General features: G+C 38.5%; 1 protein-coding gene and 1 long non-coding RNA gene across 5 annotated transcripts; one reads left to right on the top strand and one right to left on the bottom strand.

The window, feature by feature from the left end:
* Positions 1–4,841: 4,841 nt before the first annotated feature.
* ROCK1 (Rho associated coiled-coil containing protein kinase 1) lies at positions 4,842–91,932 on the bottom strand. 3 transcript variants are annotated; one of them, XM_061448695.1, is made up of 33 exons: positions 90,757–91,932; positions 60,484–60,565; positions 56,613–56,713; positions 55,656–55,793; positions 54,909–55,084; positions 52,148–52,232; positions 50,296–50,440; positions 49,875–50,013; positions 48,579–48,670; positions 47,849–48,008; positions 44,615–44,681; positions 40,577–40,665; positions 38,986–39,034; positions 38,288–38,423; positions 37,824–37,915; positions 37,452–37,698; positions 32,592–32,698; positions 30,872–31,022; positions 29,851–30,011; positions 28,799–28,983; positions 28,059–28,128; positions 26,595–26,689; positions 24,660–24,825; positions 22,980–23,073; positions 22,510–22,598; positions 21,999–22,187; positions 21,288–21,453; positions 13,545–13,615; positions 12,782–12,870; positions 11,363–11,441; positions 10,982–11,243; positions 9,959–10,166; positions 4,842–6,337 (listed from the first exon to the last, which is right to left on the bottom strand). In XM_061448695.1, exons 1-33 carry the CDS (start codon positions 90,847–90,849, stop codon positions 6,334–6,336), a joined length of 4,077 nt encoding a protein of 1,358 aa, XP_061304679.1. In that variant the 5' UTR covers positions 90,850–91,932; the 3' UTR covers positions 4,842–6,333. The 3 variants fall into 3 exon arrangements, 2 of the variants coding, with proteins under 2 accessions (XP_061304679.1, XP_061304680.1); XM_061448696.1 differs by lacking the exon at positions 90,757–91,932 and having other exon boundaries at positions 60,486–60,565; XR_009742582.1 differs by lacking the exons at positions 4,842–6,337; positions 9,959–10,166; positions 10,982–11,243; positions 11,363–11,441 and adding an exon at positions 14,149–14,197.
* A 485-nt stretch (positions 91,933–92,417) lies between these two features.
* On the top strand, positions 92,418–104,884 carry LOC133266930 (uncharacterized). 2 transcript variants are annotated; one of them, XR_009742580.1, is made up of 3 exons: positions 92,418–92,726; positions 96,496–96,652; positions 103,086–104,884. It is a non-coding gene; the product is annotated as an uncharacterized LOC133266930 (long non-coding RNA). The 2 variants fall into 2 exon arrangements; XR_009742581.1 differs by having other exon boundaries at positions 92,418–92,748.
* Positions 104,885–105,238: the final 354 nt, after the last annotated feature.

The raw sequence follows: 105,238 nt of genomic DNA, 5'->3' as shown, positions 1-105,238 counted from the left end.
CCCCTAGAAAACAAACACTGTTACCTTCAGCTCGTCTGGCTGCTGCAGCTGCAAGAGCTTCTCCCGCAGCTGCTGCTGCTGGTTGGCTCTTTGTATTTGCATGTCTGTCCCTGCTTTTGCCATAGAAGTTGTACCCAAAACAAGCAGGATCTTTGCTAGATAAACATGCAGTTTACCCAGTGTGATTTCTAGTTCCAAACAGTTGATGGGTTTAGAAATTTCAATCTTTTCAGTTTGTCATGGAGAAGAACAAAAGTTGATTTTATTGTCCAGTATAGGCTCCTAGATGGGAAAAGGAAGTTTTGGGAAACAAGGATTACATTTTACAGAGAAACTCTGATGGGTGGTATGCTGAAATGAAGCTGGTCTTGAATTAAGAAGTGTTTCCAGTTGCGAAGGCAATTAAGGTGGTGGTAAAGTTTGTCAGCCAAGGATGATGACTCTTCTGTTATTGTGACTTGCATAAAGGAGTCTTTTGAAAAGTTCCAATACAGTTCCAGGGTGAGATCCTGCAGAGCATCTACTCGAGAGCAGAGCCCAGCTCTCTGCCTGAGTCTTAAGTGCAGAGTGTCTCTCTCTCCTGTCTAGCCATTTGTTCTTCATACCAGCAGTGACTACTATAGAGGTCATTTATTCGTGGCTGCTGTATGAAAATTGAATGCTCTACAGGCTGAAACTGTGCTGAAAACATTCTCTCTTATAGAGCAACCCTTAAAGGATAAGGTCTTGGGCAATCGCCGACCGGCGTTTCCAGGATTTGTGAAAGGCACTAGAGGGAGCCGCGCTGAAAGAGAAGCGTCGGGGGTTGTATCTGGAGGAAAACCCTTCAGGACCTCCACAAGGTGAAGAACCACCACCTCCCTATTCTCTCTGAGATCGCTTAGGCCTCTTCCTGCTGTGACGACTTGGTGATTTTTGCGTTGAGGAAGGGATCAGTGGATTCCTGGAATCTTACACAAACTGACATTGGGAGTATAGAGACAAAGAGTGCAACCTGATACATAAATATCATAGAGACATAGAATCATAGGTTAGGGTCAGAAAAGACCTTAAGATCATCTAGTTCCAACCCCCCTGCCGTGGGCAGGGACACCTCACACTAAACCAAGTCACCCAAAGCTCTGTCCAACCTGGCCTTGAACACCACCAGGAATGGAGCATTCACAGCTTCCCTTGGGCAACCCAGTCCAGTGCCTCACCACCCTTACAGTAAAGGACTTCTTATATCCAATCTAAAAATATGATGTACAGATTACCTTGACAGCAATAGAATTGTGAGGAAGCCTTGAACATTAATTGTGTCTTTTTTGATTAGTGAAAAGGAGCCCCAGGCTGGGTTGCAGGGCCATGGGGACAGCCAAGCTGCCTGCCCTGGCTGGGTCTCTGTGACCTTATGCAGGGCCATCTGAGCACGGCTGCTTCTCATCCCAAGCTGGCTGGAGGCAAACTAGCTTGGATCCAAAGACTGGGGCTGTGTCCATACCACAACACTGCATGCAGGATAATAGCCCTGGCAGGATTTATTAATGCTGGAAGATGGGTCACAGCAAGTCCAGAGCTGTTTATAGAGGGCTTTTACTGTAGGAAATCTCTCACGGCTCAGTTCTGGGGAGCACAAGTAGTAGGTGTACCCTCAGACAGTACAGCAGGAGCTGCCACTCCATGAAAGGTGCAGGGAAACAAGGCAGGCCTGTTGCAAAGCATGCCCTAGGCACCTCTGTGATGCCCGTGACAGAACGAAGGTGGTAGTCTTCTTTTTAAATAATCAGAGTCTCAGGAACTAAAATACTCCATTTACATGTCTAGTTCCTTTAAAAGGGAAGCTGTGTCATCCAGTATATTGACACATAAATTTATTGACACATACATGCATTTATTAAAATGTATCTTATTTTCTACAGGAAACACAATGTTCTTGAGAACCTTTCTATGTAGCTTCAGGCTCTAAACCTTTTTATGTGTGTATTCACAACAGACAGGATCAAGTCACATCATCAACTCCTGTCTTACAGATAGCTGCCATGCCTATTAAACTCTTTCAAGTGCTTTAGGTATGATTTTTCAGTATCTGATGCACTATGGTGCTTTACATGTTTAAATAAAAGTTCTTTTTTATGGTAAGCATTCCACTACCCTGCACTGCAAACCTTCACTGTCTCCAAATGAGCACCTGGCAAATGAGAAACAGAAACAAGATACTTGAACACAACTCTGATGTGCACGATCTTCCCAGCACCACACAGGGCGAAGCGAGGCCTGAATGGAGATTACCACAACTGCCCCAAGGGCCAGCTTTGGGCCCTGAGCTATGGCACAGCATGCTGCTCCAAGCCTGGAAGCCGCTGCTGTGTTTGATCCCTATCTCACAGCAAGTACAAACTGAGAAATAGTGTCAATAGGGTGTGACTTCTAATAATAGATGATACAGAAAATGGCAGGGTAAAGAAAAACAGCAATCCAGCTGTTTAAAAGTCACATATACAGTACAGTATCCCCCATTTTGGTGTTACTTGTCCAATTTCAGCAGGTTTCAAACTTTTTGCATTCTGGGTTACTGTGAATGTACAGCTGGTGGAAAGAAAAAGAATAATAGAATGATTGGGATGAAAGGGACCTTAAAGATCATCTAGTGCAAACTCCCCTACCATAAGCAGGGACACCTTCCATTAGACTGAGTTGCCCTGTCCCAGCCTGGCCTTTAACACTTCCAGGGATGGGGCAGCCACAGCTTCTCAGGGGAAACTGTTCCAAACCAAATCCCCCTTTGTGGTTCTTTGTTTGTAACTAGTATATAAAGAATTTCCAGTACAGTTCACCAGTTCAGAGGGAAGCTCAGCATCTGCTGTTCCTTCCCTCACTGCATGAGCCCTGACTTGCTTCTGGGTCCAGCATTGGTGGCTGCTGCTGAATCCCACTTGTGGGAGAGGCTACATCCTTTTTTCATTATCCAGGCTGTTTTGCTACAGCTAACTACTCTTATCTTTTCCTATTTCCTTCAGCAGGAATAGGGGGGCTTGAAGAGGGAATGAAAGAGAGCAGATTCGGGCATTCTACCACCATTAATGAACTTTTAACCTAATACAGGAATCAAAAATGGAAAAAAAGGTGGAGGCAAGTCACCAAAAAATGATCATGTAAGAATTTGGACTCCTGAATTTCTCAGCCAGCTTCACCAGCATGACGGAAGCCAGGCTGATTTATACTTAGCTTTTCATAGCTGATACACTGACGTCTCTTGATAACCTTCTGGCACTGTATTAGGTGAGAGTAGGCAGAATGTTCCTGTGAGAGGAATTGTTACTGACAAGGGTAAAAGCTAAGCAAAATATGAAGGCAAGAGCCAGAAAAAGTGGAGCTGCAATGAACATAACAGCACACTGATTATTTTTTTCTGAATGGTAAAGCTGATGCTTGCTAAAATAATCCCCCCCCCCCCCATCTGTTTACACAGTTAAATATCTAATTCAGAAAGTCAGGTATTTCCCTGATAGAATAGCTATTCCTGTAGATAGGCACCTTACTTACAGTAAACAAGTGCCAACATCAGCCTACCGGAACACATAAACTGTAATTTGCATGTCTAGACTTTATTATTACAGCATTTTAGTTGCAAGTTATCCCAGACATGCAAGTCAATGTAATTTTACACTTCATTATGTCTTTTTTCCCAAGCAAAATCAGCATTTAAAAAGAATTGCAGAATTTCAGCAGCGCTAAAAAGCTATGGAAATGACAGTGTGTGCCAATCTGCACAGTAAACCCATTTTTTCCAAAGTCCTTCTCTCTTCCCACTATCCATAATCTATTCAGAAGTTTTTATGCTATTTTTGAGACTTATAAAATATGGAACTATAAGATAGGACTTTCTTTCTTTTTTGTTTAAGAAATTATTCAAGCAAGAGTGTGTTTGCATTTAAGAGGTAGCCAGTTACCCAAAGAGGAAAGCTGAAAAACAATCCAAAACTTAGGCTGCATCTAGAGAATGACCTGACTATAGGCCTTTTCTACTGCTCTAAATTTCCTACAGTAATGTATGTATTTAAGTAATAAAGTTCTATAATCATCTTACTATGTTATTTTCCCTCTGGCTATGTGATAGGAGATTAAAGTAGGTCATAATTATCCCTTGTATTGCTTGGCAAGCTAACAGTCAGCATGACCTGCGATCTGGAAGGTAGCCTTTAGTGTGCTCCAACCACAGCTTTGAAACTGCTGCCATTTCTGATAGAGCAAGCTCAACACAGAGGAACATTCTGAAATCACATCACCTGCTTCTATTTATCTGTACTGTGACCTTCAAAGGACATAGTCACTTGCATGTAATTTGTCCTTACTGTTCCACTGTTCTACAAGCCTTGGTGGATTACCCAGGTTGATTTATGGACAGGGGGCTTCATGGGATGCACAGGCTCTTCCAAAGAAGAAAAAAAAAAAGCCAAAGCCAAACCTCCCCGCAAGTCTCCACCAACAAAACCCACCCCACAAAATTTTCTGTCTTTTGATCAGGGTTCCCTCCCCCAGATAAGCAGGATTTCTGGAGCTCCAAACCTACATCATGGAAAGTGAAGCAATCACAAGGCAAGCTCAGGGTGGGTGGTGGCTGAATAATAAATACAATCTAGGCTACTAGAGCAGGCTGTGAGAATAAGGGAATGAAAAAACTTACTTAATATGGCATTTACTTACTCATGCAGAATAGTAAAAAAATGTTTCAGAGGCCCCTAGGTGTTACGTTGCAAACACACCTTGAACTAGGAAGCTGTTGTAACATCCGTATGCTTGGAAAGATGTACAAGCTGCAGTCAGGAGAAAACACCATGCCAGTCGTTTTCAAAAGGGTGTTTCCATAAATTACTTTATTTCTCATTAAATGAGCACAGAGTCATTACCATATTAATAACAGATATGTTTATTATTACATATCCATCAGTGCGGCTTTCAATACCACTTGAAACATGCAAATCGTCCTAAGGACGAATCAGTTTTCCAGTGCTTCTTATTTAATACACAACTGCAAAGCCATTATAAATTACTGAGGAGGTATTTGGTTAAGAAATAAAATAAAATACCATATTGCCCATACCATGAATGTATTCCTGCTACAAAGCAAGAGTCTGACAGCATTCACTGAAATTCCTGAATTACCCAGAGCGTTTTGTGTTACATGCTTTCCTGTTATTTTTCCCTGCATTGCCTATACATCGCTTGGCTTAAACCCAAATCAATCTTTCTTTGTATGAGGAATTTTCATTCAAAGATTGTACTTAATTTAGAAAATGCATCTACAATACTTAAACCAATTAAAATTCAGTAAAAAACATGGATATGCAATAGTTTTTTAGACCTTTCCTTTGTTTAGTTTTAGATTTCTACATTTATTGACATGGCAATAATACAATTATCTCAAGGCACTAAAAGGACAATGTAAAACCCAGTAAAAGTGTTCTAACAATAATTTACAGTTCAAACAGTGCATATATTTCATAATGTTTGTTAACTTAATGTACGTTATCACTTAAAATTGTAAGGCAATACATTACACAGTTACAGAAATGATGTACCCCAAAATACGCTTCCAAACTTGGTGGTTCTTTTTACTGTTAGTTTCTAATGCCTCTAATAGAACAATAATTCAGTATGGCTTGGCAAAAATGCATAGATTAAAGGCAATTACTTGTTTTCCCCCCTTTACAAACCTGCTGAAATCAGTATTTTGTAAAGCATAATGCAAAATATTTAACACTTTGATCCATTCCATAGTAGGTGGTTAGCAATAAGGCTGTTAAGAACTCTGCAGTGAAGGCACTGAAGTTCAAGTGATAAGGCTTCATTTTTAAGCTAGTTCTGCAGTCTTCAAGATCACAACTTTGAGTCTTGAAAGCAATTGCAGTCCTTCTCACTGAGATACCTTTCTCTTCTACTCCATTTTGTATGCTCATCTTGACATAAATAGCCCCTTCACAGGGTGAATAGTCCTTTTCTTTCACTGATGCAAAGAAAGTTGGCTGCATTCATCATGATTGACAGGCTTTTTTTAAAAAATCCAAAAAGGCAGCACCTTTTTTATACACCTAGCTAAGCTTTATTTGCTTTAACTTGCATTACATAGTAATAATTAATCTAATCTACCTTTAGGCAAACCCGCAATTAAACACCCTCAGCGTGCTTTTGTGCCAAAGCAAGGAGGAGACAATAATAGCAATCTTAACCCTGAAGCCTGTGATAGTTACGTTGAAAGGAACAACAGCCCGTCTGCACTGCTCTGTGTGGTTAAAAAAAGCCCTGTTTCTCAGACTGCATCCCATGATTTCCCAATAAGCACTGTACATGTGGTTAGCTGGAATAAAGAAGAAAAGAGACAATTAATTACAAGTAGCAAAAAATTAGCTTCACAGAACCAGTGCATGTTTGCCAAGAGCTCCAGTGAAGGAAATATTTTACATTAACAAAATACTCTTTCAATTGACATGGTATAATGCTGAGATCATACCTACACAATCTTCCACAAACTGTTCTTTGTTTCAATCAATATGAAATAAACACAGAGGTCAGACAGATGACGATATTACTGCGGCTTTACAAGTGAACAATTCAGCTAAACAATCATGAGTGTATTCATGGCAAATGCAAGGTGACCCTCTTCCACTTGCATGACAAGAAAAGGCTCTATGGGGCTAAAAACACACACACATGCAGTTGCCAGAGCTCATCTGATACACAGGAGTTTTGCTTGTTCAGATTTGTTTTTTTTTAAGCATGTAATAACTTGATCAGGCGCCAAAGTCCAAATACATGAAAACAAAATTTGCCAACTGTGCTGGTACGATGGTATGAATTAGCACACTGTAAACTACAAAGTGTAATTTCAGGTCTAGAAGCAGTACTGCAAATGCTAGCAAGTTCATCATGAAGTTCTGATTCATATTTCTTAGCAATAAGTTATTAAAATGGGGAATAGAACTTAAGATGAACTTTTATGTGAGGGTCCTTTTAATGGTCTAATACACCTCTCCATGAAGTCAATGAAATGCTGCCTACTGACTGCAAAGAAAGGTGGATCAGACCCAAAATGTCTCAAAGCATGTGTCAAAGTCTGTATCCATTCAATAAAACAGTTAATGCCTGCTTACATGGTACACCTCCATCACCAAGATCAAGTTCTGCTACACTGTTTGACAAAAGAACAATTTTCAGGTACTTAGTAAAAGCTAAACATGTATAGCCCATACAAATCATCACTGCTACTCTTACTCCCACATATGCAGGGTGCAGTGCACTGAGTTCAGAGAAGCCTTATCCAGAAAGGAAAAGGGCCCACTGTTCTACACATCACCTTCCTAACCCAGGGGAGCATCCTCCTACTTACCTGTCCTCAGTTCTAGCAATCACTGCACTTCTTAGCAGGCTGATTCAATCTAGCTTAGAAAAATAAGTTTACTTTTTTTCAGACAGTCAGGAAACTGAATTATGGACCTTCATGGAAGGGTCCAAAAGAGATAATTTCAAGCACTGACCAAGGATCAGTGGCTGCAACTCTAAATATCTAAATGTGAAACAGAGGTATGCACTATCGTTACCAAGTGAACTCTATCTAGATAAGGTTTGGCCAGGAGGAGGGAAGAGTCTTGTGTACTCAATAACAGAGGATGAACTCTAAAATGTACCATCATGACCACATCTTCCAAGTGTTGTTTCAGATTATTCCCATTAATGCAGCTTCAAGATGCACATAAATGGTGTAGTAAAATAATTCTTTCCAACACCACTGGCTGGTTGTTTGGTTTGAGGGTGTTGGTTGTTTTGTTTGGTTTTACTGTCCAAGAATGCTGCCTCAACAAAAGATTTTCAGTTAATTTGAAGTCTTTTCTGTCATGTTGACAAGCATTATTTAAGTGTCACATTTTAATAACTTCATATTTTAATGAATTCTACATTATCAGTTCTGTTTGTTTCCCAGAATTGACAATGGAACAGTGATTCAGTATCAAAATCATTCCACCTAATCAAGTACCATCGTAACATGCTGCTTCTTTCAGACTTAGATGGTCGAAGACTCACTGAAAAATCTTACTAGTCAGGTACACAGCTCTTTAATCAGTCATAAATACTTCTGTTATCTTTATCTGCCTGTTTAAAAGGTTTGCCTTTAATAACTGGTTTCTATAATCCTGAGTATTGCTGAAATAAATGTATCATATGATACATAAAACCACAGTGTTTTTCTCAACCACAGAACAGGAGTACTTCAACAGTCCTCTTGGAAATAAAGATGATGTTAAACAACAGCTATTAATGATGCAGATTTTAAAATCAACAGGTGTCATTTATATCCAAAATACCTGGAGTCTAATATTTTTCAGCTTATCTTGGAAAATTGAGGACTGAAAGAAAAGTAAGTTTGGAAACACTGCTAAGCTTTTGGAAGTTGGGAGAAATGAGCACCTTGTAGACAAGACAATTTAACAAGACTTTGTTGTACAAGTACACATCAGGTAAATACATAACAAACATGACTGAACCCCCTGAAATTAGCAATTACCAATTTATCTTTATTTGGTACATACTAATGCTACTTTTTAGGAAGTAAACTCTGATTTTACAGTCATTCTTCTTAACCCCAGTTTATCACCGGGTGCTTTTCCAGCCCACTCACCCCTGTTTCAATTGCTTTTACAGTGAAGACTGTAAGGAAAAACTTCCCTCTTCCCAGGAAATCTCCCCACAGATCAAGTGCTTCTGTGTTTCACAACTTCGGCTTTGCCAGTGTCAAAAAATGTCAAATCACATCATGATTCAGTTATGTTCCTACTATTTGAACTATAACCGGCAAACTTAAGACTTTGTTCCCTGTTTGTGAACATGGCTTCTCCTCCAAAATACTCCAGCACAGCTACATGTTCTTAGCTGCTGGTCACAGATTTCTTTTTATGTCCTTCTCCTCATGCTGTTGCACTGGTTATTACCTCTAGCACAATACTGCCCACAACATCACTGTTTTTTATATTGTCAGCTTTGTATTTGAGACCTAAATTAATCTTCCTGGATGAGATTATCTTGAGGGCCTTCACTGAGCATGTTAGTATCTCAAAACTATGGTCACTTACGTTTCAGTGTTAATTATGGGGACAAAACATCAGCACCCTTTGTATCTTTCAGATTTTTTTCCCTACTCTCCTCTGCAGGAGGATGCTTCATGATACACCCAGTTCATCTTTACATGCCAATGCTTGCTTTCTTTGCACTTGATGCAAGGAATGTTTGCCAGACATTTATTTTGGTAGCCCTGCCAATCTAGGAAGACTCTTTCACTTCTGAAACATGAAGTGTCCACTTTGTACTGTTGACTCAGTTGTTTATTCTGGGGGAGAGGAACACGCATACTGTATGAGGAAGCTAATGCACACTAAAATTCAGCTTCCACTAACCTAGCATTAAAAGCTGTATTTTAAATTTTGCCCTGGTTAATGCAGTCACAAATAGCTTACAAATATAACTGCTGGGATGGGAGAAAGCAGGGAGTGACTAAGCAGGGAGAAAAAACGGAATTAAGCTGCTTCACACCAAAATAAATGGCGTAACAACAGAGTGAGAATTTGTAAGTTTCTCATTTCAGCCCCATCCGAAGATTTCCAGTTTATACAAGTTCTATGAGTCAATCCATGAATGACTACGTAGATCATTCATTGCTCATACATCTACCGAGCCTCGCCTTTAAACAGAAAACAATGCAACCAGCTCCTTCACATGCATTCGCAGGCCAGGCACCTTTCCAGAATCAAGGAAACTTAGGGTACCTTTCCAGAATCAAAGAACTGATACAGTTACCGCAATCTATGAAGATTTGAGCAGAGATTTAGATCAGCGGTTCAACAGTCGTAGCTATGGAATTATTTCACAACTTCACATTAAATAGGATTGACAGACATATTTTTAGCAGCTTTTGTAGTTTCTCTCTCACCTATTTTTTCCAGAAGTATTTTTAACAACTTTTCGGAATGACTGATTTGCTGAGGATCTTGTAGACATAGTTCTAGGAGAAGCACGAACAAAAGTAGATGGTGGTGTCTTAGGGATCTTCTTTACTAAATGAGTCACCCACTTCTTCTGTTCATCTTGACAGGATGCCAATAACAGCAAGTCTCTTGCTGAAGTTACATCATAACTCACTGTAAGTAAAAGGAGGAAGACAATTCCATCAAAACTAGGACTCATTATCAAAATAAGAATTATGACCTGCCAGGTGTGCCACTGGAAAGAACAACAGCACCTTTATACATACTTGTTTTGGATTTGCTTATCCATTTCCATTTTGTTTTCAGCAGACAGCAGGGGAAATTATGTATATAGTTTTCTTCAATATTTGTCACTCTGCATTAATATTCTTGAGTCTAACACTGATAGTCAAGAAATGAGAAAGCTTACACTAATTGTAGTCTTAATACACTGAAAAGTTGTGTGGGTGCCTTAGGGTGAGTTCCAGAGTAGAAACTTAAAGGCTCCACTTCAGAAAGAGAAAACCTTTACTTAAATCTATGAAGTGCCTGAAGTACTACTCTTCAAGGGGTTAACACACCTTGGTGATGTGGCCACTGCACTGTCCCTTGTGGGGCCATGTGGGCCATGTGTAAGTACAGAGAGAATGGTCTGGGGACCAAGGAGCTGCCCCATACTTGGGCACAAATGTCTGGAAACCCTTGTGCTCTCAGGGCCCTCAGCAGAGCCATGTCACTCACACCACCAATGGCCTCCCAACAGAGGCTTCCCACAGGTGCCTGCTCATATGCATTGTTAACACTTGTATTTTAATATCACCTTTCACATCTAAAATTATACAACTAAGGAGTAGAAAACATTTAAACTCAAGTGTTTCTATCTGCCTCCAACAGTTTAGTAGGTTTACTAAACTATGCAGAGAATAGAGAACTCAAAACCCCATGAGTATGTAATATATACCTTGTATTACTATATACCTTACTCATACCTTTGCATGGTGCAATTAATTCCTCCTTTTTATCCAAGTGGTCTCTGTGGCACTTTACGTGGCATCTTCGACATTCTAGGGCAGCAGGGGGTTTAAAGACATGCCAAAGGGGTTTGGCACAGGCCTCACAGTTGGCTGGGAAGTGGTATAACGTTGGAATAAATTCATGGCCTTTGTGATTCAGAAAATTTGTCTTCTCTGCTGGCTGTACTGGTTCTACCTCCAGCTCCTTCCTGCATTCCCCCTCATTAGCATAGAGAATCTGAAAGAGAAGACTGCTGTGTTACTGTTGAAGCTCCATGTATTTTTATACACTTTTCAAAGAAGCTGCCAAACTTTTTCAAGCGGTGTAAATAGAAATGAGAGTACTCTTCTTTTTACCTGGAATATTTTAGGAATTTCTTCAGTTTCAGCTCTATACACATCTCCTTGAGTTACAGGCCGGACATGGAACAGCTTACTAGATTAAAGAAATATGATTCAGAAAATGCTGAAAGGCTAACTGTGCTTTTAAAACAGTTATCAAAGTGCTTTTTAGTTCTTATAGACCTTGTTTATGTAAGCATTATGATAGAATTCAAGCTGTAATGTGACTTTAAACTAATTCATAAACGATATAGATCTTGTCTTCCCAAGTAAGACCAAAATATTTCATAGCATGGAAAGAGGGTTATCTTACAATGGGTTCAAGATCCATCATGGCAAATTTACATGTGAAAAAGACTTTCAAATTCTTCCTCAGAACACTGGGAAGCCTGATTATTGCTAGAAGAGCTTACTGATAACCCTGTGTGATAACCATATGAAGTCTAGTACTACTCAGTAATTTATTTGTTTTTACTGAATCATGTTATCAGTTAATAAATAATCAATGCCAGAGCACCACAAAAAGGCAATCTGGGGCACCAGCTGTTTAAAATGCTATAAAACTTGGAACAAACATCATTTTATACTGGGTCAAGACTAACTCCATCTATCCCAACATCCTGTTTTCAACAGTTGCCATAACAGATATTTATGAAAAGAGAGCAAGAAACAGCTCAAAGAAAAAATAACTCTTTTCCTGGTTACGAGCAATTGGCAGCTTAAGCACTTCCTGAGTTTGAGATTCCTTCCAGACCACTGTATTTGTTAGTCACCGACAGACCTATTCATGAAATTCAAAACCTTTTTTCAATTACTACTCTATAAGGTCCATAATGTCAATCAGCTGTTCAAACATCAGAGTCATGTATCATCGATGGGCTTCACTGATAACTGACACAGTTCTCCTCATGTATAACCAATGTAAAGGGATCACAATTCATTTATTTTGTCATTCTAGACTGAAACCATCTGGAAAAGCTAGAAATGCTTTGGGCTTGATCAACATTGAGTCTTTCTCAGACAGCAAGAAAAAGGTATGAGGCAAGGGGATGAGAACTGAAATCAGCTGAAGCAACTGGAAACACCTGTCCTTACACTGAATTGTAACAAGAGATAGGTCCCTCACTATCTCTGACCCTCCTCTCTCATAACGAGGTTTTCCTTTCTGTAAATTCAGACCAGTGACTACAAACAGTGCCACACTATTGTGCATTTAACTTTTTTCTAACTTTTAGCAACAGCAGGCCAAAAAAAAGTAGTATCTTCTGTTAACAGCATCTAAAATATAGTTAAACAGATGTTTTCCAAATAGTATGGGAAATTACAAATTATTTATGGAATTTTGATTCCAAGCTTCTAGATTTGTTATGAGTTACCTCACATACAATGCACTTTTACCAATTTGTATCCAAAATTAACAGTAACTTTACTTACTCTATATCTAGTACCATGGATGGATTAGACTGATCCTTGTCCTTTTCATCATTGTAGAACAGTATCTTTTTACTGCTCACCACAACATACTAGGGAAATAAAGGATAAAGCCAAGTTAAAATCGCACTGTGAGTTTTAGAGCAGGAATGGACTGCAGGCCCTACTTCCAAGAGAATTCCCAAATGCTGAGTATGCCTGCAGTGTCCACCCCCCAACCCCAAAAAGCCCAAGGATGCTGTCTTCAACCTAAAGTACACAGACACCCTTCCAGAGCTGCTCACAATCGCACAGAATTACAAACATTTGTTCATTTGATGGGAAAAAAAAAGCAAGATGCTCAGAAAGTTCGTAACCAATACGCCTTAAGATCCAACACCTCTAACCTAAGCATTTCCCAGTGAGTTCAAGACTGTAAAATTCTCTACTCTGCTGCCAAGGTGAACAAATAGCTTCATTTTCAGTAACATGATTATAAAGAAGCTTACTCAAAGGACAAATGGGATTTTTAATGGTTCCAAGATGACCACGGTAAAGCATTTCCTCACTCACCTGTTGTAAATTTGCACAGTGATTTACTACAGTAATTTACTACAGATTTCACACTGAACTTGAATTTTCTTGTTGGCTTTCTTTTTTCTTCAGTAATGTAGACACACTGAATTACTCTAATTTGTTTCTTAAATGTGAGCTGTAAAACCATTCACTGTATGTCTACAAAACTTCTCAAGGGTGTTGAGGAAGAAAAAACCCCCTCCATTTGTACCTGTTTCTTCCAGCCATGCCGCTTTATATTTCCTTTGTTTGGTATTGAAAGCCAGCCTTCAAGTCTTGATTCTGTTTTGTTTTTTTTTTAAAAAAAAAACATATTAAATAATGTTATATAATTATAATAACAAAGCAGAACAGCACAAAAGCAAGCTATTACTAGAAAAGAAGATGTACTACATGCAGTAATAGGCAATTACCTATTCAGCAAAGCAGAATAAAAAGCACAGCTAAATAAAATGAAGATATAAGCATTTACTTCATGCTTAATCGCAAGCTAACATATGCTACAGTTGCTGCAAAATAAAGTGAAGCTGTTTTCCTTGATGCCAAAAGCTAACACTGTATGTAAATAGTTTGCAAGGAGCCAAGCTGTAAAGACTTCACTTCAAAAATGTGTTACTGCTTAAAAGGAGGATGATTAAGAGATTTTTCAATATAAACACAATTTAACATTTGGAAAGGCTACATGAAAATACTCAGCAGGAAGATGCACAGCTAAAACAAATCAGATCCACAATTTCCAAGGGATACAAAAAAAAAAAGGAGAACACACAAGAGCAAGCAAAGTTGCAAAGTTACACGGGTGTCCCGTTACTCACAGAAGGTAAGCATAGGAGATAAATAAATAAGGAGTGCAGGAAGAATCAACTAGATATAAAGAATAAGAGACAAGTGTTTTACTCAAATTGTCGGTAGACAATTTTCCAAAAAGTAATGTAATAGCGTATTTTCCTGCCATAAAACTACTGAAATAATTTAACAATTATACAACAAAGCATCAAAAGAAAACTAGCATTCTGCCTATTGCAACTCAGTGTTTAAACACTCTCCAGCTAGCTGATACTGGGGTTTGAGAGTTCTTTTAAATTCAGAAGCCAGGTAATAGCAGTAAAAAGCTGTTGTGATTCCATGAACCTGAAATTACACAGTAAAGAGTCTCACAATTTTGTAAATGTGAACACAGTAATCAGATTTTCACTCCATAATTATAAAATTTCACAATTGAGAAAAAAACTTGTACATTTTTAAATGTTGTGTGTGTCGTGGTTTAAACCCAGTCAGGCACGACACTTTTTTTTTGAGAGCATGAGACTCTTAATCTCAGGGTCGTGGGTTCGTGCCCCACGTTGGGCGCCAAAAAAAAGTGTCGTGGTTTAAACCCAGTCAGGCAATTCGTTCGCTCACTTCCCCCCCTTTCTTACCCTCCCCCTGCTCCTGGAGGGACAGAGAGGAGAATCGAAAAGAATGCAACTCCCACAGGTTGAGATAAGAACAGTTTAGTAACTAAGGTATAACACAAATCACCACTGCTACCACCAATGATAATAATGATAAAGGAAATAACAAGGGAAGAGAATACAACACCTCAGCACCAGCCGACTGATAACTCGCCCCCCTCAGCCCGACCAAGCACTGACCGATACCTCCTCCAACCCTGCAGACTCCCAGCCCTTCCGGCTAACTCCCAGTTACATCCTGGGCATGACGTGCTGTGGTATGGAATACCTCTTTGGTCAGTTTGGGTCAGGTGTCCTGTCTCTGCTTCCTCCCAGCTTCCCCTCCTCCCTGGCAGAGCATGAGGCTCACAAAGTCCTTGGCCAAACCAAAACATCACTATCAGTTCTGCTCCCAGGCCGAAAGTCAAAACACTGCACTGCACCAGCTACCAAGAAGGGGAAAAAATGACTGCTACTGCTGAACCCAGGACAGTGTGATTCTGTGAATGCACCTTTTACAATAAGCTGAACTGGCAACACTGAAAATTTCAAAAACATTAAGTTAGAATCTCCCAAAACATCTTCCACAAGTATGTATGTAAGAAGGAACTACTGAGTCCTTTCATTCTTCAGAGATAACTCCAAGCAAGCTCTGAAAATAACATCCAAATATATATATTTAAGATATTGTCCATACACTTTGTTTTGTAAAATAATGAGACTAGCAGCCTAGCCTTGCATAAGGCATTAAAATTAGGCATAACCCCCCCCCTTCCAGCATTAGCCTGACAGGATACAATATTTAGAAGTGGACTGCGCTTAAAAACATAGAATCATTTCCTACAGAAAGTAACTTCACATATTTTTGGGATTGCTGAACTACTGAAATTCTCATTGGAAGAAAGGCATCTTAGCAGAACTCATTCCAGTACGAAAATTTCCTAGAAAAATGAAGGAAATTTGTTTCCCTGCCTCTCATATCTGCACAAGAACAGTGGGGAGTGAGAGTTTCATCCCCCCAGGCTCTTCCCCAGTTCTTGATATTCAGTAGCTTTGGAAAAGCAAACCTATTTCCTTCACAGCATCACAAATGATACTTACCCTTATTTTGAATAGCTTTTACATCAAGAGAAGATTCTTCAATTTTTAGAAATTTTAGAAATATCCTAAAACTCAAGTCCTTCATTGTAAAAGAACTAATTAACTGCTAATAGAGAACATCTGCTAATAAAGAACTAATTAACTGGTAATAAAAAAATTGCTATGTAGTTCAAAAGGAATACAGACAGAATGGATGATGGTGATTTGAAAGGAATAAGTACACATCTGTCAAACTGTGGTATATGAAAATCTGGAAAGATCCAATAATAGCAAACTTTAAAAGATGCACCAGGTATTATGTTGCTTATAGAGTCAGTTTTTCTTAGTTCACTTCTATTTCATCACATTCTGATAGAAATTTCAAAGGAAGTAGAAAGTTGGTGAGCCATTACAAATGAATTGGTTGACATTCTTTTCTGCCTACTACAAATCTATTTTAGTAAGCAAATTTTATTTGCATGACAGATGATTTCTGAGCTGCGAATAACATTCTGCAGTTGAAAATAACAATTTATGAATGTATCACAGCTAACATCCGTCTGGAACCAAATGTACTCTTGAAAGGGTAGATAAGTCCTTCCCTTCCAACCTCATCATAAAGGTTTGTCTCAAGTAATATTTATAGTGTATTTTAATCTCCCTTGACAGAGTTAGCTAGCAAAACTACAAATGTTCATCTGGCCATTTCACAAATATTTGAACCAGAAAAATAATATTTATGAGTATTCTGATTAAGTAATTAAGAAAATATGGGCTATCTAGACTATTAAAAAGGTTCTTCTATTCTTGTCTTTAAAAGCAGGCTCAAAACTATTGCCTGACAACATCCCTGTATTTTGGAAAGAATCCCAGAATAGATAGTTCATATTTTCCCAATCCAGCTAATCCAAGATAGGCCTCAAAAATATCTGATAGCTAGCTGGACCTGAAAAGAATATGAAGAAACGATTCCATAAAAGCTACAGATGTTAGAATTATCTCTGAATATATATAAAAATGTGGATTTGCATTCTAAATATCTTCATGACTAGTATTCGTATTGCCAGGATTCACTGTGAATTCAGTATGATAAATTTGACTTCTAACAGTAAGTCTTCAATAGAATCACAAAAGACAACCATGACTATAATGATTTATGAAACTTATGAGCTAAGTAACATAGGCGCTTTCATGAGCAGTAAAGCATCTTTTTCCAATGTTCAAGAATTCCTACGCCTCAGACTCTTCCATGGTAACCACATAACTAGAGATACTATCTTGCTAATTCTTCCAGTTTATCCTTCCCTCTGGATTCTTTCCTTCCTCAGGCTGTCTTACTATAATTTCACGTGTATCTCACCAAGGATTGCTGGCTGGAACTTGCTTTGAGGTTTATTCAGGTGATAGCTACTTGCAGGTGTTTCAGAAAGTCCTATGTTTCATATTCCAAAAAAAACTATGGGCTTAAATAGTCCATGTTTATTATTCAATACTATTTTTGTGTAAAATATGATTTATAACCTATGCTGTAAAATATTATGCACAGCAGTTAAACATGCAGGACAGCTCAACTACTTAAATTATCTTCCCAGTCAGATGAAAAGAATTAATTTATAACAAGTGCCCTATGACAACTAGGACAAAATCCTTTAAGTTCCTGATTAGGGTTTGTCTTGACAGAGAAGAATTCTGTTTACAATCATGTAGGCATTCAGATTTCCTAAGTCCAGCCAGGAGGAAGATACATTTCAAAGGCATCGATAAAAAGCAAGTATTTCAGCTGTTTCAGCAAGGACTCTATTAACATTGGAGACACAACTGAGACATGAGCTGCTATCTGAATCAATTATCAGCACCTCTCATATGAAGACAGGCTGAGAAAGTTGGGTCTGTACAGCCTGGAGAGAAGGCTGCGTGGAGACTTCATAGCAGCCTTCCAGTATCTGAAGGGGGCCTATAGGGATGCTGGGGAGGGACTCTTCATTAGGGACTGTAGTGACAGAACAAGGGGTAACGGGTTAAAACTTAAACAGGGGAAGTTTAGATTGGATATAAGGAGGAAATTCTTTCCTGTTAGGGTGATGAGGCACTGGAATGGGTTGCCCAAGGAGGTTGTGAATGCTCCATCCCTGGCAGTGTTCAAGATCAGGTTGGACGTAGCCTTGGGCGATATGGTTTAGTGTGAGGTGTCCCTGCCCATGGCAGGGGGGTTGGAACTAGATGATCTTAAGGTCCTTTCCAACCCTAATCATTCTATGATTCTATAATCAGGAGTGTGAGTTACAAAAAATGCCTGGAACTGAATACAAGGAAAACCTTCGTCCATGTCATGATCCTTCCCATCTGAAGAAGCAAATGCCTGAGAATAGTCTGTATTGTCTAAATGACCCAATCCCTACCTTGAGAGTACCTAAGTGGCCTTGGGAGCCACCCGAACTTGAGAGGGTTTAGTTCAGTGACAGAGAGAAACCACCTCCAAGTGAGGTGCAGCTGTAAGGTGTGTTACTGTGTAATTTCTCTGTATCTACCACCAAATATCTACCACAGAAAAAAATTACCTCTTAAACAAGCTGCTTTTCAAAGTGTTCTGAAAGAATGTCTATGTTCAGGCCACAAAAGTGATGTGAACTTAGCACACAGCTGAAGACAAACAACTTCATAGAACTGAATTGCAGCAAATGAGCTGCTGTGGCATGCCACTTTTCTTTTTGAAGACTAATGACTTGGTTTGCAGAAAAATAACTACGTGCCGGATAATTCTCTTTCATGGTATACTTCTACTTTGAAAATTCTTTTTTTTTTTGTCCTCACACTACTAGTGCAATCATTCTCTACCCTCTACTTGGCTCTTTAGCAAATATGTGAAAACTGACTATATATACCAATGTCACTTAATCTCTTTTAATTTAAAAAGCAGCAGCATGTAAGGACATGATCTAAATCTAGACAAGTCTTAATAACACGTATTAGAGGTCCTAACTATATGACACAGTACCACCATCAGCACAACTGCAGTAAAAAGCTGAGGCATGTGTGGAGAAAAGAGCAAGAAAGAAGACAAAAGAAATGAAAGGCTATTAAAAAAGAAATAGAGGGGTTATGAGTATAGAAGATGAAGACCACAAGAACTTCCAGTAACTGTGATGTTCTAATTAACAATGGAGATGATACTGCGCATACCAAAATTTTTGCCCCCAAAACTGAAGTGGCAAGTAACAGTCATAATCAGAAGCCATACACATCTCCAGAGGTGAAACTGAAAATAATGGACTGTAACAAGCAGACAAAAAGAGCTTGTTCCTACAGCCTTCCTAAGATCTTGGGAGACAACAAGGTCACACTGACATACTACTGCCTTTAAGAAGAAAATGGAGAATCTGACTGAATTCCTTTTTCTTGATTAAGTTCTGACTGGAGCTTTCAGTTTTCCTTCTCTGTCTTCCTCAAATCTGGCACATGGAGGCATTGTGTGTTTTCAGTGTAATACACAACAGCCATCAAGCTGAAAATGACTGATAAGAAAAGTAAGAAAGTTCAAAACTATCCTCTTATGTAGAACAAATATAGTCTGTTTTCTTGTAGAAAAAACTGAAGCTTTCAGTTTACAGGAGGTCTGAAATTTTCAATAAAAAAATATGAACTACAGTGTTCTTCATTTAGAGACACTATCAAATATTATGCTTGATTCCCAATACTAAATTGAGCACAGAAAAAACACTAAGTAAAACCCCTCTGATTTCTTTTTTTTTTTACCCCAGATAAATGGAATGCACTGATAATTGGCATCTACGAGAAACTCCTGAGAAATACTGACAGTTCAGAAATACCAGTGGGAGTTTCCTAGCAGGTGACAGCTAAGAATAAAAATGTTCCTTCACCAATCTAGTAATTCTAAGAATTCCCAATACCGAGTTCTGATGGAAGTCTCGTCCAGAAGACATCTTCAAAAGAAGTAAAACAGACATTTACTTTACAAGATGGCAACTGCCGGAGTGTTTTACAGATCAAAATTCAGAGAGCAAAACACTTCTTGGACAGAATGGAAGCTGTGAAGAAAAGACTGTATCACTACCCAAATAAAATCTATTCTAGAACAGATTTCACTCAATTATGAACTAAAAATCTAAAAATACACTAAGGGGAAGAAAGGACATGAAAATAGACACAGAAAGGAGTAACTACATAAAAACATACGCTAAGTCTGGTAACCTACCTGAAATTTCAATCACTCTAAGACCCCTGGAAAAACTCTAGAATGTGGCAATCTGAGCAGCATGAAGTGCATTAACAGGAAAACATGATTCTATTTACTTTTATCTGATTAATTGTCCACTGAAGTCTTAAAATACCCAAAATAGTATTCTATTTTTGTATGCTTGAATATATTTTTCTACAATAAAAATCAGACTGTAAATCTGTAAGTCAATTTATTAATAACTTCATGATGAATTATAAAATTACTTAACTATGCAAAATATAAACCTAGCTCCAACATCTGGAAATTGTTAAGCACAGCTTATTACCACCGAACATTTTTTCCTGTATCTAGGAGATACAGAAGTGGATCACGTGAAAGTACTAACTGATTGCACTTTTCAAACACTGGGGAGGAAGAGATCACTGATCAGTGTAACACTGGGTCTCAAAATATAATAGAATCATAGAATAGTTAGGGTTGGAAAGGACCTTAAGATCATCTAGTTCCAACCCCCCTACCATGGGCAGGGACACCTTACGCTAAATCGTATCATCCAAGGCCTCATCCAACCTGGTCTTGCACACTGCCAGGGATGGAGCATTCACAACCTCCCTGGGCAACACATTCCAGTGCCTCACCACCCTAACAGGAAAGAATTTCCTCCTTATATCCAATCTAAACTTTCCCTGTTTAAGGAACTGACACGACATGGAAATGACAAACTACATTATTATTTGTTCTTGTTTTAATTTGCTAAATCAGATCTCCATACAACCATAACAGCATTATGAACATTCCTTGATTATTTTTCACATTGGAAATTATTGCCACTTGTCACACTGGTGCTACATGACTGTAAGAACAGACAAGATCAAGGCAATTTTGCATTCAAAATACAGTCACAATGTTGGAAGAGCTGGCCCTGTATTCTGCTCACTGGACACTGCACATTGTATTCACTATATGCAAACAGCAGCAGATGCAAAGATATTCCTTCCATGAAAGTGAATAAAAATTATGCTGATGTCAAGCTATACAGTGGGAAGTGTAATGTGGAAAGAAATTCAGACTTAAATATAAGCAGCTAAGCTATGAAATAAAATATAAAAAATAAGGAAGTGGATAGGCAATACTGGAAAAGAATGACAAAAGATTTTAAAAGGTATCAACTTGTTGGAAACGGTACCTTCTGAAATTATGTGTATGCACAAAGTCAGGTCGTTCAAATATGCTTTTCTCTTACCTGAAAGATTTCCATCTGTTTCATCTGGCTGGAGGCTAGCAACACTGGTAGAATCCATTCCTTGCTGAAGGTCCAAGATTTTCCTTCGTAGTTGTTCTATGTCACTCTCTTTACTATCCAGCTGCATCTGGAGCTCATTCCTGTATGTAGATTCTTCTGCTAGTTGCTGTATGTATATACACATGCATAGTTACTGTGATTTCAAAAATATGACAGCAAAGTATTCTGAAAACTTATTACTTATTTTTTATATCTCTAGATGCTTTTGATAGCATTAACATAAATTATTATTGTATAATTTTTTGTTCAGCCTTGGAAAAAAGTTAAATATCAAACATCCAGCAACACATTCAAGTAACACAGTCTGATTAACTCTTAAATTACCATTTGTTTTGCAAAGGAGATCAACCTGCAATTAAATAAACTGCACGAGTAGTACAAAAAACAGTACTTTTTTTTTTTTAGTTTTCATAATGTATAACTTTTTCATAATGTGTAACTTTTTATAACTTCCACAGTTAAGAATTTAGGAAGAGGAAATGAATGAGAACAAGCACAGCTGCACATTTGTTAAGGTCTCTGCCTCACTAGAATTCTGCAGCCTAGAACATCTGGAACAGAAGTTGCTATTTTTTCAAGCAGACTAGGAGCTGTACATATTTCCTGTGGAGAGAATTCCACAACATGACAGAAATATTAAGATGATTTTACCGCTTGCATTTCATTGACCTCCTTTTGGTATTTCACTACCATCTGATTGAATTTCTCTTTTTCTTGATTAAGTTCTAACTGAAGCTTTCGGTTTTCCTTCTCTTTCTTCCTCAAATCTTGCATGTTCGCTTTCTTTCTGTCTATTTTAAAATCTTTCCGGTTCATTATCTCAGCCAGTTTGTTGACAGCCTGTTAAGAAACAGGAAAAGCAGTAAGAAAAATGCTAGATGCAAGCATGTTTCATACAGAACTTCTAAGTTCTTCTAGTTATAGGATTCAATCAAACAAATTTTCACCAACATAAATGACCCTTACTTATGACAGTAAGTCATGAAAATGAAAAGTACACAACATCAAATTATTCTTTCAACTGTATTGATCAAGAATGCATATTATACACCATGGTTAATATACACTTAATCTCAAAGGAACTAAGGGTTAATTATACAAAAAAAACATTGAAAATCTGATCTGCAAAATAATTGTTATTAAATTGCATTAAAAGTTATACCTGCGTCTTCAGAGTTCTTTCAGTGTTAATGCTCTTCTCATAATGCATTCTAATATTATTGATTTCCTCTTCTTTTTTTATTTTGTATTCTGTTAAAATAATATTCAACTTTGAGGTATTTTAGGACAAAGTATTTCTAAGCTTAATAATTTCTACAATTTCATCTATTTTTCCTCCTCCATATTCCTGTTGCATCACTTGATGTGTAAAATACAAATACAATAGCAATAAAGGTTACCAGTTTAATGCTACTATAATGATGGAAAATGACCAGAGGGATATATATATCAGGAAGGCACCAAGATGAAATGCTAAAGACAACATAGATATTTTTCAAGATTAAAACAATGACTATGATTTTTTATCAAGCCCCAAATAACAGGGAAGATAAACAGCAATGTCTTCCCCCATTTCCCATTTTGCCACATATGCTTCATAACAGATGAATTAAAATTTCAAATACGACATACCTTCTTCCTGTTTCTTAATTTTTTCACTGATCTCTGAATTTTCCTTTGTTATTAAATCAACATCTTTGGTTAACGTATTATTAGTTTCTTCCAGCTAAATGAAAACAGACACATTTTAAAATAAAGAATTCTTGCCATCAATTCTAAAAATATTTATAATACTATTAAATGCCCTTAAAACTCTAACAGCCATTTGATTGGAACACCTTCCTCAGATCGTATATAAAAAAAATCTGCTTACCTTTCAAACTTGAGTTTTAAAAAAAAAAGTAGTTCTAAGCTGTCTTGATTTACCATAAGGCTCAAAATACACCTGTCCCAGAAAGAATTCTTTTTCTTTTTGATTACCTTTGCAGAGCTGACAACAGTGCACTACGGAAATGAAAACCCAACTGTGATAAGATTAGATTGTTATTGAATGCGGAAATTTCCCATGAATTTCTGGTACTTTGGAAGAAGTAGTACCTAGAAGCCTGACCCCCTGAATACAGACAGAAAAGCAACTGATAGATTATACAACTCTAGCATTCAAGGCTAAAGTAGATATATGGCATCTGCTGCCATATGTCATGTATCATGAAAAATAGGTATAAATTAGCATAGTAAAAGAACTAAATTTGGAGTAAGTCAGAGCATACACAGGCAAATATGTACATAGGTTTACAAAATAAAGACCAGAAAGGAAAACCATTACACTCTCAGTATGTTAGCTGCCACAGTCAGGATCACTCTGTCAGCCACTTAAATACATATTAAAAACCAGACATAACTGCATTCCCCAAAAAAGGTTTTGCTTGAAGCCTATAAAAATTGTGTCTGACAAAATTATTACAATATCTGAAACCAAAAACCATACTGCCAAGAAGGTATTCCAGTCTTCTAAATGCTTCTCAAGAAATGGTGGCAATCCGGAGATTTCCAGTTTATCAAAGAAACATGTAACAAACACAATTTCTGCTATCTTCAAACAGAGATACAGTATCTATAGTAGCGCTAATAGAAAACTTTAAGCAACTGATGCAAGATCAGTTACATCTAGAGCTTGCTGAAGTGTTTTAAAGAATCATAGGGGTGTAAAAAATCTCCATAGCTGATGCTAAATGGGAAAAAAAACAGTAAAAATAAAATAACTATACTATTTAAATGTCTTTAACTGAAGAGTTTCATCAGTCTTGTACTAATACACAACAGCTACACTATGAAGTACCATCAAAAAACAGAGCTTGGGGCTTGGTGGGGTTTGGAGTTTTGTTGGTTTTCTTTTGGGGGGGGGGGGGTGTTGTTTGGTTTTTTTTGTCCCCCCCAATTTTTTTTTTAATAGATTACACGTAAGAAACTCAAGACTTAAGTTATTTTACAGTAAGAGTCTCTACAGCTCCACAAATTTACAAGATTGAAATAATACATTGGGCAATGACAAGAAGTGACCAAAAAAGGCTTAATAACTGAAATAATGACATTCAGTTGATTTTCATTCTGGCTTCACCTCAGATGTCATCAAGTCTACGTTTCTTTGGGAGTTCACATGATGGGATTGATATGTTGAAGGTCCCAAACAAGTCCAAAACTTTAGTACTTATCACTTATGATGACAGGACTTCATAAATTAAAATGGAAGCATAATTTTCTGTTTTCAGCTGGAAGATATATATAGATACTAACTACAGTGGAATAATTTACCCTTCTGATGATGCTGTCCTTGTCAGTCATTTCTTGCCTGTGTCTTGATGCTGCTTTTTTGCTTTCCTGACTTAGTTCAAAATACTGTTCTTCAAGGAGTGCTCGTGCTAACCGCTCCGACTCAGCTTTGGTTTCAGCTAAATCCAACTGGGTAGCGAGCGTTTCTCTGTAAAAAGAACATGAACATTTTGTTCTACACAGAACATTCAATATTTTCAGGAAGACTAACAAACCCAAATTATACCACTCCACCGACTGTCATTAACTTAGTTTCTTAAGAAAAACAAGATTTACAAAAACACACTCTGTACTGTATTTTTTGATGGTCCACACAAGCTACAGCAGCAAGTTTACTATAATTCAATTAAAATTCCAATCCTCCATGAAGCACCAACCCTTAGGAAAGCAGGTGTGACAAATTCTCCTGCCTCTGAGGAATAAAAAAAAAAATTAAATTGCATGTACCGTGCGGTCCATCAAAAGATACTTAAACCTATCAGTTTTATCTGTTACTTCAGACAAGATTACTGCTCATGAAGATGTATGCTCCACACCATTTTAACAATAATGAAAACTGCACAGTTTCTGAAAATATACAGTGGTTCTCTAGGCAACTTTTTGCAGAAAAGCTTGCAAATTCCATCTGCAGCTTGAGAGGCAGGGGCATTAACTTATGTGCAGAATTTCTTCAATACATACACATCTGATCAGCTCAGCGTACAAGCTGAACTTTCTTGCTCATGCTTCAAGTACCGGCAGAGCTCTTTATATGTGTCTCCAAAGAAACCCACACAAAGCACAGTGACCAAACTAGCACCCAGGAGTCAGATGCACCCAGCAACAGGTGACACAGCCCACAGCATGCAGAGACAGAAGTGGCAATCCATGACTGCAGTATGGGCTCATGACAGAGGCCCTTTCTGCACTGCAAAATGAAAAGATATTTACACAGTGAAATACGTATTGGAGTCCACTGATTTGATACACCTGTAGCAGATACGGGCCTCTACTACAAAAAGGTAACTGCTGAAGTATACCTTTGTCACAATTCCCAGGGAAAAAAAGGAATCCATAAAAATAAGAAAAAAAAGAAAGAATAAAAAAAAACAAGGAAAAAAACCAAACAAACAAAGGAAAAAAAAACAAACCCAAAACCACACCACCCTCCCACCTCCTGCCTTTTTTTCTTTTAAAGTTGGACCCTACTCCTGAACAACTTTGCACAGACAGGTGTTTTCCTCCTACATCATTTCTTTCTCCCTTCCTTTACGCATCGAAATGCGTCATAAACACTGTACGTAACATCCTGCTGATGCTCAAGTAGAACAATTAACACAAACTTCAGAAGAAAGAAACTCGTTTCATTCATAAGACTACAGTCTCCTTCAGAATCAATACATATTAAATTAATAAATTGGAAAACCAAGCTTAAATTTTTTGCATTATTTGCTGACTTAGAAAATGGTGCATCGCAATTAATCATTGTTGGATTAACTGGTTTTCTGTAATCGGAAGTGTACTAAACCTAGAATTCAAAGTATTTTCATTACCTTTTCCTCGAATTATTTGCTATAGAAATATAGTAATTACTAAGATAACACAATCAAATAAAAAGGTTGTTACACAAGCAAGATGATTACCACAAATTGGAACGTTTTTTCAAATTTCTGCATCTGAATTCTCAGACATCATCATTCCCTTTCCAGATATTACATATGGAGTCCAAAGCAAATATGAATAACCATATTTGGCTTTGTAAGTCAGCATAGATAAAATTCAATGTATTTGCCATTTTACAAGGTATTATGGAACCCTTTTAAAGACCTGACTTTTTCTAAAGGAATTAAACAGTTAAAATCTGATTCAAAATCTTCATAAGTAAGACCACACTACAGGGAAAAGCTTATGTGCATTTCAGAAACACAATGGGCATACTTTTCATTTTGCAATTCCTGCATTTTTCTTTGAGTTTCTTTATTCTTTTCATCAATTTCCTCTTTCAGTTCCTTAACCTGAGTTTTGTAAAGTGTCTGTAAAAAAAAAGCATAAAGAATCATTAGTCAAATTGCATATTAAATTCTTCATTGTTTTGGTACTGGATTCATTTGCATTTGCCAAACCCCAACACATGCCAGTACTGTCTTCAGTGACATTTCCTCCTTCCTGCCTGCCCAAGATGCTCCTTTTCAGTTCCCCTTGTGCAGGGAGCTGAGGTGACCAGATTAGTTTTTTAATTTTCTAGTCTGGTTTCCTACACAGTTGTACAAGAAAACCAGATGACAAAAGGGAAGGAATGCACTAGGACTCAGCTGAGCACATCTCTCGGAGACAACGGGACAAAACTGCATCCTCTTGTAGCATCGTCTGAAAATGTCAGTCAAACAAGGCTAATGCTGTCCTGTGTTTCCACCTGTTGTACTCTTTGTATCTATGTGTCTTAGACCATAAGCTGTGTACAAACTGACTTCTTCCAGATAACTCATTCAAGAGGTCTGTCTGACTTGCACGAATTACTTCTATTCTCAATTACTATATTGTTATTACTACCACCAGTAATGCTGAAAATTCAAATTTTACCTTCTACAGTAAAGTACTTTGCTAAATATTCAGACTGAAATGTCTCATCTGAACTACATGCTAAGGAATAAAAAGAGAAAACAGAGAATGAAACAATACTCTAGGTCTTATTAGCAGTATATTATGGAGAATTGCACAGAAATCTGTAACACATAATAAAATTAATCATGTGCAATTTAGTAATTTTTATTGCCCCTTCAAGGAAGAACCAAATTTTAACAGTACTTCCCAAAGTGAAATGAGAATGTCCATATTTATGAAAGTATTTGAAGGTCAGGCATTATACAGCATCTCATACCATTGCTTCTTTTCACAGAAATGAAACAGATAAAACTAAGTCTATGAAATACACATCTTGGCTACCTGAAGTACCAAATAAGGCTCTCAAAGGACTCCGGTCAGAGAACGTATCTTTTTAGAAGGATAAGGAATACGTGCAGAATACTCCTTGATCTATGGTTCTTAAATAGACTTATGGTAGATCAATAGCATGGAATATATTCCATTAAGTATGGAGGTTTTGAACTGTCTACAAAAGATTGCAACTGTATCAGAAAAATGTGTTCTCCAAGCTCAAGATAGGAACTGCTCTGATGAATTCAGATAAGAGTTACTCAATACATAAGATTTGACAAACAACTACAAAGCAACAGACTAGATACACTGTCTAATGTTCTCCATTTTTTGTTCCGTGCTTGTATTTTGCAAATTGTTGATTTATGTCAGGTAGTTACTTACATTTAAAAAATATTAATGTCAAACTACTTGCTGTTCAATGATTCCATGTCAAAATGTAGCACTCAATTTTTTTGCAAGTCTTACCGAAAAATACTGCTCAGCTTCAAGCTGATCCTGAAGCTCACGCATTTGACCTTCGTTTCCTCTGTACTGTCTTTGAAGCAATAAAGAAGGAAAGCATGTAAAAAAGTCAGCTACTAGCAAATGACAAAGATTATTTCTAACCAGAACAGCACCCTACAAAGATCTTACATTTGCATGTTATTACAAAGACCAACAGTGTATCCTAAAAGTCTGATTTAATTACATTCCTTATTCTACCCTGACAATCATTTCAGTATGTAATTGAGAAGTCAACATTTCTCCATTTAGAGTACTTAAGTCACCTGAAGGACCATATGACAGAAGCTTAATTAATGAAAAATGTTTTTAGTCAGCTTAAGAAATGTTAAGAGAAATAATCAGGTTGTTAAAGGGGAAAAAAAACCTATTGACTCCCCTGTAGTAAAACTAAAAGTCCCACATGATTTAATTAGTATCACAGTCAACCATAAAGAAGGCAGTCAAATAAAAATGGCGCATATACATATATATGCCTTGACATAGCATGATGAGCCAAGAATTTTTCTGCATTATAGCTCATAACAAAAATATTCCAACGCTAAAGGCTACATAGAGAAATCATAACATGCAGCTAAAAATACTCTTTTAGTTTAGGAAAAAATGCCTATGCACCAGAGAACTTTATTTGCTAATAGGAACAGGCAGAACAGTACATGTATAATTAAACAATTTTTTCCATTTTACTTCAGATTTTTACTTACTTAGCAAGTTGAGCCAACTCAAATTCCAGTAATCTCTTTGCTTCCAACAACGTATTGATTTCCTGTTTCAGCTGCTTCTCAGAACCCTTCAAGTTATCTGCTTCAAAGGCTTGTGCCTTTAATTCATTCTGTGCCATTATTCGCTTATTGGTCTCTTGTTCTAGCTGAAATGTTAGATTCTTTACCTAAAAGAGAAATAGTTCAATTTAGGAGCATTTGCTGAATAGCCAGTTCCATGTGGCTGAAAGTGTTTCATATATGGATTATTTTATTTCAAATACCATTGCCTAGATGCTACATGTTGCACAGTAGTAAAGATATTCCTAAATCTCCAATCACTTCAGTGCAACAATCTTATGGGAAGCTGCTGCCCTTACAGAACGTACTGATATGACACTGCACGGTAATAAAGCTTCCCCATACTTAGGTTATTTTAAAGTCCTAAATGTGTTTTATCTTATCTTAAAGGTAACAATGGAAGAAACACAAATTGTGTGCTGAAAGGTCCTGCAATCCTCTCTCTGGATTTCAGATCCTGAAAACTCCTCATCCTAGAAAGAACCGCAGCCTACCAGCTATATAAAAACTAATTTACACAACAGGTGTTGGAACCTTCATTCCCAGTGTCCTGTAGAGAAAAAGTAAGGATGAAACTATTATTCTTAATACCTAGTTTTCACACTCAATATTCTAATTGTATTTCCTTGAACAAATGCTTTTCTGGAAAATGCAAACTCAGAACTGCAAACCATCCAAACCCATCAGACTACACAGTCAAATTCACAAGCAAGTTTTTATTTTTAAAAAAGAAATTGAAACAACAACAACAAAAAAAAGACATTATAATAAATTGACAGCTCAAATATGTAAGGCATCCAAGAGCTAAGAAACAAGCAGAAACTACCTAGCACTATTTAGGCCAACAACTGTCTTTAGTACTATGAGAAGTGTATTACACCGTTCAATGTAAGTGAATTTAATTTTCCATTTCCCAGTGCAACTATAATTTCTTATTTATATAGAAAATTGCTAGCGATGAACATTTTACTTACCTCATCTTCCAGTCTCTCCTTTTGCTCAAGAAGGTGTTCCAGTTTGTGCTGAGATTGCTTCAAGTCAAAGTCCAGCATCGAACATTGTTTTTCAGCTTGAACTATTCGATTTTCTGCCTTTTCTCTTGCTGCCCTCTCTTCCTTTATTTTTTTTTCCATTTCTAAACAAGATTAAGAAAAGAAAAACAACAAAGATGAGTATGTAGCTTCTGCAAGAGTGCTTGTGTAAACACAGTCTTAAATATTCTAATAATTTACAGGTGCTTTTGTTCAGCTATTTAAACTCTTTGGCTGTTGGACTGATTACTGAGTAAAAACTTCTTGGCATTATTGCAAGAAACACTAAAAGAAAAAAAAATATTCCAATTGGCATTCAAAGCACTGGGATATTATCATGACAACTGAAATGCAGATTCTTGAAGTAATCATTGTGAAATAAAGGCAACGTTTCACTTCCAGGAATGGATAGTAGAGAGAAAGAGAACAAATGCTACCATTTGTGCTAGCTTTCTGAAAAGTTAGAAACTATGCATCTAGGTACTGATGACATTCACAAGGAAAACCTGATGTATTCACTTAAGATGTCAAGACACATCTTTTACTCATGGATATTTATATATAAAAGAAACTTCACCACTTCAGACAAGCCTGACACACCACCAGTATTTTTAATGCAGTTACACAAGAGTGAATGCTCCTTGATAATGCATTCTTTCAATGTTGTTTACGAATCACAGGATTTCAAGATCCAATAGCTTTTTAGAAGCCAAGGAAGGCTTTGACTGCAAACCAAGTAAGATATTCAAAACATTAAGAAATAATGCAATTTTTATGGTACAAGTACCAGGTTAGACAAAACATTTAAACTGTGTAGTTTTCTGGTTTACAATTTCTATATGCATTCTTTATACAATGGATTAAACACCTGTATAAGAGTACTACATTATAGATGATGTGTTTTAAGATATAATCAAAATAACTTTTATTACGTATTTAACCGCAACTTGCAAGAAACACTTACCACACATTGCAACTGATCTTGCCTCCTCTATTGACTGATGTTTGTCAGTTAACCGGGCTTTAGTCACTTTGTGTTCATTTACTTCCTGTTCTAACCGGTCTTGTAATGATTTGAGTTTGTAGTTCAAGTCTATTTCTAAATTATTCTTTTCCTAAATACAAAAAAAAAAAGTTACCAGATTTCTATAATACCTGAGGGAATCACATTTCCTTTCTTCCCTTTTTCAGTGTTTATGTTATGAAAAAATCCATGTTATTTTCCATGCTTAATAAGGAATGGTAGCAGACAAAAACTGTACTTAGTGCTCTGGAAAAGAATTTATTACCTTTTTTCAGTAGTGTATATATGTGTAAGATAATGGAAATATACAACTAATCTACTGACAACATGTCCTGGGTTCAGCAGTAGCAGTCATTTTTCTCCTTCTTGGTAGCTGGTGCAGTGCAGCGTTTTGACTTTCGGCTCGGGAACAGAGCTGATAACAATGATGTTTTGGTTTGGCCAAGGACTTTGTGAGCCTCTGCTCTGCCAGGGAGGAGGAGAAGCCAGGAGGAAGCAGAGACAGGACACCTGACCCAAGCTAGCCAAAGAGGTATTCCATACCACAGCACGTCATGCCCAGGAGGTAACTGGGAGTGACCCGGAAGGGCTGGGACTGCGGGGTTGGAGGAGGTATGGGTCAGTGCTTGGTCGGGCTGGGGGGCCGAGTTATCGGTCGGCTGGTGGTGAGGTGTTGTATTCTCTTCCCTTGTTATTTCCTTTATCATTGTTATTATTGGTGGTAGCAGTAGTGATTTGTGTTATACCTTAGTTACTAAACTGTTCTTATCTCAACCGGTGGGAGTTGCATTCTTTTCGATTCTCCTCTCAATCCCTCTGGGAGCAGGGGGAGGGAAAGAAGGGGGGGAGTGAGTGAACGAGTTGCCTGACTGGGTTTAAACCACTATACTAGAACACAGAGGATGAATTTGAGTTATTGTTACGTGGATGCAACTCTTATGTCACTATTGGGACTGCCAGCCATTAACAGTAACTCATGAAACAAGCACTGGAGTTGAGCTTTGAGAGACAGGGACTTGCTTTTGGACCGCTGCTTCAAATAACACCAAGTGAGAATAATAACTGCTTGCACCTTCCCTTATAGGTAGTCATATCTCTCTGGTTTATTTGGATAGACCACGTGGTACAGCAAGCCTTTACCTGACCTCAAAGCACAGAGCTAACTACGTAGCCTATCTGGAAAAAGGGTGCAGGATTTCCTTTTACTTGTTTTTCCATGCTGGGGCAGGGATCAGAGATACCAGGGGAACATGCTACCACTGAAAGAGTTCAGCTCCAAAACTGATCAAAAAGTCTGGCACTGATCCAGCAAAATTAAAATCCAGTAAAAGCAGATACTTAAAATTTCACGGTTTTAACAAGTTTAACTCTCTGCAGCAACAGGTAGGCAGGCAGAACAAAAATTACTTGCTATTAGCAGGATCCTTGAATCAGTGGCAGTAAATGACAAACACTAATTTTATGCCCAATACTAGAAGAACTGCTTGAGGACTTGTGAGACCTACCATCTTGAGACTGTAAGTTAGCACTGTTTAGTTAATCAATTTAGCACAAGACTAATTTAGAGAAAGAACACAGGATTTAGCAACATCAAAAAATACTATGTGAAAATAGTTGAAAGCTGACAAAGAACATCAGCCTCCACATCAATTTGCCATACCTTTTCTGAATGATTAAGCATATCCTGTGCTTGCTTTCTTTCTGCTTCCACTCTTTCAAGATTGTTTTTAATGTTTTTTACTTCTTCTTGTAAAGTTGTAATCCGAACTGCCATAAGAAATTAAATATCATTCAGTTTTAGTTACTTGACTTCGATCAACAGGCCTTTTAAGCTTTACTGATTTCTGGGGCCCTAAACTATTTACATTTTCATTTTTTTCAGACATAAAAAGGCTGTACATTGTAAAGGAAACTGATTTTTTAGCCACTTTTTATGCATACAATTAGTAACGATTCACAAGAAACAACCACATGCAAAATTTGCACCCACCTTCCATCACTTCCAATATCTAATATGCAAAATTTCTTCCATTAATCCAAGTTCTGCTATGCTATGTAACAAGCACCCTTTCTGGTGTGAACTCCATTAATATATAGATAAGGCACATTACACAAGAAATCATTCTCACATGACTCTGCAGGTACTAACGTAATATGTATTCACCGAGGAACTATTCCCCATCCCCCCCAGCATCTGGCACAAGCCCCTGTCTGGCATCAGAAGCTTATATTAAATACTAAGTAGAATCACAGAATGGTTTGAGTTGGAAGGGACCTTTAAGACCATCTAGGGGCACCTTCCATTATACCAGATTGCTCAAAGCCTCATCCAACCTGGCCCTGAACACTGCCAGGAACAGGGCAGCCACAGCTTCTCCAGGCAACCTGTTCCAGTGCCTCACCACCCCTACAGTAAGGAATGTCTTCCTGATACCTAACGTGAATCTACTCTCTTTTGGTTTAAAACATTGCCCCTTGTCCTGTTACTACAGGCTGTGGTAGAAAGTCTCTCTGTATCTTTCTTATTATCCTCCTTTTAATATTGAAGACCACAATAAGGTCTCCCCTAAAGCCTTAGTAGTAACAGCAGTAGTAGTGTGTGTGTGTGTGTGTGTGCATGCACATGCAAAAGTAGTAGCATATAAGCTGAAGCAGTAGTATATATTCTTATGCTGAAGAATTTGCATTAGCTCCTTTCAAATAAATGCACAAAAAATATTTAGGACTACTCCATATTATGCTTATGGTCAAGGAGGCCTTAAACTAGATGTATTGGGGGAGGGGGGCATCATTCCATTCCAACACACCCAATCAGTTACCAGAACCTATAATAAATGCTCGGAGCAATGTAGAGATATCCCAGCTGCTCCAGCCAATTAGCCGGCTTCAGCTGGAGCTCGGCTCAGATGCCTCTATACAAATGCCCATAGCATGGGGAACAAACAAGAGGAATTAGAGATGTGTGCACATCTACAGGGGTATGATATGATAGGCATCATAGAAACATGGTGGGATAGCTCCTGTGACTGGAGTGTTGGAATGGAAGGTTACAGGCTCTTTAGAAAAGACAGGCCTGGCAGGTGGGGAGGGGGAGTTGCCCTTTATGTTACGATATGCTGGAGAGTATGGAACTCTGTCTGGGGACAGGTCAGCAGTCCACAGAGAGTTTGTGGGTCAGGGTTAAAGGGAATATAGCTATGGGAGACATTACTGTGGGGATCTGTTACAGACCACCTGAACAAGGAGAACCTGCGGAGGAAGCACTCCATAGACAGATAGGAAAAGCCTCACGCTCGTAGGCCCTTGTTCTCATCGGTGACTTCAACCACCCTGACATCTGTTGGAACGACGGCACAGGCCGGCACAAGCAATTCAGGAGGCTCCTCGATTGTGTGGAAGACAACTTCCTTCTGCAAGTAATAGAGGAGCCGACAAGGAGAGATGTCGTGCTTGACCTCGTGCTCACCAGCAGAAAAGGGCTCGTTGGAAATGTGACTCTCCAGGGCAGCCTTGGACGTAGCGATCATGAGATGCTCGAATTTGAAATCCTCAGGACAGTGAGAAGAGCTTGCAGCAAGCTCACTGCCCTGGACTTCAAAAGAGCAGACTTTGGCCTCTTCAGGAACCTGCTTAGGAAGGTTCCATGGGATACAGCCCTAGAGGGCAGCAGGGCCCAAGACTGTTGATTGATCTTCAAGGATCACCTGCTCCAAGCTCAGGAGTGTTGCATCCCAACCAGAAGGAAGTGCAGCAGGAGGGCCAGGAGACCTCCTTGGATGGATAAGGAGCTGCTGAGGAAAATTCAAAGGAAAAAAAAGGCTTATAAGTGGAAGCAAGGACAGGTGGCATGGGAAGAGTACAGGGATGTTGTCCGGGAAGATAGGGACTGGGTTAGGAAAGCTAAGGCCCAGTTAGAATTAAACTTAGCTAGAGGTATTAAAGATAACAGGAAGCGATTCTACAAGTACATAGCAAATAAAAAACAGGAAGCTCTTGGAAGAACTGGCTACACAGGATTTAGAGAAGACTGAGGTTCTGAATGACTTCTTTGCCTCGGTCTTCACTGGCAAAGGCTCTGACCAAACCACCCAAGATTTGGAAGGCAGATGAGGGACTGTGAGAATGAAGACCTTGCACCCACTGTAGGAGAAGAACGGGTTCGAGACCATCTTAAAAATCTGAACGTGCACAAGTCCATGGGTCCTGATGAGATCCATCCGCAGCTCCTGAAGGAGCTGGCAAATGAAGTTGCGAAGCCGCTGGCCATCATATTTGAGAAATCATGGCAGTCAGGTGAAGTTCCAAACAACTGCAAAAAGGGAAATATAGCTCACATTTTCAAGAAGGGGAAAATGGATGACCCGGGGAATTACAGACCAGTCAGTCTCACCTCTGTGCCTGGCAAAATCTTGGAGAAGATTTTCCTGGATGGCATGCTAAGGCACATGAAAATCAACAAGGTGCTTGGTGACAGCCAGCATGGCTTCACTAAGGGGAAATCCTGCCTGACCAATTTGGTGGCCTTCTATGATGGGGCTACACAACTGATGGACAGGGGTAGAGCAGTTGACATCATCTACCTGGACTTGTGTAAAGCGTTTGACACTGTCCCACATGACATCCTTGTCTCTAAGTTGGAGAGACATCAATTTGATGGATGGACCACTCGGTGGATAAAGAACTGGCTAGATGGCCGCACACAAAGAGTTGTGGTCAATGGCTCAATGTCCGGCTGGAGACCAGTAACGAGTGGTGTCCCTCAGGGATTGGTGTTGGGACCGGTCTTGTTCAACATCTTTGTCACTGTGAACAGTGGGATTGAGTGCACCCTCAGCAAGTATGCCAATGACACCAAGCTGTGTGGTTCGGTTGATAAGCTGGAGGGAAGGAATGCCATCCAGAGGGACCTTGACACGCTTGTGAGTTGGGCTGATGCCAACCTCATGAAGTTTAACCATGCCAAGTGCAATGTCCTACACCTGGGTCAGAGCAATCCCAAGCACAGCTACAGGTTGGGCAGAGAAGAGATTCAGAGCAGCCCTATAAGAGAAGGACTTGGGGGTGTTGGTTGATGAGAAAATGAACATGGGCCGGCTTCAGTGTGTGCTTGCAGCCCAGAAAGCCAACTGTATCCTGGGCTACATCAAAAGGAACATGACCAGCAGGTCGAAGGAGGTGATCCTGCCCCTCTACTCTGCTCTTGTGAGACCTCACCTGGAGTATTGTGTGCAGTTCTGGTGTCCTCAACATAAAAAGGACATGGAACTGTTGGAACAAGTCCAGAGAAGGGCCACGAGGATGATCAGGGGACTGGAGCACCTCCCGTATGAAGACAGGCTGAGGAAGTTGGGGCTGCTCAGCCTGCAGAAGAGAAGGCTGCATGGAGACCTCATAGCAGCCTTCCAGTATCTGAAGGGGGCCTATAGGGATGCTGGAGAGGCACATTCATTAGAGACTGTAGTGATAGGACAAGGGGTAACAGGTTAAAACTTAAACAGGGGAAGTTTAGGTTGGATATAAGAAGGAAATTCTTTCCTGTTAGGGTGGTGAGGCACTGGAATAGGTTGCGCAGGGAGGTTGTGAATGTTCCATCCCTGGCAGTGTTCAAGACCAGGTTGGACGAGGCCTTGGGTGATATGATTTAGCGTAAGGTGTCCCTGCCCATGGCAGGGGAGTTGGAACTAGATGATCTTAAGGTCCTTTCCAACCCTGACTATTCTATGATTCTATGAAATACAGTATACAAAAATATACATATCAGTTCAAATACATCTGCTTATAGTATAGCCTGCTTCACTTGGTTTTGACGTATAATGAGACAACCTGGCAATATATAAGAAAACACAAGATGGAAGACGATGAAGTCTTCCTAAATATTATGTTTTTCTCATTCATTTTAAATTTGCTTTTATAAACAGCTCTATGCATAACTGAATTACATAAAACTATTTGGTAAATAATAGCAGAGGACCTTAACTCTACACTCCTGGGAAAAACATCCTTTTTCCTGCAGGCTGCTGAATTGCATGCGGTTAAAAATGCATTTTGAAGTGCACAGAATTGTTTTCTCCTGCCATTTGTACGTCCTGCTCTTAGTCTTGTTTATAAAATAATGCAGAAGCATCATAAAAGAAAACAAATGCAGTTTAACAACAGAAGAGCTTTCTCCACACATGAAAGTGCAGGGTATGGCAACTTGGCTACTGCAACAAAGCAGTAAAACAGTGTTCTGTCTTCTCTAGCACTGTATTAGCTTTTCATATTTTTGTACTACTCAGACTTTTAGTCAGGGCAGCCCCATAGACTTGTAAGTGGTGTTTCCCACTCTTTGATTTTGATATTTTCCCTCCCAAGAGCTGCTCAGACATCATCCAGAAGCCAGACCCAATCTCCAGAAATTGCTCTTTTAAGTCACACTTGATTTGCAGGTTGGCTTTCCTCCTTTTATGTAACTGTACTTTATTTAAAAGAGTAGGGTCACCATAACTTTCTTGGTAAAGTATAAATACAGAAGAATTACCCTGTAGTTCACCAATCATTTCAGATCCATGACTTCTGTCCCTTCGTTCTGACTCCAAAGCTGCTTGAAGTTGGTAATAATCTTTCTCCACCTGCAGTTTTGTGCTTTCTAGAACTCTGCACCTTTCCTGGAGTTCTCTGTTCAGTGATTCTACCTGACTTAGTGACTTGCTCATTTCTGTGTTACCCTTTCTCAGTCTTGCTGCTGTATCTGATTCTGTCCTCAGCAAATCATTCGCTTCTTCTAGCTGTTAAAACAAAATAGACAAGATTATCAAATATAAAAGTTATCTGGACCAGTTTTGCTGTACCTGAATGCTCGATACTGCTTCTCAAACCAAAAAAATACAGATGATGAACAGAAGCAACGTACTTGTTTTTGTAACTGTGTTATCTTCTCAGTTGAAACTTGTGAATGCTGGTTGATTTTTTTCAAGTCTTCCATCTGATCTTTTAGCGTAGACACTAAAGAAAAATTACAGCATTAATCAGCTTTTAAAAAATCCTTAGGTTTCCTGTTTTGTTGTGTTTGTTGGGGTTTTTATACAAACACACTCAAATTCTTGGCATATAATAGGTCTTTTGTTGACTTTTTGCTTCTTACATACATTTCTAGGTCAAATTCTGTGTTTGCAGACCACCACCACATGCTGTAGAGAACAGAATTTGGAAATAAAGACAAAACTATTGTGTTCAAATAAAAATAAGCTCAAAATTTATGCCCATTATTTAAAAATATTTAAAGTTGCATAGCACTTAAGATACCAAGGAAGTGAATAATTCCCCAAAACACATCATACACTTCATCAGTGTCAATGTTTGGACAACACAGCATACCTTCATTTTCCACATTTCGTCTTCTTTCATTCTCTTGTTCAATTTTTCTTTGGTAGTCATTTATCTTATGTTGCAACACCATCTTTTCCTTCTCAATCTGAGACACTGTTGATTCCAAGTTCTTTCTTTGATTTCCCTAAAATGAAAAGCATTCGTATTTTCCATTTACATTTTAAGGAATGATCCTCAGACCATTATCTCTGCAACTAATTAATCAAGGAAACCAGTAAGTGAGTTTATGGCTTCCTTTAAAAAGTTTTCAGAAAAGATAGCTTTTTTAAGTTCTGCATCACAAATTAAAGAAATTACTAGAAAAGTTATCATTAATGTGATTATAAGTAAGTAGCTATTAAAATTCAGAGACAACATAAGGATTCAGAAGAAAATCATCTGTACATTAACCTTTAGAGTAACTGGTTTGGTAAACTACAGAAGTTGCGATGAGTTGTGACTAAGCAAAACATCTAGCAGGGAAAGCAAAATTCAGCACGACGTGCAGAAACAAAAACGGTTTTGAAAAATTGCACAAATAAAAGTGTAACTTCCAATGCTACATTGTTGGAATGTGATGGTTTCATCTCAAATTAAATCTCAGGACCATTTTTTAATCACAGAAGAGATATCTTAAGTCATAAAAATATTATCCACTTTGTTTACCCAACTAAGAAAGATTCACTGAGGAAAAAAAAAAAACTTACTTCTTCATCCAGTTCTTTCATGATCTTGTCTAGCTTTATGTTTGAAGATCTGAAAATAAAATCATTTATGTCATATTTGAGAAGGATACATTATACATAATGGCTTTCTAATGAAATAATTTGGGACCATTACTAAAGTGAACATTTATATTTCGGCTACTGCTATTTTGTAATAAATATCTGCATTAGAACAAAAAACAATTACTGGAAATAATTTGTAAAATATATTAAGTATTTGTCAACTTCGCTGCAGATTACAGGTGCAAAACTTTAGGTTCCGTATTTTCTCCCTTAATCTCCAAATATAAAACCAGTTTCATGTACACAACAGGTTATCCTTAAAATTATAATTCCCCAGGAGGTTGCTAGAACTTTCCCTAGTTGTCAACTTCTCAAATAGCTAAAAACGGTTCATTAATTCAACAGCTCCCTATTGTGGATAAAGATACTTGAATAATATTATTTGAAAGTTTCTCTGCTGAAGAAATATACTAGAACATAGTATGACAGAGAGAGCGAGGTGCATAATAAAACCAGTTAACTGACATACCCATTGCATTTTTGTAGCCAGCTATCCCTCTTCAGAGAGCTAACAAAAAGGACCCTGGAAGGTATAATAAGTAGCAATATAACCTATCTACCAAGTCTGCAGTAAACAGTATGACATACCAGAAGACACACTGTTGTGCTCTGACAACTTGAGTAGTACTGCAGAAAGACAGTTACTAAGTATCTTTCAAGCAATGTACATTCTGCTTGTGGAAAGCAATCACGTCATATGAACAGCAAAGCTGTGTTTAAGGAAGGAACAGTGTCAGTGTCACACAGTTCAAATTCACACTGGACCATTTTGGCTACCAGTTAACACGTAAGTAGTCTCTACAGCTACACTCTATGGTCCTAACACACAAGCCTAAATTTTTCTTATATCTTATGCCTAGTGTTGCCTCCTGGCTTTATTTAGCCCAAGAAAAGACTTCAAAAGGAGAAGCTAACTGAATTTAGTTGGCATGGAATCAGAGTAAAGATTTCTAATTATCAGAAAAGAAGAATCCCAACTGACTGTTCACGTAGCTTATGGAATAGGCAAATTCTCACTTAATTACTTCTTCAACATAGTAGAAACAATATTTCAGAAAGCAAATGGTTGTTCTTATCTATCAGTCACCAGAAAAAAAAAAAAGAAAAAAGAGAGGAATGTGTTTTCCCAATAAATACCACATATTTAGAAACCAGACAATTAGTTTTAACAATCAAATACATGGTGTGTATATAGTATTTTTAAATCAGCATGATCATTATGCACCTCAGTCCAAATAAAACATCAGAGATAACCAGGTAAACGCAAACATTCAAGTGTTCAGAAAGAAAATTTGTTACATGGGTGCCAATGAAAACAAAACATTTTCTTCATACTATATCCAAGAAAACTAAACATTGGTTTAGAATGACTTAAGCTTGTGTTTGGAACTCCCTTGAAGAATTACAGTACCATTTTTAGTATTACTCTGGTAATCCCTAAAGCAGTAATACAGAACTGAAGTGCTACATGTACCTAAATTATGTACACAGTGTTAGTTCTAAGTCTCACCTGCATTTTTGCTCCATTTCATCCTTCAACTGCATTTCATTATGTAGTTGTTCTTCCAACTCATAGATCATCTTCTGCATATTTTCCAGCTTTAAATATATATTTGTACATGAAAGAACATGCATTAAATTTTAAAACGTCAAAGAAGCATTTCAGAATATTCAGTGCTGATTACATTGTATCACAACTTACTTCGAAGCAATTTTTTTTATCCTATTAAAATGTGATCCCCCCCCCAAATATATCTAAAAAATTAATTACAAGAAATACATTTACTATTACACAATTTTGTCATCTGCATGTACATAAAATTTTAGGGTTCTGAGCAGTTCTGTTAAAATTCACAGAGTTAAGCTAAATCAAATCCTTCTTAAGTACCTTCAGAATCAGACTAAAGGTATTATTGCAAAGATAAAAGAAAGCCTTTTAATTATTCTCAAAATTTCTTTTTCCAGCATGAACCACCAGATGTATTTTGCAATGCATCTTCAAGCTCTCAAGTTCAGGAAGAAGAACCAAGCCTGTGAGTTATTAGGAATGGGGAGAAAATGCTCTTGACATATAATTAGTCAGAGATCATTTTTCCAGCTAGCTTTGTACTAAGGTTGAAAAACAGTAACAAACTTCAGACGTTAATGCAGAATATTACAGTATCGAACGCACTGTTTATCAGCAAGATAAACTCAGAAACTCATTCTTTTCATGTTGTCTCAAAATATCTACCTTCTACTAGATCTCTGGGCACAATAATCCCACTCCAACATCAGCAAAATCCTCAATTAACAGCAAGATGGTGTCAACTTTGAGGAACCTCATTAAGTCAAGCCTGTGCTGATTCACTCTTTCAAGCCTTTTGTCTGACCTTGTCAGGATTTCAGCCTTCTCTAGCTTTCCCACACTTACCTCAACAGTCTTGAACTGCATAGAGAAGAACTACAGTCCAAACTTAAGACTCTTTTCAAAGAAACATAATCAAGTGGTTCTGACCCTTTGCTTTCTTGTTCAGTGTTTTAACTTCAAAAACTCAATTGCCTGACTCCTCACACACAATCATCCTAGAATGAAAAGCAACAGAACATTTCCTCCTACCTCTGCCTCTTCCTTTTTTTTCCTTTTCCCACAATATATGCTTACAGAAACTAAAACTGCTCACTAAGATCATGAAGAGGAGACAAACTATGCTTGTCTTCATTCTTTCTTGATAGCAGCAATAAGTGTCCTCAACAGGGACTGCCCTCTGGTACAGTCCTGAAGTAAGATGCAATTATACACTTGGAGACATATTATAGCATGCTTTATCTGTATTAAATGAGAAAATTATAGGTGAGATTGGTTTTGCCTACTTTCAAGCAGGTGTTTTTCTTACTTGCTACTTTCAATCTGTTCTCCTTCCCATTTTAGTAGGAAATAAAAGTATGGAGCACACAGGTACTCTCAAGAACTGGGAGATCCTTTCTCATCACCTTTTTTTCTTTCTTGCACCTCCTTAAGCTGCTCTGAAGCTTTCAGATAAAGAACAACAATAAAGAATGGCAACTGGGAACTAACCAGAAACTACGTATTTTATATACCCACCACTATTCTATACATTTACCACTACTTATTACAAAGCCTTGAGAGAGCAAGGAAATAATGGAAGAAATAGACTTCTCAGCACTTACAGAACAGCTCTGGAAAACCAATTACTGGTGTGACATACAACATAACACTATGTGGATGAGACAGTGGTTGTAATCAAAAGCCACAGAGATGGCCTCCAAATCTAAACTTTGAGGAAAAAGGAAGGAGGACCAGTATACAACACATTGATCTCCTTGGTACAAACCACTGAGAAATAAAGCAAGAAGCAAGACTATTTACAGTCTAGCTCTCACTTTTGTAAAAAGAGAACACAGCTAATGCACAAAAAGAAAGGATAAAGAAGTTTCAATATAATTGCTCTTCCATTTCTTGGTTACTCATTTTACAGCCCCTCCAGACAGGCTGCATAGAGGAACTAAATGAAACAGATGAGGAACGGGTCCAAAGAGACATCTGGCAACTGAGACATTTCTGTACTGAATCCTACTAGTTTGGACCTCTAGTGCCTCCTCTTGCTTCTTTCTGTCTCTGGATTCTTTCATAGTGCTGTACCTCAAGGAGCCTCTCTAAGCTTGCTGAGCCGCCTAATTATATTAGCATGAGACAACAAGCTTCCAGAGAAGTTTTGCACAATTTGATCTCAATAGACAAGTTAGTACCTTAAGAAAATCCTGAGTTACAATTAACTCTGTATAAAAGCATTCTTTTAGGTTTCAGTTTGTTAAGTTTCCCTTTTGAGTATGAGGCAGGGGAAGAAATGACTATGGGAAAGCCTGCCTACAGCACAGACGCTGACAAAAATCCCAATGGAACTGCCATACTTTTTGTTTGTTTTGTCATTTTTGGGGGGTGGGGGTTGGGAGGGATTGGTTGGTTGTTTTTTTAATCACCACAGCACAACACAGCTGGTCCTGCTCCCTGAACAGTGAAGAAAACCAAAGATGCAGTGCAAAAGAATCTGTTACTCTCCTTTTTCTTAATATCTGAACTGTTCACATATGGTTATTGTAGCATTAAACCCAAATAATCAGATCTTCACAGGGGTTTGAAATTCAGTTGAAGGACACTAAATTCCATTTTTTGTCCAACTTCATGCCCTAATTCTGTGAAGTTTGCATGCTTGCAAAATGCAATGAATTTCTTGGAAATTTCTGGCACTCAGTCCCTCCCAGAAGATGCTCAGCACTGTGCCAAGATACAGAGACACCAGGTAACATCCTGTGTTATATTTCCAGAACTAATTAATTTGCTAACCATGTGTCAACATTACCGTTTTCATTGCAGCATGTAATGAAAGAAAAACAGCTGAGAAACGACTGTAAAAGTACCTTGTAGTAGTGACTAAACATTTACTTAAACCCTTCTGTATCACATCCGTCTAAGAGCTTCACCTCCCCAAACCGTTAAAATCACAAGGCATTCAAATACATTTGACAATATGGACAGGACTCTTGAGGGTTCTTAAACTACATGCAAGTGCCTGTATCCCACTAATTATGCCAAGTCCATTTAGTAACTCTGTTCAAAGTCAACCAAAAGCCAACACACAGCTTTAAGTATCTGCAAATATTTTAAAGTCTGGGTCTGTTTTAAATTTCACTGTACCAACAGCCAAATGTTTATGAGAAAAACAACATTTATGGAACAGATCAACACATATGAAGAAATTAACACACTTCAATGCTTAATCAAATCAGCACAATAAAGTTTATAATCAGGTCCTCTGCCCTTTACAAATCTTCTCTGGGTAATACCACATATCCTTAAAAACTTTTTATTGCAAGTTTAAAAGAAAAGGAACCATACATTGATACCTGTTTCTCTTCTACTCTAAATGGAAAACAGAACAAAACAAAATCATAGTCAAAGCCAAGAAGATTTAGAGTTAATTACCACTTTTTGACAATGTTTTCTTCTGGAAAGACTGTAATTTGTAATACATATATATAAAAGCTTGTGGGGCACCCTTAGGATGGAGCAGTTTACCCAAGCTTCATACATTATCTGCTACATCCCAGTTAGTTCACAGGAAGTCCAGTTCCAGAGTTAAAACTGGTGGGGTTGCGGGAAAGCTCAAGCTTCCCTCCACACGTCCAGACTCCATGGTTGCCACAAAGCCAGCATATACCTAGGATCTATAAGGCACTCTAAAAACACTGCACAAACACTTTGATATTTCTAAAGATAAAAAACATGAATCCAGTTCCACGAAAAGAGTATGCTGTTTCAGCTGTTTTATCCCAATTTAGGAAAACCAGTGTTACACGAAGAACTGAAATACTGTTTTTCCAATAACTTTAATAGGCAGGCCATACTAAACAGTTAAAATTTTCCACTGATAAACCATATTCCAAGCATTAAAATTATTTAATACATTTACAATTCAAACAGTTTATTCCCATATATGCAATAGATTCTTTACTAGGACCCAACAAAGTGAAAATCAGTGAGACATACCACACTTTTGTCCACACTGGAGCCTGTTCTGTTGTCATTGGAATTTTCTGCAGAGACAGCTAAATACCTGTAGCAAAATTTAAGAAGTTTTATATTAAAGACTTGTTTAAAAGCAAGGTTATGGAAGAAAACAATGTCCAAACACAATACAATCATCCTAAAACATAACACCCAGATTTTTTTGCTCCAAAATGTGGATAAACAAATAATAACATACTCAGACTTTTTCAGGTCTATTATTTAAGATTTCAGCATATTTAACTGGAAAATTCAAATAATTTACTGTAAAGTATACAGCTATGCTTGAAGACCACCATAAAAAAGGATTTCTGCCAAATACTAATACAACCATTTTTATTTTTTTAATAACCATTGAAAAAAACGTTTGCTTTCCATGGTTACAACACTCTCACTGGCTTCCATCCCACAAATATTTACTCAGGCATTTATGCAGCAAGTAGCAGCAATGAAGAGAACTCTGCAGATTGTGTAACTTCCAACAAAGTTACTAGGAGTTCCACACACAAAAAGTATGTCCTGAAGCCAGTGCTCTGATTTTACATAAGTGTTTACCAAAAATACCACAAAATTCTGTTTGTCATGATTCTGAAAAGTCAGAGAAATAAATACAAATTACTATCTCCAAATTCCTGTGGCATTTGATGTCATATTCTTGGCATAACTGAGCTAGAGAAATGTAAAGTGTCTCTTACTGCAACTGGTTATATGAGGAAAAGCTTTACAACATATGAACTGAGGAAGATGAACACAGCATCCTTTTTGTTTCACACATGTATTTTCACATGCACAAAAACCTCTCTAAAAGATCAAGGAGAGCGAAATCAAAGACATCTCCAAACCATGGTCAAATTAAACATCAAGACTGCTTTCAGAAAACCAAACAACAAAGAGGAAATGCAACAGTAAAGGGTTTGCCGTCTTGAGTACAAGAAGCCACTATATCTTGCCCACCAGTAAGAATGTGATACTTGAACAGACACAGTACCAGCTCCATCAGAATCCAGAAGAGAACACACAAGCCAGATGGGGCTACAAAGTGTTCTCAGATAGTATTCCAAAATCCGCATTATAGGCAAAGTTCAGTAGTAAACAACTGTCGTGGTTTAAACCCTAGCCAGATAGCTTGTTCACTCACTCCCAGTGAGTGGTGCCAGGCTGAGAGCAATCGAGGACCGCCCCCCACCCAGGTCTCTCCCCTTCTCCGCTCCCAGAGGAACGGGGAGGAGGATCGAAAGAGCGCAACTCCCACGGGTTGAGACAAGAACAGTCCAGCAACCAATGTACAACACAAATCACCACCGCTACTACCAATGACAACAATGATAAGAGAAAATAAGGGAAGAGAAGACAATACCACCGGCCAAGAAACGAGTCCAACCCAGAAGCCCGTGTCCTTCTGGGTAACTTCCCAGTTACCCCCCACCACGGACATGATGTGCTGTGGTATGGAATACCTGCTTGGCTAGCCTGGGTCAGGTGCCCCATCTCTGCTTCCTCCCAGCTCCCCCTCCTCCCTGGCAGAGCAAGAGCCTCACAAAGTCCTTGGTCAGGGTAAACATCACTTAGCAACAACCGAAAACATCGGTATCACCAGCACTGTTCCCAGGCTGGAAGTCAAAACACAGTGCTGCACCAGCTACCACGAAGGAGAAAAATGACTGCTACTGCTGAACCCAGGACAACAACCATATTTCCTAATTTACAGTCAGCGAGATTACAGGTGTAGAAAGTATTCTACAGTAAAACACTGTACTACTTTAAAGACAGAAGTCACATTATTTTCCTGCATTTCTGTTTTTTTAAATACTCCAGCGTACATTAATAAGATTAAATGGAAGGAGGTGGGGATGATAAATGTGCAACTTTTTCTAAATGTTTAAAAAAAAATAAATATTAACTGCTTTCAGTACAAAAAGAATAAAAATTAAATTAGAGGTTTAGTAAGTATGAATGGTCATTTCAGACTTCTCAAGACTACCACACTATCAAAGTATCATGGGACAAAATTCAGTTCTAGGCCAAAAATATTTTAGTTCTAGTATGCCTACAAAGTTATAATAGTATTCAATGGCAGAGTTCTTCAATGACCACAAAACACAACCACTTAGAACTCTAAATCCCTGATACTGTCCCCCAAGAAGGAAGAGAGGAAGAAAGAAATTATGATACTAACAAGCAATATGCTACTGCACCTTCTTCACAATACATTCCAAAATCTTCCTGCAAGGCAAAACTTGAGGGTTTTTTTTAAATTAGTGACTACAATCAGAACAGTAGGTGAAATTCCTAAACTGCTGAACTCCCACAAGCTGTATGCAAGCCTTGCTAAGTCCTTCTATGCCTCACTATCTAGAGCACAACAAATCCAGCTCTTTGCAGAGATGGAAAGAATTTCACCACAGGCTTGGAAAAGTGGTTCCTCTTCTACGCCAAGGACGAAAACCAGATTTATTTCCTTTAAAGTTTTCCTGTCCAGAAATGCTATTAAAACTAATAGTCTCTGACACAGTCTACTAGGTTTAGCCCACTTTAAGCTTGATACCCACCACAATTAAAAGCAGCTTTCAAAGAAAAAGTTACTGAGATTTTGAATGTAGATATAGCTATCCACAGTGCCTATGACAAGAATGACTGTTGAAAGTATGAGTGAATATAATTTTAAATGATGCAATTTAAAGTCTTCTAAGTAACAGTGAAAACTGTAAAGAATCACCATCTTACTCTGCAGTGGATGAGTACTTTGAAAACAAAAGAAATTATGAAACAGGTGACAGGCAAGTAGAAAATATCCTATTTCTATTAAGCCAAGGTTTAATTTATCACATGCTAAAACACAGATGTAACCTATGGAATCTTCATATACATTCATATACATTCAAGACCAGTAATTCACAATAACACAAAGTGACATTCATATCCCTCATTCATGACTACATATATAACTCGGTGCTCGGCAGGTGGCTCTGCCTAGTGGCGGCAACAGTGGATCTTTCTTGCTTAGCTTCTGCAGCACCACTATATAGCATTCTTAATGCAGAGCAAGGCATTTACAAATTTAGTGTGATATTTTTATGCTGATGACTAGCAGTACTAGTTCTTATTATCCAAGCGTTAAAAGAGTGTAATTTATTAGGATTCTGAATACAGCTTGGTAAGAGTCAGAAACAGTGTTGACAAAAGAATACACCATCAGCTTACTTTATGCATACATACCGACGGTTGCTGTAGTACGTAAATCCTACAAAAGGAAGCTGGTTGCCCACAAATGCTTTTGGTATAGGAAATGTTTCTTCCTCTCCTTTATCTTCTTCCAGATCATCAAAATTACTAGTGTCAATGTCACTACTTAAGTCAGGCACAACTGGTGCTACAGCTATAAAGAAAAAAATAGAATAGTATGATAATAATCATTAAATTACTTCAGTGACTAAAAAAAAAATCTCATTTCTTGGTACAGAGTAAATAAAGCTTTACACTCCATTAAAAGAAACATGGCAGTCCTTCTGCTAACATAATAAGCCAGATCACTGTCTCTGAGAAAAGCATTATAGCAGAGTCATAGAATCCTCTCCCTCAAACTGCTGGCCATGTTCCTTTTGATGCAGCACAGCATACAGTTGGGCTTTCTGGGCTAACAGTGCATATGGCTGGGTCATGCTGATCATCTCATCAACCAGCATCCCCAAGGTCCTTCTCCTCAGGGCTAATTTGAATCCACATAGACTGTATTTGTCTTGGAATTGCCCCAACACAGGTGCAGAACCTTGTACTTGGCCTTGAACTTTATGAGGTTGGCAACGGCCCACCTCTCAAGCCTGTTGATGTCCCACGGGATGGCATCACTTCCCTCCAGTATGTCAACCACACCATACAGCCTAGTGTCAGTGGCAAACTTGCTGAGGTTGCCCTCAATTCCACTGTCCACGTCGTCCATTACACTTACTGTCTCTGAGGGTTTCCCAGGCCCATTGATCATTTTTGAAGAAAAGGTGCCGTTTAATTTCTTCTACACCATTTCGTCCTAGCCTCACTTCCCTGTTAAAGAGGATTTTGGTTAAACATTGGAGATTACATAAACTGTTCTGAAGGAAAGACTCATTTTAAGGCATAATCTAACAACAAAGACAGAAAATTACTTCTCAAACTAAGGTAAGAAGTAGACTTATCTCGAAGTTTTCATGTAAACATACTTAAAGAAGCACAACGGCTTCATTTCAGAACTCAGTGTGGTTTTAAGCGTTGCCTATAAGAATCCCTGCTGCTACTGTTTCCACCACCATGGAGTCACAAGGCAGCTGCCAAGCAGCACTTAGGTTCTACTTTTTCTAGAAGTTCATGCTGTTACTCAAATTGCATACAGCCCAACAAATGCAACAACTTCCCTCCTTTGTAGCATCAGTTCTCAAGCAAAGGTTATAAGTAGCATGGATACAACAGCAGGGTACTCAAAAAGTGAAACAGACCTAACACCTACAATTCAGACAGGCTTCTTGTGGGCTGACTCTACCATGATCCTGAATGCCCACTAAGAGCTGGGTGTGTATTAGGGACACTCCTGAAATGCATTTTTTGCATTAGCTTCATCCAAAAGGAATTTGTTTTGTGTGCCACTCACCACTGTGCAACACAGACCAATGTAACAGTAGCTGTTACTAAGGAGTAACACTTCAAATTAAATTTATAAGGCAGACGTACCCATAATAGCAGAGCTTCCCTTTCCCCAGTACACATGCTACTACTTTAAAGAGCAGCTGCAATCATTGGCGACTCTTCTCCCAAATACTGGGACTGGAGAAAATAAAACTGATGCTACTGCCAGTCTAGCTCACAGTAACATCAGTTAGTAACTAGTGCTTCAGGTTAGACAAAGTAATACTTTAGAGTAGACAAAATAACTTACAGACTTAGGCTGAGGTTCTACCATGTCTTTACTGAAAAGTTTAATCAGATGTTCTGTCTTTAAGCAAAAGGCTAACAGTGCCTTACACTGCTGTAGTTCAAAGAAAAAAGCCTGACGCCTATGAACAACACTCAACTAATGTAAATGCATTCAGAGATCAGAAAAATGCCTAGGCAGCAACGAAATGGGAGCAGCTACACTGCATTTATGATGACAATAAGAGTTTAATTTCTCTTGTACAGTTCAGAAACCCACACAGAACATTTACGCTCTTTCAAATTGAGAACAAATTTTCTTAACAAAGTCTTACTTTCGTTTTGAGTAAAGCTTAACTCTTACCTATCGGTTAAAAAGGCACAAATAAGGTTTTTTGCCTCTTTGGAAATATCATTGTCATCAGGGAAAGTAAGGGAGTTCTTATGGTTCATAATCTTACTGTATGTTCCAACCAAAGAATCTGCATAAAAAGGTGTATCACCTGAAAAAGCAGCAACATAAAAATTAAAAAGTATACCAAAAGTATTTTAAATTTGATTTATAATATTTGAATTACCTATGCAACAAGGTAATTAACTAAATGAACATGAGGCAAGGACAAATGTTTGTGTTTTAGAAATATACTGGCACAGTCCTCATTCTGTAAATACAGAATCAGTAAACCACAACTTAAGAGCTTAATAAAATTAAAACAGTTAAAAACAACTGTGCTTTTGGAGTCTAGTTAAATAGCACAGTCAATTCTGATTATCCTACTACTCACCTACAAGCATCTCATACAAAAAGACTCCAACCGACCACCAGTCGCATTCTCGCCCATAGTAACCATCACCACCCTGGGACTTCAATACTTCAGGAGAGATATAGTCGGGTGTTCCCACAGCCGTATCGCATCGTACCATACCTTCCTACAAAAGGGAAGGAAACCCAGATATGAGATCCAAACCTGCAAGCCATTTCCAAGACTTTCTGCAGCCTAAGCAACATCAGCAGATCAACATCAATTTTTGTCAAATGTTTTGTTTTAAACAGGTATTTTAACGTTTTAAAATTTTAAGATACTAATCCAGAACAAAGCACAGGATTTGTCAAACACAGTGGAAGTTACTCTAAGAACCTCAGTTAATATCCAAGAAGCAATCAGAATTGAATTTAGGTGCTGTAAACATTGCACAGCCTCACCTCCTTGCGCCAGTATAAACATGTCATATACTGACAGGATGTACCATAAACAAAGCAAGCTCCTCTTGCTAGCATAAATGTGTCAATAACAGGGATTTTGCCGACAGGATCAGCTGAAGTGCAAACTTTTCACCTCTGACCCAAGATTAAATGTAGACAGAGACTTAAAACTCTAAGTAGACAGACTTCAAAACATGTAAAAGGCAAGAATGTCTGATGTTTCTCACACCCCTGAAAAAGGGCTGGCAGGACAGAGATCAGTCACACTAGAGCTGGCATCCAGAATGCCAAATCTGCAACCATGCACCTCTTTCCAGTGCCATTTGGAATAATCCTGTGCCTCTCCTAGAAATGATTCTGTTGAAAAACTTGCATAAAAATATATAACTAAACAAATACAACAAATATAAATCCAGTGTTGTGTATGCAGCAAATCCAGAATGCACTACAATTAAGCTTCTCTGCTGACAAATTCACTCAGTAATGCTAATATATAGCAAAGTTTTGTAATATTTTTTATTTTCTTTTTTTTTGGGGGGGGGGGCACTTACAGCTTAAACACTAAGATAATTTTTTTTCTATATTTCAAAATTCCTCAGTGTTAAGAACACAATCAATATAAAATCAAAATAAAGCCAAATTTTTGGTCAGCTATTCCACTCAAGCGTACTGCTTGTGACTTGAACAACTCTTCAAATTCATACACATAACCTGCACTTGGTTTTCATTGTTGCCTTTTATTTGTGGCAAAGTAGCTAAATACAGTGATTTATTCAAAGCTCCTGGAATGTGCTGAGAACATAACATACTCATTGCAGAATCTCTATGAAGTATCATGCATTTCACATTGTTTTCCTCAAAAAGATATGCAGACTGACACAAACCAAGTTTTGTGCAGGGAATAACAGTGTTTCATGGTACATGAAATACTGTTGCAAAACTGTATTTTTTTTGTGAGCTCAGGATATATTTTTAAAAGCAAAAAAAAGGTAGTAATACAATGACATTCATTAACCTGATCCCTTCATATCAGTCCTTTTGCTACATCAGCGTATGGCTAATAAATATAATTGGGATTTATTGACTTGTACGTAAGCTTTGATTCTTTCATTACTGACACACTAGGTAAAGAAAATATCACTTCTTTGCATTAAGTTTTGACAAACAAGCACTTTAATCCAGAAGATTTAAAGACAATCAGTCTTGACTTGAGAAAGCTCCTCTAGGGAATGGTATAGAAGTTGGTGCATTCCCTACTTCAAGAGCCATTTCCGCATTCTACATTGTCACTGAATAGGATGCATAGTTAGTAATTGTAACAGAGTGGAACTTTCAACTCTTCCCACCCAACTAAAAAGTTTTCAGTACGTTTTCTTACTTTTAAGCATGTTTTCCTTTCACAAACAGAAAAATGAAATTAAAAAAATGTTTACCTTGTTCATCTTCATACAAGTACCAAAATCTGCTAGTTTTAAATGACCAGCTTTGTCTAGCAGCATATTATCAGGCTTCACATCTCTGAAAGGAGAAAAATGTATTTTTTTAAAGTAAATAACTCAGTTTAACTTCTGAGAACAACAAAAGTAAACTATTTTTCAGTGCAACATTGCAAGGAAAAATATCAACATGAAAGCACCACTATTTCCCCTGTTTTTTTTCTGCTCCAAGTCTGTCCAACATACAGACTGCTGAACTACATTTAAAAAAAATTATAAGGAATGTGGAAATAAAGCCTTCAGTCACTGAATTTAACAACTAGGGACATTAATCTTGAACCTCAAGTTCCTAGAAAACACTCACTGGTTGAAGTGACAATTCTGGTTCTGAGTTAGCTATCTCACTTTTAAAATTTAGCTTCTTCTCTGTACCACTTCTAACAAATGGATGTGATCTTCAGAATTATATTAATGTGAACAAATATATTTTCCATGCTCTTTTCCACAAAATACTTCCATTATAGAAAATAAGTTTTCATGAAGTAACTGGCAAAGTTCAGAACATCTGATGTTATTAAATATACTGAAGCAGAATAATAATAGGAAACAATTACCAAGAAAGCATAACATGAATTTCAGGAAAAAGGATATTTCTGGGACCTTAAAGAAGAACTCTGGTCATAACGGTCAAATGAAGTGCAGTGGAAATGCACTGGTATGCTCACCGAATAATTTTGGTTGGGAGGGATTTTTGTAAGACTCCTGGTTAACTGCCTGATCAAAGTACAGCTAATGGTCAGATCCTGCTTCAAATCTGTATTAGGTTCATCTGGGTCAAATCCAGTTAAGTCTTGAATTTTTTCCCAAGGACAGGGATTCCACAACCTCTCTAGGACTCTCTTCCATTATTTTGACCACCCTCACAATGGAAAAATATTTCCTAATGAATAGCTAGATATTCCCCTGCTGCAATTCGCATCATCCATTGCCTTTCACCTTTTCAGTGTGCAATCTCAAGTCTGCTCCACCTTTTCTATAAAGTCTTGCTGGGCAGCTGATGCTGCCAAAAGACTAATGCTTTCTGTCTCACCTGAACACTGTGTTGTGAATGAAAACAAGGTGCTGACCCCACTACCAACCCTCTGAAGGAATGGCTCGTAGCAGACTGTTAGCAGGATATTTGCTACCTTTGAATTGTTTGTTCTACCTATTCAAACCATACCTTTCCAATCTTGCTAAAGTCAAGACAATGCACTACTCCCCCCTCAGAGCTGGAGCCCATCATCTCATCACACAAGCCAATTGGGTTGGTATGGCATGCTTCACCATGTAAACCCATGCAGGCTCTTCCAAATCACCTTCCCATCCACATGCTTGGAAATGGGTTTCTTGGAAATTTACCCTGTAAAATTCCAAAAGACTGCCTTTAAGCTTATTAGCCTGCAGTTCCCCTGATTCTTCCTTTCTTGCCCTTCTTGGGGCAGATTGGGTGTGCCATTTGTTTCTTTGCAGTCATCAGGAATCTTCTAATTGCTGCAACCTTCCAATGGTGACAGCAGTATCATAAGGGTCAGCTCCTTCATGCCCATCTTGTCTAGTGCCCTGAACATGTGCATACCCACGTTTGAATTAACTGGGACTTAGCTTGATCATCTTCTGCCACAGTCACTTTCCCAAGCTCTGCCACTAGGCACAGAGATCTGAGGGGCCTGAAAGCAAATCTTCTCAATGAAGGCTGAGGCAAAGGTGGCAGCCTCAGCCATTTCCATGTCTTTTGTCACTAGGTCCCTGATGCATTAAACAGTGGGCCCACATTTTTATGAGTTTCCTTTCATTCCTCAGATTCCCCAACTAACTCCAGTGGAAAACAAATTCAAAAACATCTGCTTGTGTCAAAATAATCTAAATTTAAATAAATAAAATAAAGAAATAAATAGATCACTGTGCTGCTGGCAACTTTTAATGCCTGCTTTCTAAAGCTTGCAATACACATGCACAAATGGTTCATTCATCAAGGTAATTTATTCATCATATGCAGCACAGCTACATAATGATGCTCTAGATCTTCAAGCAACAGGTTAGTTGCTTGTTTTGCTTTACTTTTTTGCAAAAGCTTAAGTGTTAACACTGATGATGGGGCCAGATTACAAACTGAGAATTTATACACGTCTTCCTCAAACTCTTGCTGCATTTTCTGTCAAAAAGAAAGAGAATTGTTCTTCTGTTTCTAGTTCACACAATTAAAAATTAACAGATTAAAGTTCAAATATCAAAAAGTAAACTTCTCAACCTATTCAAGAAGCGACTACACTTCACTTTAAGGCAAGCGCATAATATGAAAGTGAACCAAGTCCCCTTGCTCTGCATCTCAATCTTCCATCTTGCCCCTTACAAGAAAACATGTGGCCGAGTGATTTTCCTCACACTGTTCACAAATTCTTGTTTAATGGGTCACTGAGGCATCAAATGCACAGCAGAGAATTAATAATTCCTAACAATGGGACAATTGGGTAAAGTGGGACAGTTTTATTACTCCCCAAACTGAGGAGCATCAGCCTGCTGAAAACCTTTACTTTGACTGTAACACTTCAGACTTGAAGTTTCTGATGGCAAGAACCTTTGAAGCTGTAAGATGGAATAATTAAACAATGATGAAGCAACATTACAAATTTCAAAACTGCCTGAACAATCACTGAAATCATTCTGGTGACAGCAGAAATAAAAAAAAGCTATGTAACAACACTTTTTTCTTTTTCACCTGTGTATAAAACCCATTGAGTGAATTGCATCTAATGCAAGTACAACTTCAGCAGTATAAAATCTTGCCCACTTCTCCGGAACATCGTAGTTGCTCATTAAATTCACAAGGTCCCCACCAGGCATATATTCCATCACCATGTAAAGGTAACGGTCATCTTGGAATGCATAAAATAACTGTAAAAAGCAAATAAAATAACAAGTGACTAAATGTTACAGCTCTTCTTTAATCTCTTGCTTGTTGGAAATCAAAGGAATCTCTATGCAAACTGAATTACAGAGTAACAGAATTGCTACTACTGCATCCTCCAGCAGACCTCCAAAATATTACAGTGGAAGGAGTTCTGGTTACAAATTAAGATTAGTGAACTTGGTGCAATAAATTTTGAGATAATTTCAAAGAATGCTCATTGCAGAGGAAGATAAAATGCTTCGTTATTCACTACAGAGTGAATTATTAAGAGCAGGCTCGCCAATATATATCTGGCAGAGTTTTAATAATTAACAATAGTTTATCTTGCAAATATTATGACAAAACATTGTTTTGAAACAAGTGTGATATCTGCTATTTGTTGTGTACAGCAAATGTGTACAAATTATTAACATAATGTGTTTCCCTAACAGATCAATAGAACTAAAAAAGGTCTTCAAAAAGCTAAAACATTAAATTATGTAATTCCAAGTCATTCCAAGTGTTGTAACAAAACTATTCTATAATGACAACACTTTAAAAGGAATATAACTATACCTGAACAACCCAGGGACTATTAGCAAAAGCCATAATATCCCTTTCTTCCCAGAAGAATGCAGAATCCGATCTTTTTATCATCTCAAATTTGCTCAGGAGCTTCATAGCATATACTCTCCTTGAGGATTTATGCCTTACCTGTGAAGACAAATGTGACACGCAGAATGCATTGTTGCTACATTAAGATACAAAGAACACTGCTAAATATATTACTTTTCTGCTTCACTATTTAACTATTTAGGACTCTTAATATTTTTTTAAGAATTCTATACCATAAGTCTACAGCAAAATTACATTCTATTATCTGACAATATCTGCATTGCTCTTAAAATACCTGCGAGAACTATTCAACAGAGAAGTCCATAGGTGTAACAGTTGCTCTGTAGGTATGAGTCTTTAAAAGGACAAATATTGGCACCTGTTAAATACTATGAAGTTAAATCTATTCACATTTTCTGGAGTTTATTAGCAGACATGTACACTTGCTACCATATTTCCAGTTTCTCCCACCAGTTCTCAATTTAATAAAGCAAGAAGAACAAGCCTGGTTGCTAATCTATCACAAACAACACACAACATCTCTCGTCTGAGAGAACTAAATCTGAAAAAATCTGGTGTAATCTCTGAATTGGCAGAAATTCTTCTAGTTCTGAAAATTTATTCAAGTGTACATTTATACAATGGCAAAGGCTAATTTTCTTATTTATGAGGAACACACATTCATTTGCATTTTAATAGAGAAGCATGACTACAGTGTGAAACAAGTACCTGTGCACTTTAAAAGCCCTGAAATATGACATTCTCAAGAACATTTCCATAGGATAAAAAGAAATAAAACTTCACTGAGCTAAAGGATTTAATATTATAAGACTGCATCTTCTGAACACTGTACTCAGACAGACAGATGAGGAAATACTACAGAATACATTCAAATGTACAAACAGAAACATAACTTACCAACTGAACCTCCCCAAATGCCCCTCTACCGATCACCTTCACCACTTCATAATCTTCAGCTTTCATGCGCAGGTCCCTCATTTTATTTACTGTGTCTTTATCTATATAAAACAAAATTTATATTTCTTATATAATTAAACTCATTCATCTCATTTCAATATTTCATACTTATTAGAAGATGTGCTGCTTAAAGAAGGCACTTCATTTTGAACCTACTTTCCTATTGGAAGCCTCTCTGCAGAATGCATGACCTCATTACCATAGTAACCAAAACCTGACATAAACATAATACAATGACTCTGCAATCAAGCCACACCTTAATTTGGGAATTTCTTTTAAAATAATTACCTGCAAAAGAAAGCTATGCAAAAATTTCATATCCAGCATTATTTTGTTTGTAAACTGATCCATATAAAAAGATTATTACTGGATAAATATGCAACACATCTAGGAAAATATCCCAAGTACATACATAAGAAACCAGAAGAAACTATTTTTTAAAAAAATAAGCCCGCACTTCTATTATTCCTAATACTTAAAAAAAGCAGGTTTTAATTTAAAACATGCAGTGGGAATCACTGCAATTATTTATATAAACCTGTCATTCTATAAACTACCATAATTTACAAACTCCCAGTGGGCAGATAGTCTAATTCCAAATTTGGTCAAAGATTAAAACGGTCTATTTTAATCCATGTGGGTCAACACTGGCATGAGATTACATAGAAAAGCTTCATGCTTCGATATTTCTAAAAGCAAGGAACATCTACTAAAACATACATTGCTAATAAAATAGATTATGCAACGGTATTTTATTTTGAAAAATAATATTCTAGGCCTAAAAGTGAAGTTTAGAAAGAAGTAGGGACAGGGGAAGAGGAGAGGAGAAGAGAAATGTGGGGTTTTAAATTCATATTTTTAAAAAATGACAAAAAATTAAGATTAGATTTCTACCTGCACTGGCCATTATCTGAAACTAAAGCAGCATATGTACAGTTGAAATTCAGTAAGATTTTATTACCACAACAGGAACAAACTTAGCTTTGTTTGAATACTCTCTGGCATTACACTAACGTAAAGCCATCCCTTTACAATGCAGCATACCACTAGCTGATTTCAATACATTATATTAGAATTGTAAATTCTGACAAATTATTTCATACAAGAATCAAAATATTCAGTAATCAAAAAAAATAATGCTTTGCCTTATTTGCCCTGATGAAAATTGACCTATAGTGGATGATGAGCAAGACTGCAAGGAACTAAAATGCAGGTATCCTCACAACAACAATATTCTAACTATTATTAACTTACTGCATAGTAATCTCACAACAGGAGGTCCACCACTTCTGAATGAGAAATCTTGATATTGGGGCAAAAGAAAGGTAGGCACATTATGAATGCTTTAAATGATTTGCAATCACAAGCCTTGCCTATGGCCAAAACAGAATTAAGGAAAAAACATCTAAAGAGCCACCCAAACTACGGATTTTTAACTAATATAAACTGGGCTTGCGAGCAGTTGCAAATTGCCATTTACTACTTGAGAGACATACTAACACTCCGTTATTTTTAGGCAATACATTACAGTGTTGGAAATTTGACTTCCATATTTTAGGATCTGTTAAGCAAGGTTTATCAGGCTGCAGTTTATTTAAATACAGTTCCTGATCTCCCATTACCAGTGGAGGACCCAGACAGCATACCTTGTATGAGCAGGTGGGGTTGCTCCCATGGCTCAAGACCACATTCTCCCATTTGCCCTGAAGCTGGATTAAAAGTTTAGATGCCATCTTGAAATAAACAGTCCCTGCTGTAAAGTAAGGCTCTTAACCACCTTGAATACTGACTTCTTTACTCTTTTAATTCTGTATAGTGTGAGGCATCACAGCCCACGACAAGGGGGTTGGAACTACATAATCTTAAGGTCCTTTCCAACCCAAACCCTTATATGATTCTACGTGGCAAAAAATTAATAAGGTTCTACATTTGCAAAAATTACTCTCACAACCTCAGGCAGTAGAAGCAAACTTTGGAGCCTTCACAAAAACACAATGTACACCAGAGAAAAATGAGAGGGGATCAGGACTGGCTCAGAGCAATCAGTCTATAAAATAAAGGAAGCAAACTCCCATTTAAAAAGATTTCTAGATTGCAAATACACATCTAGAATCATGATGCAAACTGTTTGGACAGCTAATACGGCAAAAAGATATTATAAGCATTTTTCTATTTGAACTAAAACAAACATGAAAACGCTCCTATATGTCTATTTTTAATTTTTTTTTTAATAAAAATACAAAACAAACTAGACCTCACTGTTCCATCTAAGGCCGCTCTTTGTACATTCACACCTTGCTTTCATATTTCAGCAAACACAGAAGATTAAAGTTCTAAAGGCAGTTTGAAATGAAATAACATGGTTTGTTCTCCACCTTCATATTACTTCAGGTCACATCCTACACCATATATAATTTATACCTACAAGATATTCATTATCAGGCAGTAAACAAGTTTTCTTCTCCTTCACTCAGCCTCAACTGCAAAAGCAAAGCTCTTTGAGTCTTACTAATGATTTGACTATTCATAAAAATTACATTCAAATTATCTGTTGCAATGAGAACTTCCTTTGCCTAACACAACTTCTCTTTTCTCCAAGAGTTTCACCACATCTTCTCTGTAAATAACTGAGTATACAAAATATGCATGTAACAATGTGCAATATCAAATATAATTTGCATTGTGAAAAGTTAAACAGAACATTTGAACTTAAGCCTCTCAACAACCAGGTTACGTGCAAGTAAGACACCAACTAGGTCTATTGGACTCATTCTCACAAACAGAATAATATAAAATAAAACCCACAAATTCACTAACATTGCTAAGAGTTGCAAACTAAACTATTTGAAAACACCTTGGAAACGGAAACAAAAACATCAATTTCAATGTAGCAAAGACAAAAATTATTTTAGTCAAATTACATAATATTTGCCACAAAAGTAATTTATTACAACATGTAATTGAGATTCTTATGCCTGTAAAAATCTAACAACACTAGGTTAATTTCAAAGCTTGACCATTCAGTCCACAAGCAGAACCAAGTCTTTAATCAGCAAGTGTTTCTGCCGTGATTTCCAGAATTTGTCCATATGGCAGCCTTTAGAGAAGACTTAACCCTTAAATGCCCTTTTTTCACTGATCATTATTATGAAACTTATGGTACCGACTTCTATTAAAGAAACCAAACAACTTTATTAATTTAAAATGTTATTACAGAGTAGAATGTGCAGGAAATCTGGTAGTGGAAAAATATAGAGTAAACGCAGAAAAATTCTGTAGATACATCAGCTGCATGCACAAATAAACCCAGCAGCTCTGCAGTATAAGAATTTTATGGTATAATGAAAAAGAGACCTTTCATACTAAAAAAAGCCTATGAAACACATGCTCTAGTCTGTCAGTGAACAAATTTTAAATACAGTTTCTTAACACTGTATCCATGTTATTTCATTTCACTGTTAACTGCTTATGATATATTAGTACATGGAATCACAAAGCAAGTTTTACGGGAATCCAGAGGGCTGCCAAGAACAAAGATAACAGGCCTTTTTCTTAAAAGGCTTTGTGCCACTGAAAACAATGCCATTTACAGCCCAAACACACTTGGACATTCAATTGCTGGGGATTAGATTTCTATAGGGAGCTGCCAGTTCTCACTGGGAAATAATCAGACTCTAAAGACAACTTGCAAAGAATTTATGCACCGCAAATCCCTAGCTGCCTTTGAAAAAGCTAAAAGCACTTACATTTTTTCTTTGTACTGGTATTTATAGTCTTTTGTTATTTAGTAACTGAAACATTAAATACTTACACCTGTTTAAGAAGTTATCAATGTTTTTGTTTTTTCTTAAGGCAGGAAAATCCAAGTCATACACCAAAGCATCTAACCCATCCTAGAAAAAAAAACAAAAACAACAAGCAAAACTAAGTGTTTGGACAAATAATTGTACATGCTGCTAATTGAAGAGATAAGATATAAACAGTTGTCTCTATTAATTTTCCATACAAACGAAATCATTGACATTTATTTACTGATTTAATTAACACGTGAAAATCGTTCACTTCCATGGGAGTCTTCAAAACTCAATTTCCATCTACCCCAAAACAAATATACTTCTATGAATTATTAATTTTCTTTAGCTTCACATTTACATGAAAAATATGATTTTTTCCACATATAAAAAGAACAAACAGCAGCTCTGATGAAGTTCAATAATGTTAAAAAATCCCACCATATCACACAGTAGGCACCTGAACATTAAGTGACAACTGGCAAATAGGACGATGATGGTAATTTATTTTCGAGAGTCAATCCCCACATTTTATTCATTGAATTGAGAGAATTTTCATGAACAAGATATTGGCTTTATACATTCTAACTTAAATCTAGGAGCCAACAGCCACAAGCCCATGTGGCATTACTACCACAGAATACATCCATATGAACAAAAATGAAACAAAACTACCAAAAAAAAAACCAACAGAAAAATATAACAATAATGAAGACAGCTTTAAGGTCTTGTTAAATGCAACAAACTTCCCAACTTTTAAGTCTAAATTTTACACCAGGTATAGATGATTCTTCAGTGGACTGCATCCTCTCAGAGAGGACCTAAACCAGATGTTTTGCTGAAAACCATAGATATGGTACCTAATGAAAAATGATCAAGGGAATCATATCATGAAGAATCAAGAGCAGTAGGGAGTCTCCTTTCTCAATGTTTAAGTACAATGCAAAAATAGAGGGAGGTCATAATATACAAACTGATGGATGTCAACAGTGTGTCAGGGAAGTACTGCTATTTACTTGTCCAATTTTTACCTACATGTCTATGCTATCTGCTATTCACCTCTTGACAGTGAGAGATTAGACCAGACACATCTTTGATCTGATCAGTTCAGATCTGATTAGACCTAATTTGAATGTTTTCAGCTTTTATAAAATTATGCAATACAGGATTGAAAGCTACTCCATCAGACTTTAACCACTACATCCATCAAGTAATTATGCCTGAAGAAAAGCTAGAGTATAAGCTTTTTGAAAGCTTGTTTTCCAGGAATATATAGTAGAGAACACACTTGATGTAGATTTTCAAAATTAGTCCTTAATCACTCACTTCAAATTCAAACCTATTCTCTCCCCTCAGTCTTTGGGGGATTTTAAGCTACAAAAAAAATCAAATGCTATCAAAATCAGAATTATTTATAGGCTTGCAGTCATTACTTTTGACACATGTAAGACAGAAATTATTTACTTGAGATATAATAAGAGCAAAATTGTGCTAAAATATGAAAGCAGGTAAAGAAGTAAAACCACACAGATAATCAGAATTAATTTAAAGCCTAAATGTTATTATTTTTTTTCATTTCATGAAAAAATTAAGTTTCCTATAATTTCATAAAAACATAACTGGTTTAAGTTACTTCTCCATACAGTGGCTTAATTTGAACTCAGAAATGTTACAACGAAAAAGACAAGAATCAAGAAAAGTATCACAGTATTTTGACAGCATTTAAATAAAGTCAGGTTTTGCATCTTGAGTGCATTAAAGGATCAATCTTTTTGGACTTCCACCAGTGATTAAAAAGGAAAACAATAAAAAAAAACATTTAATGGATCAGTAATATAAATAAGAGAGTAAGAGGCCAACAACAATTTGGAGTCAAGACAGATGTAGAAATAAAGCTAGGGGTGAGAAATAACTTTGTAACCTAGTAAAAAACACCTTTCCCAAAGATACATAGTAAATACCCAGATAATCCATGAAAGAATTTCAATTTTTGCTAAATCCGACTATGAAGCCATGATAACTTTGTGTACAGCAGTATAAAGAGCACTGGTAGCTCTGTGCATTGTGAGCCCCATGCTGTGAGAAGCAGTAGGCAAAGGAGGCTGCAAGCTCACATGCAGAGATTTTTAAAAGCACATGAATGACAGCGATGAACTGCCAAAGTCTGGGGTCCACTCTGCCCTTAAGCCTTTGAATCTGTGGAGTCAATCAATTTGTCCATGGTAAGAGAGGGAGAACTTTTCCACACATCAAGCTGAAGTACTACCAAATTCTAAAATTCCTGGTTTGCTCTGGGGCACTGCAGCTACCTGCTTCCTTGCAGGGTTTGCCTCAAAAGTCAAAATTCAGTCTTTGTCTTCAGAGGAGGGGAGATTTTAGACACTGCACACAACAATATAGAACAAATGGAAACATTTATAAAATCCTAACATCAATCTTTCTTTTGTATCATACTTCTTCTTTCAAAATATTAAAATATAAGCCTATAAAAAAAAAGCGAGTGCAGAAAGTGTCATGGTTTCATTGATCTGTCAGGTGTGTTGGGTATTTTGTTGCGCTTCTTTTTAAAAGCTCAAAAATCCAGATGAAAAATAGTATACAAACTCACTTTTAACAAGCAAAGGCAAATTTCAATACCGTTTAATTCTGAATTCATGATAACAGTGCTTTTCAGATCTTAGATATGAACTCTCTCAAGTATAACACAAATTTTTGAACTACAGATTCAAGCTGTTGATCTCACAGTAATTTCAAATCACACTTGAAAATCATGCAAACAACATCAAAAGAGGCTAGATGCCAAGAACTGCATATTTTAAAGGCTCTTCAATAATCAGCTCCCATTTGCTACAGTATCCAGAAAGAAGGGGTGGGATTGTGCCCTCATATTAATTCAGATTTGTAAATCCTTAACTCTGAAATCCTTAATTTCTTCAACTGGAAGGAATAATAGCGTGGCATTATTTTAACAGTGGACTGCAAATACAAGACTAAGCTCAAGGCAATTTTACAGAATTGTGAATAATGGAAGTAAAATGTTTAGACACCTAGTGTATAACACAAAACATGGAACAGCCTTTTATTTCACTTACATTAGTTAAAACAGAAAAACTTGTGAATACTGCAAGCTGGCAGCTTCCCTTATTTTTACAAAGGAAAACAGAAGCATAGCTGCTTTAAGTGGTACCACTGGTGAAGAAACAGGGAGGAAGAGCACACAAGCTCAACAATAAGAAGTCAATACTGGTTCAAAGCCATGCCAGTCACAGAGATGAGAATATACTACAGTTTTAGCAGTAATGGCAAGGAGAAGAAGGATAAAGGCCAAATGAAAGGAGACAGGATCATTATTGCTGATCGGTGTAGATAACATCTCTCAGCTTTCCTGTTTCCAAGAAATTCCATCTTACTTTTTTCAAAATACAGAAAGGAAGGAACATCTCTCCTTACAGACCTATAGTAGCTACACTCTCCTCCTCTTAAAGAAAAAGGATACTAAAATGCCATAATAGGCAACCATACATCCAATTAATATGCTTTATTAAAATAAGATGGCCTCACTTTTATGATGGATTTATTGACCTCACTTGGATGGGGTTTTTTGTATGTATATATTTTTTTGTATGTATGTATATTCTTTAAATACAGCATATCCTGAACTTTTTAGAAACAAGTAACATGAGGTATTTTCAGCTAACACTAAGTTCTACCTAATTCTGTCATTATAGAGCAATTTTCCTGTTTAGCTTTGAGGTCTATACAGCCATTTTCCTTTTATGTTAATAGTTAAATTACATTACTAAAACAAATTGGTTTATAAAAGCGAACATATGACTTCCACTTACATTTTACATGGTAACAGTATTTCAGAGGTAATTAAAAAAGAATGAGGGGAAAAAACTTCCTTTCTAATGTCCTTCACGCAGTTTAATGGGCTGATACAGTCTTTATCACATCCATTTAATGAAATCATCAATGGTTTCATAATCTCCTTTAAATACTTCATTTTATCCTGAAATTAAAAAGAGGCACACTAGGGAGCCATTACAGTGTGCATAGAGTTTTTCCTTACAAAACCAGTATTTCCACATATTCTGCTGGTTTCATGTTGCTCATGACTACACCACACTTACAACTTTCAGAATAATAAATACAATGTCAGTCTGAACACACATACTGCCTCCAGAGATGACAGTAAGGGTGTCTAGGAAAGAGGATATCAACAAGTCCAGCATACAGTAGTACTACTGTTCTGGTGTAATTCTGAGCCAGAAATGGCACTGTCATAGCTAACAGTTGCAGCCAGAATTTTCTTCAGTGATTCTGTCTAAGCATTTTCTGTATTTCTTCTAGTCTCTTTGCTAGGTTGGACAGGGCTTTGAGCAATCTGGTCAAGTAGAAGGTGTCCCTGCCCATGGCAGGAGGGTTGGAACTATATGATCTTTAAGGTCCCCTCCTACCCAAACCTTCTATGATATGATGAGATTTACAGCAACATACAGATATGAATTCTACCACCTACAGGCTGTGTGAAAAGTGCACCTCATTTTGAGCTTGCCATTCTTCTGTCACAAAAGGAACAATGACTCTCCCCAAGACACAGCTTTACACAGGTCAATCATGTCTCCTCCAGTCATCCCCTTTCCCAATCATTCATGTATGAAAGCTATTCCAATTACCACCACCAACATCCTCCCAGTGTCTATTTCTACTATATACTTTTTTAACTGGGAGGAAACTTCAAATAGTATTGCAATTGTGAGCACACTGTAAGTACACAACACAGTGTAACGTTTCCTGTTCTGCTCTTCATTAAATTTTAAGTTAACTGAAATATCTGGTTAATGTTTACAGTCACTGTGTACTAAATTGATTCTCTCACAAAAACTGGTACTATGTATCAGATCTAGTTGAACATTCAACAACACAAGTACATACAGATGAGATGGTTTTCTTCCACGCACTCAACATTCACCAATGCTGAATTTCTCCTACCACTTGTAATCCCACCAGCAAACACTCATTTCTTCTGTGATTTGCTATAGCTTTAATTTTTACTAACATTATTCACCATTTTAGATCACTTACAACTGTGAAATAGCACAAACCTGTTAGACTCTATTACTGATTGGAGGCTCCTGCATTATCCACAAGACTATTTTCTTCTACAGAAGAAATAATTAAAAAGCTATATATTTACCATCTTCCTTACTAGCGTTGTCAAAACAGTTTCAAGCACTTAGATAAACACTAAGGTTATACAAATACTTGCATGCCTTAATGAGACATAAAAGGGTACAAAAACAAAAAAAAAAGGGATAAATATCAAGCAGTCTCAGCAATCTTCCTGCTTGTGTCATTTTGTCCAAAAGCCTTTTCTAGTAACCACTTCAGCTTACAAGAGATCCCCCAGCATGAACACTAGAAAGAAGGATACTAGTAAGGAAACTCATCTAAGCTTCTTTATGAAAAAATGTGCAGAAAGATTTCTGCAATAGCCTTTTCCTTTACTTTCCCTTCAGTTTTTCTAAAAATACAGAATGCAATAGCATAAAGTTATTGTTAACATACATATTAACTACACAATCTGAATTTCTCAGGTTGTTAACACTAACTTCTTTGCATTAGGTTCCTCTAAAATGTACTGGGTTTTACTTTGACTGAAGCAGTCCCATATTAAATGGATTTTTTTCCCCACATTCGGTCTACACTTATTTGCAAAGCTTTAATGCAGCGAATTGTCAGTCCTACCATGACCATACTAGACTGCCCCACTTTTAACTACATTCCTGAAGCTCAAAACTCACTACAATTATGTAATGATGGGTTTACTCATGTACGAATTCTATTTAGGCAACTGTATATGTATGTATGAATTAATGTATGTATGTATTAATATTAACGCAATCTTATAGCAAAATTTATCGTTAGGATATTTCAAAACATGCTCCATCAAGCAACTTCAATTCAGCAAAACATTATCTTAGGATTCATAATTGATATAAAGTAAAAAATATAGTATATGATCTACATTATCAGGGTACAGTTACAGAACCTTTGTATTATTTTTTTTTTAAGTTCAAACATTTCATTATGGTATAGTATTATCTAGTGGAAGCATCTGATAAATAAAAATGTACTAAATTCAGTTTGTTATTGAGACACTTGTTTATTTTGCTATTTATCTAGCATTCAAAGAACTAAAAAAAACCTTAAGAGATATTACCAGCATACAAAATTTGCATTCCTGGGACCAACTGGCAGTTCCCCAAGTTTAAAGTCTCTGCTACTTTTCCTTTTTTGGAGAGACCAAAGAAAGTCTTAATATCTACAACTCTATCCATATTTTACTTTCTTGTATTGTAACCATTTTTCTGATTATTCCTATAGTAATAAAGTTTCCCTCCATACTTTAAATCAACAAACCTGACTGATCTCGATTTGCATGTGTTCATCATAATTTCTCATAACATTCTGTCACACAAGTAAGCTCTGTGGTCCACTATTGATAACTAGGAGAGCCTATGAAAATGCTACAAGTGAGAAGCTAGTTTTTATATCCTATTTTTGAAACATGTATGAAAAGTAATAAAGAAATAAATTTGAAGTTTCTTTAAATTATCAGATCTTTGAATTGTCAAAGGGATCTGGAGAGGCTGGAGAAACCGGCAGAGAAGAACTTACAAAGTTCAACAAAAGAAAACGCCTAGTCCAGCACCTGGGGAGGGACAGCCCCAGGCAACCAGTACACGCAGGTGGGTGGAGCTGACCAGCTGGAAAGCAGCTCCGCCAAGGGACCTAGGGTCCTGGTAAACAACAAAGTGACCAGAAGCCAGCAGTGTACCCTCACAGCAAAGACAGCCAACACTATCTTGGGCTGCATTAGGCAGAGCATTGCCAGATCAAGAGAGGTGATCCTTCTCCTCTGCTCAGCACTGGTGAAGGCCACACTTGCAGTGCTGTGTCTAGTTCTGGGCTCCCCAGCAAGACAACATGGTCATACTGGAGAGAGTCTAGAAAAGGGCCAAAAAGCTTATTAAGGGACTGGAGCATTTCTCATACTATTAAGCCAAGGTATCTGGGACTGTTCAGACTGGGGAAGAGAACGCTTGAGCAGGGAATCTTACGCATGTGTGGGTAAGGTTCATTCTCATGGGAGGGAACAAAGATGATAGAGCCAAACTCTTCTCAGTAGTATCCACTGACAGAAGAGGCAATGGACACAAATTAAAAACATGAGATTCCATTTGAACACAAGAAAACACTGTTTTTACGGTGAAGGAGGTTAACCACAGGTTGCCCAGAGAGGTTGGGGTTTTTCCACCTCTTGAGATATTCAAAACCTGACTGGACATGGCGATGAGCAACCTGCTCCAGCTGACCTTACTTGAGCAAATGTGTTGGACTAGATGACCTTCAGAGGTCATTTCCAATGTAAATGATTTCATTTTGTCTAAAACACTAAGCTATGCTTTTGGTTTGCATAAAGGTCATTCCTGCAGTGACTTAGCCTACCAAAAATACCCTGTAACTCCCTACCAGTGGGGCAAATGATTAAAGAAGACTACCTCATTACAAGGCCTAACTTTACATGATTTATGTTTTTCAACCCTTCAAGTAAGTCCACAGCAGCCATTACTCCTTTGTGACAAGGACAGCCTTATTCTGATGCTACTGAATGAATGAAGAGAAAACCCTGGACCCCTCTTTGATACTTACTGTTTTGGGAAATACCTTACTGACACTTCTTTGTTAAAGAAGAACACACACATACAGAACTTTCCTCTGGTGCTCAACATTAATAACCTTTTATTTTTTTAAAAACTGGGCAAGTGTAAATTTACCTAAGAAACAAGTACTAAATAGATCCATATAACTCACTAGTTTCAGGGAAGAACACTGAAGCCAACTTTAGGCCACTGCCAATAGTGTTACATTTATCTACCTCTGATCAAGTACACAAGAGATCCCTCCACCTACTTTTAAGTTAATCACATCAATTTATTTTGCTGTCTAGAGAACAGAAAGCTGCAATTTAGCACTTCATCTTTAAAGTGAACAAGTAAATGCAGACACAGTTAAGACACTTCACTTAAGAATTTTCATTACATTGTTATACTAGTCAAAGTATACAAACTGACATATGAGCCTAAGTACAGGCAGTTGATTCATCGCCCATTCTTGCTGCCAGCATGACACAATTCTACAGAGCTTGCTACTTCTTACTATCTTGCAATAGTCATAAAGAGCTTTTGCAAATTTAAGTTAAATACATAGCCTTTTACAAAGAAAAATTTTTAACTCAGTAAAGACCTAAGAGCTTCATTCAGTAAAGATTTAAATCCTCAATAAGGAGATCTTGAAACATGAAGGTAGGACTACTGAAAGCAGTACAGATTATCACTTTAATTTCAGCCTTTTTAAAGAGTTATTCCCTGTGTAGCTGCAAACTTTATCCATACCACATTCTGTGTAATTACACACACAAGAACGTGTACTCACATCCTGTTCAAACAACAACTGTTCAATATTTTTACTGACAAATTCCTAGAATACACACTTCCTACATGACTCAGTAAAGGATGAGTTAACAATCAACATCTCAACATATATTGACACATGCATGTGTATGTATCAAAATACACACTGTCACTAACACCAGAGCCCACAGACCTCTCAATATTTTTAACATCCATATTAGTAGTGAAGGAAGCGTAAGCCACGTATCAACAGACAGCTATCTATAAAAGCAGTAATGCACTTTAATTTGAACATATTTTTTTCCAGGTGTTGATGTTTTTCCACTGTAGCAATGAATCTAGTCAGCTGAAACATCTCCCAAACTAAAAAAAACGCAGTGCATTATCTGTGAAATCAAGCAGTATACAGTAAGCATGCAAGAGTACTGTCAGTATCCACATATAATTCAGAGAAACTACAAGCCTCAGACTTCCTCTAACATTGAGGGCAAGTCATAGTTCCTTCACAGCAGAGCTCCTCTCTGCCCGGTGACTAGATGCAGGAGCCTTCAATCTATAGCTCTGTTTTGAGTGACACCTATTCAAGGCACTATTTTATGCCTCAAATTATAGGAAGTTCATTGTCTGAAGATGCATTCCAGTGTACTTCAGGGGGGTTTTCTTCCCCTCAAACTTCTAACACTAGATTACAAAACAAATTCCACTACACTGGGATATTTTATTGTGGTTAATAGTCTTTACATCCAAACTTCAATTTATTAGTGTTTTATTATTTCAATTTAGCATCGGGATTAATTCCATCTAATAATACATCATGAAGAACAACTGTCAGATGACAGAACAGCTTTGTCAGGGAAGATAAAGAACACAGACTAAAATATCACTAGGAATGTGTTTCAGTAAAATCTATGCAGAAACAGGTACAACAAATACTGTTTGAAAATAGTTCAGGGAGATGAGTAACAGCAGCTAAAGCTGATTGCTGTTGAATCAAATTACTCTCTTTCATTTTGCAGCAAATGAGATCTCTGGATATTTGCAGCTTATTTTCCTGAATAAAGGTACACCTGCATGGGTTGCTATGTTCTGTGGGCAAATTGTTCAAACTATAAAGCTGCTGTTACATATGCAGCACATTCTGATGTCAACAGAATACCTTGCAGAAAAAAAACTACAACAGTTGTATAACTATTTGGAGGGCTACATAGCATCTTGATATTTTAATGTGTAGAAAATAAAATAGCTGGCATTCTTTAGGTTTAAATGATTTATCAGCCATATTTGTCTCATGCTAGGTTTAAATAATGCAGAAGTACAGCTTCTTAAACCACCCTTTTTAATAAAACTGTATTAGACGTGTTGAATGCATGAACACTTAAAGCACTTAAATATTTAAATAGGGTTAAAAGAAGAGGGAGTACTGGTAGTTAAAGAACTGACTGATGTTTATGACCATGGAAGCAGCATTCCACAGCAACTTCAGCACTTGACGCTAGGAAGTGCCTCACAGGACTAGAGTTCCCAGCTACTGTAACAACTGCAAGTGGAGATGAGCAGCCAACCTGACACAGCAGGGTAACAGTATCCACAGAAATACCTCAGGAGGGGTGGCAGGAGGGTAAGGGGGAAAAAGTGATCTCGCATCCTTTTGAGTTCTCAAAGTTATCATATTCACAAAAAACTTAAGGCAAGCCCTGCTCCCCCACCTCAAATGTAAAGCAACTAGTAAAGAAAATTAAAGCCAAAGCTCACTTGAAATTATACCAGCGGAAGTCCTGTGAGGTCCCCATAGCTTTCTTGATTATCCTGGGAGGACAGATTATTCCACAGGCAGCACATATGTCTATGTGTTATAAACCACTTCTGGTTTATAAGTCCCAACATTTTCATTTCAAACACACACACAACTACCAATTTAGATCAATGGGAGTCAACACTCTAAGGAATACCCCCTAGAAAGCAAAAGTAAGATGGTTAAAAGTTAACACTAAGGGTGCAAATACCAGTATGTAACTTCCCTTCAATAAAATCGCATAGAAGACAGATCACAGATATTAAAGAATAAAAAGAAACCGTTCCAGTCCCAGCTCAAAAGTCTTAGGCTTCTTTAGGCAGCAGCCTGCAAGAAAATCAGGTAAAGATTTCAATGAAAAGTAAGCAACTGCACAACTCCATTATGAAATAGGGGTATTCAGCAACCAAAACCCTCCACATCTGTTGCTTTGGAAATTGCTGTCTGACTCTCAGATTTTTTTCCAGGCAGGTATCCATGAAGCCAGACTTCAGGAAGTAAGCTTTAAGTCAGTTGGACAAGATGGGAATTATCAAGATACCAACATGTTCACAAGAAGAAACACGCTACATAGCAAACAACAAATAAAAGTGCATTAGCTTTTGTAAAACCTGTTTAATACACTTAAAATGCTGTCTCTAGCTGCCACACTATACCTTTACCTGAAAGTGTTCTGCTATGAAAAACAAGCAAAAAAACCCTCGCAAACCAAACAAACAAACAAAAAAACATTACCAGCACAGTTTGCAATATAGTAAGTCTGTGGAAAGCTAACTAATTTTTCTGTGAAGCAACATCTCATCCACCATATACTATCTGTTGACACCTGACCTGGGTTGCTCGCTGTAAACAAAACTGCTTGTTAACTACAGATATAAATAATAAGCTATAAAACAATTAAAAGGCAAATTCTATCTTTACCCTTGACAACTCAGTTTCTGGAGATTATATTAGTTCAACAGCTATACTTTAGAAAAGACTCTTCAAAAAGCTGTATCAAAGAACAAAAACAAACAAAAAACCAAACAAACAAACAAAAAAAAACCAAACTCTATTACTAGTAATACAATCTACCCCACAAAAAAAAAAGTGATTGGAGACAAAGGCTAAACAAACTGAGACAAAGACTAAAAAGTACTTAATTTTTTTAACAGAGGACAGACAATTAATTGAATAGCTTTCCAAGAAAGAGTGAGAACATCATTATTTTTTCCAGAGGTCTGGAAACACTGCGCAAAATCTTCCCTATCCCCCTACCAAAAGGGAAATTCTTCCCTAAAACTCCAGAACAAGCCAAAACACTTTTTCAATTACATGTGAATAGTCACAACTGAAGTCCAAGAGTTAAGACTGTGAAAGAATTATACTAGAAACATTTTGTAGAAACTTAAATAGTAATTTGTAAAGCTATATACCTTTCTTTAGTGTCACATGCAACCCACAGATTGCAAAAAAAGAACTACGGGAAGTTGAGCACAACTCAAGTAGAATATCAGCTCTGAGAAGCTTCTCCGACTGTGCAATCGCCTAGCTACATTTCTGCAACAAACATTCCATCACAAGCAATCACATATCAAACAGATATTTGAAATATGCAACTAAACAAGAACTTAACACAACTTAAGAATTTGTGCATCATTATGCAGCAAACTCTACCAAAGCCCCAGGGTATCTTTTTTTATGTATCTATTAAAAGAAAAACTACACTTTCAATAAAACAGAAGATTTATGTATATATAAAATCCATGGGTTTTTTATATTTATTCTTTTTTCCATGATGAATATAGCCATAAGAATGATCTTAATGTTGGGGAGGGGGGAAAGGGGAGCATTAAATTAACAAAAGTCCTATGAGAACTGTTTTAGATATAGATAAGTTACTTCTACAACCAAGTATTAAGATTCTTCAGAACTGACAGGAATTTGTTACTAACAGGAACAAAACAGTAAGATTTTCATATTTTTCAGGGATTCTACAATTCTATGATTTTCACTGCTAATATAGAACAAACCACTATTAACAAATGCTTTCCAGGTTCCAGAATCCAATACATTACATTTACAAATCAACCTACAACAACATAGAATCATTGAATAGTTAGGGTTGCAAAGGACCTTAAAATCATCTAGTTGAAACCCTCCTGCCATTGGCAGGACACCTCACACTAGACCATGTCACCCAAGACTCTGTCCAGCCTGGCCTTGAACACCGCGAGGGATGGAGCATTTACCACTACTTCACACAACCTGTTCAAGTGCCTCACCGCCCTCAGAGTGAAGAACTTTTTCCTTATACCCAACCTGAACTTTCCATGTTTAAGTTTGAACCCATTACCTCTTGTCCTACCACTATAATCCCTGATAAACATATTGTTACTCACTACCTTTAAGCAATTTTAAAAGAGGTGTGATAGAGACATGCTCTCCTTTTCAAAATTCACCTGAAGAAAAATTAGCATGCACAGACAATGCCATTAGTAACACAATTCTTAATTAATCCTGGACATTTAAGTGTATTTTGAAGCCACTGACAGTGACTACTTTCAGATCAAGACATACTTCAAACTTACTTAAACCAAATCTCTTCTAAGCACTCTTTTTAATGTTTCTGACACTATACAACAGTCACAATTAAAACCTTGAATGCTTTGACTGCATGTTGAAAAAAAAAAAAGAAAAAAGAGGTATAACTACAAAATCAAAAACCTACATGAACACATGGTTCCATATACAAGTACTAAAATGTCAGAACAGAACCAAAATTGTCCATGGAAACTTGGGGTGGCTTTTTCCTATTGCAAGTTTCTCCCGCAATAATCAGTAAGGACTTCGTCATTTGTAACACAGCAGCAATACAAGTCAGTTGACGTGGGATTTTCAAGTACAGCAGTTCAAGACTAAAGGATGAGAGGAAGTATTATAAACTCATTAGTAGGATCCAACACTTTTCTTTTCAAAATGTCCCACAGATGTGATTTGCTATGTTTTCAAGTTCATTTAGGGACATACACATAAGGTTTTCAATGTTAGTTTAAAGCCTTGAGACTCAAGCTGGAGGAAAACTAAAGCCATCGACTTCATACACCCAAGAAGGAAAGTATGTCCCAGCATTTCTGATACAGTTAAAAGCATGAGACACAGGCAGTGGAACTTCATTAAACAACAGTATTTAACTTTTAGAACACTGGGTATTTTCACCAAGCTTATATCTGCTAACACGGGGATGAAAAATGCCAAAATGCTAAAAAATAGCTGAAACAAAATCTTCCAGCAACTTTTCCAGCTACTTTGATATCAAAGAGGAAGTCAACTGTTCCCAAATACTATTCTTCCTATATAACACTCATAACTTGAGAAAAACATCCCCCCCCCCCCCCCCCCAAGAGGATGCAGTAGATTGATGTATGTCCGATTCTATGATTCTATGTCCCCCAAAGGCATTATTTTTTACTGGATTTAGAAGAGGGGAAAAACAAATCTTAGCCCAAGAGCAAAGAGAGCCAGGGATGTCTGGACCATTGCCACTATCACGGAATCTTGTCAAAGTCTCTCCTGCTTGTCCTTACAAGGCAGAAAGGCTGAGCTTGGGCTGATTAACTTAATCTCAACAGGAGATGAGGGCAAACAATATTTTTGTCACGCCATAAAAGCCTGCCACAAAACATATCAGATCACACTAGCATCACGTCTTCTGTTCCTCCATCCCTAGACTATTTTGAGTAGCTGTCATTTAGTTTCTCGTTAAGCAGAGAGCAAGACTGATGAAAACATGTTTTCTAAAAAATAAAACAAAAACTAACAAAAGGCTATGTTTAACTTGCATCAAACTTGATGACTGTTTTTTTTCCCAGCATTTGTTCTATGAAAGCATTTTTTCCATTATCCTGTTTAAAAAAAAAAAAAAAAAGAAAAATTATGTTCTTGGAAATCTACCTGAACTAAGGGATTAGTGATACCTAGTGTGTATATACCTACAACAATTGGTTCAAAAGCCATGTCAGATACAGGTCAGAAAATACAGGTCAGGCAGCATCTTCTACTTCCCTTTCATATAAACTGTATGTTTGTAAACACCTATTAAAGCAGGTTTCCAATTTCTAAATACTACAAAATATCAACAAGTGATATTCCAGAACATAATTAAAGAACAGTAGCATCATCTCAAGAATTTGAGTTATGTCAGACATCTGCACTTCACTTTCCAGAAGTCACAGCTGGACCAGACAGCCAATTTCTGAAGACCTAAATACATGCATGTAAACGGTCTTTTTGGAAACAAACCAAAACATTACCAACCCTGGTCATTTTATAACTGACCATACTTACCTAGCCTCAGAGACTTAAGAGAAAATTAAGAAAACAGTTACATCTTTTGTGGTATTCAAACAAGACACACTGTATTCTGAACTAGCTGAAACAAAGCTGATGGTAAAATTATAATAAACAGATATCCTGATTTAACCTCTTTTCCTTGCCACACCACAGTAACAGTGCCTAAATTTGCCTCTTTGGCAGAGCAGATGTTGGAGATCCTACTTTCTGCAAAAGTGGATGGAAGATGCCAATAGCCTTACATAACTGCAACTGAGAAAAGATAAAAAGAACTAGATGGAATTTGATTTGCTCTTAGTTCCACTGAGTTTTTCTGATGCATTTTTATTTCATCTAATACATCTCCTTATTAATCATGGTAGCTGCCTCTTTGCCCCCAAAACATAAAAGGAAGGTAAATTTTAAAAGGCGTATATCCAAGCACTACAGCTACTGCATGTAACACCAGGGCAGTAGTAGCTGTATTAGCTACTGATTTACAGAACAGACAAGACACTGTTGCAGCAAGACTGTGGCCTTGCTATTGATGAACACTGACCTGAGGATTGTTGCTACAGATCACCCTAACACATGACTGCAAAAGTGAAATTCTAAAATGAATCTCTGGCACTTCTTAGTTTTATTAGAGAATAATAACCTATTGAGAAAAAAATACACTTGAAATTAATTAATAACCTAAGTTATCTGTATTATTGCCGTCCTCATGAAAAAGAATTACAGCCCATTTACTGAAAACTTTATTCTACTCTGAGTCTTCATTTGGAGAGCAATTGAGCAACTTCTCACCATGAGACAAAAAACCTACTTACACACCGAGTGTGTAAGTACTCCTACTACCTCCTGTTCATTTTCTGAATTTCTCTTACCTTAGTGGATATCTTTTCCTGATCTAAACAGATAATTTGAACTGGCTGGCTTAAATCTCAGGAATATTTTTTCCCTCCTTCCAGAGAGTTCACCTTCACTTGAAAGGTATTAGATATCACAAAGAGAAAAAAAATTAACTCTACAGGAGCTACTTTTCCTATTGTTTTTATTTTTAAAGTTCAGATACAATTGCAATATACAGTTGCCATTTAGGATGAAAAGTATTTAAGAAAATATCTAACAGCAGCTTATCTTCTGTCCATTTAGAAACTAGATTTGTTGTGCATACATTCTGTAGTTGAGTTTCCGCCATCTCTTCATGCCACTAGATTTAAAGGTTTTTCCCCTTAAGTCTGCGTTTTTTTATTATATTATTCTGACTCCATCTGATGTGAGAAGACAACACAAGCATTGTGCTGCTCAACATCGATATCATATGCTATATAGTGTCGCCTCAGAAAATGGGACCTTTATAGCTTGATAGTACATTAATTACTGTGTGCTTAAGTAGCACTGCTACAAATGCATTGTTGCACAGGTTCAAGAGTTTCACTGACACCTTGAAACCAAACCTAGAAAAAGACAAAGGGAAAACCAACCAGTGAAACACTGTACAGGTATTTTTTCAAAAGCCTAAGAATCACAGAACAAGGCTGGAAGGGACCTCAATAAGTCATCTGGCTCAACCTTTCATGAGAAAGGAAGCCTAGATGATATTATCTAGCACCCTGTCCAACTGCATCTTGAAAGCCTCTAGTGAAGGGTACTCCACCATGTCCCTGGGGAGGTTGCAGTGACTGATGGCTTTCACTGTAAAAATTTTCTTACAGAGATACAGAACTTCTCCCACTACAGTTTGCACCCATTGCCCCTTGTATTCTCATGTGGCTCCTTGTGGAAAGAGAGCCTCTGTCCTCTTTGAGGCTGCTGCCTTTTAATTACCAGAATACTGTGATGAGGCCCCCCTGATCCTTCTCTTCTCCAGGGACACTCCTTCAGTCTTCCCTTACAAGGCAGGTTCTCCAGCCCTTTGGACCCTCTCCAGTTTGTCTGTGCCTTTCTTGAATTGTAGAAAACAAAACTCAACACATTACTCCCAGTTGCAGCCTGACTGGCACTGAGTGGGATAATCACACCTCCATCTCTGCTAGTAATGACCCTTCAGATGCAGCCCTGAATCTGATTTGCCCCTGTTGCTCCAGCAGCACTCTGCTGTCACAAGTTCAGCTTGCTGTCCACCAGGACTTAAAAGTCTCCTTCAGCAAGGCTACTCCCAGCCACACAAATCCAAGCCAGTACTGTGCTCTTTGGTTACACCATCCCAGATGCAACACTCTGCACTTGTCTTTCTTAAACTTCATATTCTTCTTACTTGCTCACTGTTCCAGTTTGTCCAAATCTCTCTAAGATGGCTTTGCCTTTTAAAGTGTCCGCCTCACCACCCAGTTTAGCATCGTCAGCAAACTTAGTAAGGGTACTTTCAATCCCCTCATCCAGATCATTTATGAAGACATTGAACAACACGAGGTTGCCAGCCCACGTAACAAATGCTGACCACCAAGAGCTCTTCAGATATATTTTTAAAATAGTGTATTTGATATCTCACCAAAATTAACCCTAATTCAACTCCATATTAGCAAACTTTACACAGAGAATTCCTTGTGTCTTTTTGGTGTTATCATACAGACTATAGAAGTATTCTCATCATAGTTCCTTCTAACAAAATCCAGAGCAAGAAACTGCAATTTCACAGCACTGGAAAAAAAAAAAACACCTCCTATTTATTATACAGTTTTGAGTACTTCAACTGAACTTGTGGAATTTCTTATTTTAAAGGAAAATGCACGAGTATTTTTGTATTTACATTGCATTCATGTGTGTGTATATATATTACATATATATATAAAGACACTGTGCATGTACTGAACATAAATATTTTCTTTCTAGCCAGCTAATTTATTTAGTCATCTCAAGTGCTTAATGAAGCTTTTCACAGAAAGGCTTTCCTGGAAGCATGTGAAGCACACCGTCAGAAGTAAAAGGCAAGCAACAGTCACACACGAATTTGTTAAGGAATAAAGCCACTACCTATTCAATATGTAAGACTAACAGGAATTATTTCAGAGAACTAATCAACTTTATTACAACACTCAAACTGTTTAGGTCACTGGAACATTTTAGAGGTCTCTCCCACTTTCCTCCAGAGATTACACTACTGGGAAATATGGCAGACAGAAAGAGCCACCTGTAACACTATCAAGCATTATCAGCTGAGCACTGGACACTGTAGTTTCTAAGTTTAACTGCCATTTTAAATGCATATGTCTTCATTTTAACAGTTTTGTATACATGCATAATAGAACTCAGTCAGGCAGTACTGAACTTTTTCCATAAAAAGCATCTAATTTCATGAAGCTCTTCTTAATTTGTCTCCAATTTTCCCCCTAGAAAATACAAGAAATCCCTACCACAGAGACTACGCAAGTCAGAGACCAGTGAACCTTATGAACATTAAAGTTTCCATGCTACTCAAAACTTAAGGCATTGTAAAAATTTACTTATTACACTGAAGCAAAATAATTTCTAGGTTGATGTACTAATACACACTAATACACAGAGAAACTAATTTTCTTTACTTAGAGTATCTTGCAGTCATGAGTCTATGTTCAGATAAATTTGCTTCCCCTATTTATCTGTGGTAACATGTGTAACTAAAGAAAATAAAACTCAAACTCAAAATAGTTAAGAATCTGAAAGCAACGGCATGTATTAAAACAGCACCAGTTTAACACTGCATTTTCATACGTATGTTATAAACAGACTCACACCTTCCTTTCGACTTAGTTTAAACTACTGCTTGTGGAGTATTTTTGGTCATCGATGTGTGCTAAAAGCTTGATGTCTGTTTTCCAAATACACCGATGGTACTACCAGGGAAACTGTAGAGTTCTAACAGCAGCTTGCACCCACAAGAGCAAACTCACAAATCAGGGCGGGGAGAGAGAAGAAGGGGGAAGTACTTCCTTATTTTAGATGCAGGAAACAGAAATTCAAAACAGCCTCACAAAAAGCCTGAAGAAATCAGGAAGCCCTGACTTAAGTCACCACAGGCCAAACAAACAATTCCAATCCCAAAATCATCTTTAATTATAATCCTCCTAATTTCTTTGCCTGTTTTCCAAACCTCATATTTGTATTTATAGCTTGCAGACAGACAAGACTTCCTTCAACACAGAGTGGTTTTCTGGGTTCTTGCACCCTATAACCACCCTGTAAGTGAAACCTGTTGTGTGTACTGCAGTTAAGAATATTCAAAAGTACAGAAAGTCAGTATCATAGTCTGGTACTGCACTGATGCTCCCTATTTCTTGATATTTCATTTACTAAGTAGGAGGACAAAAGAGGATAACATAGCACATGATCTTTTTTTTTCAAATTCTGTCTTTTCAGGTGAGATTTGATTGGTACCCAAACAAGAGAAGCTATTTAGATGGAATAAGTGGCTTTCCACAATCTCAAAGTCAAATGGATAAACAGTGGGCTTTAAAGCTGTTAAGAATGAAGACCTACAGGAGAAAGTCTAATCTTAAGCATGAGCTTTAGCTCAAAGTTGCAAGTTACTAGTTAAAAATAGAAGATGGCTCTTTTTGCATTGTCAAAATAAAGGTTATGTCAATTCCAACTCTCCCAAGAAAATATTTTGTGAAAACATCTCATTACTTCTGAAAGCAATTCTTCAAAAACTCACAGCCATATTGCCTTTTTCCTCCCTCCCCCCTTCCCAACTTCTGCGAACCCATCACTTCATATGATGGGTTTTTTTTAATTAAACGTAAAGACTTTACTGATCATAGAATACCAGGTTGGAAGGACCTCAAGCTCATCTACACAAATGGCCCAGCACCCTGTCCAACTTTACCTTCCAAGTGTCCAGGGTTGGGGAATCCACCACTTCCCTGAAGAGATTATTCCCATGGCTGATTGTTCTCACTGTGAAACATTTTTCTCTTGTGTCCAATCAGAATCTCCCCAGGAGTAACTTGTGCCCACTACCCCATATCTTTTCCATGTGCCTCCTTCTAAAATAGGAGTCGCCACCTTTGTATCCCCCTTTTAAATACTGAAACATGGTGATAAGCTCTCCTGAGCCACCTTTTCTCCAGGCTGAACAAACCCAGTTCTCCCAGCTTTTCCTCATAGAGCAGGCTTCTCAGTCCCTTGATCATCTTTGTGGCTCTTTCTCTGGACCCTCTCCAGTCCGTCCACATTTCTGTTGTATAGCAGGGACCAAAACTGAACAAAGTATTCCAGGTGTGGCCTGATAAGTGCAGAGTAGAGTAGGATAATGATTTCCTTATCTCTGCTGATGATGCCCTTTTTGGCAATTCCTCACGCAGAAGTAAGCTTACCATTTCATCAACTTGTTTCTGTTACTTCCTCCCACAAAATGTAATGCAACACCACTGGAAGTTCACTGGCATTGAAACACACAAGAAAGAAAGCGAAAGATGTCCTGCTTTGGTACTATTCAACCACCTCTCACAACACACCCTGGTACGTAGGAAAATCTTCAGCTGCCTATTCTGAAAACTTAAGTTTCTATTCCTAAGGTATCAAACTCTTAGGAAGAAAAACTTCCCAACCTGCAAATACATGGGTTTAATCAATCTTTTATTTCTGAAAATGTCTATGAGTTCATCAAACTACAATGAAAAAGGGTGTGTCAAAAAAATTCCTTATTTCTTTCCCCTAGAATTTGTGGTTCTCAAATGTTTCTTTCCCATGGGAATTATCAAGTTGAACTATTCTTATATGAAGGTGAAGTTGATCTGACTGCCTTCTTTGCCAGGAGTTCAGAGGAGGTTGCCATGACCAAAAGAAAAGATAAGGTCAAGAACAACGCAGCCATCCCAACTCTTCATTGATGCTAGCCAAAATCAATTTTACAGGAAGCAGAAAGTTACAGAGAAGTAATTTACAGTTGCAGTCCCAGAAGTGAAGCAGCTCCAGCAGCATTGTAACATTCAAGTTTTTCCTCTACATGGCATCTTTGATTACATCTCAAGTCCAAATTACTGATGAAAATAGCGTAACATATGCATCTCATTAAGTAGGGCAAAAGCTTTGTTATGGGAGACTAGCGGCATTTTAGGACAGAAAAGAAACAACAGGAGAAAACTTCAAAGACTCCTCTGACCTTATGCTCAACAAGAATTAAAAGCAAGAGAGATTTTTAGTCCTTTCCTTACTCCAATCCAATCTGCTAAGTGGAATCGGTGAACAGCTCTGAGCATATAAATTACTTGATACAAGACCTTCTTTGTGTTACAACTCTATTCCTTAGATAAATAACCCAGAATTCTCCTCAATATGGTCTTCCTAACAAGAGCCTTCACAGTTTGTTTCAGAACCACAGTGTGGCTAGTTCTGAAGATTTCTTCAACCAACTGATCTTACAAGTGAAAAGCATCTCCAAACACTTTACGGTCATGCTATGTTCAGAAACTGTATGCACAACGCAGTTTGTGAAGTATTAAAAAGGCTGAGAATAGCTACAAGCATTTCAGTAATAGAACACAAAAGCTTTTCCAACAAGCGTACTAATCTAGTCTCCATAGAGAGCCTAGTTTTTCAATGACACCTCCAATTCCAAATTCAGTGTAAAAATCAAACCCACAACCAAAACCCACACCAACACAACAATCTCATCAGTAGTTCAGCTATCACTCCATAGGCCTTAATGGACATGTTATTGCTGTCACCATCTTTGCTCTGCTAGTGTTGGCAGCAATAACGCCTGTTGCAAAAACCATGACTATTGTTGACAATATCAGCAGAGCAGAAACTTAAAGTCCTAAGAAGTCTACCATTTGGCTGGCACCATTTTTGGCCTTGTACAAAAGATATATAGCATGTAATAGCAGGTTTGAATGATCCCAAGACCACCCCAAACTGTGTAATTGGTGTGTTTGCAATTAATTGCCAATGATCTTAGTAGCAACTTGAGTATAAGGAGGAAGACAGCAGCTCACAGAAGATGTATCAGATCAATCAACAAACTACTTGGTAGACTTAAGTGGCAGAAGAACCTTTCCTCTTTGCAAAAGCAAAGTAAATTCTCTCATCTTAATACTAGCAGGATACGTGTGCCTACAATCTAAGCCACTTTCCAAGAAGAGATGGGTATAATAACACATTGATAAAATAAGATTTTGTAACAAAGAAAAGCTCATAAGGAAATTCTATGATTCCACCTCTGACAGCAGTGCATAATATTAAGCCAAAGTTGTGAGGTATCAATATTACCTCTATTTTCAAATACAGCTTCATGTCTTGCCTGGTACTGTTCTGTGCAACCTGGCACCTTGCATGGGGCAAACATAACCAGCAGAAACTCACTGACCAACCTTTATTCTCACTCCTCCTTGATCCTTCCTCCTGAAAGATCTTCCCCATCCACTCCTCCTCTATCATCTTCTGTCTGGAGACGCTTCCTCCCCTCCTAAGTACCTTAACACAGAGTTAATCCACAGCAGTAGAAGGTGCTTCTAGATCTCAGTGGTAGAGTCAACATGCTGGAATTTGTTATCCATACTCCAGGGAGATGGTGCTTGTTGTACTGACACCTTGCACTTCAGCTTTTACCACAAGCAGTCTCTTCTCCTTCACCTCTCTCCCAGGGGCAGGTTCTGGCCTTATCAATAGCGAGAAGTCTTCCAAATTCCCATGCCGATAAGCAAGTCCTGCCCAGCCCCAATGACTACCTATCAGGAAGAGAATGACGTACACACACAGATATAGAAAACACTATGATACTAAGGTTTAGAATGATGAAAACCTGAAATTGCATTCCTGGAGTATAAGCTGGACATCAGAGCAAGGCATTAACTTTTTTCCCTCCAACAGAAAAATTCTACATCTAATCTGTTTCAACTGCATTCACAAATTAGATGTAATTTATGTACCCATTCACAGCAACTGTTCCCTCAGATACAAACCCTTCTGCCTAAAATCTCCAAATCTGTAAACACCTCCATGAGGAAAGTTACTCTGCTCTTCTGCAGCAAATGGCTTTCACAAAATTACTTAGGCAACAAAGAGGTTTACTGACCAAGTTAAGAAGGCCAAAATACTTGGAGAACTCTGCAAATAAATGGAAAATGAGCACCGATTACTTTTTTGTTTAGTTTCAGTGAATTTTGTTCTCCATTATGAATCATCAACCAAGTAAATGTACTGATGAGAAATGGAAAATTACAGGTTGCCCAGAGGGGTTCTGGAGTTTACACCTTTAAGATACTCAAAAGGGATACAATATGATAAGATACTCGTGGGCAACCTGCTCCAGGTGGCCCTGTCAGAGCAGAAGGGTTAAACAAGACAACCTCTGGCAGTCCCTTCCAGCCTCAATCATTCTGTGAAATAATAACCACTCGTACTCAATGAAATACTACTTTCACTGTGCACCTGGTATTAAATATTAAAAAGGCAGACTTCCAAATCAAATTCTAAAGTAAGTGATTTCGAGAGAAGAAACAAATTTTTGAGTTTTCTTTAGAAGCTTCTAACCAAAACATGGACATACAATAAAGAACCTGGTTTTATCTCAAGATCTCTGTTTTCTGGTAATACTAAGTGCAGCATCATCTACCAGTGTCCAGCATGGGATAAATGTCCTGACCATCCTTACACATTTTCCCATTTGAAATAACCATTAAAGCTATAACACAAGTCCTGTTAACCATTTTCTGAAAAATTACATAATTACTCAATATTTGCATAACTATTAGAATTTAAGGATTTCTCAGTTATATTTTCTTTAAGTAAGTATTATGAAGATCTCTAGGAAAAAACAAGTAAATATTCCACCTGTGTTTCCAGATATAATTATAATTCTGTAGCTCAGATACTCGTGAGCTAGAAACACATTTAGGTAGTTCCACTCTGCAGTCCAAAATATAGCCCAAGTTTGTGCTGTGTTTTCTACAGAGGTCTCCAACCATCAGGTCTTTGCACCATCTCAGACCACACAACTGAAAAAAAACCAAGAAAACTTTCATGTATTTCTCAACTCTAAAAAAGAAACAGAAAAATTAATCCATGTAAGAAATTAAAAAGGAAAAACCTGAAATAAAGAAATCATCACAGAATCACAGAATCCCAAGGGTTGGAAGGGACCTCAAAAGATCATCTAGTCCAACCCCCCTGCAAGAGCAGGGTAACCTAGAGAATATCACACAGGAACTTGTCCAGGCAGGCCTCGAATATCTCCAATGTAGGAGATTCCACAATCCCCCTGGGCAACCCGTTCCAGTGCTCTGTCGCTCAGTTGGATTTAAATTGGGACCTATTAACAAAGAGACCTTACATACTGTCCCCATGACAGTTTGTAGTATATAAATATTGACAGGGAGTGGCAAAATGTCAGTTAAAGCCAATCCTTCACAAGATTTTGAGTATCAGAACAGACTTTGACCTGTGCTTCAGTTAGAAGCTGGTACTGATCCTCTGCTGGTTCTACCCTAGGAACATGGGCAGCTCACCAGACCCAGCGACTGCTGCTTGGCTAGACAGTCTCTAGACTGTTATAACTAAATATGCACCACAGCAAGTTATACTCTGCTGATGCTGAGCAGACCACAGAGAGATCTCCAGTCTTCTGACTTGAGATTACACTACAGGATATTCAATCATCTCAGCAGAGCAAAAGACTATGGACAAGAAGAGCTACAAACCACTTTTTTTCTTCATAAATACTGGGTTTCAGCTCTTGTTCAACCACTGTGTTGGGTGCTCATTTCAGCAGACTGAGAAAGATAAAAGACAGTATTATTTGCATTTGTTTTAAGAGATATAACTGAGTGCTGTCTACATGCTGCTTACGGGTTTACCAATATTGTCTCATCATCCTTCTGCCTTTATTGCTGCTCTAATGACTGGACAAATTAAGGCAAAGACAGAATAGTTTTCAACCATTCTCTAATTTTGTTTTCGGAGAAGGAAGTTCAGTTTTTCAGTATGCCCATTTGAAACTGCAATTTCTTGATGACAGAAGTTTTGATAACTAGCATCAAGCAACATTCACCAAAAAAAACGGAAGTTTTTAATTACATATTTTGGGGCCTCTAATATTCAAGATAAACATCCTGTATCGGAACAAACACATCTGTATTCCCTGGTAAGAGACGTGAAAGCACTTTTTTTATGCTGTACTAAAATATGTCCTAGGGAATTCTGCTAACAGCAATTGTAAAGCTACCTATTTTCTGATCACAGTGCTTCTGAATATTTAGTAAGTTCTCAGTGAGTGGCTCCTGAAGCTACCACTGTCCTCAAAGTCAAAAGATTTACGGACCAACAGGTTGATTTTCAATTTGTCCAACAAAAAAATTCCAGGTGTTTCCCTCTTCCTTCCCACCACTAACAAAAAATTAGCACACTCTGCAGTTGCCAGGGAAAAGGACATTGTTTACAAATATTTTTACTTATTAAGAGCACTTAAGGTCTACTACAGGGCTTTGGCTGGGTTTTTTTGCTCCTCTTGTTGAAATGCGTCTTAACATCAACTAAAACCTACTATCATTCTTGATTAAAACTTCCTATAGGAAAAATAATCCTATTCTTACAGCCTCTAGTTTTACAAGAAGAAAATTGTTTAACTGTTATTCCTGTATAGTATCTATACTATACAGCGTGAACCAAACACTAACATTTTGACAGTCCCACCAGCTCTACTGTTCACTTTTTTAAGGCTTACACAATATTAAAATATTCTTCTAAGAGGTGCAATCTGAAATGAGAACCCACCAAGTTACTGTATTTCCAAAGCCAACTTACTTGCATTTTACCTTTAACATACCAAGCTATATATTTCATCATCAATTTCACATCAACCTATATATTTCATATTTCTTGGTGATACGCAGGTAATATCAACCTGCAATTATATTTTTGCATCTAAAGCAAATATACGGTATAAAATGGATACGGTAACTTGAAGACATGGAATTATATTTCTGGGTCAGCCAGAAGTCTAACTGCAGAATAAGAATGGTTAGTGATTGGACTACTAGGACTGGAAGGGACCTTAAAGATCATAGTTCCAACATCCCTGCCACAAGCACAGACATCTTTCACTACACCACGTTGCTCAAAGCCCAGTCCAACCTGGCCTTCAGCATTGCCAGGGAATGGGGCAGACACAACCTCTTTAGGCATCTTCTTCCAGTGTTTCACTACTCTCATAGTAAAAATTGTCCTCCTTATGTCCAATCTAAAAATTGTTCTCTTTCAGCTTAGAACTGATGGCCTTTGTCCTGTCACTACAGGTGCTGGTAAAAAGTCCCTCTCCGTCAGGAGAGAGACATATTCAGACATTCTCTTCAAATATCCCCAAGCCCTTGTCCACAGAGCTGCTTTTAATCCATCTAACATTCAGTCTGTACTGATGTACTGATGATACATTCAGTCTGTACGGATGCTGGTGACCACCCCAACCCAAGCGCAGAATCTTGCGCTTCAATCTAAAGAATGTTAGGAACTTGTCCAAGGAGATTTAGTCAATGACGACTTACCTTTCCCCTTAATTTGAACTACTTCCAAACAACCTGGGACATTCTAAAGCTGACAATCCATAAAAACCTCAAGCTCTGCTATTTTTTGTGCATAAGCTTCACTGGGAAATAAGCAAGCTTCTCAGATACCAAGTTTCTCTAGCATTTTTTCACTCAGACTCTAAAAGCACAATTAATGCTGTTTCAGTGAAGCTAATTTTCTACAGTTATTTTAATGAAGTACCTTTACTTGAGGAGTTCTTGAGTTATATTCTTTACTTATTTTTTTTTATTTTCCAAATCCCTAACCACCGGGTCTTCAGAAGTGCTTTCTAACAAGTTAAGCAGGAGGGGAAAAAGGTCTAGTGACAACACAGATCTAGAACTCCAAGTCCCAGAGATGAAGAAATAATTTTGACTTTTCCTGTGCAAAACAGATGAACATGAATTCATCTAGCTTAACAGAACTACAAAATAGACCTAGGAAAAACAGGTGAATCATGCTCTGTACCTGTGTATTTTTGGTTCAACAAAAATAGAAACCTCTTGAGACAAGATAAAAAAAGTTTGTCATATGCAGTGTTTACTGCTGTCAGTTAATTTGTAGCCAACATGCTGAACAAGTGAAACATTTGACATCTTTGAAGATTAAGACCATCAAAAGTCTGAAGCTTTAAAAATCAACTACTTGAATGACTACATAAGTGCCTACATAAAACATAAAAAGACTGTGTCAGTTACCAGAGCAAAGAGTGCACCAAATAACATTTTCATGAAAATTTACTAGTTAATTTTTAATCAAAAACATAGGCAGCTTCAGAGCAACATGTGCCCCCTCCAGTCACACATTACACCCCTCCCTCTCCATTCTCCAGAAACTGGAAGCCAATAAACCCCAAGGATTTAGTAAGAAACACAGAGGAATAAGAAATCTGATTTTATTCCAAAACTGTTGTAGCATATGCTCACTGAACACTAATTTCCACTGCTTAATATCATTAACAAGACACTAAGCTCAAGTTATAGCTAGTTACTTATGCTACCTTTGGCTCTACTTAGCATGACTATAGCATTCACCAGCCTCTGATCATTGCACAACCCAAAGTGTGGCTACCTAATGCAGCCCTCCCAGTGCTATTCGATCTTTTGAGGACTGTGGGACTCTTAGAACCTGACAGTTTGAGCAAAAGCACATATGAAGCTGTGGCACATGGTTTACACGGAACAGAGGCTTTTGCCTCCTCATAGCTCACGAAAAAAAGACAGCCTAGCTATTATTTCCCAACCTAGTACTAAATTGAGTGCATGGAAGCCCCAAAGAAATAAACAAATTTAGTTACAGGGGTTGCAACTTAGCCTGTTTTCTTACTCTGCTCTTATTACAATTACATACGAGAAAACAAGAAAAATAAACACATCTCCCCCTGCACTTCAGTTTTATGAATTTCCTTCCTGTAGCATGTAAACTGAAGTCATATAGTCCTCAGTGTGTCTTTTCCGCCTGCTCTGTTGTCAGCACTCTTCTCCCACACCTTCCTGAAACGGTAATACGGCTTCCTTTGTATCAGCCCGCCTCCCCCAGCCCCCATCTTCCTAGCATGTTCAGACTACTTCACATACAAATTTAGAATCTTTCTAGCATACAGACCTAGCTTCTGACATGTACAAAAACCAAAGTGGTTACAAAACTGATTTAAAAGTTATTGCATGCCTGCCTTCCAGTCTACAGGGGCTACAAACTGATGGGGAATTAAAAGTAAGAATTGAAGCAAAATGAAGTAAAGCTAACAAGGATAAAATCATCCTAAGAGAAGCCGGGGCATTACTGAGACTTTTCTTTGCACAGCCAAAAAAATGTTCCTTGAACCTGAAAGAATTCCAGCATTTTAAACCTACATGTATAGAATATCAAAAGCTGTGTGCACTAAAAGTGTTTATGTATCAGTTATTCATATACTACCACTCAGATATCAGATACACACAGTTAGCTAACACCTTTGCTTAGGAAAAGTGAAAGGAATTATAAATAACATCAATTCACAACTCTAAGAAGACAAAAAAGGGGTTTTAGGTTTAAAAGGTCTTACAAAAAAGGATTTTCAAGTGTACCAGGCCTAGAGCCCGACAAGTTTCCCTCTTTAACCTGGGGCTGCGAGAAAGGGAATGGGTGTTCATCTTAGAAGATATTTTAAATGCAGATCAATTACACCTACACCTAGGCATTTCTTCCTTAAGAGCATATCCACATAGATTACAATGTATTTGATATATAAATAGTACCCTGGGCCAAGAATGATGTTTGAAGTGTGAATCACCACACTACGAACTTGTGTGAAACATTTAAATTCCTTAAAAAGTGTTAGGATAGCTAAATTCTATAGAAAAGTACTCAAGAACCAACTCAGGATGAGAGTGAGGAAAAAAAAAAGTCAGGATAGCTGACAACTTGACACAGTAGCCTACCACCTACAAAGTTCACCTACCAGGTGATTTCTTCAGAAGTGCTTTCTTTTTTAATTGGTATTAGTTTAAAAGAATAATTTCACTTTAAAAGTACATTCTAAAGATCTGAGATGCAAACACACATTCTGAAGCTTCACACAAATGTGACAAGAAACCCAACAAGCTCATTCCCAAACTGACTAGTTTAGCTCCAAATCACAATTAAGGTAACTGAAAGGGGTCATAAACTGATTACTATCACTGTGTGAAGGTCCCTATAGTATGCCCAGCATTATAGCACATAATAGCAAACTCAGCCCTGGTTAACATAAAACTCTAAACTCTTAACTGGACCTAAACTCTTGACACCAATCAACAGAAACTGTGTGCAAAAATGTCAGATTTGACAATCAAAACTGGCAAACTGTATCCAAAGCACCAGATGTCTTCTCACTAGCTGTGGTTCTGAGATGACAGATATGAAAACTGGATGAAAAGCAGCAAGTTAACTGGAAGATGCAATGCTATTTGTCTTTGTAGCAGCAAAGGCTCGGCTTTTATCCACTTTTTATCCAGGGATGTAGGTTTGACCTGTCAACACTTCAGAAGGTCATAAATCAGTAATAAGCTAAAGAGAGTGCACAACATCATGAACTTGTACAGATTTTCTTTAGATTATTTTCACCTCTCAACTGCCTTATGCTCAAGCAAGCTTTCTAAGAGGCATGCAGCAGAAGATGAAGAACGACTATTAAGCGCCACCTCCACCCCCACACCTCCCTTCCCCCCCCAAACCCAAATGTCAGAGTTCATACTAGGAACAAACCCAATTTACTTGCTCTCCTCTCTGACAGCAGAAAGCCAGGGGAAAAAAAAATATACTGAGGAACTTTTATCACTTGATACAAATTAAAGAAATTCTCTACTTCAGCATAAAAGCACAAATTACAATTTACTACTACTTCGGGGCATCCCCAGGCATATCTAAGTATCCAGCTACATCCCAAACAAATTGGCTGGATTTAACATATACTTTGTTGAGGTACTTTTTGTAATCAGAATTAAAATATCATACACTTTTGTCAAGCAACTACCAAATAACATTGGTTTTATGTCAGGCAGGAAGTGTTATGGTTTGCTTTCTTATGATTCAATTATAACACCGACAGCACTGGAGAGACCCATTCAACCATCAGGTATAATCAAGTAGGGAAACAATGAGCAAGCAGCCCTCTATCCCAGGCCTAGCACACCAACTAGTTTAAAATGTATTCAAACCCCTGCCATGACTACTTCCCCACCTGTTATTAACCTTATTAATCTGAGGCATATTAATCTTAGAGCGGCATTTTACACGTCACTGATTAACATTTGCAAACATGTAGGCTAAACAGGCTGAAGTCAGTGCTGCAGTGCTTAACCACAACATAAGAGGACCTCACTCTCTAAAAGAAAAAAAAGATATTGAAGAGGGAATTGGTATTATCAAAGCTATTTACAGTCTCCTGCTTACACGCAGGACTGGCACTCACAAATTACGCATTGTATAAAGTGTCCAACGCCCCTTATGACAGTAGGCGAAGAAAAAAAAAGATGCATGAAGCGAGAGAAATGACAAGTCTGTGGCATGACCGGGCGGGCGCCTCCTTGGCAAGAGAGCCGCTCTCCTTGCACATAGACATTCACGCACCCTCAGCTCAACACTGAGTAAACACAACACCAGTGCGGAGTTAAGCAGGGTGGTGACTCAGGAGTACGAGATTCGGTCCCACAGGGTAAGAAATTCAGGGACACGGGACCGGGGGCCCATCGGCGCTCCCTACTCACCAGCAAACAGTCCACGTTCACTTCGGATTTGGGGTCCTTTAAAGTCACGTCGATTTTTTCAAACCGAGACTCAAAACTTTCTCCCGTCGACATGTTTCCAGAGATAAAAAGTTTCCCTTATTCCAGAGCAAAGTAAGGTTAAAAATAATGAAAAAAAAAAAAAAACAGGAACAAGCGAGCACAAAAGAGAAACCACACAGCCTATACCAGGCAGAGGAGAGCTTCCTGCAAAATCCCTTCAATCACAGAAGTCTCTGAGGCTTGTCCCCCTCGCTGCCCCGCCAAAGGGGCAGAGAACCGAACGACAGTCCGCGGCAGGGGGGGATAAGGCTGCTTCTTCTCCCTCCTCCGCGCACGCACGCACTTTCCTGGGCTGCTCACAACTCCGCAGCAGCAGGTTTCCTTTCCCTCCCTCCTCTACTCGGGCCCCAGTGTCTCGGCAACCTCATTTTCCCAGCCGGGGAAGCCGCCCTGAGAGCCAGCGTAGCGGTCCCACCTCCCAGCCGTGCAGGAGCTGCGGCGGGTCGGTGGCAGGCTCCGAAACACAGCTTTCTTTGCAGAAAACCAGATGAAAAAGCAACAACAACAGAAAATAAAAAGAACGGAAAAATATATAAAACCGCAAAAACCTGCAACAAAATGAGGGTGGGAAATAGGAAAATCCTCTCGGCGGCGTGTCTCAGCAACGTGGGGTCGGTCCTTCCATGGGCACAGATATCCCAGGGCGGGGCGGGGGACAGGCTGCCCCTCGCCTCGGTTGTGCCCTGCTTGCTGCGGGAGGGCGGGCGGGCAACGCAGGGCTGCCAGCTGGGCGCACAGGCCGCCCCGGCCCCGCTGCGAGCGCACGCCGAGGACAGGGTGCGAGTCCCTTCAACGGCGGAGCGACAGCATCTTTCTTCCCCTCTCCCTCTCCTTCTCCTTCTCCTCGCTGCGCGGCCGCCGGCGGCTCCTCACTGCCTCTGCCAAAGCCGGCTGCGCTGTCCCCAGCTCCACTCCTCCACTTCACGTATGGAGCTGCAACCCGGACCACTTCAGGACCGACCCGAGGCTGCAACGCGAGAGGGAGGAGGAAAAGAGGTGGCTTAAGGGGAGGGGAGAGCGTAAGGTCCGGCCGCGACGACTGCGAGGAAACCTGCTGTGAGGAAAGACACCAACATGTCCGCCTTCCTGTTTGAACCGTCGGGGGGAGGGGGGGGGGGGGGGGGGAGGCGGTGGATGGGATCGGCGGCGTAGTGCGCATGTGCCGGGGGAACGGCTCCTGTGCGGGCGGGGCGGGGAGAAGGGGGGGGAGGGGGCAGAAGGTATGCGCGCGAGGAGGGGGAGCGCGGCCGCCGCTCCGCTCGGCTCCCACCCGCCCTTCCCGCCCCTATTCCCCGCTTCAACGGTCGGAGGGGGCGCGCGCGCGCCACTCCTGCCAGACCCGGGAAGGGAAAAGGGCGGGGCGGCGGGAGCGAGCGTGCGGTGGGTGAGGAGGCGCGCGCTCGTCAACGGCCCCGGCCCCGGGGCGGGTTTGACAGCCGGTGCCGGGAGCGCGGCGAGGCGCGCCCCTCGTACCCGTTGTCCGTGTGCTCGATGCACACGATGGTGCCGGCGGGAGGAGGTGCGAGCGGCGGTGGCTTCCCTCAGGGAAAGCGGCCGCTGCGCCCCCAGGGGACGATGTTGCCCGCCGAACGCCTGCCCTGGCTCCCTGAAGGCACCGCAGAGCTGCCCGCGCCTTCCTCTGAGGGAAACAGCGCGGGGATCTGCTGGCCGCAAGGAGGGGGCAGGTGCCTGTGGGGTGACCCAGCTCGGGGAATGTCTGTGGAGCATCCCTGGGGATCTTCTAAATCCGTTGGACAGTGAGCAGCCGGCTGTGGGTAGCTTTGCTTGAGCATGGAGGGCTGGAGAAGTTGACCTCCAGAGAGGCCGGCTTCCCAACAGCACAAACTCAGAGCAGCCCAGCTGATGACCTAGTAAGAGCCATGTGCAAGGTAGCACACCTAACTTTTAAAGGTTAGATGCAGCGTTAAACGTGTAACCTATACAGCGTATCTTTGCATACAGGTGTTTCCAGTTTAAAGTTACTCTGGGACTGCAGTAGGGATTGTTTCTTCCAGTGAGGGAACTCCACGGAACTAATGATTTCAAATCATATCGGGCAGAGGACACTGTACTGATTCACTTCATTGACTTCCACTGCAGTTCCAGAAATGGCAATGGCATTTTTACAAAGATGACTAAAAATTATACACAGAATGTCGAGTCATTAATCTATGTTTGCTGAACAGCTGCCAATAGCAGACCTGAATCACTAGCATTTTGAGTTATTTTCAATGTCAAGGTTAAGAACCAAATGATCTATAGCCAAGTGCTGTTCGATCCTGGATATTCACTCCTTGCGATCTTGTTTTAGTCAGAGAGAAAAAAAGAAACAGCATTCTGCTTTGTCTTGTCCACAGCTGCCTGCATCTTTTGTTTTTGTTTTTGTTTTCTAATAAGAAGTATGTACAGTTAAAGCAAAAATACATGCTACAACAACATTACACTCATGTTTACTTTCACTTGTTTTGTGCTGGCTGTTACCACAGCCCTTTGATTTGGAGGGTTTGGTCGCTCTTGGAAATGCAGATGTTCCATTTCAGCAACCACAGTCCGAAGAGAACATCTCATATACTCCGCAAAAGTTACAGGGTGTAGGCTTGGGATCGTTTCATGTGTGATGCAGAAAGTAATTCCTAAAATACAAAGAAAACGCTTCTTATAAAGAAAATGCTTCTTACGCTCCTCATATTAAGCAAGATAAAAATCATTACAGATACAGAGACTGGGTTCAGATGTTAAAACACAGGCAGGGATGAAGCCAGGCCTCAGTGGGATGATTTGAAACACCTAGCTGCGAAGAATGCAAAATTCATGAGGCCTGTAATAGAGTAAGGAGGAAGAAGCCCAAATCTGCAGCTCAGGGCAGGGTCACCCTGTAGTGACACAAGTCCTGAGCCATGCTCCAGGTGCTGCTTATGTGTTTTATCCAGTATCTGTGGGGAAGCATGTAGGTACTCATGGAAATGCAAAGCTTTCTTCCATCCTTTCCAGGTCTCCCTGCAACTAAGGTGCACGGGTCTTACTCTCACTTGCCTTTCACATCTTTGCATTACTCTGGGTTTTTTTACAGTGGCCCAGGTTCAACACAGTAAGTAGAGAGAAGCACCATCCATTAGCTTGGCAACTGGGAGAATTCACAGAGATACAAGAGCTGGGCGTCAGACAGACTCAGGTTCACGTGTTTATTTTCTAGTGAAGGATCTTGCCCCTAGACTGGTACTCCAGAATGCCTCTTCCACTGTTTGTGGTAAGGGAGACTGCTGTGTTTCTGTTCAGCTGTGAGCAAACTCTGTGTGTTTCAAATAAGTCTGTCAGACTGGGCCTTTCTCATGACCATGGTGGATTAAAAGTGCTTGTCTGTCTGTCTCAAATAGAACAGAATTTGTGTGGGAGGTACTTTCCCCCACTATCTAGGAAACTGAGCACTGCTTAGAAAGCGTGAAAGGGAGGCTTTGGCTACAAAGAGCAAAAAGGGAAATCAATTCTAATTTTAAAAGCAGGTATGTGTTAAGCATCTGGTGTGATAAACCATCACGTTGTAACTTGAGAGTGTAATGTAATAGTTGCTAATCCAGTGAATGCTCATTCACGTGCTTGGATCTTGAAGCCCATTCTCATAGAATAATAGAATGGTTTGGGTTGGAAGAGACTTCAAAGATCATCTCGTTCCAACTGCCCTGCCATGGGCAGGGACACCTTCCACTGGATCAGGTTGCTCAAAACCCCATCCAACCAATGAACACTTCCAGGAATGGGCAGCCACAACTTCTCTGGGTACCTCTTCCAGTGACTCACCACCCTCACAGTAAAGAATTTTTTCCTAATATCTAATCTCCCCTCTGTCAGCTAAAAGCCATTCCCCCTTGTCCTGTCCTTACAGGCCCTTGTAAAAAGTCCCTCTCCAGATTTTCTGTAGGCCCTTTTTAATTATTGGAAGCTGCCCTAAGGTCTCCTGTGAGCCTTCTCCAGGCTGAACAGCCCCAGCTCTCTCATCCTGTCTTCATAGGAGAGGTGCTCCTGCCCTCTGATCATCTCCATAGCCATCCTCTGGACTCGCTCAAGCAGGTCCATGTTCTTCTTATGTTGGCAGCCCCAGAGCGAACTTAATAAAAAAGGAATCATAGTCCTCCTATCCATGTTGTCTTGCCTATTTTATAAGATATCTAAATGCTGTTGCTTTTAGTGTGAAACAAGTAAGACAAATTGACACTTACCTAAAAGCTGATTGTTTGGTAGGCATTGCAATTTCCTATTAAACACAGACATGCAGTAAACTGTAGAATTATTCCATTGGCTTCCCCAAAAAATATTATACCATACCTTATAAAAAGTACATTAAATGTGTTTATAAACACATAAATAGTGTTTATCATGTAAATAGCATTCAGGTACATTAGAGTAACAAGACTGAATTCTGAGAGGTTTCAGTAGTGCCTATTTCAGGAAGCGAGCAAACAGCAAGAGCAGAAGAACAATGGAATACTCAGCAAGTGTTAGCTCAGCCATCTCTGAACAGCCATGGTTACTCCCATCCTCTCATGAAAACCTAAGAAAAAACAAAAGTGGAAGAGCTTGCAATAAAGTGAAAGGTCATCTAGGGTTTTTAGGTCATGGAGTGTGCATTTTTAAAAGGTGCGTACCATCAAAATGGGAGAACAGGGTAGGAAACGTGTTTCTGAAGCAACTACTGACTTCAGAAGAGTTACACAAGGCAGAAATGAGACTATATCCTCTTCACCATATTAGGCCAAGTTAGTAATACATTCACATTCAACTTCCTATTTAGTCAACATGAAACCTACAGCAGTTAAATCATACTACATTGAGCCTACCTTTGGTCCACCACCCTCTCTCCTTGTTTGCCATACAAAGCTGGCTCAGGTTTGCTGCAGCTCTAGTTCTTCTGATAATTAATAGCACAAACCAGTATAGCTCAAAGCTCTGAGATGAAGACTGGTCAACAAATCCAGTCATTGGGCAAAACATTGCTAAAGTTCATCTGTGCAACAGAAAGGCTTTTTGCAGGAGTTTCTTACTTCAGCAAGGAATGATGGCTGCTCATGCAGACATATCTGAACTGTATACTGAAGTCACACCAATATTGATCTCATATCTGAAAAATAAAGTGTTAGGTGATGAATGCTGGTGGCTATAAGCAGCTAATTTAAAGCTGCAGTTACAGTGCCAAATGCAGTGCAGCCCCTTCACCTCTCTTGGGGGCTCATATAAGCACTCAAAAAACTCCTCAAGAAGTTACAGACTGTAAGCTCAAGGTGTGAGTTGCAAGGTGCTTTGGATAGTGAACACATTAAAATGCTTTACTGATAGAAAAGAGAAAACAGAGAAATGAGATAGATATTGTATCATTTAGTGTACTGAGAAAAGGCATCCTGATTCTTGCAGGATGAGGTAAAAGAACTAGAACAGGGATGGATTGGATTAGATTGGAAGGTAATAGAATAGAATAGAAAAGAACAGGATATAAATTACCTAGGCAATAAAAGTTGCTAACAAGAGAAGACAAATTTGGATATAATAGGTCAAAAGAGAATTTTGCATGGACAGACTCAACAAAAGTAGTATCTTTCAAACTTCTACAGATGCTGAAACAGTGCAACTTATACACATACATTTATAAATATGTATGTTTTCCTGCAGCTTTCGTAAAGATGTGAGGCTCCAGTCCTATGACCTTGCATATCCCAGTGCATCCCAGCTTTCCAACAAAGGGCAGTTGCTGCTGTTTCCTCTTTACAGCACAGTGCATTTTCAGTCCAGAATCCTCAGAAGAAACCGCTCCCACTGCCTGCTAGCAGTGAGTGATGTATAAGAAATGGGGCACCTAAATCTTTGTTGCATTTTCTTGAACAAGCTAGACATAAGGGGTGGAGGATGTTGGAATAAATCACCTTTTGGAACTTTTGCAGTGGTCTGGTTTGATGGAGAGGCTCATATCTGAACAGAAACTGTTTCAAGGGAGGAAGTAAACTGGATGGGGTTGTCTGCTCCAGTGCAAACACAGATGCGTTTGCTGCCAGCAGACAAGGGCATAGTTGTATAAACAGGGCAGTGTAGACACTCCCAAAGTAACTTCTGCTTTCTCTGGAAGGGAGGGGAGCTGTGAGCCCAGAGATAGACAGCAATCCACAGGATAAATATCTGGTCACCATATGGCTCAGGCCAATATCAACCACTAATACATATGCAGTTCAGGCTCCCTTTCCTTTATGCTTTAAAAGTGCAGAAAAAAGCCCTGTGACCAATGTATGGCAAAAGCTTACAAAGTGATTTGAAATCAAATCAAAACAAAATTCCACTGGAATGTTGAAAGCTTCATACCTCAGTAAGGACAATTTCCGTGGCAAATGCTGTTTTCCCACTGAAGCCACCTCTTGGGTACAGAAAACGTTAAGATGCCAGAAATTCTTCTTTCACCCTGGGAAAAAGCTTTTTATTTTCACTATCCAAGAGCTTAAAAATGGCCCACGTAGTTCTTACTTGAAATCTTCAGAAACCCAAACAAACTCAAGTCTTAAGTCAAAGAAAAGCCATGGAAAAATATAGCCTGCAAAAAAAGAAGGTTTCAGAAAGTTATAAGTATATTAAAGCAAGAGCTAAAAAATAATCTCCTGGTGGTATCATCTATCAGGATATAAAACATATATTATTTGTGTCTTTTTACTTCCATTGTAGGTAGTATGATTACCATCATTATAGACCTCCTTGCACATTAAGCTATCATGAATCTGGCTTTCCTCTCTGCTATTAATTTTTTAGCTATGAATCACCTACAACATCAAGAATTTTTCTTAGTTTTCCAGTTCTTAACCCTAAGTGCTCTCTCCCAGAACAAATTTCTCTCGCACCTTACTTCTACTTCCCCCATATACACGTATCATGTTTCTTGTGGTTGGATTAGTTTTGCAGTTCTTGCTCAAATAACTGCTCTTCTGAAGACAAAAGTCAAAAGTAAACTGGGCTGAGTTTAAAAGTAACCTAGCTTTGATTCTCCTGGGTTTGTTTTTATGTATGTTGTCCCAAATATCTACACTGCCTACAGATGCTTTGCTCTGCTGAAGACTATGTCAAATCCATAAAAAGCCAGGGTTTTATCTTGGGCCTGGGAAATATTTAGCATTTTCAGCCCTTAACAGATAATTAACTTCTAAATTACACATTTTATAACTTTGCTGGAATAAATAGAGTGGGCTTCATACAATCCTTCCCTGGGCAGATTGGCAGAAGTTGCAGTTCTTGACACTCACTGCATAAAGTTTTGCAACATGAGTTGCAGACAATTTCTTTTATATAATGAATCTTCATGGGGTTCTATATGCCTTGCATCTTCAATTTAAGGCACTCAAATGGCACTAAACATGCAGTTGTTAAAAACCCGTGCATTTCATACGACTCTCTTCCAGATATTAAAAAACTATATATATTAAAAAAGTTTCATCCCTGAAAAAGAATTCAAGTTCATTGGAATGACAGGAATTATAAATGAGTCGACTTTGTCATTTTTAGTGGCTTTAATAACTAAATCACAGAAGTTGAATTACTGATTTTGTTCACACTTGGGATATTTTCAAATTGTCCTGTTAAACTCACATCACTAGACAATTGACTAATAGTTATTTTGCACCAACACTCACTGTTGTTATGTGTGTAGAGCTCTACTACTTTTAGAGCACACCTGTAAGCTTTGAGAGAGTCTAGTCTTAAAAGGACAGAGAGGATTTAGAATTAATTTTTATTATAATTCTGATTTCGTTCTGCCATAGCAACCCAAAATCCAGAAATGGAAGTTTTATAGGTATGATCATAGACAGAAAACTACATGTATGAAAGTGTGAGCAAGTTGTTTCAGGTCTAGAATCAAAGGGTTAATCTCTCCCTCCTCTCCTGGAAGATAAAAGACACCAAACTTCCTACTTCCTGTTGCAAAATGCCATTCGAGTCTCCTGGGTAATTCAACTCTTAATACTTGGAAGGTGGCAATTTTATATCAGTCTTACCCCATTATTGTGCTTCTTTATTATGATTATTATTCATCATTATTCTTCTTGTTATCATTGTTATTATTATTGGTATTGTTATTATTGTTGTTGTTATTATTATTACTTCAAGTCAGAGGAAATGCCTTAAACTGGCGTGAAACAGAGAAGGGGGCACTTAGACTCCTAATTTGATGAGAGCAAAAATAACCTGACAAAGGGACAAACTAAAGGACAGGGATGGGCCTTTTACTGAGATCCATTGTAAAAGTGTGTTAGACCCAATGTGCTACCTTCTCAATAGTGAGTTTTTAGGCAGAGGGGGGAAAAGGAGCTAACTCCTCTGCCTACTTCTTCCACAGAGGCAAATATAGCCCCTTCTCCACGAGGGAGAATGGCAGGATCATCCTGAGCTGCCTCTGAGCAGCTGCTGGTGCCTGGCACAGGTTAGGAGAGCTTTCTGCATACCTGATGGTGCCACAAACTCTTCAGCACTGTGCAGGGTCTCAGCCCTGCAAACCCAGCACAGTCTGCATATAATGCAAAATCCACAGCAAACTCTGTCAGGGGTATTACTAGATGTGGAGATGAATTGTGGGATTTCCCTCTAGGTACAACAGTGCATTTAATATGTGGGGTGGATGAGTGTGTGGATAACAGGTATTGCTATGAGCTTGGAAATACAAAGGAAGCAAGTAGATAGAAAAAGAATTGCTTAAAAACGCTCTAAAATATTTGTAGAGCTTGGTTTTGTGTTTCTTACATTTAATCTGTAGTCTTTCTGGGGTGACTGCATCAGAGAGAGCCTTTTTATTAAAGGAGAGAAATACATTCAAAATCCTCTGTCCAGGGCTGTGCTGCGATCTCATGAAAATTCGTGTTTGCTCATTTCTTCACAGTAGATTTGTAATGACACTCCTGACACATCAAAGTGCACTGTAAGAATAGATGAGGCTGCTCTGTGAAGCACTGGGTTAAAAAAAGTACAAGGTGATTACTCATTCATGGTCCATGGCTGTACAAACGCTTCCAAATTGCTTCCGGCCAATGTTCTAGCACCTTTACCATAGAAACGAGAGGTAGTATGGCAAGCCAAGCTGTCCTTCAAGAGTCTCATCAAATGAAAACATAGCTGTGAATGTGTACGCAAAAGCAATGCTTGTAAAGGGTTATATTGTTACACTTCTGCAATTTCTTGCTCCTGTTTGTGTGCCAAGCTTTGGTGAAACTATGGAGTAAGTCCGAACTAGACTTATTCCACTATTGCCATAGACTAATTTTTAAGCAAATTACTGACACTATAAGTACTCCAAATTATTATGGAGTTTGGATTTGTTGTAATGAATATCATCCCTGCCCATGGCAGGGTGGTTGGAACCAGAAGTTCTTTAGGGTCCCTTCCAACACAAAACATTCTGTGCTTCTAAAAGGTCTTTTGTTTACCTAATTTTATGTAGATCACAGCACTCCTTTGCAGTGGCCGTGCCATCATTTTACAGTCCTATGAAGGCAGCAGCCTGCATTGTAAAATGCCCATGGCAATGTCCACACCACACTGACAGACATGTAATTCAGCTGGCTGAAGTTGCAGTGGTTGCATCCTCTTAACCCAAACCTGAGTTGCCTGCTAGCCCCAGGTCATAAGACCAGAAGCTTGTCCTTTTGCCTGTAAATGTGCAGAAAAGAGACTTACAACTCCACACCTCCAGTTTTACCCAACCTAGTTCCTAGCCAGCTAGCTGAGGTACCCACAGTGGCAAAATCAGCCTCCACTAACCAGTATGTTACCTGCCCAGGCTCCAAAGGCCATGTTGCCGCAGCTCCATGCAGCTGTTCTTCAACCAGCTGGATTACACCATCACATCTGCTGAGCGCTATGCAGACATGGTCTGAATTGCTGTGGGCATTTTACAGCACAGGCAGCACAATGCTGCTACCTTTGTTGTACGTGAGGAAAATGATGGCATGGCTACCACAAAGGAGTGCTGGGAACTACTTCAAATTGGATAATCGCAAGACTCTTTTCACTGAAACAAACCCAGGTTCTGTAATAGTTTGGATATAGTACTTGTAGTTTCAGTAATTTGAATACAGGAGTAGCAAATAGAAATCCATCCAATTATAAAAAATCACGTAATTATAACAGGCAGTGGTCACTGATGTTATCTGCACGGCTGGTAAATACATCAGGAATGTCTTGTGGCCAGTATTTCTACTATTTGATGACCACATGATTATTTTTGGTTAGCTGTTACTATTTCCTTCTTGACTCATTCCTAAAAAGGCACTGGAACATCACAGTCTTATCACTCAGACAGCTGGAACTGCAACCATCTTTAAATCAGTTTTGCAAACCCACACCCGGAGCATCCCCCACCAGAAGGGTGTGCGCTCTGTGTCTTGTCAGCTTGAAGTCCCCCCTTCTTGTTTGACGTGAGCCATGCAATCCCGCCTTTCATTTGGGCTTGTTGGGACTGGACTTAGTCTGAGAGGGAGCCATCTGTGATGCATTGGAAGTAATGCCACACCACTGGAAGACAAGGGGAGAAATGTTGGCCTTGTGCGGTGGGGGAGATGATCAGCGATTAGTCTGAGCACATACTTTGTTACTGTCTTTTTTCATGTCCTGATCAGACTATTGCAAAACCGCGTACGCAGACTCCCCAAAATGAGTCATGTCTGTCGGCGTGGATGTCTGCAAGATGTCTTTGCACAGAGGTGCTGAGCTGTGTGGGAAGCTTGTAGGAAAGGACCACCCTGGCATGGCACAACAGCTTATTTACTAGAGAGCATCTTGGTGGAACAGATAGGGGCTAGTGAGTCTGTGCCAGCTGTTGGTTAGCTTCCAGGTAAAATGTAGTGGGTTCACTGTGACCCCCAAAGCCCTGCATGCCAGCTTGGCAGCCACGGGCCTGCCCGCCTGTGGAATACATCTCCCCCTGCATCTGCAGGGAGGTGAAGCTATGCTTTGGAAGGGTAATTACCCAGGGGGACTCAGGGCACTGGAATGTGATACTCACCACACCTCTGGGACCCCAGCCTTTCCTCGCTTGTGGCATATTCCGATGTGTCTGGTTTTAGACCCACTGTCTGTGAGACTTTTCCTGTACATTGAATCCTACACTGGGAGAAGGAGCTGCATTACTCATACATAGTTTCAAAACTGGGAGCAAACTGAATGGTTTCTTGCTTCCGTAGATGTATGACTTCATCCTCTCTATCTTCCAACTTCATTCACTAGGACAGCTAGATTTATAAGATGATCCTCTTTTCTTCAGAGGCAGATCCACACTGCCTTATCACCAGCTAAACAAAAATTCTTTCCTTATCACCTGTTAAGTGGAAGGATCAGTGTGCATTGAAATGGAGTAGCTATGTGGTATCTCCTGGTTTCTACCTGTCAGTAAATTAGCTGCATTCAGTTTCAGTAACTTGGCTTTTCTTAATATATTACTTTTCTTCTTGTTATTTAAACAAGAAAAAGATGGGTTGGTATGGCAAAATTCAAACTTTCTAAAGCACAGCAGGCTAATACAGTAATGTCTCAATATTGAACAAGTGAAAAAATATTTTCCAGTCACTGACTCCTGCGCTTTCTGCAGCAGAGCAATTTGCTCAGGTTATTCATCGGGAATTTGTGATTAGCAGTGAGCTATTAATTGCTGAAACTCTGGTTTGCTGCTATTGTCCATAATGGATGAGAAAATCTTAGGCAGCGCAGTCCATTCCAAGCCCTGCAATTTACACTTACTAGAATACTATGACCAGGACTATATTCAGAAATTGTTCCATCCTACTCTGTGTGTTTCCTTACTCGTTTCCTGGAATCTCTTTCCAAGCATTTACTGGACAACTACTTTACATGCCGAAAATAACATCTGTGAGACTTATCTTGATTTTTCTGAAGTTTATTCCCCTGTCATTCCTCAAAAAACCCCAAATTACAAACCTGTGTAAAAACTGATATTGAGAAATGGTAATGCAGATTTACACAACTTTCACACTCAATAGCTGTTTCTAGTAGTCTGCCTTTGTCCTTAGGATTTAACTAAATCTCTCACATAAAACAGAATTTGCTAGTACTTGACCTTTGTTTTCAGAGCCCCCAAACACAAAAAGCATTTAGAATCAATGACAATGCACAAAACACAGCACACTTCACTTAGTGCTCAGGGCAACACAATACTCATCCTTTATATGGAGAGACCCAGGGTTAAAAAAGGATTAAAAATAAGCCTCAGTATTCTTTTCTAGGTCTTCTCCTGAAGAATCATGACCACTGCTTCAAGCTGATAATACATTATTCAGTCCATCAGCACATGGTGCCCAACTCTACTGCTCAAGTAATCTTTTCCTCACTACATAAACTATATCACCGTCCACTCTTAACTTGCCTTCACTGGCTTCCTTCCTGTCTCTTAACTCCTCACTTCAAGCTCTTCATCCTCCATTTAAAGACCAAACATCATCTCCCCCCCTCCATTCCTGACCCTACTTCCCTTTCCTCCCAGTAGGGCTGCCACAGCTTGCTTTGTTCCAGCTGTCTCTCTCCTTTTGTTTCCCAGCTGCTTTCTCCTGCATCCCTTTAGCTTCTCTTTGCACCACTTAAATCCCTTTCCTAGGTGGCTTTTCAGATATACTTCACACTTTTTCTTTCTTTTCTCACACTGACTTCTTGCTGGTTTATTTTTCTTCTTCTTCACTTTGGTATTAACATCAGAGATGAGTTGGATCTGTGGTGATTAGCCATGAAAGAAAAAGTGAGTAGAACTTTGATTCTTGCAAAACTAATTGAAACATCTGAAAATTAACACTCAGAGGAAAAAAAAAACCAAACTGGTGAGAAGCTAATTAAGGGAAAGAATGATGTTCAGTGGCCTTAAAATATGTAGAAAAAAGCACTGAATGAGAAGCTATAGAGAATAATTTTGCTTCTGGTCAAGGGACAGTAAGCCACACATTAAACATATTCCTTGAATTAGGAGCAGTTTCAAGTCTCTAATTCTTCTTAGCCCTTGCAGGGAGGCCCACAGTGGAAGAAAGGTGTGCTCTTATCACACCAGACAGCCAGGTCTATAATAGTTCCTCCTGCCACTCTCTTAGTCATTTACCACCCTACAAGCCTCGGGGAAGTCCAGTCACAGCTTCTTTCCCACCCAGTGATGGGCTACACCTCTTGCTGCTATTCATGCAGTTGGGAAAAATTTGTCTGCTTCCCCAAGCAATAAATTGTCTTTCTTGTGTCTTCTAGATCAGTCTTGCTCAGCACAGCTTGCAGCCCCAGGGTTCACAGCCTGGCTTTTAGCTTAACAAGAACCTGGGCATTAAATTAATAATTTGATTTTTTTTCTTGTGGGAGTGGAAGGAGCAAAAAATACAAGCTAATCTATTTAGGGCAAAGGCTTAAAATTATTTAATTTGTATTTTAATTGATGTTTTTGTCACCAGTATCCTGCAAAAGGGATACTGTGTTTGCTTTGGCATTTTCAGACCCCCTGTAATATTGCTCACAATTTACACTTCTGAGGGGCTTCTTACATTTATGGCTTCACGGATACCTGGTTCTGGCCATATAGTGCAAAACACATATTTTGAAGCCTTCTATAGGAAAAGCAGAAGGTATCCACAATTTAGGATTGATTAACTTCCTTAGCAAGGAAGACTAGGGGAGATGCATTCTGCATATAAGGGTAGCACTGGTCCATTTCCATCCTCCCTGTTGGTTAAACTGGAAAAGACTTTTTTTTTATTATTATTTTCAGAACAGATTATGCTCATAGGTCATTTACACAAATTCATAGAATCATAGAATCACAGAATGGTTTGTGTTGGAAAGGACCTTAAAGGTCATCCAGCTCCAACCCCCTGTCATGGGCAGGGACGCCATCCAATACAGCAGGTTGCTCAAAGCCCTGTCCACCCTGGCCTTGAACACTGCCAGAGGTGGGGCAGCCACAGCTTCTCTGGACAACCTGTGCCAGTGCCTCACCACCGTCATAGTGAAGAATTTTTTCCTAATACCTAATCTAAATATCTGTACAAAATCTGAGGACTCGTGGCCTTATATATAACATATAATACATATTTTACTATAATTCTATATTATGTAATCTATTGTATTATATATGCTATATAATACTTAAAATATTATATATTGAATATTTTTAAATATTATAGTATATAATAGTATATATAGTATATCCATACTATATAGGATATAATATTTTTAAATATTATATATATACACACCATATACATATGTCTGTATAGGGTGGAATGCACCTCTGCCTCTGCTGGGGCCCCTCCAGCAGCTCTGCTGGCAGGAGCTGCCGCGAGGAGGTGTGAATCACAAAGGTGCTCCCAATCCCTGCAGGCTGTTTCCCCAGCTGCCAGGCGCTGCTACAACC

This window comes from Pezoporus flaviventris, unplaced genomic scaffold (assembly GCF_033815535.1).
Source record: "Pezoporus flaviventris isolate CSIRO_AGI_PZ_B2104156 unplaced genomic scaffold, CSIRO_AGI_Pfla_v1 ptg000007l, whole genome shotgun sequence".
Classification (NCBI taxonomy): domain Eukaryota; kingdom Metazoa; phylum Chordata; class Aves; order Psittaciformes; family Psittacidae; genus Pezoporus; species Pezoporus flaviventris.
Note: the sequence above shows the minus strand (reverse complement) of the source record. Positions and strands in the feature narration are given on the sequence as shown.

What these genes read in the sequence shown, in the direction of transcription:
- ROCK1 (XM_061448695.1), bottom strand. Translation starts at nt 90,849, where the DNA reads ATGTCGACGGGAGAAAGTTTTGAGTCTCGGTTTGAAAAAATCGACGTG. An exon ending in ACGTACTACAGCAACCGTCG is followed by an intron (nt 44,682 to 47,848) that starts GTATGTATGCAT and finishes ATTTTGCTACAG; the next exon opens with GTATTTAGCTGTCTCTGCAG. An exon ending in AACAGATGGAAATCTTTCAG is followed by an intron (nt 13,616 to 21,287) that starts GTAAGAGAAAAG and finishes AAAACAAAACAG; the next exon opens with AATCAAGACTTGAAGGCTGG.